This window comes from Tauraco erythrolophus, chromosome 26 (assembly GCF_009769465.1).
Source record: "Tauraco erythrolophus isolate bTauEry1 chromosome 26, bTauEry1.pri, whole genome shotgun sequence".
Taxonomy (NCBI): Eukaryota; Metazoa; Chordata; class Aves; order Musophagiformes; family Musophagidae; genus Tauraco; species Tauraco erythrolophus.
The window spans coordinates 304,059-415,845 of NC_141490.1; the positions used below are offsets into that span (position 1 = coordinate 304,059).

A 111,787-nucleotide genomic window follows, 5' to 3' on the forward strand; every position below is an offset into this window, starting at 1 on the left:
CGCGTCACCGCGGGGCGGCTCCGCCTGCGTCCGGGCGGTAGCGGGGCGTGAGTCGTCATGGGCACGCAAATGACGTCAGCGCCGTGCAATTTACCTATCTGCATTTGCGTGCAGAAACACCCGTTTGCGATTGCGTAAAGACAGAAAAAATTTACTTTTTTTTAGAACTTTTTTCTTTCTTTTTTCTTTTTCTTTTTTCTTTTTTCTTTTTTCCTTTTTTCACTTTTCTTTTTTCTTTTTTCTTTTTTCTTTTTTTTCTCTTTTTTCTTTTTTCCTTTTTTGTTCTTTTTTCTTTTCCTTTTTTCTTTTCTTTACTTTTTTATTTTTTATTTTTTATTTTGTTCCCTTTTTTCTTTTTTCTTTTTTTCCTTTTTTCTTTTTTCCTTTTCTTTTTTCTCCTTTTTTCTTTTTTCGTTTTTTCTTTTTCCTTTTTTCTTTTCTTTTTTCTTTTTTCTTCTTTTTTCTTTCTTCTTTTTTCTTTTTTCTTTTTTCTTTTCTTTACTTTTTTATTTTTTATTTTGTTCCCTTTTTTCTTTTTTCTTTTTTCTTTTTTCTTTTTCTTTTTTCCTTTTTTCTTTTTTCTTTTTTCTTTCTTTTCTTTTTTCTATTTTTCTTTTTCCTTTTTCCTTTTTTCTTTTTTTTCTTTTTTCTTTTTTCTTTTTTTTCTTTTTTCTTTTTTTTCTTTTTTTTTTCTTTTTTTTCTTTCTTTTTCTTTTTTTTCACCCACCTGAGGTTTCTGTTTCCGTGCGGGGTTCGGGGCTGTGTGAGGGACAACATGAGTGCAACACACACCCATGGCACCCCCCCCCCCCGGCACCCACCGCGTCCTGCCCGGCCACGGCGGCGCCCAGAGCCCCACGCTGGCGAACGGAGTCGGGGGCAGTGCTATGGATGGGCCGTGACTGGGCTAACGAGCGGCCTGTGGGGCAACCGGGGGGGGTGTCTGGGGGCAACGCGTGGCGCTTCGGTGAGGCCGGGGCACACCGTGAGGCTGTGCTGGGGGGATTTCACTGCAATTAGTAATTAATTAGCGGTGCGGGTGGTAGCAATGCGTTACACCATCCTGTGCCTGGCATGGGGGGTCTGGAGGGTGGGAGACACCACCCCCCCAGGTAAGGGTGCCCTCAGCTGCCCCCCGCGCGGCTGGGGCACCCCCTGCGCGGGAGCAGGTACTGACCTGCCTGGTGCTATTAATTTAATTCCATTAATGTAATTAATTTAATTATGTCCGTTTGACTCTGTGAAACCGTGTTCCAGCCTCAGGGAGCGCGGCCGTTCGTGCTGGGGGCCCCAGGGGGGCACTTGGGGGTGTCGGGGGGGGGGGGCTGTGGGGGGGTCCTGGGGCAAAACGTGGAGCCGCGGGGCATTGTGCGGGGGCACGGCGCGGGAGCCATCCTGGTCCGAGTGGCCCCTGCCGCGTGTCGTGCGAACGAAACACCGCTGCCTCGCGTCTGTGTCGGTTTTTTTTTTAATTAAAGAGACTTTAATTAATCAGCCGCGGTGCGGGTCTCGTGTTTCAAAAGAACAACTCTGCAAAAACGATGCCGGGGGCAGGGGGGCTCAGCCCCGCGGAGGAAGGGTGGGCTATGGCACTGTTGGCGCGGGACCCTCCGCCGGGCACCTGCCGGGCGTCCTGTCCCGTGGTCCCCCGCAACGGCTCAGGCGGCCCCCTGCTCCAGCAGCTCGTCCCGGCTGCCGGGGACGCTCAGCCCGGTGAGAGGATGCTCGCCGGGCCCGGTCCTCGGCGGGGCGCAGGGCTGGAGGAGGTGGTCCCAGTAGAGGCTGAGCGTGGAGAGCTCCTGCTGCTCCAGCTCCTTCAGCTCGTGCAGCTCCTTGGCGCTGGCCGCCGGGGTCTGCACCTCGAAGGTCATCTCGAAGCGGCTGTAGTCCACCCGGAAGGCGCCTTTCTCCAGGGACATGCAGGGCTCGAAGCGGTACCCCCAGAGGATCTCGTCCTCCGTGTACGAGGTGCGGGCTTGGCACGTCATTCCTGCGGCAAGACAACGGCTGAGCCGCCGGCGGCGGGCAGAGCGCCGGGCGCTGCAGAAAACTACCCGCTGCCTAACAAGGGGCTTCCAGCCCTGGGTCACCCGTTGCCAGCGGGGAGCCTGTTTTGGCCCCAGCTATCTCTTGCCCTGAGCCCAGGTTTGCCCGGCATCTCCGGGACCCCAACGGAGCCGCCCGTCCCCACCCTGACCCCCAGGGACCACTCGCCTGTGGCTTCGACGATGCCCTCGAGGATGATGATGATTTCAAACTGCTCCCGGCGCAGCGACTCGGCTGACATGTCCCAGAAGGGGCTGTGGCGGTTGATGACGTGGCAGATGATCTGAGGCTCCACCAGGAACAGGCGGTCCTCCCCGGTGTCGTAGCCCAGGTTCAGCTCCGACTGCTCCAGGGGGATGAACTCCCCCTCGGCCGTCTGCCGGGACTTGATCAGCTTGGCCCGGATCTTGGCGTCCACCATGTGGCTCTCCCGCAGGTCCCCCACGCGGAACATGAGGCACAGCTTCTCGTCCCGGCGGGAGACGACGCAGTTCTTGCTGAAGATGAGGGTCTGGGCGCGCTTCTTGGGCCGGGAGATCTTGACGAACATGCAGCCCACCATCAGGGCGTCGATCATGGAGCCGACGATGGACTGCGCCATCAGCAGGATGACGCCCTCGGCGCAGTCGGCCGTCACCATCCGGGAGCCGTAGCCGATGGTCCGCTGGCTTTCCACCGAGAAGAGCAAGGCGGAGACGAAGCCGTCCACGTTCTCGATGCACGCCCGCCACTCGGGATCACCCCGGTGCCCGACGTCGCCCCGCACCCAGGCGTCGAAGAAGTAGATGGTGCCGAAGACCACCCAGGTGACGATGTAGCACATCATGAAGACAAAGAGGAACCAGCGGTACTTGAGGTCCACGATGGTGGTGAAGATGTCCGAGAGGAACCGCTTCTTCTCCTGGATGTTGCCCAGGTTCACCTGGCACTTGCCCACCTTGGTCACATAGCGCTGCCGCTGCCGCTTGCTGGCCTGGACCATGGGGCTGTCCTCCTCCAGCAGCTTGCGGCGCCGGCTCTGCAGCCCCTCCGGGGTGGGGACGGCAGCGGTGGCGGCGGCGGTACTGCGGGTGAGGGTCTTGCTGCGTGCCGAGCTGGGGATGTTGGGTACGCTCAGTGCGTGCAGCGGGTACCAGTGGGCACCTGCCGGCGGGCACCAGGAAGGGTTGCTGGGACGGTGCTGGGTGGCCACGCTGCCGCAGCTCGGTGGCAAGGATGGCTCGCCGGGGACGATGCTGCCGATGCGGGGTGGGGACAGGTAGTTTGGCATCAGGGCTATTCTCTTGGCAGCGACGGTGCCAGCTTGCTGCTGGCTGTCCTCTGCCAGAGCCCCGGGGGTGGCTGGGAGTTCGGGCTGCAGCGGAGGAAAGGAGCCCGATGGTGAGAAATCACCTCCGACAACAACCGCGACCACCCGTGGCATCCTGTCCGAAGGATGCCCGCGAGCCCCGGTGCGAGCCATACCTTCTGGGAGAAGGTGCCGTACTGGCTGGTGTCAGTGGGTGGCCGGGGCAGGTAAGCCAGCATGTGCTTGGCCGTGGGGGTCTGCGCCGGGGGGATGGAGTTGCTGCGGCCACGGGGCTCCTCGGGCACCAGCCAGCCGCTGCCGACGCTGTTGTGGGCGCAGGGGAGCACCATGGTGGTGCCGGGGCAGGGGCTCAGCCCCGGGCTGGGTGCGAGGTCCTGCTGCGGGGGACAGAGAGCGGGGGGGTTATTTTGGATGCCGAGGATGGCGTAGGGCTCCGGCTCCTCTCCGCATCTCTGCAGGCCGGGGGTATGGTGGGGCCGCCCTCGCCCAGCGGCACACGTGCCAGCAACGGAGCTGTGCCGGAGCCACTGCAGGCTGGCACCAGATGGCTAAGCCCATTAGTGGCCGTAATTGCATTGCAGGGGCCGGGGAAGGAGGTGTCCACCTCCGGCCGGGAGCAGCCCCGGCAGCAGGCGAGCTCTGGGTGAGCACCCGCGGCCGGCCCCGACGCTCGTCCCGTGCCGCGGCTGTAGCGGAACGGGTGGCCCCTGGGTGCCAGAGGAAGGACGGCCCGTGACGGAGACACGGACCCCGTAGCTGGGATCCGTGGGACAGGCTGAGCCCAGCCGGGTCCCCGCAGGGAGATGCGATGGGAGCTCACGTTCCTGGAAACGCAACCCAGAGAGCAGCGACCTGTGGGGATGGGGACGGGAACGGGGAGCGTGGGCGCTCTGCCTCCTCCGAGCATCCCCAGGCGGTGCCCCGGGGCAGGACCGCTCCCACTCCCACGGCATCTCCTACCACTGCCTCGGTGGGACCGGCGGTCCTCAGGGCCGACCTCCCGGCCCCCCAGCCCTGCGCAGACCCCCGGGTGGGAGAGGCACCCACCTCATGTCCAGGCGGAGCTGCTGCCGGACCAGTGGACGTCGTCCTCGGCTCGTGGCTCCTGCAACACCCCGGCTGCCGCCGGGCATCTTCCTGCTGGTTGCCGGGCTGTGCCACCGCGGCCAGTGGGAGGGAAGGACGGGGAGCTTGGCGGCCACCGCCAATCCTGCTCCAGCGGCAGAAGGTCGCCCGTTAATCTGTCTCAATGACAGGCACAATTACCTCGAGACGATTTAATCGGGAGGAGCGAGCGCCCGGATGCCCGGGGGAAGGAGCAGGAGGGATTTCCCAGCGGATTTCCCAGCTTTCGCCACCGGGATGATGCTCCCCGTCTGCTCTGGGGGACGGGACCATCAGCAAGGGCTGGAAAACGCATCTCCCGTTCCTGCCTGGTCCGTGCCCCAGGTTGAACGCAGCCCGTGCTCCCTCGCCATCTCCTCTCGGGACCCCCCGCGCAGGTTCCCGTGACGCTCACCGGGGCTGGACCCCCGGTGCCAGGAGGACTCAGTAATTTGCCAGCCTGGCCCCCGGTACCCCCGTTGATAAGAAAGACGGCAGATGAAGGAGAGATTAGTCGCTAATCTCCCAGGGAAGATGAAACTGCAAGCTGGACCCCGCGGAGGGGACGCGTGCGGGGGCGGATGGGAGCCGAGCACCAGCGCAAAGTTGGGATTTTCCCGACGGCGCGGCCCACCCTTTCCCCCTGTCTTTTCTTTTCGCGGCAGGATAACTTCTCCCAGGCAAGAGTTTGCTCACACAAAGCACCAAGAACCGTGTCCCCCGGCGAGGCGCCGGGCGCAGGATGGGGCGATCGGTGCCCAGCTGCGAGCAGCGGGCAGAGGCACACCCTCCCTCGGACGTCCCCGTCCCCGATGCAGTTCTCCAAGGCTCCTTTGGGTGTTTACTCAATGACCAAGTGAGGGTCAACACCTCAAACCCTCCGGAGAAGATATGGATGCCGGCTCTCTGCCGCCTGCATCCCGCCTCAGGGTCCCCTCCCCATCCCACTGCAGCGGAGCTGCCGCTGCCCGCTGCCAAGAGGCGCTTTCCCTGCCAAGGCTCTCGCTCCGGGGTGGCCGAGGCTCGGAGGATTTGCGTGCTTTGGCTTAACCCTCCCGTGCGCGGCCAGGCAGCGGCGGGACCCTGGCCGGCGCCACGGCGGGGATGCACCCGGCTTTTCCTGCCGAGCCGGGCGCGCTTTCCTTTCAGCGCGGAAAAACCAACGACGGCTGGAAAATGACCGTGGCCACACCCCGGTGTCGGAGGAACAGGCTTGAATTCTCTCCCCTGGGCGCCAGACGCGGCCGGCGGCGGAGCGGGCGCTGCTCCGCAAGCGTTAATGCCGGCGGCCGCCGCTCAGGGCGGCTTATCTCGGCGCGGGGCACGGGCCGGCGTGAGCATGGCCGGGAGCTGGTGGGCGAAGGCGCAGGCCGGGGGGATGCTGCTGGCCCTCCTCGGGTGGGTCTCCTCCTGCGTCACCACCTTTGTGCCGCTCTGGAAGAACCTCAACCTGGACCTGAACGAGCTGGAGGTCTGGACCATGGGGCTCTGGCAGGTCTGCATCGCCCGGGAGGAGGGAGCGGTCGAGTGCCGGGCTCACGGCTCCTTCCTGGCGCTGCCACCGGAGCTGCGGGTCTCCCGCCTCCTGATGTGCCTCTCCAACGGGCTGGGGCTGCTGGGGTGCCTCCTTGCCGCCCCGGGGCTGGAGGGCTGGAGAGCCTGCGAGGACAAACCCGGGCTAAAGCGGCGGCTCCTGCTCGCCGGGGGAGCGGCGTTGGGCGCGGCGGGGATGGCCACCCTGGCGCCAGTCTCCTGGGTCGCCTACAACACCGTCCTCGACTTCTGGGACGACACCGTCCCCGACATCGTGCCCCGCTGGGAATTCGGGGAGGCCACCTTCCTGGGCTGGTTCGCCGGAGCCTTCCTCGCCGCCGGCGGGCTGCTCCTCGCCTGCAGCGCCTGCTCCACGAGGACCGCGACGCCGGCGGCCCCCGCTTGCCGCCAGCCCCCCGCCGCGGGCCACCACCCGCGCCCCAGAAACGCAGACCTGGTCATCTAGGGACTCGGGGCGCCCTGCCCTGCGCGCCGGCCGGCTGCGCCCGTTGCGGGGACGGCTCCGGCGTGTTCTACGGCACCGTTTGCTCGTTCTTACGGCAGCCCCGCAGATTTTTTTTTTTTTATCCTTCCTCCGTGCGCCTGCTTCGCTTTTCCTTTTTCGAGGAGCGACAGCTTTCCCCGCAGCACTCTCCGGGAGGGCAGTGAGGCAGAGGAGCGGGCAGCGCTCGGTACTCCGGGTGCCGTTCGCGGTGGATGACGCTGCGCCGGCTCCCCCCGCGAATCCCCCGGAGCCTGTCGCGGTTCACGCGGCGCCCCGGCGTAGCGGCTCGTTCCGCGCCCCCATGACGCGCTTGCAATAAACTATGGCGGTGGTCGGCAGCGTGTTCCCCTTGCTCCGGCTGCGTCGAGCGGGGAGGAAGGGTGGGAGCTGCGAGGGGCCGCGCTGCTGCTCCCGCGACGCGTTGGTCTGTCCGGAAAAGCTTGGGGGAAAAGAGAAAAGCGGAAAACGGGAGAGGAGGGGGTACCAGAGACTGCTGCTGCTGCAGGGGCAGCGGCCCCATGCCCTGCAGGAGCCTCGTCCCGCGGCTCGGATGGGAAAGCCGTGGGCGCGCTGCGGAATTTCCTCAACTGCGTTGTTTTACCTGCGCAGAGAGGCAAGAGGGCAGCGGTTTGGGGGTCTCCTCAACCGTTTCTTCCCCGTTTTCCTGATGCAGCTGTGGACAGAAAGCCCGCTTGCATGCCCCTGTGCGACTCACAGCACGGAATGTCAGGCTGGACGCACGCCCGGAGCCCCGACAGAGGCCGTCCCGCCGCCACCGCGCCGGTTAACAGCTGAGCGCGCCGCGGGTTTAATCCCTGCCGGCTCAAAGACCAGACCGAAGGAAACCCCCAGCCGACTCCGGCATTCCTGGGGGAAGCAAAGTCCGCTTTCCTCCCAGAGTCCCCTTTTGAAACCTGCACTTTGCACAGCAGAAGAGGAGAGAAAGGAGCGGGTGGGCAGGGAGAGAGCCCAGATGATCCCTGGGCATTCCGCACGCTGCCCGGGTGCAGGGTTAAGGGGGAAAGGCGGGCACGGAAGATCAAGGGAGGCAAACCAGGAGGGCAGCAGCATTCTTGGCCATCAATCCTGCTTCCCAAAGCCCCGCACAGGCCAGCAGCTGCCCTGTTAGAGGCCAACCCAGAAAGCAAAGCGAGTCTCTTGGCTGTAACCCCTCACCCACGCCCTGGGGACACGGGAGGACAAGACAGGCAGCAAAGGTTCCCAGCTCCGGACGCTCGCTCCTCCCTGCCAGCCCCATCCAAGCATCCTGACTTTCCACCTGCGCTCCTGAGAAACCTTTGCTTTGCTTTTTTTTTGAAGGAGGCTCTGGCCATCCACTGGATGTTTCACTTTCAGGCAGCAACATGAAGAATGGGGCAAAGCTACTGTCTCATGACAATCAGAATAACCAGATTCCCCCAGTTCAGGACTGTGTCCCCAAACCACCAGCTGGAACGACACCACGGCGTTGCAAAAGCCGTCTCGAAATTACGTCTGCGGCCGGGAGGAGTGAGCGCAGCTACCGGGTACGCGGTGTCACGGCCCCGGCGCCTCTGCTCGCAAGTTCAACGTTTGCATTCCTGGCAGTCCCAGTGCCCCGAGGGAAGTCGGAGTCTCATCCTTCCACCCTCTGTCCCCGCAACGGGGGCAAGAAGCTGGAAAAGCAGCCGAGGCTCTGCAGCATCCCAGTGCCCGGGGGAGGCACAGCTCCCCGCCTGGGCACGGGCAGCTTGAGTCTCTACCGACAACGAACGGCGCTTCTACTTCATCGTCAAGTAACTGGGAGAACGCAAGACTCTCCCACGGGAGCTGTTTATTCCTAAATAACGGGGAATTGCGCACCGCCAGGAGCGCGGGACCGTGCTGACAACTCCCATTCCAAGACAGCTCTGCTAATTACAACAAATCTCGCACTAGGAACGAGCCCTACAAACATCTGTCTAATTTGTCGGGGAAAAAGCCTCACCCGCCTGTATTTCTCATCCCTCCTCCTACACCGCTGGCAAGAAACGTGGGGTTTGTCACAGCCAGGCCGGCAGCAGCGGGAAAACGGCGCCGTTACAACGTAGGGTCGCGTTAGCGGCTCCGTACGTAACCAAATGCTTCAACTCCCCCATTAATAACGGAAATAGAGATGTTGGCTACTGGAAGCGAGCGCTTCCCCCTCCTCTTTTCTAATTCCATGCGAGCGCTCCTCTCCCGTGGCTTGCTTGGGAACGGCAGACTCCCTCTTCCGAAGCCCCGCCGGCTATCGCCGACGGGAAAGGGCTCGCTCTCTCCGTACTGCAGCCGGGAGGAACCCAACGGCGCGGAATGAAAACACGGAGGGAGCTTTTACCATTCTAACATAGAACAAATGCTTTTATTGCACTTTTAGAAAAATCTGCATAGTCCTAACAAACAGGATCTCCCCCCCCGGCACTTCCTCGGAACGTTTGGTTTAAAACCACTGCGGCAGCTCGAACGCGCGGACGGGCTAAAAACGGAAATCGGAACAGGGCACGTTCGTTACAGAAAGTCAATTAAAAAACCCACCACCGACAAAAAAGGGGCCGATCCCGGCCCTTGCGGCTCTCCTCGACGCCAACCGGGCACCGAAAACCCACCGGAGGCGAGAAGGAAGTTGGCCCGCCGACCCGAGAGGGGATTATCCTTCGGGCGGTGCCGCCTCCCTCACCCAGCTGTCCCCGTGGGTGCAGGAGGCAAACGTCCCGTCTCCCATCACCGCTGCCAACTCCTGCGGTCGCCTTTCCCAGCGGGAGACTCCCGCGTGGTTTATTTTGCCAGTTGAACCACGGGAAGGCGAACGCCCGCCTGACCTGACCGAACCACCACGCAGCGGCAGTCGTGGCCGCCCACGCGACAGAGAGTGGGAGCCACCAGTTCCTCTCGGAGCAAACCCAGTCTAGGCAGGAGCTTGGCAAGATGGGGACGCACCACCCCTGGCAGCTGCTCCTTCGGGAAGATGTAAACGCATCCAACGGATGAACGGCAGCTCGTAGCCCGGCTCGCCGCCAGCGCAGGGATCCATGCCTGGAAAAGCGGGCGAAACAAAAGAACCTCCCGGGATGGGCTGGGGACCCCACGGGTGCCACCAGGGACCCGGCGCGTCGCGCGGGCGCAGCGGCTCAGGCCCTTGGCGTCACCGCTCCGCGCTCTGTCTCGAAAGTGCAACGCTGCTTTTTATTCGTTCGTGTTTACAAGGAACACGGCTCGGAATCCCGACCGCCCCTTCTCCTCCCTCTCCCTCCCAAACGTCACCCGGCGGGAGGACCCCGCGCCGCGGCGGGGAGCCCGCCGCCTATTTCACGGCGACGGTCGAGGCGCCGTGAATGGACTCCATCACGGCGGCGAAGCGGCTGCAGAGGTCGTAGGGGGAGTTGGGCCGGATCTTCGGGGGCTCCTTCAGGACGACGACCTCGGTGGAGCAGTCCAGGAGCCGCGGCAGCAACTCGCCCAGCTTCGTCTGCAGCTTTGCTGTCAGGGGGGAGAGGACGGAACGGTCAGCGGCGCCGCAACGGGAAAGGACCAGATGGCAGAGGGCTCGGGGGCAGCGAGCCACAAAAGCGATGACGCCGCTTAGAGGATCATCTTCCAGCGCTGAACGCCGCCCATCTCTGGCCGGCGGGGATGAGCGGCGGCTGACGCAGAGGCGGTGGCGCGCCAGCTGCCGGCCCCCAGCTCCTTCCGTCCTCCGTCCTGCCCGCCCGCCCAGGGCTCCAAATGCCACCAGGTCATAGAATCATAGAATGGTTAGGGCTGGAAGGGACCTTCAAAGGTCATCTAGTCCAACCCCCCTGCAAGGAACAGGGATATCTCCAACTAGATCAGGTTGCTCAGGGCCTCATCCAACCTGGCCTTGAACGTCTCCAGGAATGGAGCATCCACCACCTCCCTGGGCAACCTGTTCCAGTGTTCTACAACTCTCATGGTAAAAAATTTTGTCCTAATATCCAACCTGAATCTACCTCCCTCTATTTTAAAACCATTACCCCTTGTCCGATCACAACTGGCCCTCCTGAACAGCCTCTCCCCATCTTTCCTGTAGGCCCCCTTGAGGTACTGGAAGACCGCTATAAGGTCACCCCGGAGCCTCCTCTTCTCCAGGCTGAACAGCCCCAACTCTTTCAGCCTGTCCTCATAGGAAAGGTGCTCCAGCCCTCTTATCATCTTCGTGGCCCTCCTCTGGACCCTCTCCAACTGGTCCATGTCCTTCTCATGTTGGGGGCTCCAGAACTGGACGCAGTACTCCAGGTGAGGTCTCACGAGGGCAGAGTAGAGGGGGAGAATCACCTCCCTCGACCTGCTGGCCACGCTCCTCTTGATGCAGCCCAGGACGCGGTTGGCCTTCTGGGCCGCAAGAGCACATTGCCGGCTCATATGGAGCTTCAGGTCACACGGGCACCTTCAGATGAAGGAAAGCAGGAGGAAGGGGGTGACACCTGAGCTAGCTCGCGCCATCCGGGAGGTGCAAGCAGCCTACCCGTTGCTTTAAAATCTTCTGCGTAAATAAACGCCGCTCGGGCAAGCCCAGGAACGGGAACCTTGCACACGAGCATCCATGTATCCAATCTTATTTTTTTCAGCAGTATTTCGAGAATAAACCTCAAAGCGGTTTTATTCCCCTTCAGCAAGTTCACCCTCTGCTAACAGCAAAAAACTCTGGGAGGACTCCCCGAACCTTCACGCACGGATCAAGGGGAGCCGGTCAAAACCCACCTCTCCCAGCAAAAATGACCTGAGAGGAGCCGTGGGAGCCCGATTCCAGACTGCAGAAGGAAATACAGAATGAGAACAGCTGTCAAAAACTCAGCTCTAAACCAACAACCTTCTCCTCAGAACGCAAAGGTCCTCTGAATCTGCTCCCGTGTTTGTGGCCACCGACAAAACCCATTCCTGCCTCCTGAAGAGGACCGTGCCTACACAACGGACCATGCCTACGCCATGGAGCCTGTTGGCGTTCACCTGCCAGCCGTAGGGAACCCTCCACTTGGGAAGAGAAAAGGAAACCAAAGCACGTCTCAGCAACACTGAGCAATTACTCTGGAATTAGCTTTTCATATTTCAGGGGAGAGGAACGCTCCTTCTGCAGCTTCAGAGCAAAAGAAGCCTCGATTCTTCTATAACACAAAGTCCATGGACGACACAAATCCATTTCTCCTCTCGCCTCCTGAAGCACCCCAAACGCCAGGAATTTAAGGAAGCGTTTCCAACGGCCCTTTAATTCCCCCCTGGCTCAGACCCAGCCACCGCCCTGCCCACACACGGCACGACGCGGGCAGCGCCGCTCCCTACCGTCCATGTCTTCTCGTCCCAGGTAGGAGCACCAGCGGTTTCTCATGACCTCGATGGCATCCAGGTCCTCCTTGGAGATCTCGAAGTTGTTCATGAGGTGCATGCAGGGAATGATCAGCTCGTTCAGGATGCCAACGCCCTCTGCCACGCGAGCTTCTTCGCAGCTGACGAACAGGGATGCTGCCGCCTCGTTCAGCTTCTGGGGGAGGAGGGAGGATCGGGGGACAGGGCTCGTGAAAAGCAAGCGGGGACCTCAGGTCACCAGCACGCTGCCAGGAGAGGCAGGCGGCTCGGGCCCCTGCACCACCAGCCACGCAGAGCCACGCGGACGGTGGGAACCAGGGGCCAGCTGCTGGGGAACAGCCACCTTCGATGGCAGCGAGCACAGCTGACAGGCTGAGATGTATTTATAGACGTGTATGTAGTTGCCTAGAGATATGTATGGAGGACGTACAGCTTGTTTGTCATTCTGCTTTTAAGATGCCAAGACCCAGATCTGCCTTTTCCCGTGTTCCCCAAGAGCCGTACGGCACATCCTTTCTCTAAATTATTATCTCCCAGACTTCCGTACTACTGCTGGTCCTCAGGAAGGGGCAGAGAAGAGACAGTTACATGGGTCTTGGCAACCACGGAGCGTGAATGCAAAACCAAGCTCGTTTTTATGCTGTTCTGTGGAAAAGGACATCATCCCTTGCTCAGAGAGAGGCAGCCATTAACGTTAGAAATAAATCCTGGAGCAGAGCGCCGAGTTAAAACCCACGGCACCCGAACCTTCCCTGAAAAGCCGGCGCGTTCGTTACGCCTGCTCCTCCGAGGGGACGTGCCACGGTCCGATTCCCCGGGCACCACGCACCGAGCGGCCGGTGGTGAGGGACAGAGGCTGACGCCACCCAGGCTGCTCCCTCCCCTCCTCTCCAAGGACGAGCACAGAGCTCCTCGATACGAACCAGGAGACAATTCCTTCTGTACAGGGCGATCAGCGACTCGTTCACTCCTCTGCTGGGTCCTTTCAGCAGCAGCTTGGTGTTGCTTTGGTAGGCGTAGACCAGGTAGGTGAGGGACTCCTGGTACCTAGGAGAAGAGTGTCAGCTCTCCAGCCCTCAGGCTCTGCCAGGGTCACGACCACCGCGCAGTCGGTCGTGCCAGCTCGGGAAACACTCTCTGTTTGGCCCGAACGGTAACGAGCAACAGGCTCGACAGGAGAAACTTCATTTCCTCGCCAGAGCATAAGGGAAGAGATGCCCTACGTCAGGTAATCCACGCTCTTGCCCAGCCTCTTGCCCATTCACCCGCCTGAACCTGGTGGTTCACCGCTGCTGACCACCTCAGAAATCAATTCTGTTTCCATCCACAAACCATTTATTGCTGAAAGCCAGTTTATTTTCTGGATGGGCAAAATCACTTTCCAAATCACAAACCTTTCATAAAACGGCACTGTCCTTCTCCACACTGCACTGTTTACGAGAAATACTGTTCTAAAACGTTCAGCAGGCAGGAAAAAAGGCCGTTTCAAAATTCTCAAGGGTCTAGAGAACTCCGAACGTGGGTTTACCCGAAGTATCATGTCCAATTCCAGACAGTTATATTTTAATACAGGAGCCCAAAGGGGAAAAAAAACCCCAAACAACGCAAGTGATGGCAATCATTCCTGCAAACCCATCTCTGGAAATGAAAATATGAAGCTGTGCTTCACGGAGGGAAAAATTAGGGGAAACTCTAAGCAGCTAGCTAGTACCTCACCATGGTATTTCAACTGACAACCAGGGCTGACTGTGGATTCAAGAAAGGGCTATCAGCAAGTCAAAAAGAAGGGCCGCTGGCCTCAAACACAAGACTGAACTCAAACAGGCCACCCTGGGTCAGGAAGAAGTTGTTCTAAGTGGCCTCTACTTCTCAGCTGCTGCTTATCTCATCCGAAGGCGCCATCAGGAGCAACTTACTTTCCGTTCTGGTAGAGCTCCAGCCCTGTCAGCAGGTACACCGACACCTTGCGGAAGAGGCTGTAGTCCTCGTGCCATCGCTGTGGAGGAGGCAAGACAGGCGAAGGGTCAGCGGCGCCACGCACGCGCTTTACGTCCCTTCACGACTCAAAAGTACCCGGTTTTACCCTTCGGAGGGTTTGAACGCCTCTCGGAAGTGACACACAAAGCAACTCCACCAACAGCGCAGACGTTCCTCAAAGCTCGGGAGATCTCCCGCGCTTTCATAGATTCATAGATTTCTAGGTTGGAAAAGACCTTAGAGATCATCGAGTCCAACCATCCCTAATCCCCATGAAACCATATCGCTAAGTAGATCATCCACCCTATTCTTAAACACCTCCAGGGAGGGGGACTCAACCATCTCCCTGGGCAGCCTATATATTCCTTCCCCCTTCCAGCATCCTTCCGCAGGCGCACGCCTTGGACAGCGCTGGACAGCACCGGCTGCGATGGCGCTCTGCTCCCTCACCTTGTACTCCTCCATATTGACGTCGTCGGGACCGATTTCCCTCAGCTTCGCTCGCGCCACCTTCATGATGCTGATTGACCTGCTCCGTGCAAGCAGACAGCGGCACGGTCAGAACGGCCCCGGCCGCTTCCGGACGAGAAAAGGCTCGTCTCGGAATCCCCGGCACAAACCTTTCATCGTAGCTGAGGTTCTTGTCTGCAAACTGCTCCAGAAGGGTCCGTTCCACCACTTGCTGGGGAGCGTTGTTCTGCAGGAAGTACACGAGGACGTGCTGCAAGCGGGCGTCGTTCTGAGGGGTCGGGGTCTCTTTGGCCAGCAGGTAGAGCCGGGAGTACTCCTCGTGGAACGCCTGCCAACGGAACACACGTAGCCACACGTCTGCTCTCCTGCCCGTGGACACGCCACGGCGGCCGAGACGACGTTTAAACCTGTCCCGTAACGCCGGGATTCCCGGGGGTGACACCCAGCCCCCGCCGCTCCGTTACGTCCCAGCGGTGGACGGAAGCCCACCAACACCTGGAGCTGGAAGCGAAAGGCACCCGCGCCGCGGCAAAGCGCGCGCGCTTCTCGAGAGCGCCCAGGTGTCGAAGTGCCTTTCGGAGAGGGGCGCTCGCAGCTGCCTTGGGCTCTCCTGGTCATCCTCTCGCAAGTGCTGGGGCTGTAAAAATCAACTCCAACACGCCTGTATCCGTAGTAGGGTGCACGAGCATCCTGGATTGCTATTCCCGTGGACGAACGGCACGGGTGCTTTCTCCCACGTGGCCGTTTTGGTTAAATCTACCTGCCTGTGAAAACCTAAAACACCAGCTTCGCTATCCAGCAGTGCTTATTCCTTCACATCCCTCTTTTCAACGCAAGCCTTTCTTGAGGACACGTTTTACAGGAGAGGCCACAGCAAGCGTGAGTGTTCAGGACCAAAACAACCCAAATTTCAGGAGTGCTGGTTTATTTTCTGACAATCACAGCGAGGACCTAGACGACCCGCTCTGAACGGCACGAAAAGTCTACTTTTCACTATCCAGATCGAGAGAACTGCCAATAGTAAAAGAACAGGCAGTGAAAAGTAAAAAAAAAAAAAAAGAAAAAAAAGTTTTTGCTTCTCCTGGGAGAAGGGAGTTCTTTCTTACAAGCTCTAAAAATTGTTTATGACCCACGGACCTGTTGTCCCAATGCGAGAGCGGAAACAGAGGCGCAGGGCAGAAAGGCCATTAACCAGGAGAAAAACCCCACAAGTCATTCCCTGTGCGTCCCTGGCACGTCAACACGGCGCCGGTTCTCCGTTCCGTGAGAACCGACCTCCGCGCTATCGGAGTCAGCAAAGAGGTGGGATACCTTGACGAGCCCGGCCTCAGACCCGTCGCGATCAAAGGTCTGGCGGGCCTTCGCGATGGCCAGGATGACACCTTGCATGGCGGGACTCAGCATCACCTGCCACGACAGCGGGAGAAGAAACACAAACAGGAACGAGGGACACAGGAAGAGACAGGGAAAGAAGAGAAGGCATGGTGAAGAAGAGAGAAAATTTTCAAAAGACAAAGCGTAGAGGAAATGGTGTGAAAACAGGTGAAACATGCCAGATCTACAAGCTGCTCGTGTGCTGCTTCCTCCATCTATCACACATGCAGGGGTTTTCAGTGCTTAAAGCTCTGCAGGCTGGTTGGAATTCCAAGCCTTGAATTTAGAAATTCGGCAAGCGAGAACACGAACGCGGCGGCCACACGGTGGCCACATCCCCTCCGTGTCCCAGCCAACCTCCTTCGGCCGCGCAAACCCGAGCGCGGAAGCCCGCGGCGGAGCGCTGCGTCGCGCCCACCTCACGCAAGCATCTACCGAGCGTGCCCGCGGAGCGCCGGGCTCGGCGTTGGCGTGGCATCCAACCGCGCTCGCGGACTTCCGAGCACGCGCGGTTAAAGATTCGGAAAAGCCTGGGAGCTCGCGTAGGGCGAGTGGCTAGTGAGAGGGGCCAGGCAGAAGGCTCCAGAGGTCCAACGGTCGAGTGCTTTTACGGAGCTGCTTTTCTGATGGCATTTAGGAACGACACCGCGGAACGACTCGGCTCGGCCGCCTTCATTCCCGCAGCGGGAGAAGGGACTCCGTAAGCGGCACCGCCTCGGCGACAGAGCGCTGGCGTGCCGGCCCTCGGCAGAGCTCAACGCCACCAGTTAACACCCGGCAGCAGTTCACCCCTGCGCTGGGAGCTGTACCTCCTCGTTATATCCGTCTGCATCGGATCTAACGGGAATCTTCCCCACACTGGGGATTTCCACTTCAGAGACCCGGGAGCTAGTTTGGGCAGCGGGCTCTGCTTCCTTAGCGTCCTGCGGCCGGTCTGCCTGAACTGGAAGGGCTGGTTCTCCCAGTTGGGCTTTCACTGGTTCTACCTCCTTGGGCTGTGGCCAAGAAGAAAAAGAAGAGAAAGAGTAAGGAAAACCAACGCGAAACACAGGGAAGCAAGAGGGGACCGAGCTCACAGCAGCACAGCTACGGAATTGCATGGGAGCAGGGAAGCAAAGGCCCATCAAGAAGAGTAAAACAAGGACAAGCAGGGGTCGCGTGGTGACCTACCTCGCAGAGCGCCGCCTCGACGCCGTTCTTCTCGTAGGCATCGGCGGTGTTCGCGATGGCCTTGGCGGTCTGCTCCTTGGCCATCCTGGCGTGTTCGGAGGACAGAGAGCGCGTGCCCTGCTCGCAGGCTGACGACTGGTCTGCCGGGAGGACAGAGGGGTGGTTAGTGAGCAGGAACACGCTTCCTTTCGTGCTCTCCGATGTTTTTTTCAGGTTGTCTGTGCAGGATCGAACGGCTGCTGCGCTCAGCCCAGAGGTCAAGGCGTTTGACCATGAGTTTGCGCGTAGCCCTTTTCAGCCAAGAATCATAGAATCATAGAATCATCCAATCATAGAATCATCCAATCATAGAATCATCCAATCATAGAATCATCATCATCATCATCGAATCATCATCATCATCATCGAATCATCATCATCATCATCGAATCATCATCATCATCATCGAATCATCATCATCATAGAATCATCATCATCATAGAATCATCATCATAGAATCATAGAAGTAGCGCCTTCCCGCTCCAAAGAAGAGCACTTGAACATTTTCTACTCAATATTTATTAAAAAAAAAAAGGAAAAGTCTGGAAGCGAAACGAGAGCAGCCCTTACAATCAAATGAACGGAAAACAGCATTTCTGGTGACAAGCCTGAAGGACACACAGGCAAAAACGGCGGAATAGCCTTTCGTATTGCCAGGACAGAGCCTCCACCAGCTGCCTTTGCAGCTTCGCGACCGGTTTCTCCTAAAAACGCATGCGAGTCTCCAACACGCTGGTATTTTTGACCAGCTGGTTGTTACCGGTTTCAAGACAGTTTGCAAATTCCCATGTGGCATTACCTGGTCCTGAGTCAGAAGAGAGGTCCTGCGAGGCAGAAGCAGGCGAAGGCTCCATCTGAGGAATCTTGCAAGACTGCTCCTCCTCCCACTCCTCTGCCTCCTGCTCCAGTCGCCAGTTGTCCTCCTGGATGTAGTGCCTCAGCTCTGGGGGCAAGGCTTCGACTTCCTTCTGAAACTGTCCAACCTCGGAGCCATCATCCTGGTCTGGAAGAAAGGCAGGACCGGCATAGAACAAGACACCGTAGCGGGACACCACCGTTAGAGACTAGACAAACACACGATACCACGGAAGTCAAACCGGCTGCGGGATAAACGGGAAGAAACCCCAACTCCCTACTGGCTTTGCAATTCAGGATGATTCATAAGCCAAAGTTCAAAAATAAAGACGAACCTACAGAGTTATCTGAAATAAAACCCAGTGTTGAACCAGCATGAACCCCACGTAGTGTCATCTTTGGCCAAGTCTTAATATTTATGAAGAGCGAATGGCAGTTCTCCGCACCGGATATTTCTGATGCAGCCATTGTAAAAGCGAAGCATCTTCAAAAACAACACAAATTGCATTAAATAGGGAGGGAAAAAAAAAAAAAAAAGTCACGGGTTCATTTCAGAAGCGGAACTGTCATAGAAGACAGACAAAGAACGACCTCCAGATCCTCATCAGCCATATTTAGCCATGAACAGGATGACAGTTCTCCATTGTTTCTTGCTATTTATTACAGCAAAATGAACCACGCGTGAAATTATTAGGTTCTTGTACAGCTGCCTGCCATGTATAGCGCCACGTGCGCAGTAATTTCTCCACAAAATTATTTATACATCGGCACCGCGAACGTCCTCGCAAGTCCGAGCCGCTCGTGCTGCCAGCCCGTGCGCTGGGAAAGGCTGCGTGAAAGAAGAGCCCCGTTTGGGTTCAACCTAACGATATCACTAAAAAAACGAGCCCACGAGTCAGAAAGCATGAGAAAAACGGGAGGGATGAAGTAGGAGGCGTTCCACGTGGCCTTAGAAAGAAGCACTGTCACACAGTAAGGAGTCGAAACAGGGGCAATGGATTTAAGCTGAAAGAGGGCAGATTTAGGTTAGATACAAGAAAGAAATTTTTCACTCTGAGAGCGGTGAGGTACTGGAACAGGTTGCCCAGAGAAGTTGTGGATGCCCCATCCCTGGCGGTGTTCCAGGCCAGGTTGGATGAGGCTTTGGGCAACCTGGTGTAGTGGAGGGTGTCCCTGCCCATGGCAGGGGGGTTGGAACTGGATGATCTTTGAGGTCCCTTCCAACCCAAACCATTCTACGATTCTATGAAACGAAAACCATCAGCAACGGCTGCATCTTGGAAAACAGGGAGCTCAACCATTTATACACATTAAAACCCACATCAAGGACTGTACCCAGTCTCACCAGTACAGATCCTTCTTCAGTTTGCAACCCTGCCGGGGATTTCGAAAGAAACCGAGAACGGAGCGAACTATTTCACTTCTATCCGGGGCGAAGCTTTTTGGCGTTGCCAAAAGGCAACCGTGGCAAGGAGAAGCTGGGAAGGACCGACGGCGCGGGCCAGAGCGACGCGACGATGCGCCAACGCCTCACGAACCCGCGGTCCTGGCTCCAGTACCTGCGACCACCTCGTCGCTGATGTACATCAGGCAGTAGGCGCTGGCGTTCCTCGAGCCTCCGAACGAATCCCTCTCCAGCTCTTCCCACGACGACTCCGTCACGGAGATGTCGTTGTACTTGAGCCAGCTTTTTCGAGGCTGGTCGTACACGAAGGCCCAGTAGTGACCGGCGTTCGCTTGCCCCTCGTGGACCAAGACGGCGTGCAAACGATAGGGAACCTGCGGGGTCACACGGACACAGCTTTCAGACGCACGTCGAGTCCACGGGTTTCTCTGACTTCTGCACAAAACCTGCAGATACGTGCACAGCCGTAGCCTGGTACGAGACCTCCTGACTCACACTGTAAGTCTCCTACTCTACGAGAAATGACCATTACGGGGAAAAACAACATGATTTTCGTGAAGAGCCCTTGCTCTGCTTCGGCAGAACGTTGGGATTTTTGGCAATCCCATAAAGGGGACAACTTAAACCAACCGGTATCGGCAACGTCGGTTTAGCGCTTCTTACCTGCTGGAGAAGAGGGTCACAGTACATTTGTTCCATGGACAGGTTGACTCTGGAAATAGACTCCTTCAGATCTGCCCAGAACATCACGAGTGAGAGAAATACGTAAAAATTAATGACTACTCATCAGGCTACTCTGGCTCCCCCTTTCACTTCCAAAAGTTTGAAGCCACTCAGCAACGATCCAACACACCGAACACCGGAGCTGGATCGTGCACAAGACTATGTGTAGTTTGGGATACACCCAGTCGAGGCAACAGAGAGGAAATCGGACTGGTGCTTGACAGAAAAACCCCAACGAATGGACTAGAGGCCAACCTTGCACGTCTTGCTCGATCTCGTTTCTCCATCGCTGCAGACACGTCCGAACGAGGGTCAGCTCTTCCTCGGAAACCACGTGAGGAGCTGGACGTTCCGACGCTTCCGCGGGAGAACCAGAGGGCTGGAGCGGCGCGCTCGGCTCTTGCTGCGGCGAGGGGTTTGCCGAAACGAAAGCTGCATCTTCAGTGCTAGCATCCGTCCTTTCTACGACGCTGCGAAGCAAAACCCGAGAGTAAGGGACAGGTTTTTCAGTCTTTCCCTTGTGTTTTTTTTTTTTTCTTCTTTTTGGAAAAGAATATGGAATAAGCCAGAAAAAAAAAAAAAAAAGATCGCTCCAGAGCCAGAGCAGGATTTCCCTTCCAGGAGAGCACAAAACTAACGAGAACGAGCACGCTGAAACGTCCTCCTTCCTCAACAGACCAAATTAAAACATTGGACAAACACAAGCCAAAATTCTTGCAGAACTCTCCAAGTACAGATCGTAGAATCATAGAATGGCTAGGGCTGGAAGGGACCTTCAAAGGTCATCTAGTCCAACCCCCCTGCAAGGAACAGGGATATCTCCAACTAGATCAGGTTGCTCAGGGCCTCATCCAACCTGGCCTTGAACGTCTCCAGGGATGGAGCATCCACCACCTCTCTGGTCCACACTGAGCAAATTCTAAAAATCCCTTCCCTTACTAAGAAACTCCTGTATTTACTCAGCCTAATTTAGAGGGTAAACCAACCGTGCCAGCCAGGTCTGTAATGATCCAATATTGCCGTAATTTACTGGCTGAGGAAGCAAAAAAATTAGTAGCCCAACCAAAAAGAGCACGTAATTTACCTCGGAATCGCTGCTCAGACGAGGAAAACGGTCATCCTTTTGGAAAAGGAGAAAGAATAGACTGGATGCCGCGCTGCACGCACACAAACAGAACCAAAGCAGCGACTGACCACTTGCACGGGCGCCCACGCGCCGCAGCATCACGCCCGCGAGCGCTCCGATAAATAATCCGCCTCTGGAACGCAAGCCGGGAGCTGAAAGGCCAAGCGTTCTCCTACGAGTCGTTCTTGTTCCTGCTTACTCACCCGTCGGGCTGCGGAAGCACGTCCGAACTGGGAGGCTCAGCTGGGGACGGCCGGAGTGGTGCTGGAGAGCCCCGAGCGCAAGAAACGACTCCGGCCGCCTTCGCAGCGATGAATTCCAGGACGTACTGGAGCATGTCGGGCAGCGGGAAGCGGGCTGGGCCAGAGCCGTATTTCATGTACCTGCAGAAAAACGCGAGGTTAACGCAGGCATGCAAATGGTTAAACCTCAGGGGACGACAGAGGAGCAACAGGGAAGAAAAGCCCTGGGTTGGGATGGAGACAGCTTACACGGGACGCAACTCACCGCCTCCCACCAGCAGACCTTGAGGCTGCGGGGGCATCGCTCGAAACACCGCTGTGCTATCAGCACTGGCTGAGTCACCAAAACAAACCAGCACCACCGAACTGGCTGCTCACGGAGACCATTAACTCCATCCCTGCCAGAGCCTGCAGGATGCCACGCACGAGCCTAAACGCAAACCGTTCTCGTGACACCCACCGGAACCCCCACCGAGCACCGGCACCGCCACCGAGCACCGGCACCGCCAGGGCTGCTGCGACGCGGCGCACCTCCACCTGCTGCTTGGTCACAGAACGGTCAGTTCAAAAGCAAAAACTGCACTAAGCAAGTTCTGTGCTGATTAGAAGGGCTTTTACGCAAAGCATCTGGAACAGGAATTCTTCTGGTTGTCCACGAACCAGATCTTTCCCATTGATCCCCTTCCTTCCCCAAGAAATAACGCCAAACTCTCCGAAGCTGGAGAGGAGCTCTGATATAAAAAAAATTGATGTAGATTCTTTTTAATCATAGAATCACGGAATGGTTTGGGTTGGAAGGGACCTCAAAGATCATCTAGTTCCAACCCCCCTGCCATGGGCAGGGACACCCTCCACTACACCCGGTTGCCCAAAGCCTCATCCATAATGTATCGCTGGGCTTCCTCGCTGAAACTTGCCAACGCAGCTGACAGGGACAATTGTCCTATTTAAAGAATTTATTCTTGTCACAGCATCAGTAATACCCAGAAACCACCAAAGCCACGAGTTTGCTCTTAAAAACACAATTCCTCGCTCCGCGCTCCTTGGAGCAAGCCGGGTTCTGTTCCTCCTTCCCCTACAAGCTTCTCTTCTATCGGAAAGCTTATTTCCGATATAGGGGAAGGGCTCTTGACATCAGTGATGGGTGATAGGACAAGAGGAAATGGGCATAAGCTTAGTCAGGGGAGGTTCAGGTTGGATGTTAGGAAGTATTTCTTCTCTGAAAGGGTTGTCAGCCACTGGAATAGGCTGCCCAGGGAGGTGGTTGAGTCCCCATCCCTGGATGTGTTGAAGAATAGGGTGGATGATCTACTTAGGGATATGGTTTAATGGGGATTAGGGACGGTTGGACTCGATGATCTCTAAGGTCTTTCCCAACCTAGAAATCTATGAATTTAGAGGGAAGCATTTGCACGCTTCTGCAGGGCCCCAAAGCAGAGCTAGCCGACCACCCACCTTTCCAGTTTCTGCTGCAGAATCACCATTTTCTCCTTCAACCTCTTCATTTCTTCTCTTTTCATCCGAATAAGCTCTTTGCTGCTGTACAGGTACCTACACGGAGAAACACAGAGCCCCGCCACGTGAGAGGGGTTTGCTTCTGACACCCACCACCTTTCCCAGCAAGCACTTCAGAACCCTTCCTTGCTCGCCCACACGACCTTTTTCATCTCTTTAACAACGACAAGGCAACGGCTTCAAACGTACCGCGCGGCGGAACGACTCACCTGTCCATATAAATAGTCTGGGGGAATTCTAGCTTGCTGTGAATTTTCTCGGGCTGTCCTAGGGACTGATTGAACTCAAATCGGGAGAGTTCAAAGGTCAGTACTGGTGGGAGTTTTGTAAACCAGCGCTGCAACGAAAGCAGAAATGCCCCCAGAGGGACTTGTTTTAAGACGACTGCTAAACGGCACAGTTCAGCTGATCCTAAACGATTCCGGGCCGATCCTAAACGCCCGTCTGTCTTTACATAGAATCATAGAATGGTTAGGGCTGGAAGGGACCTTCAAAGGTCATCTAGTCCAACCCCCCTGCAAGGAACAGGGACATCTCCAACTAGATCAGGTTGCTCAGGGCCTCGTCCAACCTGGCCTTGAACGTCTCCAGGGATGGAGCATCCACCACCTCTCTGGGCAACCTGTTCCAGTGTTCTACAACTCTCATGGTAAAAAATTTTTTCCTAATATCCAACCTGAATCTACCTCCCTCTATTTTAAAACCATTACCCCTTGTCCTATCACAACAGGCCCTCCCGAACAGCCTCTCCCCATCTTTCTTGTAGGCCCCCTTGAGGTACTGGAAGAACATACTCAATTAGCACACGTTTGGTTTACGGGGTGACTAGTCAGAAAGCCGAATTTTACAAGACTAAAATTTCCACTTCCATTTTACATTTGCACCGTGAAAAAAAAAACAAAACCACATAATAGCTTCCAGAAAGTTACTTTGCGTTGCCTGATGCGCGCGGGCGGCTTGCTGGGCCGTTAACTGAATTTTACAAGATTAGCAGATAACTACACAAACTCTGGATGTCAGCCAAGAGCCTCCAGAAGACTTCTTTTCCAACGCAGACCACATGCAATGATGAAGAACAAAACAGAAGTCCTTAGGCAGTACCTGATTCCTCATCCTCTCCCAGCCTAGGTACAAACTATCCAATTTAGGGGATTCAGAGGAGACACCCACTTTCTGTACGTTTCATACACTGTTTCAAAGAGCCACGCTGAAAGAAAAATTCTCAGTTGAATTTACGCTTCCTCTCTCTGCCCCTGGGTTCACAAACACCTCCAGCACCCACTGCCAGAAGTCTCCTGTGCCCACCTCACCGCAGCACCACCCAGACAATGCTCCCTGCTAAGCTCCTTCTCCTTCACAGGATTCATGTCAGATGTCCCACCGCAACCGATATGCCCCACGCCACGCCGCGATGGTTTTAGATCTAAAGGATTTCCAACGCAGCTGACTTTTTTTAAGTTATTTTTAAAAAGATTTTGGAAGGAAATGGCCAGGTAGCAGAGTTTTTTGAGGAGATGCCCAATCTTCTGAACAAGAGAACGTAAGCACGGAGAAGGAACGATTTGCACACCTATTATCGAGGAGAAATTAAGTTCTCGTTAATGCCACCGATGCTTTGAGCTGCGGTACGCTCAGCCACGTTCTCAAGAGACAAAACCCACCCGTTCTCTGGGTCCCCTACCGTGCAGTCCTCTAGCCACCACCTCCTAGGAAGTGAAATGAAGATGCACAGTTCTGCCAGTCAGAAATAAATACAAATATTTCTCAGAAACAAAGTCAGAGCCTTTTCCTTCTCTCCGTACAGACAAGGAATGATTAAAACTTCTCCACGATGGGTCCAGTTTCCCGTATTTTTCGGAAAAGGATGCGGAGGAACTAAAAAGCTTGGACCGAACAGAACGTGCCCGCTGAGCGCCCTACGACCCTCCGTCGCTGGCACCAGCCTACACCAGTTTCACCTGCACCTGCTGTAAATGCACCTGCCCAGCTTCGGGCAGGAACCAGGAAAACCAGAATCGAACACCTGAGTCCAGAGGTGGGCATGGTGTGCCTGCCCAAGGCTTCGTTGCTCCTTTGCTAGTGTGAACCACAGCAACGTGGTTTTCACTGAAATACCTTTCCCAGTGCCCTCCATGCCAGGCAGGCACCTTCGCAAGCTGCTTCCCAGTCCTTCTCTAAGCTAACTTCTCAGCTGGGCTTACACGTGTAGGATGCTGAACGTAGTGGTACTCCTTCCCTTCCTACTTTGCTGCAATTAAGTATTTTATGATGGGTTCGTGATGTGTGGGATGTGAAAAAAAAAAGAGAAAAAAATCAGCGGTGTCAAAAGAGGAGAGTGAGCATGAGAAGAAAAAAAAACACAGGCTGCAACAGGGAGAAAGATACAAATTCCAAAAGGCGTACCATGGAGTTAAGCACTGCACTTTTACCCTCCGAAAACACGGAGGCAGTGGTTCTCCCCCTGCCCAGGTACAGGTAGGCTTCAACAGAAAGAGAGAGACTTGATCACACTTGCGTCAGAAGCAGATGTTCAGCTTTTTCATCTAAAATCCACTCCTCGAACTGGTCATACGGGACAACACACCTTCACGAACCGGCCAAGACTCAGCGTCCCACCATGTTACACCAACGTGTTTACGTGAGCTTCCAGGTAGAATCATCATAGAATGGTTTGGGTTGGAAGGGACCTCAAAGATCACCCAGTTCCAACCCCCCTGCCATGGGCAGGGACACCCTCCACTACACCAGGTTGCCCAACCCAGAAAACATCCCTTATTTGATTCTTAGGGAACACATGCAATCCCCAGCACGTACTGAGACATCTCTGCTCTACATGCATTGCATTTTTCTGCAGCAGGCAACCAAAAGCTCCACGAGAACCCGCGAAACTAACCTCCTGTCCGTATTTCACTGACTGAGACGCCGTCGCCTCGTCCATCTCCCCCTCCACCATGGCTCCTTCCAGGCACTCGTTCAAGTTTCGATAACCATTTACCTGAAGGGGATACTGACCAAAGGTTTCGATCTTGGAAAAAGTATTGCCTGGATGATGGAAACGATACAAAAACCATGAAGCAACTTAGGAGAAGGAAAACCTCTGGGTAACCCAAGAGTTTGCAGTCAGCACCAGTTAGAGGCGCCGCCTGCAAGAACCGAACCGCGTACAGCTGTGCACACATCTGCCAGGCTGAGCCTCCTTATAAACGAGCGCTTTCAATGCCTGCGCTCTGGCGAGTGTTCCATGTTTTCAGAAGACAAGACTTCAGAAGCGTTACGGACAATTTAATCACGGAGACTATTTGTGAGTCTCAAGAACTAGGCAATTCCATCAGGAACGTGCAACAAAATCCTGCTGTAGCCGTCACTGATAAAAATCAAAATGCTCGGAGGATTTAAAAAGCCAATCTCCCAAACCCTTGACTCACCCTCGTGGACACCCTCAGTCAAGAAAGTCCCATAGAAAAGCTGTACCATCGGGTTTTCAGATTTGTCCCCAGGGCTCCTGCTTCAGAGAGAAAAAGCGCACGTTCATTGGCGGCTGTAGGCTGCCAAAAAGCCCCAAGTCGTCGTCTAAGCCTTTGCCTGGGAACCCTCCTACAGCCAAAAGCACAGTTTTCCATCCCAGCACAAAACGCAGCGGGAGCTTCTCACCTGTTTTCATACTCCAAAGCACATCGTAACGCTTACCCTGGCACGGGAAGCAAAAAAGTTACGAAACGCAGTTCCAAAAAAACACATCTTTCATGCACACCAGCTCCGCTGAGTTCCCCTAAAATGCTTATCTGCTCTGCAGGCTGCGTCGGCGTTGACTAAAACCCTACGCTTACGTACGGGAAAGGCAGCTACGCCACTTCCCAAGCATCGTCCTCGGTAAAGAAAGAACTCTCTCTCATTCGCTCCAAATTTCACGTAAAGCCCTCTCATTTATCCAGGTGTCGCATCTACAACCCGTTTCTCCCCGGCGTTGGGACACGCTCCCGAGATGGCAAAAAACTCACTTGACGTTCACAGCGAGCTGGAACGCGTCCTCCAGCCAGTCCAGCAGTTTGTGTGTAAATTCACTCACATCTTGCTGGAAGAGAGACAAAGAGTTGAGAGTCAAACTTCATATCAACCAGAAAACCTTCTCACGGTCTACTGGTTTCGCAAACCTACCGGAATACAACCCGACTGGGACTGCTGTACCTACCCCAGCTGAAACCAGCGTGAAACTCAAGAGCTGTGCCCATTTAGACTGATAATGAGCACTCTGCTCATCTGAAAACTAGATCGGGGGAAATTACGGCGATCGCTACCCAACGACCCAGCTGGCACTGGGTAGAGCGCTGTTCGGCTGGCTGTTTAACGAGCAGGCACGTACATTTCGCCTAAACGAGCCCGGGACAGCTGCTTGGCAGTTGGCAAACACGGGAAGAGGCCTCGGGAAGGAAAGCAAGAGCAGGATGAGGCGCAATAGCGTTGCTGCAGCTGTTCCGAAGAAAGCCAACGGGTTTTTTAGCGCGGTCTTACCTGCTGCTCTTCGGCCGATCTAAACGCGTCCCTCAAGAGCTCCAGCGCTGCAGAAGGGTCTACGAACTTACGGCGTGTCCCCAGCATTAAGGCAAACAGACACTGAAGTTCTTGCATGAATGCAACGTTCCTTTTTCCCTGCATTGCAAAGAGAAGAAAAGCCAAACCCTTCCTGCAAATAAGAGTTGCTGAAACAGAAGGCAAAAGCCAGTGAATTTACTGTCTGCACCTGAGATTTTTTTAAGAGTATCGAGAGTGAGGAAAGCAAAGTCACCTAAATGGCAGTGGCCACGAGCTAGAATGACACAATGAGCAACGGAGGTGCTGCTGGGGCTACAGCGACCTTCAAACTGGCTCAAAGATCAGCTCTTCTGCGGGGCACGCGAACACACAAACCACCTGGAGCTACCAGGAACACTGGAACAGGTTGCCCAGAGAGGTGGTGGATGCTCCATCCCTGGAGACGTTCAAGGCCAGGTTGGACGAGGCCCTGAGCAACCTGATCTAGTTGGAGATGTCCCTGTTCCTTGCAGGGGGGTTGGACTAGATGACCTTTGAAGGTCCCTTCCAGCCCTAACCATTCTATGATTCTGTGATTCTACCAAGGAAGTTTTACGGGACAAATTTCTCCCCGCGCCGCGGTTAGACGCTCTAGAGAAAAGCTTTACGAGAAGCATCTGATTTTTTTTTTTTTTCTACAGCCATTTTGTCTTGGAAAAGTATTCCCCAAGTTCGTCTTCAACGTAGCCTGATAATTTGAAAGCTGTTAACAAAGGCACAGGATCCTGTCTCGGATGGCCCCAAACTAAACCTGCTTAGAGACAGAGCAGGACAGTGTACCTGTTCCACTGTCCCAAAGTTCCCAAAGAGGGAAACTTTACTCGATGAAAACTTACAGTGCGACTACGACAGCTTTCAAGGATGCTTTGTGGGAGGGAGTACCCGAGGACCAGCCTCCGAAATTCCGGCAACTGAAACAGAGACTGAAAGGAAAGCAGAGGTAAAGACCAGTCAGCATCCCTGCCTTTTTTAGGATGCTCTAACCATTTTAGGAAAGAGGATGCTATTCTGCATAGGCACGCTTAGAAAAAGCCTCCAGGGACAAGGGGCAGGGAGAAAGGAGCCCACTGGAAGCTCTCTCGCTTCCTCCCAAAGCTGCGGACACGCGATCGACGCCTGTCTGCTGATGTGAAATGGCTGGAAGAGACAAATCTGCTCAGTTCCCCTCGTTGTCGTCTCTTCTCGTTTCGGTTATCGCTAATAATACGTGCCGCCCAGTCGCTTCTTCGTTCGAGCACTTAGGCTGGTGGATTCCATTAACTGGAAGATGATACACCGCCCGTGACGGGGCCAACAATAACTGCAGCAAAATTAAATTATCGGTTCACTCTGCCAGTCAAGCTTCTGTCACTCAGTAAGCACTTGGACACGGCTGCACCAAAAAAAAACCCCACCCTGCACACACAGAGATAATAAATATCTGCATCTATTTTTATGCAAAGTCCATTTAGCTGCTCTTTGGCTCTTTCTGCACACACCCAGAAAAAAAATCACAATTGCATCAAAGGAAAACAGCAGCCTCGTTTGAGCATGGTCACGGCCGCTCCGCAGAGCCGCGGCGTATTTCACTCCAACCCATAAACATTTTGACCCTGAGACCGCCGCAACCCCAGAAGAGCTTTTCTGTCGCATTACCTGTATGACAGCGCTAAACCAACACGTGTTCCCGATGTTTTTCATTCCAACGGGCCAGTCGCCCACTCGCCTCCAGTCGTTCTGCTTGGGGTTGTCTCCCCAGGCTTCGCAGCGTTTCCTTTTGGAGCGGTTTTTGTTTTCGGCAGAACGCGCTTCCTGGGGTCTGCCACGAAAGACGCACACCGTGCCGTAACACGCCACCCCGCAACGATTCCCCGAGACCTACGGGAAGGGTACTCCCCCCTCCAGCCAAAAACGGGACACCGGAGCGGGCGCTGCTGGGTGATACCCAGCGCAACAGGCAACGGATGTCTTCTCCGTCCCCAGAGAAGTTTCGACTCAAACGAAGTGGATGGAAAACATGACTGCAAGACAATTTGGAGCCACGGAAGGCGGCAATGAGATCCGTGTGTTTTTCTTCATGGCCTAGCTGCGCACAAAATTGGTGCCCTCGGTCATTACTGGAGGCAAATCCAACCCATGGTAAAAAGGAGACGGCTACGTAGAGACCGGTGCGAGGTGCACCGACACACGAGACTCCTCAACAGGTGCCCTGATGCCAGCACAGCGTCCTTCTCTTACCCAGAAGGCAGTAATGACCCAAGCACCTCCTAAAGGCAGCAGGTACACGTGCACCTAGCAGGTGATTGATGTTTGTTTTGCAGTTATCAGCTTCACAGGACACTTAGGACACCCGGGAAAACCCAAACCAATGCGGGGACCCACTGACCTTTCAGCAGCGTCTCTGTCTGCAGCCTGAGCTTTGGGGGGTTCCGGTGGTCTGAAGGCGTCGACAGCACGGGGGTCGTCTCTGTTGGTGGGGGTAAGTGCAGCAGGAACACCTAGAAGCGGAGGCAGCGTTGTGATCAGTTTTCCAGCAGGAGCAGGCAAACATTCCCTTTAAAAGGAACTTCTCGGAAACGCTACACTTCGCACGTATCGTTTTTCAATTGATACGAGTGTGGTTTTTCCAGCTAGGAGTTTTAAGCACAAATCCTCCTTGCTCAGGTCACGCTAGGGAACCTAAAAAGCCATGGAGCGGGCTGGAGGAGGAGAACATGACAGACCACGCAGCTGTGTCCTGGCTGGATTTCCTCACAGCCAAAATTCAGGGCTTGCGGGAACGTCTCAAACCTCTTGAAATAACAAAACAGAACATCAGCTGCTGCTTACACTCGCCATGCCCTGACATTGGTGTTGGCAACCGACACCGCCTCGAGAAACGCAGGATTTTGATAAAATTGGCATAATGACACAGAATCACTTTCCTTGGCTAGTACCTTCACGTACTAGCTACGAAGGAAAGAAGGAGGAAGGACAAGGAGTAGTTCTGGAAGAGGTGGAAGCCTTACGCAGCACAACAGCCGCTTCGAAGCTCCTGGCACAGACTTTCGGCACCGTGAACCCGTCCGGTGACGATATCGCTCGGGAAAGCTCCAAAGTGTCGTTGGCCAAACGGCTTAAAGAAACTATTTTCAGCCACCTCGGGCTACGACAACTCTTTTTACACCCAGGCGTACCAAACTGATGGCTGTAACGTGCATAAAAACGTTTTTCCCCGCAGTCAAATCGTGTGAATAACGTGGGAGGTTTTCACGAAAACACGATGGTGAACAAACACGATGGTGAACAAACACGATGGTGAACAAACACGATGGTGAACAAACACGATGGTGAACAAACACGATGGTGAACAAACACGATGGTGAACAAACACGATGGTGAACAAACACGATGGTGAACAAACACGATGGTGAACAAACACAATGGTGAACAAACACAATGGTGGCCGACAGGTGCCGTGGAAAGAAAGGGACGCCTTGACATGGATCCAGCCCTGGACTTTAGGAGCTCTCGGGGGTTTCCACGTGAGCCGAGGGCAACTGCTCGAAAGGACAACGCTTCGTAACTGGGACGTGTCACCTACGAACGCCATCAAACCACTATCAGCTCACTCTTTGCTTCCCAGCGCAGCCCTCCTTCTCCAGGAAGGTTTAACTCCCTGAACCATCCCGTGGCCAGTACTGGCAGAACTGGGCCGGCGCCAGGACGGCAGCCGGAGGGATTTGCCGGCAAAAGCAGGGAGGAGCGATCCTTCCCCTTCCGGCTCAGGCAGAAAGACGTGACACGGTTACGGGCGAGCAGAGACAAGCGACTTACTCTGTGGGAGCTGCTCGCCCACGGCGCTCCCTTCCCAAGGGGACGGCTCCGCGGCGGCCGCGTCCTGAGCCGGCTCCTGAGCGTGCTCCTCCGTCAGGAAGGTGACTGCTTCCATTAGGTCTCCATTAGCAGCCTGGGAGGACAGGGAGGGGGAAAAAAAAAAAAAAATCCATAGGGCCAGGGTTACTTCATCTACATTTAATGCATCTGTGGTAGAGGCTCGCCGGGCATGAGCCTTCCCTGGCCACGGGGGAGAGCTCTGCTGGTGACGAGCAGGAGCGAAAACCGAAAACAACGAAGGCTAGAGTTTCTCCGTCGGAAAGCTCTTTGGCTTTATTACTGGGACAACACAGACTCCATTAACTAATTTCATCTCCCTGGCAAGAGATTCAGGAGGCCCAAAGCGCGAGAGGGTACTCTGCCACCGGGAGAGACTCGCAAGAACCAAACTGTGTGGCTTTCAAGACGTTTGTCTCTTACAAGCTCAGGCTCTCTACAGCTAAACTCCTTAAGATGATAGAACAAGAGGAAATGGGTACAAGCTTAGTCAGGGGAGATTCAGGTTGGATGTTAGGAAGTATTTCTTCTCTGAAAGGGTTGTCAGCCACTGGAACAGGCTGCCCAGGGAGGTGGCTGAGTCCCCATCCCTGGATGTGTTGAAGAATAGGGTGGACGAACTACTTAGGGATACAGTTTAATGGGGATTAGGGACGGTTGGACTCGATGATCTCTGAGGTCTTTTCCAACCTAGAAAATCTATGAAATCTATGAAAATCTATCCTAACGTTTTCTGGATGTTACTGCTCAACAAAAAGTTTAAGAATTTCCTTAAACGAGCCTCTTTGCGTGCTTTCAGCACAGCCCACATCCTGCTGCTGCATCTCAGGAGGACGTCCGGCCTCTGATGATTCCAGCCTGATGCGGTTGCAGCCAGTTTATCACTACAATTTATAAATACCGAAGTGTGCCCTAGGAGGAGGAACCTTTCCAGGTAAACAGTGCTTCTCAGAGCGCCTGAGATTCCTGCGTCCCTTCGCTTCGGAGCAAAGATGACTCTTCTGGTGATGGACAAGGCAACCACCAGCCACAAAAGCCACCAGCTGTCCAGAACTCCCCAAGCAGAGAAAAAACTACCTCGCTCCACAGGTCTGTGTTTCCCGTAACGCAGGGATAACGGCCCCGTAGGAGGAAAACTTCCAGGAAACACGTAGGACGTCGCTGCTGCGACACAGATTTGAAGGTCTACGGCTAGAAAAACGAACTGTTCCCAGCTCAGCGTGGGGTTTCTGTTTCGGGTGTGGACGAACACAAACGAACCCCAAAACTGCAAGTTCCCCGCTGGCACCGACACGCTCCGGCCTCACGGGTACGCCGGAGCGAAGCACAGGCGAGGGGTGGAAAAGCAGCGGGGGACTAATCCTTCACCTCCTAAACCACGTTATTCCGCACGGCGTCGCTCGCACGGGCCACGCGCCGACTGTTTTAGTGAGGACTGGCTCGTTATCAGCCCACGGACGTGCCAGCGAGCGCCTGACCCGAGAGAGAGCCCGAGCTTGCCGGAGTTCTGGGACAAACTCAGAGGTCTCCCTTTCACAGAACAAAGACAACGGGCACAAACCTTGAGAGCCGCGTGAAGGAAAGCCGAATCTTGAATTCCTGTGATCTCTTTCAGCTGGTTTAAAAGCATCTGGCAATCCTACACGCAAGAAACCAAGAAGAGTCACGTGAAAAGGCGGTGAGGACAGACACAGGGCTGTTTCTGCGAGGCTTGCCGAGGGCTCGCCCCAGCACTGCCTCTTCCTTCCCTTTTTACCGACAGATTGACACCAAAACCCCGTCGCGCTTGCCTGACGGCAACACCAACATCAACTTCAACATTGTACCCATTTTTTTCTTCCCCCCTAAACGTACAGACTAACGTTCGATCCGTCGTATCCTCATGAAACGCCACCCGCGCCGCCGGATGCGCCGCACCTGCGGTGGGAGCGGGCACCCCCTCCCCCCCGAGAGCCGCGGCATGCGCGGCGGGACATATAAGGAGGCCGGCGCGTTGGCAGGGCACGGCGAGGGGCTATTTTAAGCCTGGCTGCACATGCCATCTGTGCGTGTCACTTCTCACGGACAACACGGCGTCAGAATCGGGGCCCGAGGCGCAGCTGTCGCTTCTCCTTCCCCCACCACACCGGCAGCCCCAGGTTCGGCGAGATACTCCTCTAGGCTCCGAGCCACGGCCAACAACCTATTCTTCTTTCCCTATTCCGGGAAAAAAATCAAGATTTTTTGATGCTGCCAGAGCACCACTTCCACCCAGTGAGCATGAAGTCAACTACTTTTCTGAGCATGAAGTCAACTACTTCTCCGAGCCATCCATCCACACCGCTGACGGATGCTACCCCACGCGCAGCTGTCGTAAAGACAGCACGCGTCGTATCGGTGGTTAAACCAAACAAAATCCCAGATTGTTTCCGGATGGCAATTCCCCCAAAAAGTTATCTGGGACAGTCCCACCTCAAACACTACTTTTGCTCGACTTTCACAGGAGAAACTGTCCCGCACACTCTTTTAGTCCTGAGAAGAGCCGAGAGGCTCTGGAAAGCCTCAGGACGACGTGGGAACGCTCGATAAGGAGCCAAGGGCACAAGGCTGGGGACGGGCACGCTTTCCCAAAGGCAAGCCACTTACATCATGCTGCTAATTCCACGCTCGCCGGCTCACCCCACCTGATGCTGCGGGGTGCGTTTTTCCGTTGGAGCAAACCCCATGCTAACGAGCCGCGCTACGACACCGAAAACCTGGGGCAGGACAGGGCACGACTTCGCCAGAAGGAGGATTTAAGAAAGGCTGCAGAAACCATAAAAGCCAATTACGGACGCGCCGCTCTAAGTCAACGCTTAATATTCTGAAGATTCCCAGCGCGATTTTATTCCGCCTTTCGCAAGGAAGGCTTGCACTAACAGCGGGGAGCCTATCCCCACCACCAGTTCCGGGAGGCTTGCGGTGGACTGGCAGCCCACAAAAGCCACCGCCGCGCTCCGTGCCACCGATTTGTGAAGTTTTTGGGAAGCGCACGTGGTTTTGTTGCTACAACGAGCCCGGGCGATTGCCTTCTGAGGTTACGCGCCGCGGTGCGTTGAAACGAGCTTCAGAGCTGGTAATTAACGCCAGCGTGCCGCCGCAATTAACGCGGGGTGCACTTGTGAGAACAAACCAAACCAAAGCCGTACCTGCCGGAAAAATAACAACCCAAGCTAAAAGGTTATTAGTGTTAAATTCCAGCAGCAGGAGATGCCCATAAAACCAAGGGACTGAGAGGAAGGAGGGTACCGGAGAAACGAACCCCACGATCAGCCAGCGAGCGATGAAACGGAAACGTTTTGCCGTTTCCCGCGCTCTAACGTGACTCGCCCCGCTCGGAAGCGGTTCGTTTTGGTGAGAAACTGCCAGCCGGGAAGGGTGCAAGAGTTCCAGGGGGTTCCAGAAATAACGTTGGGAGAGGAGGGAGGTGGCGGCGCGGAAGAGGGATGCAGCGCCACGGCCTTCGGCCTCCGCTGGGCTTTTTATCACGGCGAGAAAACGGGTGTGCGGCGGGCCAAAAACCCGCAGGCGGCAGCAAGGGCAATGCCCGCGTTCCTGACCAAGGCTTCTACAAACCAACATCCACCAGGGGAAGAAGCGGCGGCTGGCCAACTCTTCCTCCATCAACGCGCGCTCCGGCACACCGGGCACCGTCCCGACACCGGGAAGCCGCCGCCGCTGCCGCGCAAACACCCGTTTCCGAATCATAGAATGGTTAGGGCTGGAAGGGACCTTCAAAGGTCATCTAGTCCAACCCCCCTGCAAGGAACAGGGATATCTCCAACTAGATCAGGTTGCTCAGGGCCTTGTCCAACCTGGCCTTGAACGTCTCCAGGGATGGAGCATCCACCACCTCCCTGGGCAACCTGTTCCAGCCGAACGCCCTCTTCCCGCTCACATCTGTGATGCCGGCTTCGCGGGGGCGGGGAGCCGCCGTGGGAAGCCCACCCGCGGAGCGGAGACAAAGCCACGCGCCGCCCGCTCCGGTGGGAACGGGAAACGGCGCGCGGGGCCCCGGGGGAGCGCCGCTTCGAACGGAACCGCCGCGGGGGCGCGCACGGCCGCGGGGAGAAGCGCCGGAAAAGCCGCGCCGCGGAGGCACCGGGGCCGCGAAGACCGGAGATGCCGCGGCGGGCGGGAGCAGCATTCCCCCCCCCCCCCCTCCCCGTTCCCCGTCCGCCACCCCCGGTCGCCCCACGGTCTCACCCCGCCGCCGCCCGGGGCCTGCAGCTCGGCCGTCATCCCGTCCGCCAGCGCGGAGCGGAGCGGGGCCGCGCCGCCCGCCCGCCGTCCGCGCATGCGCGCGCCTCCCGGTGCCGCCTCCCGGTGCCGCCTCCCGGTGCCGCCTCCCGGTGCCGCCTCCCGGTGCCGCCTCCCGGTGCGGGCGCGCGCGCAGCGCCGCGTCCGTTCCGCCCCCCGGCGCTCCGCGGTGCCGTTCTCCCCGCGTCTTATAACCCGGCGGCGGGAGGACTCAGCCCCGGTACGGCCCCGAGCCCGCCGGGCTCCTGTTTCCCGAAAAAAAAAAAAAAAAAAAAAAAAAAAGTGAAACCAAACAGAATTGTTAAAAAAATAATAATAAACCAGCTTCTGGTCCAAGACGCTTCCTGCCAGCGAGGGTGCGAGCAGCAGGGTGGGTGGGTGGGTGGTGCGTAACTGCAGGTGCTGGAACGGGAACGGCTGCTCGAGGTGGCGAACCCCGCAGCTCTGCGGCTGGGATGCTCCAGGGATGGGCATATCCTGGGGGAAAACCGTGAAGAAAAGGTTCATAACAATAGAGAGGACCGCTCACCTGCTTGCTGCTTTTTCCGAGCCTGTACTGGTTAAAATGAGCAGGAAACAAGCGTTTTCCAGGTTTGCAGAACCCAAGGGCGTCGGGCGCCGTTGCCTTCATGTCCTCGTGCTGGCACGGGCGAGATTTCACCCTTCTCTGAACAAACGGGGACAGCCCCAGCAAACCCCTGCGCGGGGCCCTTCCCTGGGCAGTCACAGAGCATCCCTCGCCTTTTGTGCTGGAAGAGGTGCGGGAATCTCAATGGGGCCCTCTCTGGCATGGTCTCGGCTCCCACGTTCTCACCGGCGCTCCAGCTTGGGAATTCGGGAGGGTGAGGAGGAGGAGTTAGCAGGGTTGATAAAGCAAAACCGAGCAAGCCGGCGGTGTTATCTAATTTCCCTGATACGCGAGGAAAAAACAGGATGCGCAGTAAAGTTAAACACGAGGTAAGAAATCCTGCCCGTTTCGGGGGCCTGCGAGGCTTCTCCGGAGCCAGAGACAGGGAGGGGGATGTTGGGCACCGTAATTTTCGCCATGGGATCCCTGCGTGCTGGCAGGTTGGGATCCGGTATCTCTGCCATGGGCATGGTGCTTCGCCCAAGTAACTCCCGGCCCCGTCTTCGTCGCCGCCTCCATCCTCTGCCTCCTGCCTGGTACCCACCAAGTGCATGATGTTTAGCAGCCTGATTAGTGCTGCGGTGGTTAATTAGGGTGCGGGACAGACGCTGGCGATTCGTTTGCAGCGCCAAGTGCAGCCAAAGCGTGGTTGCACCAAAGATAATTTACTGCAGGGGCATCGGGCACCTTCTCAGACGCAGAACGAGCTGAAGACCTGCCCTGTCCCCGGCCCCGGGGCACAGCCTGGCTGCTCCCCCCTGGCTGCACGTCGGACTCCAACAGAAATAAGAGGGAAAAGGCTTTTCTGCAAAACTTTTTGAGATGCTTTACATCAGAAGCCAGCAGCCTTTTCAGCGCAAACCAACTTTTCCAAATTTACTTGCAACCTTTGTTGTTTTCTCCAGCAAACAAAGGGGATGAACGCCCAGCTGCGGTAGCCGGCGCGGTTTTATGAAAACCCAGGCTGGGTTGGGAATACTTCTGAAAAGCCACAGCCGCGGCGGAAGAGCTGGGGTGGGAGGTGAGGGAGGCAGACGCGAGATGTTGGCATGAAGGCAGCCGGCGTGCGCGCCATCTCCGCTGCCAGCCTACCTTTGGGAGGGGGTCTCTGCTGAGAAGGTGGCAGCCGGCCCCTGCAGCGGAGACGGTGCTGGAGCCCAGCTTCCCTCTCCTGCCTGGCGAGGCTTCGGCACGGGTCTCCTTTAAAAAATAAAAAGGAAAAAGGTAAAGACAGTCACAGAAGACTAAACAGCGGTTGGGCCCGCTCTCAGCGAGGCAATTCCTGCCTGACCTCGGGGGGTTATGGTGCCTGCGACGTGCGGCTGTCGTCCCCGCTCGGGATGAGTTGGATCTCCTTCATTAACAGCAATGGGCTCCAAATACCTTCCCGTCCTTATTATTACCTGGCTTTAATGGATCATGAAACGGTGGCGGAATATTGCTAACACCTGAAGGGTGTCTAATGGAGAAGAGGACTGAAAGGAAAGCGCTCCCCTCCCCTCGCCGGGGGATTTAAAGGCGTCGGGCTCCTTTGCCGGCGAGGTGAGGATGGGCTCCCTACCAGCAAAGTTACCGGCAACCGCAACGACCCACGGCAGCGGTTACGTCAGCCAAGGCTGTAGCCCCGAGCAGCCGCTCTGGTCGTGGAGCCATACAAGGGGGGTGCTGGGGAGGAGACCCCCCGTGTCCCCTTGGCCTTGGGGACCCTTGCAGTGTCCCCGAGGACTGCTGCCCCGTGGGAAGGTGGCTCGTTGTCCCACCCCCACCAAGGGTCCAGACCCCAGTGGCGTGGAGGGGCTGCTGGGAGCCCCCCGTGCCAGCGCTGGCAGCCCTGCCTGCTCGCGGTGTTTATTGCATGTCTCGCGGCGTTAAATCACAGCAGACATGCAATTCGGGGGAGCGCGCGGCTCCGTAATGGGCGGCCTCGGGCGCGTGATGGGGCCGGGGCCGGCAGGCAGCCGCGCTGCCAGGGCTCCTCCGTGATGCTTTATTGCTTTTGACGCTCCGAACGCGCTCTGAAAGGCGAGTCCCAGCAGCCCAGAGGAAGGCTGCATCCCTCTGTGCTGCGTGCCGTTGCAACCGAGACCTCCCTGTCCTCTCCCACCCTGTCCTCCAGCCCGGCCGCAGCACCCCGTCCTGCAGGAGCTCGGTGGCACGCCTGCCAAGGGCCCTGAGCTCCCAGCAAGTCCCCTGGCACAGGGCAGTGCTGCTGCAGGAGTAACACCCATGCAGGGCTTGCTTCGACAGGTTGGGGCGAGGGAGGATGCTGAGCGTCGCTCCGGCGCGCTCCCCAGCCTCCGAGACCACCGTTGCTCCTGGCTAAGCGCGCGTTGAAGCTTGCCACTCGCTGAGCCAAAGGGCCTGCTCTCAGTGTGGCTGCCTGAGGAAAAAGTCCTTAGTTGACATGAAAAGCTAGAAAATTCATTCCAGGAGCCAAGGGGACATGTGCGAACGGGGACCGGGGCTCTGCTGGCGCTTGCTCCTCACAGTGTCCCAGATGCCACGGGAGACATCGCTCCTCTGGCAGCCCCACGGCTGCGTCTGGCCTCGGGGAAGGTCTCCATCCCATCACGGAGACGCTGCTGCTGCCGACAGCGCCCAGGCAGGACGCGGGGCCGAGCCGCGGGAAGCCCCGGACGCCAAGCACTTCGATTCCCAGAAAAGCAATTACTGCACGGCAGATTACGGGGCTAATAAAATCCCATTACGTCATTTTGGAAAGTAAATCCGATCCGGGCGCTGCCGATTGATATCGGCCGTCCCACAAAAAGTCCCGCAAGAGCCCCCCGTGTGAGGCTGTAATAGATCACGCTAATTAGATATCCGATAACAGGAGGGCTGAGAGGAACTGCATTAAAATCTCTTTCAGATGAAGACGTGAAACCCAAGGGGGAGGATTCAGAGCATCCCGGCCCCCTCGGCCGCATCCTGCCCGCCGCGGACGCCGGAGCGCCGAGGAGAGGGGGCAGAGCAGGGCACGGTCCCCAGCGCCGCGGCGGCGCTGCCCGTGATTTTCATTACCCGGATTCAATAAGGGGAAGGAGCTCGGAGCTGCCTGCGCTCCCCGGGAGGTGACTCGCCAGCCGCCAACGGAGCCGAGAAATCAAATTAGCCGCGGCTCTGCTCTCGCTCTCTGCCTGACACCGCTGCTGGCAGCCGAGGGGGAGTTCATCAGGGCCGCGCACTAATTCTCATCTCATTTAAGTGACTCCACGCTGCCATCTGATGCGATTTGCTCCGCGCCGCCGCTGCCGCGGGCTCTGGGCTCTGCCCACCGCTTCCCCGGCGGCGGCGTCGCGGGGCCACGGGCACCTGCGAGGCGCAGAGACGGGGTCGGGCGTACGCGAATATTCGAGACGGTGGGGAAGGGGGGCTCTCGGTCACACGGCACCGACCTCGGCTCGTGGTCCTGTTTGCTCAAAGGTGTTGTCGAACGGTGGGGGAAACCACAAGCAGCGCGGAGCCCCCCCATTCCCCTGCTGTTCCCTGTCCCCGCACCAGTGCCGCATCTCTGTAACCTCCTGGGACCCACCACCCCGTCCCGGAGGGTCTCCCCCTGACTTTTCTGACTGCCGAGGAGCTCCCGCCGCAGTGTGGCCCCTGCGGCACCCTCCGCTCCCCGCTCCTGCCGCGTGCGGGTGCAACGCTGGCACCCCAGAAACCCGCTTCTCCATGGCTGGGCGCCGGGGCGGGGACGAGGGAGCCCCGGGGGAGCCGGCGGGGTGGGGGGGGGTGGGGGGGTGGCTGGGTGGGTTCCTCTTGCATCCTCCCAGCCTGAAACTCGATGCGGCGGGAGAGGCCGATGGCGAGATTAATTGGGCGTTCTCAAAAACCCGACGGCGGGGGGAAGGCGAGCGAGGAGCTGCCTGCCTCCCCGCGCGGCTCCACTCCACCGGCGGAGCGGAGCGCGGCAGCGGCTGGCAGAGCCATGATGCCCATCGCTCTCGGGGCGCTTCTGGCCCTGCTGCCTCTTGCCTCGACGCTGCAGAGCCAAGGTAAGGCGGGGGGCTCTGTGGCCAGGGCTGGGGGGCCGGGGCAGAGCCGGGTGCTCCCGGTACCAAAAGGCACAGTGCGATGCCTTCCTCGAAGCCGAGCGGTGCCGTACGGCACAGAGGCTGCTTTTCAGAGATCCCTGAGGGCTATGGAAAACCAATGTACCTGGAAGAAGCCCGAGTGTGGGAAACCTCTTCTGCGAGAGCCCCGGGGTGCTGCCCACCGGGGCGACACGGTGCTTTAACCCGGCTCTGTGTTGGGAGCTCGTCAGCACGGAGCTTCGGAGTGCTCTGGAAGCGTGCAGAGTCCCAGCCCTGCGGAGAGGGAGAAACGGGGCGATAACCTCCTGCCCGCACCCCTCTGCCCAGGAGCTGCTGCCGGAGCATCCGCTCCATAAAGGGATTTCTCCAACACAACGTTTCATCCCTCGTAAGGCAGAGCTGGGTTTCGGGGACGGCAGCGCGCAGAAGCGACGCGGTGCCTGTGGTTTGTAATCTCGGCTCCGCGTGGCACGAGACCGACTGCCGAAGCACCCGCAAAGCTATCCTCGCTGTCCTCTCCGGTTTAACCTTCCCGGGAAATAGTCGGGAAATCGTAGTGCGGTCGCGCGGAGCGGCCGGGGTGAACCCAGCCCGGTCCTCCCTCTGCAAAACCAGAGCATCCTGATGCAGGGCTTGGCGGTGCGAGGGCGAGGAGGAGGAGGAGGAGGAGGTGGGGGTGAGAGCCAGCTGCCACCGGCTGCGGCAGGAAGGGCCGCTTGGCCCCAGCCGTGGTGGCGGCAGCGCCTGTTTTCCTCCCCTCACCCTAATTGCTGCCTCGCTCCCCCCCTCACCGCCTCCGCTGGCGCACGCCTGCCTGGGCGAGGGCCGTGAGCCTGGCCGGCTCCCCGGCATTACCGACTGCGTGCGACGCCGGAGGGGCTCAGGCTGCCGGGGTTTTTCACAGCGTAAAAGACAGATTAAAGTTCCCTTCCCGGCAGCTTTTCCCAAGTTCCCGCAGATCTATTCCAATTAGTCCCTTTTATTACGTGGGAATTGGACTCCGGGTCTGGGCGTGCTGGAGAGCAAAGGCACGAGCGCAGCTCTGCCGCCCCGGCTCGGCTGCGGCATCACCAGCTGCCTTGCGGCAAAGGACGCGGGTGCCGAGAGCGATCTGGTCTGCCGCCCGCTCTGCTGGCGCTGGCCGAGGGATTCTTTCCGCAGGAAGCAAACACCAAGATAGCTAATCCATACCAGGATGCATAATCCATGAATTTAGCATCCCGGTTCATCTCTGACCTTCACCTCCTCCACTCACGTAGCAAAGAAGAAACGGACGGAACGAGCAGTAGGAGATTTATCTGGGGGTGGTGAGTCCCTCACGGTGCCCCGCTGCCGCCGTCCCGGCGTCTGCCCGGGAGGGGTGGGCGATGGCAGCCCTGCCCTCCGAGGCCCACGGAGAGGTGATGGCCCCCCCCCAGGGTGGGCACAGCAGGTGTTAATAAAACGTTAGCTGACAGTTCTGGCCGGCAGCTTTGTTTCCCGTCGGGATGCTCCTATTTAACTTTGATGGAAAACCCCAACCGCTGAGCGACGGCAGCCAGCGGCAGCCCGCGGCTCGCAGCACACCCCCGGGGCGATTGCAGCCCCTGCCCCGGTGCGAGCAGCCCTCCGTCCATCCCTCCCTCCCTCTGCCCCCAGGTACCCAGAAAGGGGGTCAGATGCCAGAGCCCACCGAGCCGGCCCTGCGCCGGCTGTCCCGCTACCTGCTGGCTCACTACCAGAAGGGCACCCGGCCCGTGCGGGACTGGCGAACCACCACCAACGTGGCCATCGACCTCATGGTCTACGCCATCCTCAGCGTGGTGAGTCCTCCGCTGCCGCCCCGCGTGGGGTGGGGGCAGCTGCCTTCAGTGCAGGCAGCTTCTGCGCGTCCGCAGTGAGGGGAACGGTACCTGGGGTGCCGCGTCCTCCTGGCATGCGTCTGCTGGTACCCCCTGAGCCCACATCGTGTCCTCCTCTTCCCGCAGGACGAGAAGAACCAGGTGCTGACCACCTACATCTGGTACAGGCAGGTGAGCAGATGGGACCGTGCACCCTCACCCCTCCCTCGGTGGGGCTCCTCAGGGCCGAGTGCCCATGCGGACACAGGTTTTCCCGTGGGAGAGGTGTGCAGCCCTGCGGGAGCGCAGCAAGGTGGGACCCGTCCCAGGGGACGACGAGAGCTTCATAGGGCACAAACCTCAAGGCATGGCCTTCATGCTCTGTGCCCGACGCTGTTGGGCAGCACAAGAGCTGGAGGACGAGCCTTTCCTCCTTCCCATGGGTGCCATTCATGACTGGTTCCCGCAGCAGGGTGCTAGCGTGGGGTTTGGCTGCCGGCGGGGCTGGGTGGCACCTCACCCTCCGAGCCCTTCTCCCTTGTCCCCCAGCACTGGACGGACGAGTTCCTCAGGTGGGACCCAGCACGTTTCGACAACCTGACACAGATCTCCCTCCCCATGGAGAGCATCTGGGCACCCGACATCCTCATCAACGAGTTGTGAGTGAGATGGAACCCCCGGACCCCCCTCGCCCGCCACGGGCACGTGCTGCCCTGTGCTTTGTATTCCCGGCACAGAGCTGGCAGCCTCCCCGTGCCGGGCAAGCTGCAGATGGGGAACGGCTTGGCAGTTGGGCCGTTTCCAACGCTGGCTAACCGCAACCGTCGGTAATTACCCGCGCCGTGCCGGGGGTGGGATCCAGATATCGGGAGAAAGGCTTTGTGAAGGCAGCACAATGCGAGGGCAGCTGCAGAGCTGCTGGCCCTTCCCACGGAGCCAGCCGGCGTCCTTCCCGTTCCACAGGGATTTAAGGTGTTCCCACTGGCTCCAGAGAGCCCCGGGACGAGGACACAAACACTCCTGGGGCTGGGAGAGGGCAGCGGCCCAGGCAGCACGGAGGCGATGCCAGGCAGGCACCCTTGCGTGGGTACTGCCAACAAAGCAGCTCGGGGCGTCACCCCCTGGCTCCCTGGCAGTTCCCCCCCAAAACGCGGCTTGGCAGGAGCAGCCCCTGCCCGAGGCGCTCCCCAGCCCGCGTCTCTGTCCCTCGTGTCTCCCAGCGTGGACGTCGGAAAGTCCCCCCACGTCCCCTACGTCTACGTTGGCCACCACGGGGAGGTGCAGAACCTCAAACCCATCCAGGTGATGACCGCCTGCAGCCTGGACATCTACAACTTCCCCTTCGACGTCCAGAACTGCTCGCTCACCTTCACCAGCTGGCTGCACCACAGTGAGTGCCGGCACCCCCGCGGCCGGGGGGCTGGGGGGCGCTGGCCGGACCTCTGCCCGGCAGGAGCTCCGTGCAGAAGGCGGCTCGTCCCTCTAGATGGCCCCAGCGGACCAAGGATGCGGGCGGGGAGGGCAGGCACCCGGCCCGGCACGGCCTGGAGGTGCCGGCAGCTGCCGGTGCTTCTGGCCGGGCACCCCTGGTCCTCACCTCTCCTCTGCCCCCCAGTCCGCGACATCAACCTCTCGCTGTGGCGGCAGCCGGAGCTGGTCAAGTTCGACCGGAGCGTCTTCATGAACCAGGGCGAGTGGGAGCTGCTCTACGTCCTCAGTTGCTTCCGTGAGTTCAGCGTCAAGAGCAGCGACAGCTACGCCGAGATGAAGTTCTACGTAAGGCTCTTTGGCCGTCGGGGATGGGGCACTAGGGAAGGGCCTTGTCCTGGGGCTCCTGCTCTTCATCAGCCAGCTGCTCTGTGCCGTGGTGCTCCTTGAGGAGGCTCCCGGCGCTGAGCCCTTTCTCTGGCTCACCTCGGCTCATCCCACTGTCCTTGCCTGCCTTGGTGGAGAGCTGCGCTCGTTCAAGCCCTCGTTTCAACCCTTCCCTGAGCCTTGCCCGTCTCTCTGTCCTGCAGGTGGTCATCCGGAGACGTCCCCTCTTCTACACCGTCAGCCTGCTGCTCCCCAGCATCTTCCTGATGGTTATGGACATCGTGGGCTTCTACTTACCTCCCAACAGTGGCGAGAGAGTCTCCTTCAAGATCACTCTCCTGCTGGGCTACTCAGTTTTCCTCATCATCGTATCCGACACTCTGCCGGCTACTGCCGTCGGCACCCCGTTGATAGGTATGGCGGCGCTGCCTACAGAGCCAACTGTTACGGTGGCCCTGGGCCTGGCGCAGCAGAGCAGGACCCCCTGCTCCGTACAGTGACCACGGGTCCCCTAGAGAGGTGGGCAGGGAGGACTCACCTGGAACCGCGCTCTGCGCCTGAGCCTTTGCAGGCCGCTCACCTTGCCGACATCTCTGCAGGCATCTACTTTGTGGTGTGCATGGCGCTGCTGGTCATCAGCCTGACCGAGACCATCCTGATCGTGCGCGTGGTGCACAAGCAAGACCTGCAGCCCCGCGTCCCTGGGTGGGTGAAGCGCCTGCTGCTGCAACGAGCTGCTGTCCTGCTCTGCATCCGGGACAGGGAGAAATTCAGCCAAAGCAGGACGCAGAGCTCGGACATCTCCGGGCAGGCGGAGAGCAACGACAGCACAGGTAAGGGCTGCGCGGAGAGGTCCTGGGGGAGCCAGAGTGGCCCTATGCAGCCGCCTACGTCCGTGTAGCCCCTGTTCGCATGGCAACCCGGATGCCCAGGTCACCCACAGAAACCCCAGTTCCCCACCTAAAGCAATTTTTTGCGCTCGCCTCTCTCGATCCCGCAGCCCAGCTGAACCACCGCGGCTGCGAGGACCCCCGGGAGCATGAGGCGGTGGGGGGTGTGAGGCCCGCCCCGGCCTTTGCTGGCCCCATGGAGGGCTGCCCGCCGATGGACGGGGTCCTGCGGGAGGTCACCGCCATCCGCCAGTTCCTGGAGAAACGCGAGGAGTTTCGCGACGTGGCCCGCGAGTGGCTGCAAGTGGGCTACGTGCTGGACGTCCTGCTGTTCCGCGTGTACCTGGTGGCCATCCTGGCCTACAGCATCACGCTGGGCTCCCTCTGGTCGGTGTGGCGGGACGCCTGAGCGGGCACAGCTGGGGACGGGGGACCCCGACTCGCTCCGGTGGCCGCTCCCGGGCACTGGGACCCACCGGTGGCCACCTTCCCCCCGGCTCTGGCGCAGCAGCGTCCGAGCACGAAGGCAGAGCTGGGGAGGAACCACCGAGCACCGACGACCCCTGCCCAGCCCTGCGCTGCGTCTCCCCCCGCCGCTCCCCCCGGCCCCGGGAGCGCCCCCGGCGCGCCCCGACCCGCGGCCGCCGCTTCAGCACCGCGGACAGCGGCCCCGACGCCCGGCCCCGCGCCGCCCGCCCGGGGGTCCCGCTGCCCCGGGGGGGTCCCGCTGCCCCAGGGGGGTCCCGCTGCCCCGGGGGGGTCCTGCTGCCCTGGGGGGGTCCCTGCTGCCCTGGGGGGGTCCCGCTGCCCCGGGGGGTCCCGCTGCCCCGGGTGGGTTCCGCTGCCCCGGGGGGGTCCCGCTGCCCCACGGGGGTCCCGCTGCCCCAGGGGGTCCCTGCTGCCCCGGGGGGTCCCGCTGCCCCGGGGGGTCCCTGCTGCCCCGGGGGGGTCCCGCTGCCCCGAGCCCTCACCTCCGTGCCTGAAGCACTGGGGGCCGCACGCTTGTGTCCCCCTCCCCATGACTCCCCCTGCTCGTCGGGCTCCACACTGGTCTTCACCGCCCCCCAGAGCGAACACTGGCCCAGCAGACCTTCCCCATGCTCCTGGCCCAGGGGTATGGTAAAGCAGGAGAGAACCCCCCGGGGTGCAAACGGGACTGGCTTCGTGGGTACACGGTGCTGGAGACCGCGGGGCCACCAATCGCCGCTGTGGTCGGTCTCTCCCTCTCTGCACCCCTGCCAGGGCTGCCACCAAAGAGGAGCAGGAAGAGCTGCTGGCTGCGTCCCAGGGCTGGGAGTTGAGGCCCAAGTGCAAGGAGCAGAGCTGCCCAAGGTGGTACCCACCCTCCCGTCAGAGCTGGGGCTGTCAGGTCACCATGAGAAAATACAAGACACCGACAGCGTTTTCTGGGTGGTTCCGGACCCCGCCATGCTTGTCTGAGACCCCATAGAGCTAGAGCCTGCCTGTCACGCTGCCAACATACCTGAGCGACCAGTGTGGGCAACGTCCTCGAAAGCGCTGGAGACAATGGGAGGGCCCATCCCGCGCCCTGTGAGCGCCTCTGTGCACGGTCAGGCTGCGGGCGGTGGGAGAGAGGTGGGTTGATGGCGCCCGGCTCTCCTGCATCCGCCCCCAAGCCCACCGGCCCTGTGCCAAGGGCCCCGCTCGCTGTCCTGGAGCCATCACCTGCAGGAAAACTCCCCGCTGAGTGACGGGGGGCTGAGGACAGGTGGAGCGGGCTCCTGGCGGCGCCGGCCCGCGCTAATGCGCTGATGGTCTGTAAGTGGCTGCCTATTGATGAGGTGTCCAGTTAAAGAGTTCGCGAGACACTAAATCAGCCCATTGATCCTGCCGAGATCGATGGTGCTACAGACCTGATCACTGCGGCGGGCAATTAACACCCTCTGGAATGAGCCGCCTTCGTGTAACATCAAACGCTCCGACAGACAAATCCAATGGGCCCATTGACCCGGCCGCGCGATGCTGCCCAGCCCGCGCCTTCGAGGGGCGTAGGGGGTGGCAGGATCCCCAAGCCAGCCTTGCCATCCCTCTGCCACCTGCCGGGACCCTGGCCGCCCCTCGGGGACCCACCGCGAGATGCTCACCTGTGCTGCTGCGTTGGTGGCCACATGGCCGCTCGGTCGCCATCCTTCCCCACGCTAGGAAGCCATCCCACACCTGACCTAGCCCACTCGCAAGCTCAGCGGCCCTTTCCCCCAGAAGAGGAGGCTGCCCATGCCGGAGGAAGGACCCAAGTTCTCCCTTTGCCCTCTCGCCGCTTTAGGAAGCACCGCACGCGGGGAAAAAGTTCCAGGCATCTCTCCGAGAGGAGCCTGGATTTTCCTCTTTAAAAAAAAATAAAAAATCAATAAATCTGAATCTAATCTACTAATAAAGGTTTAATGAGGACATAATGTTGATGGAACAGAACATTGTTGCGGCATAATCGCTCCCAGCTGCTGCACGAGCGTGCAGACAAAGGCGCGGCCCTACGACAATTTTCCCCGTTATTGCAGCGGTGCCTTTGTACCAGCCCCACCGCCGGGGAGGGGTTTCATCCCCCCTTCTCCTGGGAATGCTGTGGCCAGCAGGGCGCTTGCCACAGGATCGCCTGGGCTCGCCCAAACTTCTCCCCTCATTGCCCGAAGCCTCCCTGACGGAGCTGGGCTGGGGCAGCTCTGGGAGGCAGGGACCACCACCGTGCCCTTGGGGTGGGCACACAGCCCCCTAAACCCGCCGGGAAGCGCCGGCACACACAGCATCCGCTGGCACGTGTCATCCATCCCGGGGAGAAAGGGCAGCGACGCCTTCATCCGGTGACTCCGATCGCCGCGCCGTAATCAACGTCCAACTGCGCCGTGACGGCCGTGGGGTGCGGGCACGGCCGGGCGCCGCCGGCAGCACCTGCCTGGCATCGCCGCCGCGCGCCGTAGGGTTTTGGCGCAGCACAAAAGGAGCGCGGGCGCTGCCGTTAATGTAGTCGGTAAATAAATAAAGGAGGGCTTAAGCTCAGCGTACGGCAATCAGTCGGGAGCTACGGGATAATTAGCGCGGCGGGGGGCCGGCCGCCGCCGCCGTCAGGTTTACAGGAACGAGTTCACTTTCATGGAGGCGAGTGAGCTCGGCTCCCCGGCGAGTGCCGCGCCGCGGGATGGGGAGCCGCGTGTCCCGGGATGAGGGGCGCGCGCTTGGCTCCCGTCCGCGGGGACGCCGGCGTCCCGGGGGCACCATCAGGGTCGGTTTAGGGATGGGACCGACCTGCCCATCAGGGTTGGTTTAGGGATGGGACCCCCCCACCACGGGTGCCCCCAAACTCACCACCGTGGGCTCCCCCCGTGGCTTGCCCCCGAGCTGGCGGGACGCGTCCTTCCTCCTCCTCCTCCTCCTCCTCCCAGCAGGCACAGGAACAGGAGACGGCAGGCCGAGACAACGGAATTAACTTTATTGGTTGTTTTTTTTTGTTTTCTAACTGCAGATTCAAGGTATACAACTGAACATTGCTATTTTCCTTATGAGACTTATAAATAAAAATACAAAAAATGTTCACTACAAAAAAATCTACCGTTAGTAGGATGTAAAAAATATTCTCTTTGCTATAGAAGGCACGAACTTCACTTAGTGACACATGGAGAGAAAAAAACCTGCAGCAGTATATTCTTTTTCTTCTTTTTTTTTTGTCTTTTTTTTTCTTTTTGCTCTGTCAGAAACACTGAAGTCTTACAAAGAAACGCATCTGAATCTACACAGGACGAAGGCAGGTGCGGAGAGCTGCAACTAGGAGACACCACAACTGGTTTATTTAATTTTTTTTTTTTTTTTTTTTTTCTTTTTCTTTTATTTTCCAGGAAACTTTTAGCTAACGGCATCTGTGGCTAGAGGACAAGAGAGGACTTCGCAAGCAGAACCGCAGGGGAGCGAACGGCGCGGGAGGAGGGAGAAAGTCGTACAAAAAATAGGAGCCGATAGATAACTCTGAGAAAACCGAAGGGGAACTTGGGCACCTTCTGCGCCCGGGCTCAGAGAGGTGCTGAGGTAGACGGAACGAGGACAGCGATGGACCCGAACCACGAGCGGCAACACAGAGCGACGCGACGGGCAGGCGGGCGCGCACGACACCGACGACAAGCCAGGGGAGGGGGAGCCCGGGGCGGCGGGGCCCCCGCGGGGCGCTTGGTCCTCACTGCTATCATACACATATATATATTTCTCGAGATATATATATATGGAGGGGGTGTGGGGCGGCGGGGGCGCGCGCCCCGGGAGCGCGGCGGCATCGCTCCGACACCGATCCCCACGCCGTCCGTCGCAGCCGCGAGGCTGCGGCACTAAGGGGGGGTGGGAGAGAGGGAGGGAGGGAGGGGGAACGGAGGGGGAACGGACGGTGGGACGGGGGGGTTAAAGCAAAAAAAAGCCACATGAGCTCTCGGCCGCGCGCTCCGCGGCACCCGCGGTCAGCAGCACCGGCGCATCGCGGGGAGCGACCGCGCGCGCGCCAGGAATTGCAGCGACTTCCCGTGCGAAAGAACTGGGGGTTTTTAAATATTTTTTTTCATTTTTTTCTTTTTTTTTTTTTTCCCCTTTTTTTTTTTTTTTTTTTTTTTTCCTTTAGGCACAACAATCAAACAAGCCGTTCTCCACAGTCACATCCCGGATTGTACAGCAGCGGCGGCCGCCCCCACGCGGAGCAGCGCGGGTCTCGTGCGCGTGCCCCCCACGCGCGTGCGAGGCCGGAGCGGGGCGCGAGGGAGGACGCTGCTCCCGCAGCCGCGTCCCTGCTCGGCACCAGGAGAGATGGGATGGGCTCAGCCGGGACGGGCACCTCGAACCAAGAGGGGCCACTGGTGTCCCCCCAGAACCTCCATCCCGCTTCTCCCCGACTCCTTTTCACCCCCCTCTTCACTCAAACGCAGCGAAACGACAAAAAAAAAAAAAAAAAAGCCCCGGGCGCGAGCGCCGCGCGGGATGGATGCCGCCGGGCCCGCGACTGCGCAGGAGCAACACAACAAAAACGAACACAAGAGGTAGCTTCAGAACCGACACCCCCGGCCCCATGGGGCCGGGCAAAAAATACCAGTTTTGGTAAGGATAATGCACACCGGGAGGTGGGCAGGGACACCGCCACCACGCCACCCTCCACCGCCAGTGCCGGGCACGTGGCTCGCGCTTTCCTGGCCACGCCGCCCCCCCATCGCCCACCCCCCCACCCCCAAATCAATAAAAGCTCATGAGGTCACAAAAAAACGAGGTAATTTCAAGTAAAATGTGCTAAACGCGGAAACATTCCAAAAGAAAGTTCAAAAAAAACCGACCGAAAAGCAAACAAAAAAAAGCGGCGAGCGAAGCCACCTGCCGCCGGGCACCGCTGGCTCGCTGGCTGCTGCAGCCGAGGGCTGGGCAAAAAACTGTGCTCGGCACCTCCCGGGCACCTCGAATCAGCAGAAGAAAAGGGCATCACCCCCCGTGCCGCGCACCGGCAGCACCGCCACCCATCACCTGTTGCCGAACCGGCCGCATCTCCCTGCTGGGGGGCTTTGCCCTCGCCCCCCGGGAAGGGAGGGGAAATGCATAGAGGGGTCTTTGGTCGGGGGGCGGACGGCAGCCTGCGGGCAGCGCCGCGAGGCAGCCCGGCTCGCGCCCGGTTCCCTACCCCAAACACCCTCCTCCAGCCGGGTTCCCCTCCGGGGATGCTCCCACCGAGGCGCTTACGGCTCACCGGATCCTGGTGCTCTCCCGCCTGCGACGCCGCAGCCCGTGGACCCTCCCGACACGGGGGCTGAGCCCCCGGCGCGAGCTCGGGGGACCCACGGCGGGGCTGACGCGGTGACGGAGGGCACCAGAAACTAAAGCTTCCCCAGGGCACCGGCCGTAGGCACGCTTCCAGGGAAGGGCATCCTTCCTACGCGGTCGCGCCGGTGGCAGCGAACCCCCCGAGGGGTGAGGGTGCGAGTGCGGCGGGAGCAGCCGGGGAGGGGGCGCGGGTGGGGCTGGGGAAGAGGCCGGTGCATCCCCCCCCCCGTCCCGGCGCGAGCCGCGGGATGCAACGAGCGAGAACCGAAAACAAACAAGGCCGTGGACGCTGCGGGTTTGGTGGTTCTTTTTTTGCCCAGTCCTCCGCGCCGCGGCCCCGCCGCCCCTGCGCCGCCGCCACCCTCAGACGTAGCAGAGGTAGAGATAGGTCTTCTCTATCCGCCAGTCGGTGGGGATCTCCTCCGGCTTGTGGCCCTTCATGTGCTTCTGCATGGCGGAGAGGCTGGGGCAGTACTCCAGGCAGATGGTGCACTGGTAGGGGGAAGCGCCGTTGTGGGTCCGGAGGTGTTTGATCATGGCCGAGTAGTCGCGGGAGCGCTGGTGGCACAGCTTGCACTCGAAGGGCTTCTCGCCTGCGGGAGACGGGGGGTGTCAGCGGGGCCTCCGCGCCACCGCCAACCGCCTGGCGTCGACGCCGCCGTGGCGGGCGCGGCTGGTGACCGAGCAATGGGCAGCAGAACCCGTCGCGCTACCCATCCCCAGAGAAGTTGTGGATGCTCCATCCCTGGGTTGGGGAAGAGCCAACCAACCTCAGCCTCATCCAACCTCATCCAGGTTGATGAGCCAGGTTGGATGAGGCTTTGGGCAACCTGGTGTAGTGGAGGATTTCCCTGCCCATGGCAGGGGGGTTGGGACTAGATGATCTTTGAGGTCCCTTCCAACCCAAACCATTCCATGACTCTATGATTCTATTTACGACGGCTAGGGCGTCTGAGGATTTGTTATCCCCGGCCGCCGTACTGCCGGCATCTCCGCCGGGGGACCGGTCCGGCACCGCCGGCCTCACCGGAGACCCTCCGCACCCCCCCGCAGCACGTACCCGTGTGGACGCGGTAGTGGGTCTCCAGCTGGTGCTTGAGGCTGAACTTCTTGCCGCAGCCGTTGCACTCGTAGGGCTTCTCGCCGGTGTGGATGCGCTTGTGGCCCTTCAGCGTGCTCTCGTCCCGGAAGCAGCTGCCGCAGAACTCGCACTCGTAGGGGTGGTCGCCTGCAAGCACACGCGCGTGTCAGAGCCGCGGCCGCGCCGTGCCAAACCCGGCTCCCCGGCCCGCCTCTACCCACCACCATCCCGGGGGACGCTCCGTCTGAGCCACCCCGGCGTGGCACACCGGTCCCCGCTCGGGTCTGCGGCACGGTGAAGAGGTGGAGGGCATCGCCACCCTCCCGTCCCCCATCCCCAATTCCCGGGCTTCTCGCCCGGCACGGCCCCGGCCCCGGGCGTCTGCCGCGCCCCGGACCGAGCGGCTGATAAATGAACTCCGGTTCGGCACGGAAGGCAGAGCGATTTGAAGGAAAGGTGAGGGCTCCAGCTACTTATTTATTACAGCTGCGAAGGCAAGGACAATAAAGATAGATTGATCGTCCGAGACTTTGTTCATGAATATTTAAATATTACTGATTTGTCTTGTCACTGTAATTACAATTTCTCTGTGCCGCATATCCTACAAGCACAGTTTATGGTAAAGAATGGCCAACTGTATTTCACTTGTCCTGCTGCAGATGTGCGGAGCTGCCAAGCGTGTAATGTTCCCCGCATTTCATACATTTTCTTCAGCTGTGAAGGCTTAAGTCATCCACAATGACCTACGTTTTTTCATTATCCCCGTGTCAAACCGCACTCGTGCCTGGGCATAAATTGTCCTTCTCGTTATATACTCACATGCCTGCGCTCTCGCTTCTTCCTTAAAATGATATTTTACTCTCTCTCCCTGCGTGCTGCAGCCGAGACCTGTGGCCCCACGCCCCCTCCCACAGCCGCTGGCCGGGCACCGGAGGAGGAGGGAGAGGAGTGGATGCTCGGGACGGGCACCAGAGGAGGAGGAGGGAGAGGAGTGGATGCTCGGGACGGGCACCAGAGGAGGAGGGAGAGGAGTGGATGCTCAGGACGGGCACCAGAGGAGGAGGAGGGAGAGGAGTGGATGCTCGGGACGGGCACCAGAGGAGGAGGGAGAGGAGTGGATGCTCAGGACGGGCACCGGAGGAGGAGGGAGAGGAGTGGATGCTCGGGACGGGCACCAGAGGAGGAGGGAGAGGAGTGGATGCTCGGGATGCCCTCCGGTCCCCCCTCCGAAGGCGAGGCAGCCGGTGCCTGTCGGCAGCCGCGCTTCACCTCCCTGCGTCCGATTCCAAATTATCGCCTCCGTTGCCCACCCTACAAGACGGTGATTCGGCAGCCCGAGGCAGCCGGCCCTTCCAGGTCCTCGATTTTCGGGAGGAGCTGTGTAAACGGGAGCGCCGCGGGAGCAGCGCGAGCATCCCTCGCGTCCGTGCGGGACGGAACCGCGCAGGGCGATGGAACGCCCCTAAAGCCCCGGCGATCCCGGTGTTGTTTCGCAGCCGGGAGCTGCTAAAGCGGCAGAGGTTGGGGTGGGACACGCGCGGCCCGACCCGCAGCCCAGGTCACCGGATTAACGGCTATAAATAGCTCCAGCGCTCGGCGCTAACGTGCTTATCGGCAGCGTGCGATTCCCGTTTCCCACCCCGGAGCCTGAGGCCAGGCTCACGCGTGGGTCCGGTAGCTGCCGGACACGGCTCGGACCGAGTGACCCTCCGAGATGCCGCCTGCACGTCCCCCTCTGAGGCTGCACGGGCTGGTTAACAGGAGAAGGGGTATCCGGGCTCGGCACGCGTCTTCCTCCCCGCCAGCAACACGAGCGCGGCCGAGGAGGACGTGCGAGCCAGGAGCGCTTTGCCCGTGCAGCCGCCGAGCCGCGGCACCGGCCACGGCGGGGCTGCAAAGCCCTGGGTGGGCTTCCCTGGCTCGGACCCCAGGGTTTGCTTTTTCCTGCGCTGGGGAGTTGGCTGCTGGACCCCGGCAACGATGTTCGCCACGGTCGCGAGCACCCTGCGGGGATGGCGCACAGCCAGGACCTCTCCCCCCCTGCGCCGAACCCTGGTCCTGCCCGGGGATGCCGGCGGAGGAGCTGAGGACGCGGCACGGGCGCTTTGAGGACACGGCGTAAGGCGGTCCAAGCCCGGCTCTCCCACCCGGTGCCACCGAAGCCCCGGCTACACGTAGCGCAGGTCGCCCTAATCCCATTAGGGCCGGGCACCGGCTGATTATGTGCATCTACCGCCCGTAAGCCGAGGAAGGAAGCGGCGTATGATCGCACGTCCCCCCAGGAGCCACGTGTCGCCTTATACCGGATCAACTTATCACACGGGGCTTTGTTCTCCTCCCCGTTTCGTTTTTCTAAATCCACGCAACCTCAATCGCGGCCGCCTCGACGCCTCCCGCACAACTCCACCATTCCTTTCGCCGAAGGGGGAGGAATCCCGCCCCACGCCACCCGCCATCCCCGAGCCCCCGGCGCGGGCGCCCACGTACCTGTGTGGGAGCGGAGGTGCCTCTTGAGCGCGGTGTGGCTGGGGAAGGTGCGGTTGCACTCGCTGCAGATGTAGCTGCGCACCCCGGCGTGCACCTCCATGTGCTGCTGCAGCGCGCTCTGCGTCTGGAACCGCTTGCCGCACAGCAGGCAGAACACGGCCATGTCCGTACCTGCGGGATAGGGGGAGACACGGCTCAGGCGCCACGCTGCACCCGGGACCCCCCGCCCTGCCACCCATCTGGGGGGTCCCCGTGCCCACCTGGCACCCGAGCCCTCGGATCCATCCTGCTGACCACGGGCACGCCGCCGGCTGCCCCAAGACCGCAGGAAAAAAAAAGCCCGACGCCGGATACCGATACACCGTCGACCAAAACATGAGGCGCCGGCGTTATTAAACAATTTGTTTTCGTTTCTGCATAGCTGATTGCTCCGAACCTCCGAGTCGGTGCAAATTGTGTTACGCGGGGAGATTGAGCAAATAAACGGGAGCTTTTCGGAGACGTGAAAATGTGAGGACTATGGAAATAAAATTATCTAGAAAATTGTATTAGCAATTCATTAGCAAGATGTTCGAGGGAACCGACAGATCTGCGCTGCCTTTCGGAACAGCGAGGGCGGGGGGGTGCCGAAACCAGCCCCGGGGGACCCGGCAGCGAGGTGGAGTCGATGGAGGGGAGCCCACCGCGCCACAGTGGGCGCCCACTGTAGTGATGTTGGCATCATGGTCTTCCAGCAGCATCCTCCGGGCCAGCCTGGGGACGGGCACCCCGGAGTTTGCACCGTCACCGGCCCTGCCGTCGTGCCATCGCCCGGCACGGCACGGCGGCGCGGCCAGCTCTGCCGCGTGGCTCCGAGGATGCTGGAGCCCGGAGGGATGCTCAGCCGCAGCCTGGGCGAGGCGCGCAGCGGGCTGCCCAGAGACGCTCCGAAACCTGCCGAAACCCCCGGCGCAACGGGAAGAAAAGCAGCGAGAGAGGTGGCCCCCGCGCGGGAGCTGCCCGCCGCCCTCTGCGGGGATTGATCCCGGGGGGAGCGCGGGCTCGCACGCCCCCCCACGCAGCTGCGGACAAAACGCTCCCGAGACAAAAAAATGGAAAAAAAAGCAAAAAAGAAGAAGCAAAAAGGCAGCCAGCCTCGAACGGGCCGTGCGAAGCAAATCCCGAGAGGTATGCGGCCCCGCGGCCCTCGGCGGCCCCGGCGGTGACAGCAGGACGGGTCAAAGGTCCGCGGGGCTGAGCCCCCAGCGCCGCGGCCAGCTGCGGAGCGGAGGCCCCGGCCGGCGGGACGCCGGCCCCGATAAATCTGCCGCCAGCAGCCCCCGCTGGGGCTGGGGACAATGGGCTCCCGCGGGGGCGGAGGGCAGGACAATGCCGCCGGGCCGGCGCGCGGGGCCGTAACAAATCCTCCCTGGCACCGTAGGGCCCTCATTTGTGAAACTAATTGGCCCCCGCGCGCAAAAAAAACGGGTTGGCTCCGGCAGGCGCGGCGATGGGGATGAGCCGCCTCGTGCTGGCGTCGGGGGAAGCACCGGCTGGCCGGCCCGCGGCGACGGTGCTGGTCCCGGGAGCTGGGCAACCCCCCAGGGGCGCTGCTTGCCACGATCGGCAAAGGGCGCTTAAAAATGGCATTTCTTTCTGTTTTTTTTTTTTTTTGGCTAATGCGTCGCTAAATGAACGAGCACCCCGAACGGGGAGGCCGTTGCGCGTCGGCACGGCTGGCGGAGGCAGCCGGCGATAGCCGCCCTCCGAGAGCGGAGCGTTGGCGGGGTGGCAAGGCTGATGCCAGCCCGGCGTGGAGCCCAGCAGCGGGAGGCAGAGGGAGGACGGAGGTCCGGCACCGCTCGTTCGCAGCCACAGGGCAACGCTGACACGATTCTCCGGCACCGCGGCACCGAGCAGGGGCTCTGCCGGGCACCGTCCCGCCGCGGGCGCTCGATTCAGCCCGTTTAAGTTTTTTCCTTCGAGCAGCACGTGCAGCGACGTCCAGCCTTCGGAGTGAGGACGGGAGGGAGGTGGGAAAAAACAGGAAAGCTCAGGAGAAGGGTGCCCGGGGCCGCCGCCGTCCCTGCCACAGCCGGGCTCCGGCAGCACCAGGCGGTTCTCCCACCCCGAGCGCGTCCCTGGGCTCCCGGCCGGAGCGGCCCCGCGCCAGCCCTCAGCCATCGGAAGAAAAATCGCCCCCGATAAAGAAACGCCGCCGCCCCGAACCAGCGAGAGACGGATTTATTCATTTTCCCTGACGTTTTAATGGTTTCTCCCCTTTTTGCGGGAAGATGATTACAAATTAAGCGGCATTTAAACGCTTTTTACTGTCAACAATTAAAAGGGGCGAAGGCGGGCGAGCAATTCATTCCCCGGGAAACGCGGCGGCTCTCGGCGGGCGCCGCCGGCCCTTCCCTCTACTGTACGCCACACAATGGCCCCGAGCGCCCCATTAATTTTGCGGGACGTTCAAAAGCAAATTAAAATATAAAAAGCCCCCGGGCACAAAGATAGATGCCGAGGGAGGGGGCGGCGCAGGTCAAGCTCGCAGAATTAAAGTCTTAGCAACCGGCGAGGTTTAAGCGCGGCCCCGTTACGCCGCGTTCGGCAGCCACCTTTCGCCTGGCGTCTTTCCCGGTTTTCGGCATCGCTGCCAGACCCGGCGCTGCCTGCTGGCAGCAGGAACCCTCACCGCGGTGCCTACCGGCGCTGCCGTGGGGTCCGGTGGCAGAAGCCGGAGCGGGTTGGGTGTCGGATGCTGTTTGGGAGAGAGCGCTCCGGCTGCGTCGCGCGAGGCCGTTTTAAACAGCAGGTGGCCTGAAATCTGGTTTTTAAGGGATGGACGCTGGTCCCGAGGGAGAAAGAACCCTACGGCTGCGCGCCCGGGGACGCGCATCCCGTTTCTCCGGCGGCTCGCTCCCAAACGAGCGCCGTCGCCGAGGATGTAAAGACAAGTGCGACGCGCGGTACCCGGGGGCTCGTCCGTCCCCGTCCGGCTGGCGGTGAGGGATGCCACCGCGGCGTCGAGCGCGGCGCCGGCTCCTGCCCACTGCCTCCGCCGGAGGAGGGATTAAAGCAAAAACCCGCGTGGCGGCGGGTGTGGGAGGGAGGGAGGGAGCCGGCCGCGCTCCCGCGCCGCCGAGTTTAGGATGCGGGCGGCGCGCCGGCGGGAGAAAGGCGCCACGTCCCCTTTAAAAGGAAATATAATTTACAGTGTGCAGCCAGGCGGGCCATAGTTTCAATCTCGTTTACTATAGAGAAAACTCTGCTAGCTGTTCTCTATCCCACAAATCCGATTTAATCAGACAAGCCAGCCAGCGTGGCTTGAAGTAAAAACGGATAATTAGTAAACAGAGAGCTACTTCAGTGCTTCATTGGCATTCGAGCCGGGCGAGTGTGTCGCATTTAAAATGCAGTCTGATGAAGTTTACAAAATCAAACCATTTGTTACTCCTATTGAAGAGGCTTCAGGCCACTTGCAATTAAATTGGAATTAGTGCTCAGAATGAGATACAGCAAATTCATACTAAAAAGGGATCTGACTTTCAGACATTTGACTTCGAGTTTTTCCCCCCGCGCGTGTGCCGGCCGCACCGCCGAGCCCGGACCCCCGAAGCAGGCGGGTGTAGGGCGACGCGGGGATGCTCCGGCAGCAGGAATAGGGGGACCGAACGGGACGATGGCACCGGTGAAGCATCCTCTGCCGAGCCCCAGCTGCGGCAGCCTGGCTCTGGCATTCCCTGGCACACGGAGCCAACATCGGGATGCACAAACCAAACCGGCCCTCCCCGAATCCCCCTCTCGACGCTGCTGTCTTTCTGCGATATTTTCCCTGCCTTTCCTCACAGCACCGTTACCAGCCTCAAAAACCCAGGCAGAGCTGTCCGGCCACCGCGGCAATCATCGAGCGCGTCGGAACTCCACGACCCACGGCTGCCGAGGGGCGTGCCGGGCAGGCTGCGGCGTTACAGCAGCACGGGGGTGCCCGCACGGAAGGATGCTGACGGAGCCCGTCACTGCCTCTCACGCCCACCGTAAAACCCCCAAACCCTCAACTCGTGTCCTGAAAACTCGGGGTCTTCGAGAGGCTGGATCCTCCTTCGCGTGTAACGCAACCTCTTACGCGATGCACGTGCCGACAAGGCGCGTGAAAATCGCCGCTGCCGCCAGGACCGAGGCAGATGGCTCCGAAACGCTCCGGCTACGCAGAGCCGGAGCCCGAGGGCTGTTGGCGCTCCCTGAACGAGATTTCAGGGATGTCTGACGTTGTTTCGTCAGTGTGTCGAGGGCTCCCCACCAACCTCCCCCTCCCCGGTCAACGCTGCGGGCTGCCGGCGCGCGCGGAAAGCAGCGTTGGGAGGACGGTGCTTTCGGCGTCCTTGGGGCCATGGAGGCACTGGGATGAAACCGTTGGGGACTGCAGCCCGAGAGCTGCTCCTTTCCAGCCCTGGCAGCACCCCAGGAGCAGCCGGGCAGGCAAAGGACCCCACCTGTAAGGACAGGACCGAGAACCATCGGAGCTGCTGGGACTTACGGATGTACTTAAGGCAGAGGGCTCCCCAGGGCCGCCGCGCATGTCCCGCTGGCACCGAGCCGAGGAAGAGGAGGAGGAGGAGGAGAAGTGATGAAGGACGAGCAGAAGCAGCGGGCACTGGCATGGCCCCGGGGGTGTCAGCCAGTGACACCAGCACTGAGGTTGTGTTCTGTCCAGGGAAGGTGGTGAACGCACGCGGCTCGGGGTAAGATTAACCCAGTTTTGGCGTCTGTTTTCAGGATCATTATGAAACCAAAAGTGGCGTTATCGGTGGTGGCACCGAGGCAAACCTGCAGGGTGGTGGCGAGGGAGCCCTTCCCTGAGTGCTGCCGTCGGGATACGCGGCTTTGTAAGGGTGTCACGCCGGGATGGTCGAGCCATCCCTTTGCGAGCCAAAACAACGAACAAAGGTGCTACCAAGGGGTGATGGCGGCGCCCGTTACCACGCTGGATCCTTGGTTGGAGCCCAACGGCCCCTACGGCCTCCACGGTCAAGCAGGGAGAGGGGGAAAGCAGCCCCCAGCAACAGACGCACGAGACGCACGCGTTTAGTGCCGGAGTCACCAAATCATCCCGGTTTCAAAGGCTGCCTCCGGACTCCACGGCTCGGCTTCCGCGCTAATTAACATCTTTATGGAAGGCAACTTCTCCCAAGGGGACGTTTGTTTGATTATTATTATTTACTCGGAGATAGCGCAGCTTTCTTCCCAACTTTAACCGACTACGGGAAATTAATTCTTAAAAAGCGGCCAGCGCCGCCTGCTCTTCCGCTGCCGGTTTCCCCCAGGGCTGGATGTGGCCGCCCTGGCTGCTACGGGATGGTGGGATGTGCCCCCTTGCCAGCACCACGCGCCACCCTGGCACCTGCTCGCCTTTCCCGACACCTAGAAAAACTCGGGCGTTTCAGAGGTGACATCGACCTCGCAAGCATGAGGGATTAAAAAAAAAAAAAGAAACAAAACCGAACCCTGAACCTAAACACTTCGTTTTCGGCCCCGCAGCGACACCGGGTGCTGCTTCCCACCTGGCCGCGGTCCCGCTCCCCGCGTCGCCCGGGGCGGGATGTGCACGGCGGCGGATGGTCGGAATGCGGGCACAAGCCCCGAGCCGTGGCTGTGATATGGGCAGCTCGCACCAGCTGGGGGTGATTTATTTCGGGGGCCATCTGGATCCGGGGGACAATGCGGTCCCGCATCCCGGTGACCCGGCGCATTAGTCACACCCTCCCCGCTCGACCTCTCCGTCTCCCTTTGAGCGCGGCGGGACGGGAGCGTCCCCTTCTCGTCTCCCTTTCGGGGGGAGCCCTTCGCTGCCCCCGGTGCCGTCAGTGGCACCTCGCCCCCTTCCTCGCCGCCCGGCATCTCCATCACTGTCGCCGCCGCCATCACCATCACCGCCTGCCTTCCTCGCGCTTCTCTGCGACTGCTCAGGCAGGAACGATTAGGAGGGAGGGCGAGCGGGGAGGGAAGGAGCCCGGCGACTATTAGCGGCGGCGGCTTTATGGCAACAGGCACACAACTCATTCGTTTCATGTTTCGCGGAATATAAAAGCGCCGAAATGTTTTAATTTTAAATTCTTATCATTGAATTTACTGCTTTTCTCTCGCAATGATTTGTGTTGCTTTTTAATTTTTACAGTCTCTACAGAAGCCAGATGCTACCGCCTCGGGCCAAAATAATAAAAACCCGCCGCAGTCGCGAGTTACAGAACAAAAAGGAAACGCGCGGCTGACAGAAGTTAATATCTCAATTTAACAGTGCTGCTCCGCTAATGATCCTTTGATATGTGTTTATTTAGAAAGGTCTGATCTTGACCTTGAAAGCAAACTAAACCGCAAAGTCTTTCTGAGAGGAGAGAAAGACTTTATTTATAGACTGGCTTTGCGTCAATCACGGCGGCAGCTGGACCCGCGCGGGGCGAAGCGCTGCCGGGCAGCCCGCGGGTCCGAACGGGGCGTTCGTGGAGGGACACGGGTGTTTGGGGGGGGATCAGCTGCCGAGGAGCGCCGTGGCATGCCCCCCGTCTGTGGGGCGGGACGCCAAGCCCACGTGCGGAGACCCACCTGGGAACTGCGGGATGCGGGCGGCTCCTTACCCGCCAGGGATGCGCCCTGGGGTTGGCATCGCTCCAGGCGCGCCCCCGGCACCGGCATGGGGGACGATGAGCTGCCCGCAGAGCACCTCCTGCCTGACCCCTTCTCCTGGCACCCGGGAGGAGCCGCCCCTGCCCGCCGCATCCTGCCCTTCTCGAACGCGGTGCCCAGGCTTTGGAAGGCAGCGACGCGCTCGGCATCACCGACATTGGCGCCGACAGCGCGCAGCAGGTTTTCCTCCCGAAGACACCCAGCGTCACGCAGACCCCGCGTTCGGACACGGAGATCTGACGACTTCTTAGGCCGATCCCATTTTACCGCGCTCCTGCCCCCCATCCGGCGGAGGCGAGAGCTCTCCAAGCTCCCAAAGCCACGCGAGCCCAGGAACGCGCCGCAGAGGCGCATTCGAGCCTGATTTCTGCTATTTTAGGTCAAACAGTTGTTTGAAGACATCTACAAATCCTAAAGCCCTCCAGCCAAAGCCGGAGGTGCATCTGCCCTCCTTGCGAAAGCCGGAATCCCCCGAGCCTTTTCCTTACACTGGGTATCCACCAAAATACATCCAGGTACACCAAAAACGTTCAGGCAGCCGAAAATGCAGCGCACCAACAGGGACAACCTCCCCTTTTCCAGCACCCGCCAGGCGTTTCGGTCAGGGGAACACCGGGAATGTGACGACGACCTGCTCCGGTTGTGCTGCCGCCGAAAAAGTCGGTGGGAGACGGATGCCGGCGCTGCCACACGGAGCTTGCGCGCACGCGGCTCGTGCATCTCAACTCACTTGCACGCGACCGTCCTCGGCAAAGATCGGTACTCAGCTCCTTCATGGATGAAAAGCCGCCCCCGTTCCCGGAAAAACAACCATCGCAACCAAAACGCGTTAACCTGTTCGGTATCCGGGTATCTTTGCGCAGCATCCCCCCTCGGTGCCGCTTTCCCCTAAGCCTGTCCCAGCGCCCTCCATCCTGGAGAATCCTGGATCCGTCCCTGCCCTTCCCGAGGACGAGCGCTTCCCCCAGGCAATCGGAGGCAAATTGTGGTGGCGTTTCTGGCCACCGTGCCCAAAGGGAAGCTGTCAGCCACTCGCTCGCTCGTCGTCACCACGACGGCTTCCCAGATTTCCTCTTCCCAATCGGAATTTGGAGTGAAGCCAGCTGAAAAAATAGTTTGACTGTTGAAAACCTAATGTATTTTTCCCCGATGCTTTGCCAGCGATGGTTAAACCAACGTGCTAGAAGCTGCCCTGTCGTTAAACGAAGAGCTCGAGCCAGGGCACAAAGCGCTCACTGGCATTTCTGGTCCACCCAGAGCCACTCCCCGTCTCTTTTTGGCCAAACAATTTCCCCATGAGCATTTTCCAACCGGCATATCACGGCGAGTTCCCCTGCCAGAAGGGTTTTAGGGGACAGCGGCGTCAGGTCCTGCCCCTGCGCTCACCTACGGGGCTGCGGCGTCCAACCACCGCCATGGCCACCGCCAGCATCACCACCGTCCCAGAGCAGTGCCTGCCCAGCGCCCACCTGCTCCGCTCCGGCATCCCTCCAGGCCAGGGTGGTACCACTCGGATGCCGGGGAGCCCTGACTGTGCCCCACCCGACCAAACGGCCCCTTCGGCAGCGCGGGCGGCCGAGCACGGCCAGCAGAGCTGCCGGGAGGCACAAAGCTGGGATTCGCAGTGTCCCCTTATTATTCCTGCACCCCCTTCGTTAAAAAAAAAGAGAAAAGATGAAAAAGCCCTCGCGGTAACGCCGGGGAGACGCAGAACGGTACCGGGAGCAGCCTCTCCCCGTTTTTTTTTTTTTCGGTGAAGCGGGGAGACGCGAATCCCGGGGGACAAAAGTAACCACGAAGGTAAGTTAAACCTCGTCGAGATGAACTTTCCTGCTACTTTTAATTAAAAGTTCTTTGGAATTAAAAAGGACACTATTCAGGAAAGGCTGAAAAAAAAAATTCATTGACACCAGCCCGCCCCCCTCCCCTTTTTCCCAAGGAAAAGAAAAAGCTGTTTTTGTGTGTCTGCTCACCCAGCCCGCACTGTACAAAAGGAAGCGGATTTGCAGCAAGACACATGAGATGACCCCCTGACCCCGAGCCGCTGAAAAGTCCTCAATGGCATAAATACCAGATAATCAATCACATACCAGGAGGGCCGGTCCCCCTGCCCTCGCCCCCGCCGCCGGGTTTATGAGAGATGCACTGTAAACGGACACCGGCTCCTGACGGGAGGCCCCTCTCGGCATTCCTCCGCCGGACCAGGAGACCCCGGCCGCCTCCGAGCCCGCCTTTCGCCCCTCTTTCATAGGGCCCCGAGCGCGATGGCCGGGAGCACGATGGCCGGGTGCGCCTTTTCTTCCCCGCTCCGGAGCGGAGGGTACGAGATGCAGCTCCGGAGCGATGGCCGGGCACCCTCCGAGCCGTGGCGGGCGGGCGCACGGCAGCACTGACAAACCAGGGGAAAACCAGCCCAACCTACGGGCAGCTTTGCCGTTTTGGGGGGTTCTCTCGCTTTCCGAAGCCTCCGCGGGCTCCGGCGGCGACTGCCCAACACCGGTTGGGTGGCGGCAATCAACGGGACAAGCTTTGTGTTCAAGTGTTCGAGCTTTCGAGGGAGGGAAGGTGAAAAACAACCGGTGGAACGGGGAGCCGCTCGGCAACTAAATTTGATAATGCTTTTGTCCGCGGGTCAGAGGTTAAATATGTTCCCGCTAATCCCCTTCATCTAGAATTAAAGGACAAGAAAGATTTCTCCGTAGCTTAGCGAGAGGGCTTTTCTCATCGCCCTCTAAATAGTATTTGCCCAGGAAAATTCAAGTCCGACCATCCGCCGCGCTCCGTCTCCCGGCTTCCTCGCGGCGACTACGGCCGCTCACGCGAAGCCCGACCTCGCCGCGCTTCCCAGCGAGCCCACCTTGCCGCACGGGGAAGTTTCGCTGCGAAGAGGGAGAAAGCGGCCGCGCTTGGGGAGGCCGGGAGATTCCCGGATCCAGGAATGCGCGCCGGGACTCGGATTTCAAGCGCTGTCACAGGACATTACTGTCAGACAAAGGGGCTCTGTGCTGCGCCCCCCAGCACCCCCGAGCACGCACCGGTGGCACGCACCACCCCGCCGGGGCCGGTGCTAACGAGGCGACGATGCCGACCCCGCTCCGCGCGCTTGCCGGGGAGCCGGCGGTGCGCTGCCGGTGTGCCGCGGCCGCGTGCCAAGGTGAAAGCTGGTGGAGGCAGTGCAGCCGCTTCCGCGGTGAATTACGCTCCCGAACGACGGCGGCTTCCGATGGGAAGCGTAGCTGCCCCAGCCCTCGTTTTTGTAGGAAAAAACGTTCAGAAAAAGTGCTTTCTGTCAAAGACACGGGCTTGTGCGGGAAGAGCACCTGGGCCAGGAGCTGGGAGGCACAGGGGAGGTGATGGGCTCGAGACGAGTGCTCCTGCTCGCCTTCCCTCGACCTGCACCATTTTCAGACCTTTTTGACAAGAAACTCGGCCACGACAGTATTTAAAACGCTCAGGGCTTTGCGTGCACTCGGACACGCGCGGATCGCTCCGCCGTACCACCCTCCGCGGTTTCGCCCTTCCTCAGCTCGGCGTTTTCGCTTCCTTCTGCCGCAGCCGAAGGTCGGAGTGAGCGAGTCCCGCTCCCTGTCGAGTGGCCAAAATTAAGCACCAAGTGGTTTTTTCCAAGGTTTTTAGGAACACGTTTACAGGTGACGCTGTGCAAAAGATGCTGGATCCGGCTCCAGTACCCAAAAACACCACAGCAGCCGTGAAACCATCTTCACCGTCGGCGTTTCGCATTTTCAGTCGTTCCTGAAGCCACGAACCTCGGAGGCGCCTCTGGCAGCAGCTCCCCCGGTCCCAAATCCCACTTTCCCAGATTGGTCAAGTATTCCCACTGGACGCTGTTGGAAGGCGCCAGGAACGTCTTTGCGCCCTCTGTGTGCGGTGGGTGACCAGATTTGTTCCCTGAGCTCAGGAGCCACCGTTTGAACCCAGCACTGATCTCCCCCGTTCCGGTGCACCACAGGGCACTGCTGCCTCCTCCTCTCTCGGAAGCACAATCCTTGCTCCCGAGCCAAAGCCCACCCCGGCCCTGTGCCCAGTGCTCGACGGACACGTTAAGGGATGGCAACACGCCGTAGGAGCATGCGGGGGCTTCCGCAGCACTTCCGTACCCGAGCATCCGAAATCCACGCTCGCATCCAACAGAAACACTGCACGGCATCGCTCGCGCCCCCTCCCCCCGCCGGGCCCGGGCGACCCAAGCGGGCACGGGAAGGATAATTACCTCTAAGCGTACTTAATACCACAGTGCATTATCCCCAGCTATGGAGAAAAGCGCTATCCGGCGGAATTTCCCCCAGAAGCCTCATCGAGCTGCTCTCTGAAAACTCTCCGGAGTCCCGTGAAACGGTAATAGAAAGTCGCCGGCAGCCTGGGAAGCTGTCGAGTCGGTTTCGGTAAGGAAGCGCGCCGGCCGCTCGTGGCCGGGCACCGCTCTGGCCGAGCCATGGCAGAGCATCCCGGCAGAGAGCCGGCTCGGCCACCGCTTGAGCGAGGGGCAAACGGAATTTGGGTTTCAACACACTTTATGGCTCATCTCCCCAGACTCGCACGTTACGTTCCGCTCGCTCAAAATCCTCCACGTTCCGCACCGGGAAACGCAGCGCGACGCACGCCCGGGACACCTTTGGCACTTCAGGAGACCGGGCAAACACGGAATGATTTGGACTAACCGCGAGCCTGCCGAGAACAGAGAGGGAGGCGGCGCGTGTCCGTGCGACGGCGCAGCCCCGGTGCAGTCCTCCCTCCGTGTCCCCCGGGCTCCCACGCATCCGTCCCCCCTCGCCAGCCTGAGCTGCTAACAGGGATGCTCTTCCGCAGGAAAATGCCAACCGCTCTGGTTACATATAAATAAATAATAATAAAAAAAGTCGCTCTGTACCTCAATGTGCGTTTAGAACTGGAGCAGAATATTTTTTTTGGGGGAAAAAACATAGTTAAAGACCTTGCAAGATGGAAGGGACCGCTGACCTTCCCGAGCAGCCGCTGGGCAACGCCTTCCGCAGAAGCAAGCGGCCGCGGGCGCATCCCACCGGCACCGGCGCCTCCTCCCGGGTTCTTGCTCCCGCTCGCCGGGTTTTCCTCCCTTTGTACCTCCGCTTACGCCGCACGACTGTTTTGAATCTCTAAAATAATGTGACAAGTTAATGATGGCACAATTATCTAAATGTTTAACAGACACGTTATCTAAGTGAATCGGATTGAGATTCCATCCCGCTGACAATAAACATCAATGGGAGAGCAGAAAGTGATAGGCAAATTATCGCCAACCCTGCAATTTCGATGCTATTAAATTTGGAGGAATAACAGCCCCGAGGCCTGTAAACTCTGAATAAAATAGACCCTTGTGTTTGGCCAACTATTAAATCAAAACGCTACCAACATCCCAGCAAAAAAAAAAAAAAAAAAAAAGGGGGGGAGAGGGGCGCAGGGAGATTTATAGCTTTTCAATTTTCAGTTACACGTCGGTTTTATTAACTCTTTTCTACCGCTTGTGTCCTGGTGCTGGCATCGCCGGCCGGGGGACGCGGGGGTGAAGGGTCCCACGCAGCCCCTGCGGAGCGGCGGGGAAACGCCAACCCCACCGATCCGCCAATCCAGGGCCCGACCACGCTCCGCATCGGGCGGGAAATCGGGGCAGGAGTAAATCCGTGCCGGCTCGCCGACTGGCACGTGCGCCCGCCGCCTTGGCACGTGGGAGGAAACCCCACAGCCGAGTCACCTCTGATATTTCTAAACGCCGGCAGCGAGCCCCAACCCCGCTAGCGCCCCGAACCCCGGTGGCGCTGCCTGGGGGTGACTCGGGCATCTCCCTGATGCCGCTTGTGTTTTCCCTGATGGTTTAGGAGAAGGGTAAGGAATTTTCCCCGCTCGCCCACCGGCGTGGCACCGGGCTCATGCTGCTGGAGGACGAGCCAAAACAGTTGCTGCTGTTCCTATTGCCGCAGGACGGGGGTCAAGGACAGCGAACGCCCACCCGAGAGGGCATCTTGGTCCCGAGTCGGCGGGGCCGGACGCGGCGCACGGCCGGCTCTGCGCTTAACGGCAGAAACCCTTTTTTTCTCTATTTATTACTGGTTTTTCACCTTGCATCGGAAAGCAGGGGGCGGGTTTTCCGCTGTAGGAGATGGGCAGCGTTCAACCTGCCCATCGTGTTTTGCACCGTCGTTTGGAGGAGCAGTGAGGGCAATGGGGTAAAAAAAATAAGTGAGAAACTGGGGGGTCCTGGACCCTGCCTCTTCACCCGAGGAGAAACCCTTTATCTCGCTCATCCGTTGCAGAAAACCTCTGGAGCTGCAGCTCATCCGCACGAGCGGCGACTGCTCGTGGACAGGTCCCACCCCCCCCAAACACCGCGTTTTTGAGCAAGTGGGTACGTTCTGTCCGCCCGTGCCAGGGAGACACGCTCAGCTTTGATGCCATCCTTCAAGGAGCTCCCTCAAGGAGCCGACCCGCGCGTTGACCAGAAAGGGCTGTTTTTCCATCGGAAGGTGTTCCGCCGACCAACCTGCCGCTAAGGGCGACGGGAGGGCGCTCCAAAGAAATCCTTTCTGGGAGATGCTGTCCTTTGGGAAGGGGGTTAATTATAGCAGGGCAGGGGCGGGACGCTCTCCGTGCCAAGGCAGGGCTCTCCGCGTGCCAGCCGAGGAGAGGAAGCGATTCATTTCGGCGGCCCCCTCCGCCGCGTAAGTGAGCCGCCCATGTTTACAGCCGGCGGCGGGGGCGATAAACCCGCTCCGCTGGGTCACCGCGGCCCCCACGTGCCCCTTTCCCGCTGCCCTTTGAGCTCCGGTGCGGTCCAGCCCCCGGGCTTCGGCAACCAAAGGGGCTTCAATCCCCGCAGGAGCACCGAGGTTGGCAGCGAAGCCACGTAGCTGCTCTGCTCTGCGGCTACGGCACGTTTCGGGGCGTCGTGCGGCAGCTGCGCGATGCCGGCCGCTCCCGGTGGGTTACGGAGGGGAGCCAAGCTCCCACCAACCGCCCCGGACACTCAACAGGTCCAGGAAACAGGAGGAAAGCGGGAGGTGGCTGTTTGCTCGGCCCCCTTGGGCTGCCCCATTCTAAGCCTTCTCCTCCTCCTCCTCCTCCTCGACCTGCAGCACAGGCAGTTTTTAAAAAGCCCGTGATCCGTAAAGTCCGTCCTCCAGCCCCGCTGCTCCGGACGAGGAGGGCAATTACCTTACAATTTACGAACTGGTGCTGGGCCAGCACAGCTCCCGGATCGGATGACGGCCGGAGCTATTCCTGCCCGGTGACACAGCACTTTCCATCGCCGGTTGGTCCGCAAAGCCGGCCAGGCTCTCTGTGCCAGCCCAGTGCCCGCGCATCGCCATGCCCCCACCGAGCATGAGCTTGGCCGTCACCAGCCAAAAGCTTGCGCTCGGTTTGACCGCTCCCGATGTAGCGCGGGAGGATCGGGCGCTGTTCCCCGTTCCAGCCTGGTTTTGGGGGTTGGAAAGGCTCCACCTGGGACCACCCGGTGGCAAATCCCTGTGCCCCGTGGCAAAGCCTTCCCGAGCGAGGGGGCTTTCGCGAGGTGCACAAAGAGCTCCTTGTGCTGCCCAGCGGCGATGCCAAAGGGCCGGGAAGCACAACGGCAGAAGCCAAGTGCCGAGAGACGCTCGGAAAGCGTTGTGCTCGCAGAGGGAAGGAACCACCGTGTGTTTGCCACGCCGTCGTTTCCCATGCGCGTACGTTAACGCTGAGCAAACGCGACGGCGCTGCGCGAACCGGTGCCCCGTATCCATGTTTCAGCGGAATCGCAGCCGGGGCCACCGGTCGCTCCAGCCGGGGTTTCCCACCCGCATGAGCACAGGGGAAAGAGGGTTTCTGGGCACAGCTGGGTCCGGCCCTCCACAAAGCCCCGTCCTCAGGTCCCACGTCCCCCAGCATCCTTTCTACGAGTGGCTGCGCAGCCTCTGCGCGCTCCGATCGCCCAGCAGATGCTTGTGCCCATGGACGTGCCTCGTGGCAGCGCAACAAAACCCCCCTAGAGCTTCAGACGCAACGTAAGTATCATAGAATCGTAGAATGGTTAGGGTTGGAAGGGACCTCAAAGATCATCTAGTTCCAAAACTACCCCTAGAAACGCTTTGAAAAATGGAAACGTGCCTGTCAGTGGGCTGGGATTTGCCAACGATTTGTAACTCACCACTTGTGGGCTCCTGAGCACCCAAACACTCCTGCCAAGGGTATTTATCCCTCGGGAAGCTTCTCTTGCGTGTGAAACGGTGGCCAAGTGCCAGCATGCTGGTCAAATTTTGGCGCATGTGGCTTGACAAACCAAGGGCGACCAACGAGCGGTGCAAGGATCATAGAACCACAGCACGGTTTGGGTTGGGAGGGATGCTCAGGTCGCGTTCCTCCTACCTCCGACGTCACCGTTACGCGCTCAGCAAAACCAGACCGAGAGAAGGCAGCAGCGAACGCCGTACGCCAATTCCAGCACAAGTACAAAACCGTCCCCGGTGATGAGTTGGGCAGCAAACGCCGCCAACTTACCTTCGCCAAAGTCAAGAAACGGACCTGGGCAGGCCAGAAGCGTGAGGGTTAACCTCTCCGTTGCGCGAGATGTTACAAAGGCAGCCTAAATACCCAGCCGGTGCCTACGTGAAGGGAAAGGGGACGGGGAGGGCCACGTACCGGTGTGCGTCTGCCGGTGCGTCTCCAGGGCGTCTTCCTTTGAGAACTGGGCGCCGCACTGATCGCAGACCAGGGCCTTGGCGCCCGCTGGGGAGAGAAAGGGGAGAGGGGGGTTATCGAGGGATGCCCGCCCAAACCCGCGCGGAGGGACGGCACCGCGGCCCCGGTGTCGCGCAGGACCCGCGTGACAGAGGGGGGTGTTCCGTGTTTTCTGCCCCCCGCGCAGTCACGGAAAACGCTCGATAAGGAGCCGCCTGCTGGGAAGAAGCCAAATATTTATTTATTTATTCGTCTTTTTAAAATCATAGAATCATAGAATCATAGAATGGTTAGGGCTGGAAGGGACTTTCAAAGGTCATCTAGTCCAACCCCCCTGCAAGGAACAGGGATATCTCCAACTAGATCAGGTTGCTCAGGGCCTCGTCCAACCTGGCCTTGAACATCTCCAGGGATGGAGCATCCACCACCTCTCTGGGCAACCTGTTCCAGTGTTCTACAACTCTCATGGTAAAAAATTTTTTCCTAATATCCAATCTGAATCTACCTCCCTCTATTTTAAAACCATTACCCCTTGTCCTATCACAACTGGCCCTCCTGAATAGCCAAATCGTTAAACATCAACGCGTTTCCTCGGCGTCAGAGTCGATCCAATGGTAACCGGTTTCCCGCCCCTTCCCATGGCAGCCGCCGTTGCCGGTACCCAAGGACAGATCCGGCCAGAGATGCGGTTGAGCACGAAGCTCATGGGCGTCGCCGACTACGGGAGGGAGATGCGGTATGGGGGGAGTTCTCAGAAAATCGCTATCGAGGCGCGCTGCTGGCGCGGGCGAGGAGAAAACAGGATGCCCAGCAGCAGATAAGTACATTCCAGATGAAAACAGATTAACGACACGCGCCACCGTCTGAAGCACCGCTGCCGGGACAAAGCCGCTCAGATTTCGAGGTTTGATCCATCTGTGCCAGGGGCTGAGCGTGACAGAGGAGGCGGGGGCACCGCTCCTGGCAGCACCCCCACCCCCGAGCCCCCCGCCCCACCATCAGGGTGGGATTCGGGGAAAGGTGCGCAGAAAAGGCAACGGGGAGGGAGAGGCGCCACGAGATGCCTTAAAAAGAGAATTCCTTCGCCTTTAAATTGTCTCGGCAACGGCTGGCTCGCAGGCAGAAATATTTGGCAGCGGCGAAATTAAAAGTGATAAATTTTCTCGCCAAGCGTTGATCGATAATAGAGGTCTCATCTGTTAATCAATACGACAGTCTGCCTGTTTACTGTGCATATGTTGTTCCCCGCCACCCTCGCCGCGATGTCAAGTTTGCATCCAAAACAAGCCGCGCGCGCCACACGGCCGCTCGCAAAGAGAGAAAATGCCAAGGAAAAAGGGCCTCGGGGGCGATGCCAGCAGGGCAGCGGGGCGGCTCCCCCCACGCGTGCCGCCGGCACGGGATGCTTTCGGGATGCGGAGCGTTGTGGGGATGCGGGCGCTGCAGGCGGTCCCCTCCTTTCGCTGGTGGCAGGGAGCGGAGCGCGGCGCGAAGGGCCGGGATGGAAAGAAGGTGCCGGAGCGGCGAGGGGACGGGATCGATAGGGCAGCGGTCGCCCTCCGCCCGCACGCCGGCGCGGGCGATGCGCGGCAGGCAGTTGCCAAGGCAATGGCTCTCCATTGCCACTCGATGCTCTCCTGGCCCCGCCGCTGCCAAGCGCCATCCGTGAGGATCCGCCGACCCGCGGCAGCAACAGGTGCCCCCCAGGATGGGCAGCCGGCCGGTGCTCGCCCCCTCCCCGCTGCCACACGCCAGCGGTGCCAGGGGACGCTGTGCTCGGGAGCGGGGGGGTCTCGCCGCATCCGTGGGGTGCGACGCACCGGGGGGTTCACTTTTGCTTCCCCGGTTTGCGCGCGGAGCTCGGGGCTCCGACACGTGCCGGTGCCACGGGTGGGGGGCAGCGGGGTCCCAGCGCGGGACGGCGAAGGCGGCCGCAGCATCTGGCTGGGGTGGGGAGGACAAATTCCTGGCGAGGCGAAAATAAACAGGGCGAGCGGCGGGAGGAGCCGGGCGCGCTGGCTTACATAAGGAAGCACAGCGTGTACCAAAACAGCGGCCCCAAAAAAAGCCGGAGCTGTCAGAACAATGAGTACAGACGCGGGGCATTTTACAGCAGGCGCTGCCGTACAGTTTTATTTACAGTACCTCTTATCAGCGCGGGAACAGCACGCCGCCTGCCAATTTCCAAAGGCCAGGACTGCGTGTTCTTTCCCTCAAGTAGATGTGTACTCCAGGCAGGGGAATTTTTTTCTTCTTTTTTTTTTTTTTTTTTTCTCATCAGCAAAACAAAAACTGATACGGAGCCAGGATTCCTGTAATGTACACACGCTTGCGGAGAAGGGGGGGGGAAGAGGAGGAGGAGGAGGAGGGAGGGCGGCGATTGAATATGTAAATAGTTCAAGGTTAATTTTACTATGTGAGTCACCGGGAAAAATGTCATCCAACATCTGAGCTTATTATAACAGGGCTCGGAAAAAACCGCCGCGGCTCCGTGTGTGTGTTATTAAAGGGATGTGTCGGAGAGCAGCGCGCCCAGCGAGCCCGGGACGGGGCTCTCTCCTCTTCCTCTCCCTTCCTCCTTCCCCCCGCAGAAACGACGAGCGCGCACGGGCTCAGGGAGGGTATTTTTAGCGAGCGCCCCGTATCGCCTACAGTATATCGATATCTCCGGCTGATCTTCCCGGCGGGACGGGACTCCGCGTGCTGCCAAGTATCGGCCGCGTTTCGGCGCGAGCCTCGCGGTTGGCACCGACCTCCTCGCCGTACGCTTATATCCGCGCGAGCAAATTTATAGCCCCTGCCTAATAAAGGTCCCCGCGGCGCGAGCGGCCGAGGGGCCGCTGCTTTTTCCGTCCAGCCCTATCTGCACAGTCATCGCCCGCCCCGGCCTCCCCCCCGCGGCAAGGTCAGCGCTGCCAGGGGACCGCCGTGCCCCCGCAGCGAAGCGCCAAGGAGGGGCAGCCCTCAGCTCCTTCTGCTGCCCGAATCCAAGGGGACAGCTCAACGCTGGCCGGGATGGGCAGCGAGGTCGGGGTTTAAAGCAGCTCTGGGAAACGGGATGCGGGCAAGGGTCGTGGCGAGCATCCCGGCAAGCATCCCAGCGCTGGTGGGTGCAGGAGGGGCTGCGAACACCTCCTGCCCCTGCCCAACCCATTTCACCGTCGGCTCGAGCATCGCTTTCCCCGCCGCCGCGTCCCCAGCCCTGGCTGCGAGCAAAGCCTTCACGGGGCTGGGGGCCGAGGGGCTGCGGAAACACAAGTTGTCGCCCGGGAAAAAACAAGGGAAAAGGGAAAAAAGGAGCTGCGAGCATCCTCCTCCTCCTCCTCTGGATGGGCAGAGGAGGAGAAGGATGGGAAATCGGTGATTTCCCGCGACCACGCGGGGCGGAGGGCGGTGGGGGAGGACGGGCTGGCGGCAGCAACACCCTGAGCCCTTCCCCACCGCCGTTTCGGCACGACGGCCCCGCCAGCACGACACAACATCTATTCCCCTCCCTCCCCCAGCGTAGAGGATTAATAAAAATTTGGGATTATATATTATTAACAGGCTGTAATTGGCAAGAAGGTGGCGGATGGGGGTGGGGAGGGGAAATATGGATTAAAAAAAAATCGCCGAGGAGATTTATGCACTGTCGTCGCTTTACTACCTAATTAATTCAGTAATTTCAAAAACAATTTTATTTATGTTCCATTTACCACATCAAAAGTGCAAAGAAAAAAAAAAAAAAGCACCAAACCACAGCGATGCTAAAATAATACCTCAAGGCATCTATTTTTAATCAGAGGGGGAAAAAAAAAAAAAGGGAAAAAAAAAAAAAAAAGAGAGCGAGCGAGAGCCGGCCCCGGTTTCTATACAATCTCTGCTGGGCAGACCACCAACTCGGGAGAGCGGAGCAGCCGAGCCCTCCGCGAGTGCCTTCCTGGCTGCCGAAAACAGAGCTTGTCAAAAAAAACCAAATCCATAATGGCCTGAGGCTCCTCTCCAATCTATTTTCTGCTCAGCTGGTTTTAAATGAAGTTATTATGAGTCATTAAAACACCCGCAAGCCTGTGGAAGTCAGCCAATTACAATTTTAAATTTAGCCTGTTCTCTACCCCATTCTCTTGTTTTCTTCTTTTGCCCACGTCAAGCTGCTTTTTGATTTTTATTATCGCCGTTATTAGTATTATTGTTATTATTTCCCCTCTCCCCTGTTTCGCCCAAGCGGAAGAGACAGTCATGAAAATCTCCGCGCAAAAAAATAAAACAGCCCCCCACATCAGAGAAACCCAAGAAGGGCCAAAAAAAAAATCCAGAGCCGCGGAGCAGGCTGGGAGCCAGCGAGGCCATCGGCTCTGCCTCCCTTTTTCCCAAAGCACCATCAAAAGGCGATCGCCGAACGTACGGCAAACGTTCCCTCCGGCAGGTCCGCGGGGACCCGCGAGCCGAGCGCCCGCACCGGCCAGAGCCCGCCGACCCTTCGCCATCACCATCGCCTCCCGCCCCGGCTCGGAGCAGGGAGCAGCCGGCCCGCGGGAAGGATGCTCCGGCAGCATCTCGCGGGCCACCCCGGAATGATGGGGTGGGGGCTTGGGGGTGGGCGAGCCACCGCTGACACCGTCACCCAACCGTCGCTGGCCGGCGCCACCGACTCCCGCGCCGCGTAGGGATGGGTAGAGCGGGGAGGGGGTATTTGCACGTCACAAAAAAATTTAAGAAATGGAGGTTTCGAGCTCGTGAGCGAAAATAAGGCAGGTTCTTCCCTAATTCCCCCTCTTCCTCCGCCCCGCAAGCGCCGCGCTCGCCGGCAGCCTCCTCTCGGCGGGGGAAAAACCCGACAGACCCCACCGCAAGCCCGGCAGCCCCGCGCGGCGAGCGAGCGAGCGAGCACGGCGCGTACTGCACAGCCCATAAAACTCCAAACAGCCTCCAGACACTCCTGCAATCGTCCTCCATCAAAACACTTTGTCTTGCATACAGAAATGCGGCGGGGCGCCGCGCGGAATACCAAATCAGCCCGTGACGGTGCGGGGAGGCGGCTCCTTGGCAACCGGGGGGGCTTCGCAGCCGCGCCGCTCGACAGGAAACAAAATCTGTCAAGCCTGTTGGGCAAATGATAAACATTAGCGGTATTAAAAAAAAAGAAAAACCAAAAACAACAAAAAAAAAACCCACCACAAAAGCCGCGTACGTGGCTGGCGAGTGCGTGGGGAGGGATGGGGAGGGATGGCGGGGCTCTCGCCCCATCTACCCCCCCGCCCCGGCCACAGGAGAGGGGGTCTCCAGCCTCACGACCTCGGGGGAAGTTTGGGAAGTTTGCCCCATCCGGCAGAAAGCCGGGGGAAGCGCGCGGGCGGCGGTGGCCGCGTACGCCGAGCGGTGACGCCGCAGGCGGGCGCGTTTGGTACTGGGGTGGGGGAGCACCGCGGCGCGAGGGGTCCTGGCACGCGGCCCCACACCTCGCCGTCAATAAGCGGGGGCAGCTGAAGGAGGGGAAAGGGTGAAAAATAAATATATTTCATCAGGTGAGGGCTGGGGGGTGAGCAGCTGGCTCCGACCCAGCGGCCGGGTCCAGGAACGTGGCCAAAACAGGAGCTAAAAAGCAAAACCATATTCTCCTGGTCTCGGCTCAGGCTCTCGAGGCGGAGAGGATGGGGAGGGAGGGAGCAGGGGGGAGCGAGAGAAATGTATTTTTCATCAGCCAGTGTATAATTTATAAACAGCATTAAACAGTTTTTGTTTTCTTTCTTCCTCTCCCCCGTGTGCGCGGCTTGGCCGGCAGTCAAGCCTGCATTAATTTCTGCTGTGGGTACAGTGTGTTCTTGGATGCACATCTGCGGATGATCATAAACGCGGGAACGCTGGCAGAACATCCAGACCTGCCGGCAGGCCGCTGACATCACCCGGGACCGAGCGCGGGACGCCGGCCAGCCGGGGCGGGGGGGGGCGGCCCCGCGGAGCCGCCGCCGGTACCGGCCGGGGGGCACAGGGGGCAGAGCCGCCGCGGCCCCCGGTCCCGCCGCATCACCCGCCAGTCAACACTCTGTAGGGTGGGATGAGCCCCCTCCCCAAAAACGGGGCGAGGGGTGGGAGGAACCCCAGCTCGAACCAGGCGATTCGGCAACCGCTGTCCCGGCGTGCCAGCGCGCCCACCGAACGCCGGCGAGGATGCCCGCGGAGCGACAGGCTTCGCGCGGCGTTCAGGGCTCCGTGTTCACGCTTTATATCGGAGCGCACACGCGGCGCCGAGTGTTTGCCCTCCACCTGCGCGGCCACCGCGATAACGGCGCCGGCGGTGTCACCGCGACCCCCCCCTGGGGCCAGCCCCCGATTTGTGCCTTAATTTAAATGTGCCTTTAGCACCTGGCATCTCCCCTCAACACTCCGTTAGGGCACTCTGAGATGCCAACCTCGGTGAAATCCGGCGTTTGCCGCCGTCGGCACCCAGGCTGGCTTGGGGGGGGGCGGTGCACGAGCCACCCCACCGCCACTCTCCCCCGCGGGGCAAACTCCCCGTTAAAGGCATCGCCCGTGGGCTCGGAGGCCGGACACGAGCCGCTCCGGCACAACCGCGCTGCATCCCGGGCTGGGCTGGCGCGGGGGGAGGCGAGGGGAGAGGTGCAAAGGTCTCCTGCTTTAATAAATAACAGCGCTGGAATTCGCGGCGGCTGTTTGCGAGCGCAGGGCAGAGCCCTCCCCCACCCCACCCCCCCTCCCCGCCCTCGCCAGATTAAAAAAAATAAATAAATAAATAAGAAAAAAATAATTAATCCCGCGCGATGACAAGCTTGGCTCGGCGTTCACTGTACATACTGTACCCACAAAGCTGGCCGCCCGCCAGCGACGGGCCGCGAGCCAAAGCGACCGTAACAAACATGAGCCGCGCGCGCCAGCGCCAGAGGGGGAGGACCAGCATCCCAGGGACCAGCACCCTGCACCCCAGCACCGGGGGGGATCGGCATCCTGGGGACCAGGACCCCACACCCCAGTGCTGAGGGACACACCAGCATCCCAGGGACCAGCACCCTGCACCCCAGCACCGGGGAGGATCGGCATCCTGGGGACCAGGACCCCACACCCCAGTGCTAAGGGACACACCAGCATCCCAGGGACCAGCACCCTGCACCCCAGCACCAGGGAGGATCAGCATCCCGGGGACCAGGACCCCACATCCCAGCACCAGGGGTGGGAATCAGCATCCCGGGGACCCGCACCCCAGTGCTGAGGGACACACCAGCATCTCAGGGACCAGCACCCTGCACCCCAGCACTGGGGGGGATCAGCATCCCGGGGACCAGGACCCCACACCCCAGCGCCAGGGGTGGGGATCAGCATCCCAGGGATCAGCACCCTGCACCCCAGTGCCGAGGGACACACCAGCATCCCAGGGACCAGTCCCAGCAGCCCCCTGCTGCCTGCGGGCACCCTGGGGAGCTGGTGCCGGATTAAATAAATCAAATTCCTGGGCACTGGAGAAGGAGTTTGCAACGTGCCGCCCCGGGATGCTCCGCGCGCATCCCTTCCAGACAAGAGGCGCGAACCGGGCGGCTGCGGCATCTCTGGGTGGGCTCCGAGACCGTCCTCCCCCCGCTGTCCCACCCCCGGCACCCCCCTTCCAACCCACCTGAGTGAGCCAGTAAGTGCATTCGCAGCCGCAAGCTGTCCAGGAACCGCTTCCCGCACAGCTCGCATCCGTAAGTCTTCATCCCGCTGTGCAGCTTCCTAGGGGAGAAGAGAGAGGGGTTTAGTCCTCCTGCGCGCGGGGGAAAGGTGGTCTCGAACGCGGGGCCGGGAAAATTCCCGGCGTTTCGTGCATCCTACGCGTCACCCGAAATCGGTTCTGGTTGAGGAGCCCTGCAGGAAGGGCACGGGCAGGGGGTCCCGCGTGACGCCCCAGGACCGAGGGGATCACCTTCTCCCGTGTCACGTTTGTTATCGTTACCAAAGGTGGATTCTTCTAATAAACCCAATAAATCCCAACTCCAGAGTTAACGCAAATTACGTGTTGGCCAACTTCTTCCCTACGCAGCGAGTGCTTTTGAAAAGAGTACTGTACTCAAAAAAAAAAAAAAAAAAAAAAAAAAAAGATTTAAGAGGTTGTTTGCATGCATTTCTAACTGAATCCCAATTTCCATCCGAATTCGGCGTGACACAAATCACAAGCAAAAAAACCCTTAACCACCAGCTAGCAAACAGGAAACGCGCCGCTCACCGTTTCCTGGCACCACGAGAGCTGAGCTACGCCCGGCCGGCGTTGCGCAACCTCAGCGGAGCCGCATCCCCCGTCCCGCATCACGCCGGGGGGCCGAGCGTCCCCCAGCCTCCCGGGGAGCCAGTGTGGGGCTCGGGTACCGGTCCCGGCATCTCCTCCCGTCTTCGCTGTCGTGGGCGGTGGATGCCGGGCTTGGCCGCAACGGCCGAACCCACCTGATTTCCTGCTCCTTGCCATGGAGGTGCTGACGCTCCGTCTTTGGGTGGCAAATGACCCGCAGGAGACCGGAGCTGCCTACCAAATGGAATTACTTTTAACGGACAGTATCTGCGTGGACCTGGGCAGGAGCATCGACCAACGGACCAACCTCCACCTCGCTCCCAGAGCTGTCACGACCATCCAAGGGCAACCCCTCCCAAACCCATTCCCCATGTCACCTGCCTGCCATGCCATGGAGGACCATCCCGAGGCTCGCTCCCCCCTAGGCTGGGGATGCCATGTGGCATTCCAACGGCTAGGAACGGGCACTCGTTGCTTTGCTTGACCGCGTCAGTCGGTGACAAGCGGACGCTTTGGCAAAGCAGCCCAGCTCTGTGCTCAACAGCCACCTTGATGAAAGGTCTCCAAGTCACAAACGCTTCCAGCCCATGGGCTGCACCTTGGCTAACGGGAGCCGATGGTAGCCGTGGCCAGGGAGGGCTCGCAACAGGTTGGATGAGGCTTGGAGCAACCTGGTGTAGTGGAAGGTGTCCCTGCCCATGGTGGGGGGGTTGGAACTGGATGATCTTTGAGGACCCTTCCAACCCAAACCATTCTATGATTCTACGACAGGGGCACGTGCAAGGTTTCAAAAGCAGATGCCGTAAACGGAGAAGTACGTGCGTGTGTTTGAGGAGCAACGCGGCAAACCGCTGCGCGCCGACCTCTGGTCGCGTCCGCCGTTTATCATCGCTCTGCAACAAGTCCGGCCTATTTTTATTGCCTCGTTGCCAAAGACAAAACAGAAACGGTCTTGTCCGGGGCTGGACGCCGAACCCTGCTCCCTCCCTCGGGATGGCTCGGCCCCGGCCGGACCGCCGGAGGAGACCCGGTGACGCTCGGCAGCGAGCAAAGAGAAGAGCAGGAGTTGGTTTCGACTCTCAACTTTGCTGTATAACATAATTATTAATCGGGCTCGTCCTGAATTCACTGTGTCATAGCGGGGGATTAAGAGTCATGCACGAATTCAGGCCAAGAAGGTTTACAATCCAAAGGATTTATCCGCCTCGCAAAAATAAATAAAACACCAGCCTCCTGACAGGCTTCTGCTGCCAAGAAGTCAGCTAAATAAGTGAGACAACCTTCTCGTTTTGCATTTTTAATGAGGGACATGCCTGTCACACTTCCCGGCTCGGGCTGAGCTCGCTCCTGCACCCGACGCCGAGTTCAAAGCACTTTGTTGGGGAGAGCGAGCGCCGCGCGCCCTGCCAGCGCTGCGCCGCTCGCCCGTGGAGGCTGGAGCGCCTTTTCAGCGAATTAAAGCGTAATCGGTTAATTAGTTCGAGCAAAACTTGGAATTTCTTATTTGCTTTCCAAAGCCAGCCTCCAGAAACAGGGTGGAAACAAGAGGATGTGTCTCCTTTCTCCGCATCTCCCGAGCCTGCAGATACCATAGTGGGAGCTGCCGGCACGGACCTCCGAAAACCCGGGTCTGATCGGGACCGCCGGCTCGGCCGCGGCAACTCGTTCTTGCCCTTGTAACGGCGAGAGTGGCGACGGCACTCGGCGCCAAGCGCGGTCCGACAACGGGCCGTCTCCCATCTTCCCCGGCAAGGCAAGCACGGGAGCGAGCTGCCCTCCCTGGAAATCCACATCTCCCCCCTCCTTGTTTTAAGGCGCCGGGGCGCTGGCCGAGTAATTTATTTGCGATATCTCTATCGACGAATTTCAGCGGCGACAAAAGTTTCCCATTCGGCGCGCGCGCTCGCAGGGCGACCTTATCGCTCGCCATCTCGCGCGGTCCCTTTCAACAAGGTCTTAACGCGCTTTATCTGCTCGGTTTCCCGGTAGCGAAATATGATTGAAACGTTCTATTTCTGCTCGCCGGATTAAGGGGATGCTGCAAAACTGCACAAAAACCTGGCAGATGTAAGCAAGGTATTACGGCTGCTGGGGCTGTTAAGATCTGAGGGGGAAGATCAATACGTGCTTCTAAAGTTGCGCCGCCGGAAAGGGGGACGGGGGGGAGTTAAGGGCGTCGCGATACGTCGCTTCTTGGCGACGCTGCCTGAACTGGGGCGCAAAGAGATAAACTGGGCTTTGCTCTCCCGTCCCGACGGCGAAGTCACGCTCCACGTGCTCCTTCCCTCCTGCGAGGCCCCGACGAGCAAACCCGGCGAGAAGACGCCCGCGGAACGGAGAGTGGCCAAAACTGGGAAAAGCGCCTCTTTTTTTTTTTTGTAAAAAGACCTTTTTCCTCCTCGTCTCTCCTTGATACGACACTTGAGGCGTGCAGAAACGCGAAGCCTCCGGAGCCTCCCGGTACCCGCTCCGGTGCGGAGCTTTGCTGCAGCGGCGAGGATGCTCGTGGCGGGGCATCCCGGGAGCAACTCTCCCGAGCGAGCCCCGGCGCGGAGCTTTGGCCGAGGGGCTCTCCGGGCGGGATATAAACCGATACCCCCTCCCCGCCCAGCGCCGGCGAACAAAAGCCGGGCAGAGGCTGGCCCCTCGCGAGCTGCCGGTCATTAAAAAGGCCTGTAAATGCCCTGCAAAAAGCACTTCAAAGGGACGGCGACTCCGGCGAGACCGCGCGGTGTAAAAATTATGAGTTTTCCCCACGGGGTGCTGTGTGAAAAGGCCGGATCGGTGGCAAACGCCGCTGCCCGCTCCGGGGGCCGCGGGGCCTCGGCGGAGCATCCCGGGGCCGCGGGTACCGGCGCAGTCCCAGTACCTGAAGACCACCGCAAGCGGCCCACCGCCGCCGCGCGCGCGCTCCTGCTCCGCCCGCTTGAAAACCTGCAGGAAATCACCTCTTGCTAGCTTTATTTCGGGAGCTCCGGTTGCCCAGCCCCTTCCCCATCGCCCCTTTCGGGAAGCGGGAAGGAGGCGCCCGCCGAGACGCACGGCTTTTGGCCCTTTGATTACTTTTAAGTGTATATTTTTCCCCTCAAACGGAGTGAATACAACGGTTAGGAAATTTGACAGAAAACTATTCCGAGCCATTTATTGCCTTAATGCGCACCTTTGTCCAACAGGCAGTTTTGACAGGAGCGATAAATTCCAAATTTATGTCAACAGAGCATATGTTGAACACCTCATTTCTGAGCTAAAGCGGCATGCTGCCCCATAAATCACCCTTCTGTTTGAAATGAAAGTAGATTACGGGCCCGTGTTATTGAGCAGTTAGAGCCAGAGTCGTATAAATCAGAACTTTTAACTCCAGGCGATCCGTTCTGCAATTAACTAAAGGGCACTTTGTCATCTCCGGGCTGGGGCGCAGCTCGGCAGGGCGGCCGGCTACCGGCAACGGCAACAACCCAACCCCATCGCCCAGGAAAGGCTCCGGCGCGGCGGAGCTCAGCTCCATAGTCGTTGGAGCGGCGAGCTCCAAGGAGAAGCCCAGAGAAGAGCGCTTCCCGGGTGAGGACGTGCGGCTCCGCGCCGCCGCCACGCAGCCCGACCTTGGGAGACGGGCACCCCTGGCCTTCGGAGGTTGGCGCGCTCTTGTCCACATCCCCCCTCGCCCCGATTTTGGCAGCCGGTTTGAACACGGCACGGGGACGGCGAGGTCGGCAGGATGCGAGGAAAACCTCCCGACGAGTCGAAAGCGGGACAAAACCAGCAACAGCGCGACGCCGAGAGCCCCGCGCCCGCCGGAAGGCGGAAGGCGCGGAATTTCGCGGGGGTTTCGCTCGCGCCTCCTGGTGCCCGGGCAACGGGTCGGGACCCTCGTCCCACCGCCTTCCCCGGGGACGGTGCGGAGGGCGAGGGGGCTGCGCGGGCGCCCGCCCGCGGGAGCAGCAGCGCTATAAAAAGATTCAGACGCTAAGTATTTCCTTTCCTATAAAATATTCATTGCCGCGCGCGAGAGCCAGGGAGCAGAAACCTCAAGCGGTTCTAACTTTGTGCCGCAGCAATAACGGAGTTTTATAGGAGCCTTCGGGTTTTATTTATACCGGGCTATAACGGCGGCGCTCCGTCGGAGGGGCGGCTGCCGGTTGGCGCGTCCCCGCCGCGGCGCGCGGGAACGCGCGGGCACCCAACGCCGGGCGAACCGGGAGCGGCGCGGCGTTGATTCCCAAAACCCCCTCCCCGCTGCCTGGTTTCCACCCGCGCCTCCCTCGCCCGGGGAGATCGATATGAAAATCAATTCATCCCCTGATCTGTTTTATCGAGGCGGAGGCGGCGGTGCCACATCTCGTTTGCGCCGGGATCTCGCGCAGAGCCAAGGTCAGCGGGCAGCGAGCCGCCTCCGAAATCCACCTTCGCCGCCCTCCCAGCGGAGTTTCACGCCGAGAGGGCGATTTTTGCCCCCCGACGCGGTTATTTACGGCGCTCGGCGGCATCGGAGCGCGGGGCCGCTCGCGGGACGCGGTGCTGGGGAGGTTCGGCTCCCGCGCAGCCACCGCTCTGCCCTCGGCTCCCGGCCCGGCGGATTAAAATAGCAGGGAGAGCTATTAAGGGCACGGGGAAGGGGGAAGGGAGCTGAGACCTTCCTTCGGTTTAATAAATCAAGGAGGAAAAAAAAAACCCACAAAACAAAGCAAAAAAACCCCACAAACCGCCTTCAAACCACCACTGCTCCTGGAAAAAAAATTGAATAAATCTTACAGGAGCTGGAAATAAAGATTTTACTATTTCTGAAGTTAAAAAAAAAGGGGGAGGGGAGGGGGCAGCTATCAATAGAGAGCACTAAAACTCTGCCTGCACAGTATTTATATTTACCACGAGCTCATTCACGGGCTTTAACCAGATGCTGCACCGCGACACCGTTTCAGCACGACACTGGTGCTTCCCCTTCCCGAAAAAGCTGAGGGAACGATCCCTCCCTGGTTTGCCTTGTCCCACGTGAACACCACGCACACGACGCCAAAAGCACACGGTGTTAGTTGTTGTTTTAAACGTGTTCCAGTGCCCTGCGTTGAGATTGGTGTCAGTCGTTCAATAATCACTATTTCCTGGGATTTCCCGGGACGGAGCCTTATCCTCCCCAGCGCTCCCTTTGTGCATCCCGCCCGCCCAAGCGCAGGGGTCTGCGGGGCTTGCGCCGGATGGGATGCCATCGGATCCACCCGAGATGGCGCAGCCGGCGGTGGGAAACTCCTCCCGTCCCTCGCAGCCGGACCACACGGGCACAGACGCTGCCCCAGCTCCAGACCCGGGCAGATCTGCCCGCCTCAGCTTTCCGAAGGGCATTTGGGATGCGGCTGCGGCACGATGCCGTCTGTACCGAGTGATGGTAGCGGGTGGCAGCATCTGCTGCTGGCCCAGGGAACGCCACTGCACCACCGCCGCTCGAGATCAACGCAACTGGTCCCAAAATCTCACGCTTCCATTGGCGGGCGGGAGCGTGGGCACCGAGGGGTTAACGCATGGCAAGGCATACTGTCCAAAATCACCACGGCCATTCTCCGGGCATCTGGTGACACCGACGCAGTGAACACGGAGAGAAGAGCATCTGCCTCCCCGGGCAGCGTTGACCCTGCCGGGCCGCGCTTGGCATCGCGCCCGCCGTGACACGCCATGGGTGTCAGGGCATCGAGTGGAGTGCCGCCGGAACTCATCCTTAAAAACGATGGGAAATTTCCACCGGAAAAAGCCAAGCGGCCCCAGTGCCGGGCACATCTGCCACCGCAGCAGCAGCAGCAGCGCGATTATTCAGATGTTTTGATTCCTAATTCAGAAATAATAAGCGGTTCACGGGTTCCAAGTTTAAAAATACATTCGTCATCCGGTCTCCTTCGCAGCACGTGTGCCGCGGGAGCACCGGCGCGCTCCGCAAACAGCGACGCTCCTTCCTCCTCCCGGTCGGGATGCGGGGAAAGCGTTCGGCACAGGGTGGCGGATGCTTTTGGGAGGGGTCCTGGGATGGGCCGGGCAGCACCGTCCTGGCGCTGCCCGGGGAAGAGGGAATCGGAGGCGAACGCCGGAGCGGCCGGATGCCGAGGAGTTCTAGAAGGTAATCAAATATGCAAGAGATTCAACAAACTAATTTCGAGCGCACACCTGGGGTCCTCTGATAATGTCGCTCGTGCCTGTACAGCGCAAGGATTAAAATTTCATAGAGTCATGATTTCATCAGTCGCTAAACTACAAAGGATTAATTAACAGCCGGGGAAGAGCTCACGGCTCGGAAATACAGTCTTAAGGAAAACATCTATCTCCGCTCTCCAGATGTCGGCGCGCAGACCAATAAGGCGCTTGGATGAAAACACTTTCTCCTTATTAGCGACCCCAAAACAGCGCGTTTGCGGGGCGAGAAGTGAGGATGCCCAACTCGGCTCCACCGCCGCCCAGCCCCGCGTGTCCCGGGATGCCCGGCTGCCGGCTCCCGGGATGCGGCCATTGGGCGCGAGCGGAGAGCGCGGAGCGGCGGCAGGGCCCCCCTTCCCGGGAAGATGAATTAGGGAGCTGTCAGCGAGGGACAGCCGCAGCAGTCGTGTTGCTGTACGGGGGCAGTGGAAGTGTCTTTGATTAATGGAAGCGTGGCGCGCGGCCGCTCCGCAGCCCTGCCTCGGCAGCGGGAGATGCCCTCGGACAGCCCAAGAACACCGCGCTCCGCAAGGATTCCCCGGAAAGACTTCTCCTGACTGCAGGCTGGTCTCCTCCTGCCCTCCGCCCGGGTCCGTGCCGCTTCCCCAGGAGCTCCTGGGGCTGACAAAGAGCTAATTATTTCCAATTAGAAGCCGGGAGATGAACATTATGCACCTTGTCAAGCCAGTAAATTAACGTATCTGACCCGCACCGGGCTTTGGCAAGAGCCCGAAGCGCCCAGGGCGAGGAGGTGGCAGCAAGAGGAGTGGCTTGGTGGCACTGCAGCCCAGGGACTTCAAGCCAGGCGTGCCAGGCATGCCAGACCCTGTTGTGTGGCTGGGTTTTCATCCAATGTTGGCATCCATAACCGGCATCCAGCTGGGGCGCATCACCACAGGGCTCCTGGGGTGGTGGGTCCCGCACTGGGCAGCGGGGTACGGGTGCTACCACCGGTGATGTGAGGCTGGTGGTCAGCGCAACGGCACCGCCGCGTGTTTGGTTTGTGCAGGGTTACTGGGCGGGAGCCTGGGGCGACCCGCACCCCAAACCCCCCAGTACCAGCTGTTCCCCCTACAAAAGCACAAGCCCGAAACATGTTCCAGATCCAGACGTGCCAGGCAGATGGGTGTTCCTCCCCACCCCTCCCTCCTCCTGAAAACACCAAGTGCCCTCCCGGGATGCTCCGATGATGACAAAGACTGGGATCTCCGAGAACGTGGGGAAAGCTGTCCCAGAGAATGCCACTTGTGCAAACCACCCCGTTTTCCAGCTGAATTCCCGAGGTGGAGACACAAAATGCTTCTATCAGCATCTCACGGGCGCGACGGAGCACTGCTGGAAGCAGGGCGGCGCGGGCGGCGTCGGGGAGCCCACCCGACAGCAAAACCCTCCTGAGGAAAAAGTATTTTTTGGGAAGGACTAGGGAAGCGAGAGGTGTCAAAAGAGGGATGGGGGGCACGAGACTGGCCACTTTCTCCTTCCTTTTTTTTTTATTCCCCTCCACTTCTGCACCAGTTTAAAGGCTGCTGCGCTCGTAGGAAGAGCGCTGCCCTCGGCTCCGCCGTAACCGGTTGCGCTCAGCCCACAACATGTTTTGCTGAAAAATAAATAAATACCTCCCGGGCGAGCCAAGTCCTGAGCGGGACGCCAGCCCTGACGGCAGCTCCGCTCCCCCCCCGGCCCCGGCCAAAAGTACGCGGCGTCCCGAACCGCGGAGCCCGGGCGTTGCTGAGCCGTCCTGGCGCTTCGGGACCTCTCCGAGGAGCCGCTCGTGATTAATTAATTTCCGAGCAGCCTCACCCCCCCATATCCCAACGTGCACAACAGGTTCCATGCAAATTCGGGAGCTTTTAAATTATACCGTTAATGAAAGCAAATAAAGGCAGTTAAAAGGCAATTTGCTCAATTGGTGTTAATATTTAAGCACAGCATGTGCAGAAACGAGATCGCAGAACTCGGCTTTTCCGCCAGAAAACTTTTGGTCCCGACTTCCCCGCGGGAAGGACGGAGCGCACCCGGCAAGCACTGGGCGCGGGGTCGGGTCCCAGAGTCCCTCGGCAGCGGCCAGGGAGGCCTTTAATTAAGGCAACACCCCACGTTCCCCCCGGCAGCTCCCCGAAAGCCGACGGCGAGACCAGCGATTCCTCCTCTGCCGAGGGGCGCCATCGCAATCCCCCCAAACCCCCGTGGCGCCAGGGCCGAGGGAGGCTCCCCGGGCACTTGCCACCTTTGCTGGGCATCCCAAGGTACCGCGGGATGCCCGAACTACGGCATCCCTGCCGCAACGGTAACAAACTCCTAAAGAAAAATGGTTATGGTGATCCGGCACCAAATCGACGCCGGCGAGAAAAGCCGAGTTCCGCGCCACGCGAGGCGACGTGGCTAAAGGGATGCTGCTGCTCCCCCGGTTCCTACAGCGCGGCTCCGGCTGGCGGAACCCCGCGTGCCCCTCGGTCGAGCCCGCGGCTCGGCGATGCCCCGTTGGGGCGGGCGCCGACGCGCTTCGCTTAAATTCGCTTTCAAAAGAGGAGCCGGCGGTGAATGAGACCTCGGTTTCTAATGGTTGGAAATATTTTGTACACTCTGCTGCTCCCTCTGTACCCCTTTGTCGGGGCCGAGGTCTGCGGGCTGCAGCGGGGACCAAAAGACCATCTGTAGCTCCCGTCTTTACAGCGAGGTTTAAATAGGGGGATGAATGAGCGCAGGAATTAATGAATGATAAAGCCGTATGGTCTCAGTCAGCCTCCTACGCCTGTATGTGCCATTCAAACCCTCCCAGCCTTCTGCCACAAAGAGGTTTCTAAGCTACAAAAAAAAGAGGAGGAAAAGAAAAAAAAAAAAAAGGAGGGGGGGTGCGTGCGTGCAGGTTTTCAACAACAAACCCAGCGACTCGCCTCAAACTTCCCACTGGCTTTCCCCGCTCCGGTCTGGGGGACGGGCACGCGCTGGTGCCGAGGGGAGGGAAGGATGGGGGTTTTCCCCAGAACCAAAGGAGTCCCAACAAGTTGGCCCCAGGGCTCGCCAGGGGGCAGGGGTCCCAGCGAGGGTACCCCGGGGGTTTCGCGCCACCACGGGCAAGTTTCAGATAAGCTGCCCGGACCCACCACGCCACTGTCCATTTTGCCAGCCTTTGGGGTGTCCCCACACCCCACCCGTTCGGCACAGATGAAAGATGCCCGGCACAAAAAAAAGGTAAAAAAGAGAAACACCGGGCAAGCATCTCCCGCCGCAGCCGAGAGCAGACGCTACGGCTCAGGGTGCCGCAGGCGTGGGATTAACCGGTGAGATCCAGGGACAGACACGGATAGAATTGTTGTCTTGGCTAACAGAGGGCTCCTGCCAGCCCCAAAATGCCAACGAGGTGAACTCAGGATCAAACATCCCAAATCTTTTTGATGCCTGTTCAAGAACCAGGGGCTGCCCCGAAACAACCCACACGAGGCCAACGCGGCGGCGAAGGAAGCGCGGCGCGATGCTGCAGCGCTACTTTTATTTTAAGAGCCGTCATGTGTAAAGCATTAGTGTTTTTGAAATTGCATTCTCCAGTTAATTAAATGGACAATCTTTTATCCATAAAAAGTGAAAGGAAGCGATTAAAAGCTCGGCGGAGAGAAAGTGCCTTTTCGGGGCTGGGCGCTACCCCTCCAAGCGTCTCGGGGCAGCCGCGGCGAGACGGTTGGCACCGCGTCGAAGTGGACCGATTCGGCACCGCGAAAGCCCGCGCCTGGCGATGCGCTGAACCGCCCCCTGGGTCCCCTTTCCCGCTCCCAAGGTGCCCGCGGGAACCCTACGTGCCAGATTCCCGGATTTCCTACGTATAGGGGTGTTTTCCGGCTCGCGACGGTGTGAAAACCCGCAGCGGTTATCTCGGCTGCAGTAAAACGCCGACCTTCGGTTTTCGGCAGGAGGTAAAGTTCGCCATCGATTGGACCCGCCGTAATCTGTTTATAATTACTATTATCTCCCAGCTAATCTTGCAAGAGGTCAACAGTTTTACAAAAACCTTGCAAGCCGCGTCTTCTACCTCCCAACTTCATACCTGGGTCGCAGGGTCAATTACTGCAGCTTGCTAGCTTGGGATTCCAGGGGAAAACGCGCGCTCCCATCCCAATTCCCCGCCGGCGCGGCGGGGACAGACACGGGTGGGCGCCGACCCTCAGTGCGGGCAAAGCCCCCAAATCGCGGGAGCAGCTGGGCTCTGAAGGTGAAAGGGAAGAGTTTTCTCAGCTCAGGGCAGGTCCCAGTCCATGAGTTGAACTGGGATGGGAGCCTCCGTGGCGAGGGGTTGGGGTGTCCCCTGGGCACCGCGACACGGCTGACGGGTCCTTGGCATCGCGCTGGTGACTGCCTGGGCACGCGGTCCCTGCATCGCCGGCTCACACCCCTCTTGTAAAGCACCGTGCGTTTAGGCAGTCGCTTCCCTTCCCGGGCACATGAAATGAGTATTTAAACCCCCGGGCTCCGGTCCTGTACCTGCTCCAGGGATGTGACAGACGGAAGCGGAGCAGAAACCCGCAGAGGGGCCGAGAGAAGCCCCGAAGACGGATGAAGACACGACCCAATCTCTCATCCTGCCAGCCTCCCCATGCTCCGTACCATCCAACATCACCGCTATTTCTCCCCCCGCGAAACCCGGGATGCTGCTGGGCGGCTTCAACGCCGCGTTGGGGGAGCAGAAAAATAAACCAGGAGGTGCTGCCCTGCCCGAGCAGGCTGGGCTGCGGCAGGCAGCGAGCCCGCGACGCGCGGCCGGGCGCGCGGGGCATTGCTCAGCCGCTCTGCAGGCAGGTGTCATAAACAAGCAGGCACATGGCAAACATATCGATTTCCCGGAGCTTATCGCGCGGCAACCGGCGCTCAGTTACCAGGCTACTTTAATATGTAATTTACTGCGAGAAGGGAGAGCGGGGCCCAGGGCGGCGGGAGCATTTACCGCGGGACGGACGGGGAGGCTGGAGGCGCGCGGTGCCGCGGGCGAGCCGGAGGGGAGAACGGTGTCCCTCGCCTCCAGCCGTCCTTAGTATTTTCCAGCTATTAAAGAAAAAGCCCCGAACCCTCGCCGCCGCGATGGAGTGTTTACACAGATGCTATTAATCTTCTTCCGCAACTGTTTACGCTATGAAAATATAGCCTCGGCTGCCCGGGCTCTCCGTCTCCTTAATTTAAATTCAGATGCTTAATTTCTGTCAAAACAGAGCCCACCGAAATTACCTCCATCCATTTCTGGTGCTCGACTCGCCTTGTCATCCCACAGCCCGCCCGGCAAAGCGCGGCGGGAAGCCGGGCACGAGCCCGGATGAGAGGCGGCGTCCGGGAGGAAGGCTCTTCTCCTCCAGCCCACCACGGACCGGCCACGAAGACCAAAACCAGCCTCCTCCATGCATGCCCGGCCCGAGATAACGCTGCCATCCGCACCGGTCACTCCCTCGGAGCGGCAAAGCCCGGCGGCGCAGAGGGGGCGCTCGCCCCAATTCGGCCCCTGCAACCGCTCAGCATCCAAACCGTGGCCGCCCGCCCCGACTGCCAGCAAACGAGTCACCGTCCATGGGGTGATGGACACACATCCACCTCTGTCCGTGTTTCACTCTGAGCCGCCTTCCCGGCCAGCAGAGTGTCGGCGGGGGGAAGGAGCCGTCCCCTCCGTCCTGTCCCCTCCGGCCACCTCCCGCGGGAACGGGCATTTCGCAAAGGCAACGCTCAAGGGAATCCTGGGACCCACGAGAGATTTGGGTTTCCAGAGCAGGAAAATTTTAAAAACCCTCTTTATACGCGGTGCCTCTCGGTAGATCTTTTGGAATTTACAAGATAAATACTGGTAATTTGATTCTTATCTTCTTCAAATCCAATTCCGAGGCAATTCTGTGCAAAGGACACTAATTACAGCCCGCGGGGAGAGAAAAGGTAACCCGTCAGGGAGAACGCACTCCGAACCTCGACAGCCGTACGGGACGCCGAAAAGTTCAATAGATCCCAAGCCCGCCCTCGCAACAACAATAATTTGTTGGGTGAAAATTATTCTCCGTGCCGTTCCCGCTCCCGGCACGTGCTCGTGGCCACCAGCTCCGAGCACGCCGGAACCAGTGGCAGCCCGGTTTGCAGCCAGTCTGCTGGTGCCATGGTGCTCCGTGGATCTTTCCAAGGCTGCCCAGGGGCAGGGAGCCCGTGGCACCTGGGATAACCCCGTCTTGCTTTGCACATTTCCCTGATGTTATTTACTAACAAAAAGGCACAAGTTCACACGCACAGGGGACCACGAGCAGCAACATCCACTGAGCACAGCCAAACTGTTACTCCTGTGCCAAAACATCGTATGTTTTCCAAAACGTGCACCGAAACACTGGCAATCCTGGCTCTGAAACACGACCGACAGCCAAGAGCCCCCCGCGTGCTCCGGCCACCCCACGGCTCCCTCCTTGCTGCTCAAGAGCATCCCGAGGAGAACAGCGGGGAGACCGCGCCGGCCACCGCTGCGCGACACGGTCCCAACGTTACGGCACCGAAACGTTCTGCTGCGGCTGCGTGTCGGGGGCACGTGAAAAAGCAGAGCTCTGGTCCCGGGAGCCATCGCTGCCACGCGGCTGATGCCAAAAACCCAAGACACACAGAGTCCACACGACGTCGTAGTGAGAAGAGAAAATCCATCCCAACCCGCTCCAGCAGCTCTAAAAACAGCCTTTTTTTTTTTTTTTTTTTTTTACAACATCGTGTCTGCAAACATTTCCTATTACCCCGCTTCCGTGATTCAGCAATTCAAGCCCCAGTAATAAAAAGTGTGGTAATCCACACATTTGTGCAGAAGAATGGCAAATTCATGCCTTCAACGACTCTCGAGAGCGGCGCTATTAAGAAAAGACGTTTTCCCTTTCTCGCACTGAAGGAAAAATACAGTTATTTAAAAAATGGCAAAAGAATCAGCTCATTAGTTAATAACAGCGACAAAAACCCCCACCACGGGAACACCGAGCGGCTGCAGGCCCAAGCGAAAATTAAGTCAATGAATGCAAAGAAGGAAAAAAAAAAAACCACACATTCAACACGCACTCGGCCCCGAACACACACAGACCCCGTGGGCAGCCTGGCACGATGCCCCGACGGAGCAAACCCAGTGCCCAGCCATAACCAGCACCTGCCCACCAGCAGAGCGGTCCCTGACTGCGCCCCACGGAAGACCAGGGCATTGCCAGGGTGCCCACAGCATCGCTGGGGGACGCAGGGACGTGGCAGAGGGGACCAGGGTTGCAGTGCCCAGCCGCTCTGTGCCTGCTGGCCGCTGCCTGGGCTCTCGGTGAGCGAACAGGCTCCGGCACATCGGTACCCGCAGCCGCATGGCGCGCGGCGGCGTTCGGTGGCCCCCTCCGCGACGCACGTATCGCTGGCGGGAAGCTGGCTGCTGCACGGCCGCTTGGCTCACTTAGCAACAAAGGTGCTAATTAGGGAGCTGCTCTCCACCGTCAGGCAGAGCAGGACGCGGCGCAGCTGCCCGCGCCGGCAGCGGCCGAGCCAGCGGTGCTCGCCCGGCAGAGCAGACCGCCACAGGAGAAGGAAAGCATCCCGAGTGCCATCCTCGGGAGAGGCCCATCTCTTGCTCCTCCATGGGGATCCTCGCTCCACCCCGTCACCACGATCCCCTCTTTTGCCATCTGCTTCCGGACGAGTCCCTCTCCCAATTTGCCAAATCTGACGTGAGCTCTCTCTCCTCCCGGCTCAGGCTCGCAGCCACCACGACGTGCCGGATCAGCACTGCCCGGCTCGTGCAGCGCGATGCCCCCGTCGATGGGACACGACCCACCGCAGCCCCCCGCTCCCCCATCCACGTGCCAGCTGGTCTCAGCACCCGCTCCGGGGCAGCCCCCACCCCGCTAAACGATGCATCATCCGGCGCTAATCGATGCACGGGAAGGATGATACACGTCTCTGGGCTGCTTGACGTTACGTCGGGTAACGCTGCGGGAAGAGCCGCCTCCAGCCAACGGGTCCAGAAATCAATACAAGCGACTGCCTCTGCATCCCGCCATCCCGCTGCCCTCCCCGGCTCCCACGGGCAGGGCTGGGGGCAGCCCCGCTGCTGCCCCACGGCCGCTGACTCAGCACCGCGTGGGGCTGGCGGCAGCCGCCAGCGGCCCCCGTCCCCACCGCGGCACCCGTTTCCCACGGCCCCAGGAAGGCAAAGCCCCAAACCCCCTCCGAAACACCCCGAAACTGCTGCCCTCTGACCAGGGTGCCGACAAACCGAAAGGCTGGGGGAAGGCTTCGCACGCTACCAGCGCCTCCGGCCAGCGCTCTCGTTCGCGGAAGCGCCCTCCCTCCCGCCTGCTCTCGGCGCTCGGGATATTTTCTACGAACAGGGGGAAGGAAGAAAGAGAAGAGGAAATCACCGCGTTACTGGTAAAAATAGCAGAACACCCAGCAGGGAGGTACAGGAGGGTTTCGGTTCCGAGCGCGGCACGGTTTCGCAGAAAGGGGCCCCGGCACGCGCCCTGCCGCGCTCCGACCACCCCAGGGCACCCTGCGCCCGACTCGCCACGTGCCACCGGCAGAGAGGACCCGACCCAGGGCTGGCGATGCACGCGGCGCCAGCGCCTGCGCCCTCCGTCTGACCGCGAGTGGGACGGTGTGCCGGTGCCGTTCCGGCACGGGCAGCGGGGGGCTGGCAAAGGACCGGCGAGGCGTGGGCGTTGCACAATGCCTGCGCCTTATCTCTCCCCCGCGAAGGCAGTTTGTGTGTGTGGCACAGCAGGCTGCGACCGCAGCCCGTGCCCAGCCAGATAAGATATCCGGCACCGGCGCTCGCTGCACCGCGCTGCCGGCAGCGAGCTCCCACCGCCAGCCCGAATTCGCACGATTCGCTCGGCAACGAGCGGCCCCCTCTGGTTTGCCCCCACCCCCCAGCAGCCCTTTTCCGGAGCACCTCGCTCCAGACCCGTGCTCCACCCCAAAGCGATCAGGACGCCCGAGCCGGCAGCCGTCCCCGCTCCCGCGAGTCCCGGCAAACCCTCGGCAGCCAACGGAGCGGCCGGAGACGCGCGTTACGTTCTGGAAAGCGGCGAGCCGTCTCGAACGCGAGCACGCTTCTAAGAAGACCGGTTGCCTTCTGGTGGTTTTTTTTTTTTTTTACCGTGCCGCCCGCGCTGCGGTTAAATGGGATTTCTTAGAGCCGGAGCCTTCGCAGGTTTAGTCTGCGAGCGCCGAGATTAGTACAACCTGCCCCTAAATACCATAATAAAAAACACATAGTAAGCACTTTGCCTTTATTCCCGTCGGCGCGGGTTTCGAGGAGGATGAATCACGCTTCCTCCTCAGCGCTCCTTTCTGATATGATTTACTATAAATAATGCGTGGAGAAAAGAACGAGGGAAGGTGACAAAGGGCGAAGCGCGGGGAGCCCGGCACCGTCCCCCAACTCCGTGGCAAGAGGATAGAAGCACTTTGGACGGCCGCCACGGAGCGGCAAACGGCGCGCGCGTGGTGCCGAAACGCAAATCCGAACGGGAACGCAAGGGCGGGCACTGGCTTGATGAGTGCCAAGAAATTCCACAGAAACGTCCCGAGGAATCGCTTAAAAATCGACACGGGTCCTCCCCGATGGGAAACCCCGTTTCCAGCCTTTGCGGCGCCCGAGCTTTGGGCGAGGGGACGTCCACCGTGCCAGGGGTCGGCTGTGCCAGTCGAGGAGTGCGATGCCAAGAGCGGTGTGGGCAGACGGCTTTCTGCCGCCTTTCCGCAGGAAAACTCACCGGGACCTCGTGGTGTCACATAGACATTTCCCATGGAAAGCAGAGCCCACTACCCAACGGTGGTGCCAACTGGGACCACCGCGGGGTATCAGTGCTCTTTCCGAGCCCGCTGGTGATGCAAACGCTCTGGTGTTTGGGGTTTTTTAGTTTCTCTTTGTTTTTCCGCTCGGTCGAGGTCTGCCTTCTTTATAGGTCACAGAGGTGAAAACAGGCATCCTCCTCCTCCCCGCCGCCACGCGCCGCGCTCGCAGGCAGGTGGAGATTTGCCTGTTCGAGAGCAGGGCACGGGGGTCCCCTCTGCGGCGCGCGAGGTGGCATCGCCCGCGCCGGCATCCGGCAGCGCTCCCCCCGGCACCCCGCCTCCGCGCGCGGGTTGACGCGGTGCCGGTGCGCGGCGCTGAGCAGAGCGCGGGGTTATCAGCCCGGCTGATACACGCAGATAAACGGCCCGTCTCCCGCGCTGACACCGGCAACAAAGCAGGGTGTTTAACGCCGATTTATGGCGGGCGGCTCGATACCCCTTACGGCGCCCGCGCGGAGCGGCTCGCTCGCTCGCTAAACAACGCGCCAATAAAACAGCAACGGGATGACGAAGGCTGATGGGAAACCGAACCAGCGCGGCGGGGCACGTATCCAACCCTAATCTACTTAAAATCAGTTAAGAAGACGACAGCGAAAACGATACGAGCGGCCCTGGCCCCCGGCCAGAGCGAGAGCCCGGATTTTGCATCCTCTCCACCTGCAAACCGACCGAGGTGGCAGATGCTCCCGTCAAAAAAGGGGGAATCCATCCGACTTCGCCCGGCCGGACCGCCAACGTGCAGCCTCCGAGCGGAGACGCTGCCGCGCTCCCGTCGCCCCGCGGCCGCCCGCGGCGGCAGCGGAGGGAGCGATGCCCAGCGAAGGGCTGAACCCGACCGTAAAGCGCCGAGCTGCCCAAGAGCGGTCCGGGAGGGGGGAAAACAACCTTGCAGGGCGAGTGACACAAGCCAGGACTGCCGGGCGAGGGGGAATGAATGGAATAGGCTAATTTACACAGGAAGTGAGCACTTACCAGACCCTTCATCCCAACACACAAAACCCTCTGCCATATCTGGAAGCAATTACACCCAGTTAACGTGATCTGCCTGCCACTAAAATTAACTGCAAACAGAAATATTTTTCACTTTTGCAACAGGAGATGCCGTGGCCCCGTGTTTGGCTGCCGGGAAATATTTAGTAATTACTCATTTAAAGCCTCTCTTGAAGCTGTCAAGGGTGGGGGGCGGGGAGGAGGGGGGGGAGTAAAAGAAAAATCTTGCTAATTGCGGGCAAAAAGGAAAACGCAGCTCGTTTTGCTCCACCCGAGGAAAAGGGGTTTACGCACCGGCGTAACCAAAGAGCCGGCGTCGCGTAGCAGCGGGTAAGGCTGCAGGGATGCTCCGCCAGAAAACGGCCGGGATGCTCCACACCGCTTCCACGCACCGTGAGGAAAAGCAAAGGAAGAGCTGATAGCGTCACCCCCGGCTCCCCGAGGGTCCCCTGCGTGACCGGTAAACACATTTTCAACCGACGTCACTGCACGGGTGGTAACGAGAACCAAAAAGGCACCGCTGCCGGTGACATCAGGCGAGTCTCCTCTGGGGAAAAAATCACCCCAAGCATCCTCGATCCGGTGGCTTTTGAGCGTCAGGGTCCCAGCCCCACAGCGGATAGGGAGCAGCACGGATCCACCCGCCCCAGTCCCTGGGCACGCACCCCAGTCCGAGGGCACGCAGCGTCCCCACCGCCTCGGCGCGAGCCCCTCTGCCGCCAGCGGGAGGGAAGATGGGAAAAAGAAATGAATTAAAAATAAAAACTTTAAAAAATAAATCAGGGTTTTCTGACAGGAATCTCAGAGCTTTGCTTGAAAACGCGTCACCCGCACCACTCGAGCGATGCGGCGCAAGTGACGGAAGAACACGGAAGCCGAGGGGGGCTTCTCCCCCTCCGCGCTAGGAGCCGGGTATGGAAACGGTTAAGTCCCCCACCGAATAAATCAAAAGTTCAAGGCTGCAACACACCGCGCCGCGTTGCCCCTCTGCCTATGACAAGAACCAGAGAGCCCCCGAAATCCCAAGCATCCTGAGCGGGGTCTCCGCCGGCGCTCACGGGTTACACGCTCGGGGTCAGCGCCGCGGACCTCAGCTGCAACATTCATTTCCTGAGCGGGGCACGTCCCCCTGCCCATAAAGCTAATCAGAGCTTCCTCGCCGGCCGCCCCGTGCTGCCGGAGCCGCGCGGCCGCGGCCGGCAACGCTGGTTTCCATTAGCCCCTTATGATGCCAGGTGCCGCTAATAAGGCCCATCAGCGAGAAACAAGAGCTGCCAAGTCGTCTTCGGACTCTGGAAGTAATCACGGGCAGAGTTTGGGGGGCTCCCGGCTGCTGCTTTTTTTTTTTTCCTCCTTCCCTCCCCCTTCCTCTTCTATTTTTCCTCCTTTTTTTAAAGTTTCGACTGCAGCCAGTGGAACGTAAATCGCCCAGTGCTTAAAGTAAAATAAAATAAAAAACAACTACTGTATCAGGCGACCAAAATCAACACTAATAACATCTCACGCAGCACTTGGGATCCGATTTATCACGTTTATTGCTTTAATGGTACCCTGCATCTGTTTCTCGCTGCGGCACGCTGAGCAGTGCCAACGTGCCTAATGCCATTAGTGGCACAACGCTCGGCTAATCCGGGCAGAGATAACGTAGGTGAGACTGGCAGAGCCGAGCCAAACGCCGGAATCTTTTCCCTGAGTTTGCTACGGCGTGAATGCTGCAGCTCCGTGCAGATGGCAGACCAACTGGTTATGTGCCACGGGGACTGGGATCCCCATGGGAAGCCAGGTGGGAGCATTTCGGATGGGCAGGAGCACCAGTGCCTGGTCCTGCACGCCGGCACTACCAGCAGCAGGCAGGCAGATCCGCCGCTCCTCCGTGCTTCCGAAGGGGGACAAGAGGCCAAAACTCCGCGGTTTGGGGCGCCGCAGCCGAGGCGGAAGCGTGAGCCTCCTCGCTCCTGCCCCGGAAACACCCCGCGGGAGCAGGCGGCTTCCAGGCGACAGCGCAGCCGTGAAACCTCAAAATGCCAAACTCGGATGTGAAAATTTGACGGGAGGCTTTTCCCAAGGCACGGCCCCGCCACGCGACGGCACGGACGGGCACCCTCCAGCCAAAACCGCTCCCCGGGGAGCGTTCGCCCCCCGCCAGCCTGCGCCGGCCTGACCACGCCATCGCCACGAAGCACTTTCGGTTTCCAGCCCAGCGTCTCCCTCTCGCACGGATACACGTGGCAAACGCTGCCGGCAAACCGCCGCGCTCCTGCCGGTGAATCCCCTGACAGCACCGGGGTTTGGCCGCTCGGCCGCGCCGCTGATGAACTTTATCGAATCGCATCCCCACCTGCAGCCTTCCCTGCTGCTATCGACATTAAAAGAACCAAAACCAGGTTTTTTATAAAGTTTTAAGGTATTTAACTTCCCGATGACTACCAGGCTCAGCACGGTGCTCACGTCGCAGCTCCGGAGGTTTTTCTTCCTACGAACCGCCCCAAAAAGGGCCGCTGAACTACGGCTTTTTTGCCTGCAATTAGAAGCGACGATCGATACTAACATTAGATTAAGTCTGAACTTTGCTGAACCTAGAAGGAAATCTTTTATAAAAAAAAATTAAAGAGTCGCCGACCCAATACGCGCTCAATTACTCAAAATCATAAGCTCAGAAAAGAAGGAAGAAATAGATGGTGGAGCAGGCGGTGGGTTCGGGGACCTGAAAACCCCCATCAGAGCCAGCGCCGGGGCTCGTGGCCGCTCGGCCACCAAAAGGCCACAGCTCAGCGCTCTGGGCTCGCCCGCGTTGCGACGGGGCACGGACGACGCTGTTGGAAGGCTGAGGGTGGCCGCGGTCCCGCGCGGGGCCAGGGCACCCTCCATCGCCCCCCGTGCCTGCCGTAGCCGGGTGCAAAGGCAGCCCAGCCTCCGCTCTCCGTTTTCCTGCGGGCATTTCCCGTGCTGGCAAAGGCAGGAGCAACGCTCGGGGGGCTCCGAGACTATCGACATATATGTTTACGCTTATATAGGCGTGTGTGTGTGTAAACAAACATACTGGCCATATGCATACGCTCGCTTGCGCGGCGTAAACAGGCACGGCACGCATCGGCTCGCCGAGCTGCCGGCAGAGAGAGCGGCGTCAGCGCTGGAGGGCTTCGGGCTCCGGCTGTCACCCGCCGGGACTTGTCGGGTGGCCGAGCGTCCCGTGGCACGGTTGGGTGCCCCTCGCTGGCAGCTGCCCCCCCCCCCCCCCCCGGCCCCCAGCTCACCGCAGCTGGGAACGACTCTTCTCTGGGCACCCCGGCGCTCGCGTCAGGGTGGGAAAGCAAAACCACAGCAGCAAACACCCGGCAGAAGGAGGTCAGCGAAAGCCGAAAGCGACATCGCGGTGCCCCCAGCACATCCTGCCCCCGCTGCCAGCCAGCTCGGGGAGGTGGTGCCGGGACCCCTGGCATGGGGCGCAGATCCCCAGGCACTAGAGCGGAGAGCAGCCCATAGTCAGGAGAGTGCCAGACCCCGATCCAGCGTAGATGCTGTTTAGCAGCTCCAGGGATACAACAGGATCCCCCAAATCCTCCCCAAACAGTAATTTTCACAGCGTGTTAGAAAACCAACACTATAAAAAAGCCACACGAGACCCCATCTACCCACAGCCCGCCTCGGATTGCACCTTTCTGGGGGGGGGGGAGGGGGGTGTAAGTTTCTTTGCCTGTCACCCAACGCCTTCCAACGTGGATGGTTTCGCAGAGGGGTTTAAAAATGGCTCAGAGGATTTGGCTCGCCCCGCCGAGCTCGCCGGCGCCAGGTAACCTGCCCGAAAGCACCAACGGGCAAAGGCAGCCCGCCGCTGGCTTCAGCCATCGCCTGCGAGGCTTCGCTGGCGGGGGCTGGCACTCGGCCCCGCGCTGCCGTCAGACCCGAGCGCCCACGAGAGCGGGGCGCAGACCCGGCATCCTGGTAGGGATTGTGAACGATTAAGAAACAAGCTCCAACTGCAGCCGTGGCTGCCGAAATAAGGCGATGTGGAACACGGGGTGCGGCATCGGACGGGCTCAGCCCGGCACCCCTGTCTCCCGACCGCTCGGGCAGGATCCGGCCTTACAGCCAGCCCTGCCTCCGGGAACATCCCCGGCCATCCGCGGCGTCACCCTCTCCTGCGACCGCATCGGTCGCTGCGCTGGGGCTCGGAGGGGAAAAGGGAGACGGTCGAGGCCGTGGCAGAAAAGCACGTTAAAATTCTCTCTGAGCCTTCACTGCAGCTCCCCTCCGGTGACGTTCGGTCTGCATCACCGCGCGGCCGGGGCAGAGCCGCGCCGAGGCAGCTCCGGGCACGCTGGCCAACGCGAGCCCCGGCTCTCCCGCTCGCCAGACGGGGGAACAAAGCAGAGGGCGGCCGTGCAGAGCCGGGGACCCCTCCGAGGGGCCGGGGCTGCGCTCGGCGGCGTACGTGCGGCAGCTGCGAGTCGCCGGCCAGACCGAGAAGCAACGCTGCCAGCGCTCGCAGACTGAGAACCCCGGAGCGGTGGGAATGTTCAAGGGAACGATCGCGCGGGGAGCTGCCGCTCGGGTGTCCGACGCGGGCTCCGGCACATCTCGCACCGCTCGCGGGTGGCGGCGAGCGTGCCGACAGCGCGGGCTCCTCTACCTCGGCCACCGTCCCCGCAGCGCGTTACGTGCACCGAGACTAATTAACCTGTTGAGTCCTTAAAATTCTGACACGGTGCGCAGCCCGGGGAGGCTGCGAGCAGCTCCAGCACCGCGCCGGCGCTGCCTTCCCCCCAAGGAAGGATGCCGCCGCGGCCGTGCTGGGGGCCAGTGCTGCGTGGTGCTCACTGAAGCACGCCTGGTACCGAGGGGTTTAACCGGCAATGCCGATTTAGGCACGGTAATCAACGTGACTCTGCTCCCCCGCCAAACCGGGGAAGGAGCTCGGGTCCCCGCTCCCACGACTGGGAGACAGTAAATGGGGGAGCACTGAACTCGCGTGCCGGTAACCACCACCACGGTGCCACCCCGCAGCAGCTCCCCGAGATGTGGGGCTCGGCGTGAGCACAAAGATCCACCCCCACCCCAAGCAGGGGAGCCCCAAAATCGCATCCGCAGCAGCTGGTTCAACCCCGCGCCCATCCCCGCGGCTCCGCAGCGGCACGATCCCTCTGCGCTCGCCCCCGCGCCACCCAGCCTGACCTACGTGCCACTTTGCACAAAGTGCAAATATTTCATAAACCGGGAAGCCGAGCGGCATAAAACCCCCGGGCCGGCGCGGCGCTGCGATCCCAAATGTCATCGCCGTGGCTGGGCGCAGGGATCCCGCAGGTCTCTCCCCACCTCGCCGCGCACGGACACGCTCCGGGTGCTGGTGGGGGAAGGATCAGCTCTTGGCAGAGGGTGGGCGAGGGCTGCCTGAACCCACAGCATCCCTTTACACGCGGATCCCTAAACTCAAAGGGTAGCAACCGCGAGCCGTTCGGCAGACACCAGCCAGGGAAACCGCCGGGGCTTGTGCCAGCAGTAAACACCTACGGCCCGAGCCCCGTCCGGGCTGAGCTCCCCACCCGGCGCTCGCTGGAAGGAACCTTCTGGCACAGCTGCCAGACCTGGAAAAGTTGCAACAGCCGCCTCTCCAAGCACACCACTTCGCAGCCCCGTTTCAGGGTACGCGGCAGGAACTTTGCACCGGCACGCGCAACACCCAGCCGAAAAACTGAAATCCTCCAGCGAGATTCCGCCCGGCGCAGAACGCGGTGGCGCGGCTTCGGCACTCACCTGTGCTGCTCCAGGGTCTCGTTGTCCGGCAGCTCTGCCCCGCACACGCTGCACTGCTCGCCCAGGGCTCTGCTCTCTGTCTTCATGCCGGCCGCCAGCTCCCCCAGTTTGCTGAACAGCTCCCGCTGGATGAAGCCCTGGGGCAGCAGCCCCCCGTAGGCGCTGAAGTCCATGGAGACGGCCAGGGCCGGCTGCACGTGCAGGGCGGACGCCACGGAGGGTGGCACGCCGAGCACCGGCTCAGTCTTGTGGTTGGGCAGCAGGGAGTAGATGCTGAGGGGCTTCTCGCCCTGGGCAGCGCCGGCGGCCGGCTCCAGCCCCAGCGGCAGCCCCTGGCCGGGCTCGGGCGGCAGCTCGGCACCCTCCTCGCGGGCGTAGTGCAGTTCGCGGGCGCTGGTGATGACGCTGCCGCGGGTCGGGGTGCCGGGCCCTTCCTTGCCCTTCTCGTCGGGTTTCTCCCCGCCGGAGGCACCGGGCTCGGCCGTCCGGGGGCTGTCGCGGCCGGAGGCGTCGTCCACCTGCATCGCTTCGGTTTTCACCTCCAGGAGGCCGGAGGGGCGGCGGGCGGCGGTGCACGACTCCTCGGGGGCGCCGGGCGGCAGAGCGCCCTGCAGCAGCGACTGCCCGATGGTCATCAAGCTGTCCACCGCCGCCTTGGTGGGGCTCATGGCGGAGAGGGGGCCGAAGGAGGCAGAGGCGGAGGGGCTCTGCTCCGCCACAGCCACCGGCAGGCTCTGGCCGGCTGCGCCGGCGTAGCCGCTCTCCTCGCCGGTGGGCTTGGAGATGAAGAGGCCCTTGATGTACCTCGACTTCCTCTCCTCCTCTTCCTCGGCGGCGGCGGCGCCTCCATCGGCCACGGCCACCTCGACATCGTTGTCCTCGGAGGCCTGGATGGTCTCCAGGATCTTGAGGCACTGCTCCTCCAGGTACTCAATTTCCAGGATCTCGGCGGCGTAGAGCAGGTCGTCCAAGTCCTCGACCTTGGCCTGCAGCGTGGCGGTGTAGGCGTACTCCAGGATCTGCTGGAACGTCTTTGGCGAGAGGAAGTCCAGGGTGTAGTGCTGGCTGTTGCGGTGGAAGAGGATCTCGAACATCTTGCTGGTGCAGGCCAGCACCGTCCGGTGCGCGTGGAACTCCTGGCTGTCCACCATGATGACCACGTCGCACAGCGTCCCCGCTAGGCGCATCTGGTTGGCTTTGTGCAGCAGCCCGGTGGGGTGGCAGGGGTTCTGCAGCTGGATCGTGCCCATCTTAGTCAGATCCATGGCGCTGCCCGCGCTGGCTCATCAGGGTGCCTCGCCGTCGCTCAAATCTGGGACCAGCTTTGTGTGCCGACTATCTGCGAAAACAAAAGGCGGAGGGGGGAGAGGAGCGGCGCGAGAGGGGAGGGGAACGGGGGGTGGGGGGGGGGGGGGGAGAAAGAAAGGGGGGAAAAAAAGAGGAGGGTCGGGGGAGGAGAGAGGAGAAGGGAGAAGGGAGGGTGGTCAGCCCGCAACCCGGCAGCGAGTCGCCGAAAAAGTTTCTGCGCTGGGCTCGGCAGAGCCGCGTCCCCGCCGCTGCCGCCGGGGGAAGGGGAAGGGGAAGGGGAAGGGGACGGGGACGCGTCCCCCGCCGCCGCCGCCGCCCGGGGAAGGGGAAGGGGACGCGTCCCCCGCCGCCGCCCGCTCGGCTCCGCCGCGCCGCGTCCCGTCCCGTCCCGCCCGCGGGGCTCCGGCGGGCAGCGGAGCCCCGTCAGGTGCACGGCGGAGCCCGGTCCCCGCGGGCGGGAGGGGGGGGGGGGGGGGCTGCGGGGGTGGAGAAGGGGCCGGGGGGGTGGGGAAGGGGCCGGGGGGGGGCCCGGGGCTGCCCGCCGCCCGCCCCCCGCCCGCACTCACGGCGGCCGGCGGCTGCTCCGGCAGTTCGCACTGCCCGCTCTCATCGCCGCCGCCGCCGCTCGCCGCGCCGCGCAGCAAATCACCGCGGCGCCGGCCCACGGGCCGCCCCGCGCCCACGTCAGGCCGCCCCCCCCCCCCCCCCCCCCCCCCCCGCCCGCCCCCCCCCCCCCCCCCCCCCCCCCCCCGCCACCCGCTCCATCTTGAGCGCGGGCGCCCCCCCCCGGCCCCGCCCCGCGCATCCCCGGGGCCGCCGCGGCACCTGGCGGGCGCGGAACGGGGCCGGGGCGGCGGCTGGACAGCGCTGCCGCCAACAAACATGGAGGAACCGGCGGCGGGGAACCGGGACACCGGGGAGCCCGAGCACCGGCCCCGCCGCGCCGCCCGCCCCGACGGGATGCGCGCACCGCCCCACCCGCGCGCGACAAAAGCGACCCCGGGGGGAGGGGACCGGCCCCCGTCCGCGAAGCCCCCCCCCCCGCCGTAACGAACCCCGGGGTCTGGGTGCCCGTGGCTGGGTTTAGGAGAGCTCCGGAGGAGGGAAAATCAGCCAGAAAGCCAAGTTTCGGGTTCGGTGATGGGTTTTGGCCGGGAGCCGTTGAGGGCGCGACGCGACGCCGAGTCCGCGTCGCCCCGGTAAAGCTTGTTTCGCCCAGATTCAACGCCTACGCCGCGTTGGCACCGCGCGCACGTAGGGATGCGGCGGGTCCCCGTGCCCGAGGATGGGCAACGATCCATCCGATCGGGTGCCAGTGCCGATGGCAGCCTCGGAAAGGACGGAGAAACACTGGCAGAACAACAGAAACACCGACAACAGAAGGCGGCGGCGGTAGAGCATGGGCTGCGAGATGCCCGGCACCGAGGGAGCTGCTCCCCGAGCGTCCTCGACTGGGGCCACACACACACTCCAGCACCGGTGTCTTCAAGGGATGGCGCGGTGGTGGCACCGCAGACCTCTCCCTCTCCAGCACTACCCGTGGCACGCCATGCAGGGCCCGGCTCCATCGCTCGGCTCCGACAACAAACGCGGCCGGTATTAGCACAAAGATACCCTTGGGGTAACGCAGCGCAAATGTAATCTAAGGAGAACGTTATGGGGAAGAGTGTTTATAATTATAATGGGATTTAATGTACTTTGGGACCAGATGATAGCAGTCATTTAACGCAAACAGCCTAATAACAGAGGCCTCGCCATGAGAGGCGGCGCTGCTCGGGTTATTAGGCGCCCGTGGTAACGCGCCGCGCGCCGTAGCGTACCGAAGGGTACCCATCAGCTACCCGTTTTTTCGGGGGCCGTAACTCTGCCGGTTTAACTGGCGGAGCGCGAGGACGCGCGGCGCAGGCAGCCGGCGCGGTGGGGGGGTTTAATTGCCCAAACCCGCTCGAGGTCCTCTCCCCTCTCCAACTTTCGAATCCGAACGACTGAGGGGGGGGTGGGAAACGGCGAGGGGGGGGTGGTTTCAGGTGTTTCTTTACCCTCCTCTAACTTTTAAAAGGCTTGATTTCCGGACTGGAATCTCGCAGACGGTTAGGGGTATGTTTTTAGTGTAGCTCGCATGAAATTAAGCTGCGTGAGTCCCATTAGCAATAATGGAAATCCCACGGCTAAATTCCCAGGCAGCGTCCTGAAAATTAACCCCCCAGTCCTTCCCGTCAACTGGTGCGTCGCACTTTTTGTTGCTCCTCTAATACGCGTAGTAAAAGCTACTGAGTTGTTTAAGAGGCTGCCTTCCCGCAGCTGCCTTTCCCGAAAGGTACCCACCGCGCCGCCGACCCCGGAGCAGGGAAGCCCCGTGTGCGTGGACCACGGCTCTTTCCACGAGCCCCAGTTGCCAGCCAAAACCAAAGGGACTTCCCTTCGCTCGGGGACACGTAACACGCGTGAAACGGGAAAAAGCCAGGAAGTCTCCTCCGTAGCCTCAAGCATCGACTCTTTTTCCCCCAGCGATGCCCCCCTCCCGCGCCGCGCAGGGGAAATACTCAAGGAGCACAAATTCCTCCCGGCAGAGCCACGGTGCTTACGCCGGGTGCCTCAATCCGCAGAGGAAAGGACTGATCCGGACACATTCACAAGCCAAAGAGAAGGAAAAGTAGCCACTTGCCTTCATGTCCCGGAAAAGGGAAGGAAAACCATCTCCCAGGTTGGGATGTCAAGCGTGCCGGGAGCCCGGCAGCCTTGGGGCAGGAGGTACTCGGCGGAGCAGGAGCGGCCCCGGCAGCCCTGCGGGGTGGGGGGCATGTACAGGGCTGCCCGGCCCCCGCAGCCCCGTGGAGGTGCCGAAACAAAGCCAGGGACGCCACCGCCGTGGCCTTCGGGGTCGCTTCCCCGCGCCCCGGCACGGGGAGTTAATCACCCGTCGCTCCCCCCCAAGTACCTTCCGTTTCCCTCCCATCTCTCCCCATCGGTTTCCAATTTATTTACTTTTCTGATCTTAATCCCCACCTCGTAGCGTAACGTGTTTATTAGAAAGGAACCAGCACGTTAAATGAAGCCAAGCTGGGCTCCCGTGTTAAGTAGCAGTCACGCCCAAGTGCCTCTCCATGTGCCATTACTCCAAGTGATTGAGGCAATTTCTTCCTCCGCCACGAGTTTCAGTTGTAAATCTCTCAACCAGATACGGGGGCAATGATGTGCTGCCTGGGGCGATTATTATTAACTCGTGAGACGGCCGCGGTTTCTCGGGAAGGCCTCCCCGCCGAACGAGCACGGGCATCCTTCCCGGGAAACCTGGGGATCCCTTCGGATCCGCTTCCAGCCCCCAGCCCTTCCTTTGTTCTGGATGGGGAGGCACGAAGGTTCGTTTTTCCCAACACAGATAGCCCGGCGAGCATCGGCAGGCCCCGGGAAGAGAAGTTCCCCAAACCAGGAACGGGGCACGTGAATGGCTTGTGGTATTCCAAAGGCCAAGGGCAGCTTGAGGACCCAGCGAGGAAGAGGAGGAGGAAACAGAAAAGTCTCCAGAACGACCATGAGGAAGGGAATTCCTCATTCGGGACACTCAGCCCACATCAAACCACTGCGGGAGATGGCTCCAGCAAGGCAACCCCCAGCATCATCCGTTTCCTCGGAACGGTTTTGTCTGACTTTTGGGGTATTTGGAGGCTTTTCCAGCATTGCTGCTGTGGGGCTGCGCTACGGGAACGCAGGAACAAGGGTTCTGTGCAAAATAGGAGCTGTTTTAACCTAAACACAAAATCCCTGACTTGTAAAAAGCGATTTTTGGTGTCACTCCAGACTCTGAGAGAAGTTTACAGCATCCGGGCTCTCGCCCGCGCGCACGCTCCACCCGGATTTTGTCAGGCACGTCGGCTTTGTGCCTCCGGTTATCCGCGCCGGGATCGATGCCGAAGGGAGTCGTGGCAGGAGCGCAGCGGTAACCGAACCCAACGGAGATGTGCGGGAGCCCTGCTGTTGTCACGGGAAAGGTGAACACAACGTCTAACGATTCGGATGGAGCCAACTAGACGGCACGGACCATCAGAGGGTGGAAACCCATTCCCACGTGCCCACCTTCTCCCTCCAACCCGGCTCAGCCGAGGCTACGATCCGGCCAGCACTGGAGCGTGCGACGAAGGCACGGCAGCAGCGTCGGGGATAACTGCGTCACCCGCCCCGTGACCCGAACGGCTCCGTGCGTCGCCGTGCACGTCCGCGCGGCTCCGCCGGGCGTGCGCCTGTGCGTGACCGGCCCGGAAAATCCTCCCTTTCCTCTTTTTTTTTTTTTTTTTTTTTTTTAAGGGACATCACATCCCAGCAACAAACGGGGCACGCTAGAATCCCGATGGGAATGTTTCTGCTCGCGAGCTCTGCTCCGAGTCACAACTTTGCTCATCCAAGCAGCGGCTCGCGTTTGCGCCGTGGCGGGGATGACGGAATCGATGCCATTAGTCCGAGGGGCGGATTAGCATCCCTCCGGCTCTGACGAGGGATGGGGTGTGATGCCCGAAACGCGGGTGGAAGGAGGTATGTTCCACTGGTGGGCTTCCAGGAGCGCGTCCCTGCCTTCCTCCTCCTCGCTCCAGGTGACAGATGCTGCGCAGCCCCTAAGACAATGAGGCTAATTAGCGGCTTAGGCCCCCTTGGGGGGGGGACGGGGCGGGGGGGGGGACACGGACAGCCGAGCCGTGACTCAGGAGGGCGGCAGCTTCCCGCATTCCTCCCCTAAATCCCCCTCACAAAAGGGAATTTGGCCGCAGTGACTCAGCGAAGGAGCACAAACTTTTACAGCCGGGCTTTGAACCGCCGTGTTTATGTATCCCCCCCCCCCACCATCCAGCCCTTCGATGTGCTGCCGGGCCAGTAATTAAATAAAAACGTCTCCCTCCAGCAGGCTATGACCTCATCATTCCTACAGCACCTATTTTTAGCGTTACCCTTTGTACGTGTTCGAGAGAGCCCGAGCCAGAGGCAGCAACTTCCGAAGCCCTAATAAGCGGGAGGGGGGTTGTCTTTGTTGAACTTACTGTGCAATTATTTCTCCTCCTCTCCCCTTCTCTTAACCTAAAATATTTGACATCCTGCACGGGACAAGGAAAGAGATGTGCCGAGGCTTTAAATGTCAGCCCGAACCGGCCGCACGCGTGCTCGGTAAAGTTCATCCCAGAATAAAAAACCAACCACTTTTAAACAGAGCAGAATCTGCACTGGGGCCTCAGCAAAGCACTTCGGGGGGCCAGGGGGGTGCTGGTCCGCCCGCCAAAACAGGGGATGCTCCCAGGAGGTTTGTTCCCAAGTCTCAGCCTGCTTTTCTTCTGGCTTCCTAACCTCCTCCTGTTTTTTGGGGCTCCTCAGGATTAATTCGGTGCTGCGAAAGGTGGTGGTCCCCCCAGGAACAGGGCTGCCCCTCTACCCAGGACCTCCTCTCCAGGAGACGTTCCCTTTCCCAAAGGATCGTGCCCGAGCTTAGACACTAACAAGAATTCCAGGGGAGTTAAATACCCGTCGCATGCTTTTCTGAGCGTGAGATTAACATCTCATTAACATATTGCTTAAACCTCTTCCTGCCTTTAAACAGGACGGTTCTCAAGAACCCCTGAATGACTTGGGAGCTTAAAAAAAAAAAAACCCAAAAAAACTCTGAAAGCCACTGGACCACAAGCAGCATCATTGAACGCAGCAGGTTTTCGTGCCCTGGTGATACTGGAGTGCCTTTGCTGGAGGGAACGAGCCAGACCCCGAGTCCCCATCGCTGAGCAAACACCTTTACCCCTAATTTCATCCTCCCTCTCTCCAAGGGCAAAGCCCCACATCCCATCTGCAGATGCACGAGTCAGCTGTTCCCCTTTCCAAAGGGAGGGAGAGGTGTACATACATACATGTACACACATGTATGTACACATGTGCCTCTGTGTGTGTACACACAGAAAAGACGTTATCGCTTTTCACGGCGCAAGCAAAAGCTCCCACTCGTGGTGGCCTCCCCCCCTTCCCTTCACATATCTGTGCCTTCAATATTCCCACAAAACGCCGTCACAACTGGGGAAACCTTCTGGCGAAAGGGCTCCTCCTCCTTCCCTTTCTCACACCAGGAAAAAGAATAATCTCGTGGCCGAATCACGCAGCTCTTGTTTCTAGGATCGCCTCGCTGCCTGGCGAAGGTATTGGAGCCTCCAACTAGATTCCTGTTCGTCTCTTCCGTCACTCCCACCGCCCCTCTGAACCGTACAGCTCCGGGGGCTGCGAGAGAGTCAGAATAAAGTCTGAGGCCAAACATTACAGCCCAGCTTCAAGGTTAGATATTAACCGATTTTATTTTCTTAATAATTGCCAGAAGATACAATAAACCCCCGGTATCTTATCTGGCCCCAGATTCCTCAGTGACTGAAACCCCAGATAACATTCGTGCCTCAAGACCGCTGGCAAACGGTGACTTTTCAGGGGAGATATACACGAATCCCTCGTGAAGGTCGGGAGAAATCGGTGCCTTCCAGCTCGGTCACGACGTACGTGTCCATCACCGCGAAGCCCGTGTCCGGTGCCGGTTGGTACGTCGTGACCAAGCTGGAAGGTTGTGCGCCAGGGTCGGCACCGGGAGGCGAGCGCAGAGGGGCTGCGGTGCCCTGGGACCACGCGAGGTTCATTCCGGAGGGAGGCTGGCACAGTCCACCTTCGGCCACAGCACATTCCCCGCTGGAACGGCTCGATCGGCCTCCGGAGAATGAAAGTAAACACTCCTGCAAAGCCGTTCCTGGAGGAGACGGCTCTGCCCAGGGCCAGGGGCACACACGTGTTCCTGCCAGCGGCCAGGGATGCAGCCGGGGGGAGGCAGCGCAGTTTGCCACGCTCATAGCCGCTTCCAAACCCCCCGAGTCCTCTCGAGGCATAAAGTCCCCTCTGAAACCCGGACCGCTGCTTCTCCACCGCGTGGTCCTCAGGCTGGGAAATACCAATTGCACCACAAACGGACCAGGAGTCTATTCCTCTTGGCTGTTTGAAAAATAAAAAAAAAAAGTATTTCTCAATTCAAAAACACGTTCTCCATTAAACGCTCAGCATCGGAGCGCTCGTAGGGCTGCTCTCGCTACAAAAACAGACGCGGCATCGCCAGATCACCGTCAGGGGCACTGGAATGATACGTGGTTTTGGAAACAGAGGAGGGAAAAGAAGGTTTGACCCCCAGCAGCTCATCAGAGGATGCTGTTTGATGGAGCTGAGCGAGGGGAGTTACTTAAACGCAGCTGTTCAGGTGAGACACGCCTGGCTTCAGGTGTTTTCTTCAGGGCTGGAAGCAGCACGGATCTCAAGCGCTCACCGTGCCCAGCTCTGGGGCTCCAGCTTTTCCCACACTCACCCTCCGATTGAGCGTTTTCATCCCAGGACCCGGCTTTGCATGTGGCGGCGCACGCCATCAGCTGCTATAAAACACAAAGCTCACGGGCTCCCGAAAAAAACAGCCTTATTTCAGACGGGAAGCAGCGCTGCGCTAAGCGGCGGGCGAAACTCCACCGGCGCGGCTCCGGAGTTCGGCTGAGTTGGTGAGAAACGATCCTCGCTGGCTTTAGAGCCCGTGAGCTCTGCGGGAACGCCGCTCCTCGTCGTGTCCCTCCCCAGGGAGAGCGTTTCCAGCAGGACACAGGCAGCTCCGGACAGACCGGCCACGCTCCCGGCGAGAGGCGACAGCGCTGGGCATCCGCCCGTCCCTCGTGGAAATGGGGAAGCTGGTGCCAGGAGCCGGCTGGGAGCGGGCTGGAGGGAAACCATCACGCTTGGGCACAGAGTGGGAACTCAGTGCACTTCCCACACTTGGGAAACTCGGGAGCGCGGCTCGTGCCTCGGACGCACGCGTTTTGACCAGTGCCTGGAAATCCGGAGGCTGTCACAGGATGCTGTAATAGGATCAGGGTCTGGTTTAATCTCTGCCTCCATTACTACAGCACTTTGTCAGAAGCGCCTTTTGGGCGCGTTTATTCCAGCGGGACCCCGTCGCAGAGGGGTAACGGAACAGTACGCTGTGCTCAGGCACTGGCCGCGCAGTGCTGGAGACCATTCGAGTCTCTGCGGCCTGGAACGCGGTCCCTGTCTCTCGTAATCCTAATCCTGCTGAGGACGGGAGCCTGGGCTGTGCGCTGGCCGCCATCTCCTCCCCGGACCGCTAAGGATGCGTGCAACTAAGATCCTTCTCTTTCCGGGGTCAGAATGCCCAACTTGGCTTTCCGCAGTCAGGCTCCCGCTTCGCTCTTCACGCTGGCACAGCTTCACCCCTCGTAGGTCCTCCCGCAGCGTGGAAGCCGACGCCGCGCACGCACGCCGAGCCGCTTCCGCGGGGATGAAGCCTGGAGCGTCACGAAGGACGGTGCCGGATAACGACGCCCGCCCCGAGAGCTGCCGACGGCAGGAAGCGGGCGCCGTCGAAAAAGCGATGAGCCAAGGACGGGGAGCGCTCGTAGGGAGGTGGGTCCTTCTCCGTGGGCGCTGCCGACGAGGTCCGCGCGCGGAGGGAAGGCGAGGAGGTGAGCGAGCGCCGCTGCCTGCCGCAAATATTGACACAACCATTATGGGCACGTATAAAACTCCCATTTGCGTGACGCGAGCGTGATATTCTTGGAATACTCCCCGTCTCGAGGAATTCTTTATTTTGCCGTAGAAGAAAAATGTTTTCATATTCTCTCCTGCCGTTCAGACCTGCAACCCAGCGAGCCCTTTTGCCCTTGAGAGCCATAACATTATTTGTTAACATTTTTATGATGCCAAATGGTCTGTGCTAGAACGGGTGCCATTCTTTAGCTGGGAAACCATATGGCATGCCGAGTAATAAATAAGGTATTGTGATAGTTAATGAACCTAATTGCCAGCAAAGGCTTTAATACAGGGAATGTGCTGCTGAGAATTTAGCACCGCATTAGAGATGCAGCAGAGCTCCTCTGACTTCTGAGGCTTAATTTAAGTTCTATATTGCAAACTCCAGAAAATAATTCCAAACCCTCCTGCTGGAAAAGCAACCTGCTGGTAGACTGTGATTATACTGAATTACTAAAATCGCAATCAATTTTATACACTCAGTTAACCCTTGCTGGGGAACTCGCCTCTCCGCAACTCCAGGGGAAGCCGCGTCCAAGAGGCACCGGAGCCGAGCGAGCCGGAGCACCGTGGTCGCCGTCATCCTCACCGTGACCCGTCTTCTCCCCAGCATCTCCCACTTCTGGAGCAAGCCCTTCTCCCGAGCCAGCTGCAGGCAGAGCGGGGAAGAACAGCCGTGATGATGAACGGTCACCACCACCTCACCCCATGACTCGCTTCTCAGCCGCCATCCTCACGTCACAGCAGCCGGACGGGGCAGCGAGCGCAGACGCTGCCGCTGCCTTGCAGCACACGGGCTCCCGGGAAGCGCTCGCACCCCCGGGCAGAGCGGCGGAAGCAAACTCAAAGTTAAACTCGCTTGGACTCCCTCGGCCCCGGAGAGCAGAAGAGCTCTTCCGGCCTCATGAAAGCCCCAGCGTTGCTACGGATTTCCAGTTTTAAGGCATGAGCCCTTTCAGCCCGGAAAACCCTCCGACACCAGCGCCTCGGGCTGGGACAGGACCCTGAACATTCCCCGTTCGGCCGATGCACAGCACACACCACGACCCGCAGAAAGATAAGGGGGTCCTGGCTTTGGAATGGCTGTTTTGGAAGACCTGTGCATCTCCCAGCCGTGAATGTGGACCCACTGCCCCCAAGGAAGGGATGGCCCCTGCCACGAGCGACGGCCACGCTGCAGTGTGCATATATATGTATAAAATATACACACATATATATAATATACATACATATATGTGCAGGAAGACTGGCCGAGGCCTCGGAGAAGAGCAGCGCTGCTCTTGCAGCCCCTCCGGAGCGGGGAGGGGGGAAAAAAAAATCCCAGAGGTTATTGGTTTCTTCCCCACTCTGATTGCGCTCGTCCATCCTGCAGTCACGTCCGGCTGCCGGCAGCACGCGGTGAGGCGGCGGCATCCCAGCTCAAAGCACCAGGGAGGAGAACGAGAAGGTTCCCCGGGGGGGGTTGGGGGCTGCCCTTCTCCACCCCCCCCGTGCCAGCCTGCGGCCTCGGCCACTGGCAGACCCCTCCCCACCGCAGGCTTCGGGCGAGCGGCGTGGGCTGGGCGCGTGCCCCGGTGAGGCAGGGTGCCACGGCAGAGGTGGCCGGGGCTGGCGCCCA

At 59.8% G+C, this 111,787-nt stretch overlaps 5 protein-coding genes across 8 annotated transcripts; 2 read left to right on the forward strand and 3 right to left on the reverse strand.

The window, feature by feature from the left end:
- Positions 1-1,658: 1,658 nt before the first annotated feature.
- Positions 1,659-3,711, reverse strand: LOC147526852 (G protein-activated inward rectifier potassium channel 4-like). Its single transcript, XM_086626780.1, has 3 exons — positions 3,511-3,711; positions 2,215-3,400; positions 1,659-1,990 (listed from the first exon to the last, which is right to left on the reverse strand). Exons 1-3 carry the CDS (start codon positions 3,682-3,684, stop codon positions 1,659-1,661), a joined length of 1,692 nt encoding a protein of 563 aa, XP_086482906.1. The 5' UTR covers positions 3,685-3,711.
- Positions 3,712-5,798: 2,087 nt separating this feature from the next.
- On the forward strand, positions 5,799-6,458 carry LOC147526853 (claudin-24-like). The gene has a single exon (XM_086627015.1). It carries the CDS (start codon positions 5,799-5,801, stop codon positions 6,456-6,458), a length of 660 nt encoding a protein of 219 aa, XP_086483141.1.
- A 3,340-nt stretch (positions 6,459-9,798) lies between these two features.
- USP28 (ubiquitin specific peptidase 28) lies at positions 9,799-35,394 on the reverse strand. The gene is made up of 26 exons (XM_086627046.1): positions 35,359-35,394; positions 32,696-32,773; positions 31,078-31,210; positions 29,648-29,759; positions 28,918-29,080; positions 28,119-28,205; positions 27,223-27,360; positions 26,712-26,785; positions 26,139-26,215; positions 25,607-25,755; positions 22,923-23,050; positions 22,654-22,749; positions 21,160-21,339; positions 20,086-20,300; positions 19,771-19,841; positions 19,262-19,481; positions 17,647-17,850; positions 16,809-16,948; positions 16,448-16,633; positions 15,576-15,671; positions 14,414-14,592; positions 14,244-14,322; positions 13,733-13,812; positions 12,740-12,863; positions 11,793-11,991; positions 9,799-9,974 (listed from the first exon to the last, which is right to left on the reverse strand). Exons 1-26 carry the CDS (start codon positions 35,392-35,394, stop codon positions 9,799-9,801), a joined length of 3,420 nt encoding a protein of 1,139 aa, XP_086483172.1.
- Positions 33,935-45,008, forward strand: LOC104375358 (5-hydroxytryptamine receptor 3A). Of its 3 annotated transcripts, XM_086627050.1 has the most exons (10): positions 33,935-33,966; positions 41,165-41,171; positions 41,751-41,876; positions 42,042-42,086; positions 42,444-42,553; positions 43,115-43,284; positions 43,510-43,670; positions 43,913-44,123; positions 44,309-44,604; positions 44,802-45,008. In XM_086627050.1, exons 3-10 carry the CDS (start codon positions 41,853-41,855, stop codon positions 45,006-45,008), a joined length of 1,224 nt encoding a protein of 407 aa, XP_086483176.1. In that variant the 5' UTR covers positions 33,935-33,966; positions 41,165-41,171; positions 41,751-41,852. The 3 variants fall into 3 exon arrangements, with proteins under 3 accessions (XP_086483176.1, XP_086483173.1, XP_086483175.1); XM_086627047.1 differs by lacking the exons at positions 33,935-33,966; positions 41,165-41,171 and adding an exon at positions 39,969-40,035 and having other exon boundaries at positions 41,713-41,876; positions 44,309-44,542; positions 44,710-45,008; XM_086627049.1 differs by lacking the exons at positions 33,935-33,966; positions 41,165-41,171.
- A 5,741-nt stretch (positions 45,009-50,749) lies between these two features.
- ZBTB16 (zinc finger and BTB domain containing 16) lies at positions 50,750-101,546 on the reverse strand. Of its 2 annotated transcripts, XM_086626981.1 has the most exons (6): positions 100,282-101,546; positions 76,906-77,003; positions 69,264-69,350; positions 53,955-54,125; positions 51,447-51,614; positions 50,750-50,979 (listed from the first exon to the last, which is right to left on the reverse strand). In XM_086626981.1, the coding sequence occupies exons 1-6, from the start codon at positions 101,544-101,546 to the stop codon at positions 50,750-50,752; spliced, it is 2,019 nt and encodes a 672-aa protein (XP_086483107.1). The 2 variants fall into 2 exon arrangements, with proteins under 2 accessions (XP_086483107.1, XP_086483108.1); XM_086626982.1 differs by lacking the exon at positions 69,264-69,350.
- Between the last annotated feature and the right edge of the window lie 10,241 nt (positions 101,547-111,787).

Coding starts and splice junctions, on each gene's coding strand:
- LOC147526852 (XM_086626780.1), bottom strand. CDS start 3,684: ATGGTGCTCCCCTGCGCCCACAACAGCGTCGGCAGCGGCTGGCTGGTG. Junction 3,401..3,510: donor ACGGCACCTTCTCCCAGAAG/GTATGGCTCGCA, acceptor CCTCCGCTGCAG/CCCGAACTCCCAGCCACCCC. Junction 1,991..2,214: donor GGGCATCGTCGAAGCCACAG/GCGAGTGGTCCC, acceptor GTCTTGCCGCAG/GAATGACGTGCCAAGCCCGC.
- LOC104375358 (XM_086627047.1), top strand. CDS start 39,969: ATGATGCCCATCGCTCTCGGGGCGCTTCTGGCCCTGCTGCCTCTTGCC. Junction 43,671..43,912: donor ACGCCGAGATGAAGTTCTAC/GTAAGGCTCTTT, acceptor TCTGTCCTGCAG/GTGGTCATCCGGAGACGTCC. Junction 44,543..44,709: donor GGAGAGCAACGACAGCACAG/GTAAGGGCTGCG, acceptor TCGATCCCGCAG/CCCAGCTGAACCACCGCGGC.
- LOC147526853 (XM_086627015.1), top strand. CDS start 5,799: ATGGCCGGGAGCTGGTGGGCGAAGGCGCAGGCCGGGGGGATGCTGCTG.
- ZBTB16 (XM_086626981.1), bottom strand. CDS start 101,546: ATGGATCTGACTAAGATGGGCACGATCCAGCTGCAGAACCCCTGCCAC. Junction 69,351..76,905: donor GCACTTACTGGCTCACTCAG/GTGGGTTGGAAG, acceptor TTCTCTCCCCAG/CGGGCGCCAAGGCCCTGGTC. Junction 50,980..51,446: donor CCACTACCGCGTCCACACGG/GTACGTGCTGCG, acceptor CGTCTCCCGCAG/GCGAGAAGCCCTTCGAGTGC.
- USP28 (XM_086627046.1), bottom strand. CDS start 35,394: ATGACGGCCGAGCTGCAGGCCCCGGGCGGCGGCGGG. Junction 19,482..19,770: donor GTGACCCTCTTCTCCAGCAG/GTAAGAAGCGCT, acceptor GTGACCCCGCAG/GTTCCCTATCGTTTGCACGC. Junction 12,864..13,732: donor GAGCTCTACCAGAACGGAAA/GTAAGTTGCTCC, acceptor CTCTTCTCCTAG/GTACCAGGAGTCCCTCACCT.